At 40.7% G+C, this 144179-nt stretch overlaps 5 protein-coding genes across 12 annotated transcripts; 1 reads left to right on the forward strand and 4 right to left on the reverse strand.

Moving 5' to 3' along the window:
• Positions 1 to 1611: 1611 nt before the first annotated feature.
• Positions 1612 to 7986, forward strand: fam78ab (family with sequence similarity 78 member Ab; the record flags this gene model as incomplete). The annotated part of the gene is made up of 2 exons (XM_080047090.1): positions 1612 to 1937; positions 7461 to 7986. 2 exons carry the CDS (start codon positions 1612 to 1614, stop codon positions 7984 to 7986), a joined length of 852 nt encoding a protein of 283 aa, XP_079903216.1.
• Positions 7987 to 23960: 15974 nt separating this feature from the next.
• Positions 23961 to 55078, reverse strand: nup214 (nucleoporin 214). 6 transcript variants are annotated; one of them, XM_080046195.1, is made up of 36 exons: positions 54937 to 55078; positions 53817 to 54012; positions 53535 to 53689; positions 52727 to 52925; positions 52573 to 52643; positions 52377 to 52440; positions 52115 to 52218; positions 51436 to 51545; positions 51205 to 51271; positions 50549 to 50672; positions 45998 to 46156; positions 43303 to 43750; positions 43077 to 43213; positions 42896 to 42984; positions 42378 to 42455; positions 42006 to 42155; positions 41347 to 41505; positions 41126 to 41229; positions 40835 to 41017; positions 40475 to 40563; positions 40292 to 40375; positions 39440 to 39757; positions 38605 to 38772; positions 38088 to 38196; positions 35023 to 35086; positions 34287 to 34356; positions 34011 to 34092; positions 33463 to 33515; positions 31826 to 33370; positions 30305 to 30372; positions 30018 to 30192; positions 29737 to 29889; positions 28275 to 28446; positions 26896 to 27053; positions 26072 to 26105; positions 23961 to 24795 (listed from the first exon to the last, which is right to left on the reverse strand). In XM_080046195.1, exons 1-36 carry the CDS (start codon positions 54976 to 54978, stop codon positions 24759 to 24761), a joined length of 6018 nt encoding a protein of 2005 aa, XP_079902321.1. In that variant the 5' UTR covers positions 54979 to 55078; the 3' UTR covers positions 23961 to 24758. The 6 variants fall into 6 exon arrangements, with proteins under 6 accessions (XP_079902321.1, XP_079902322.1, XP_079902320.1 ...); XM_080046196.1 differs by having other exon boundaries at positions 30018 to 30189; positions 40292 to 40378; XM_080046194.1 differs by having other exon boundaries at positions 40292 to 40378.
• Positions 55079 to 57611: 2533 nt separating this feature from the next.
• nacc2 (NACC family member 2) lies at positions 57612 to 90342 on the reverse strand. 3 transcript variants are annotated; one of them, XM_080046409.1, is made up of 7 exons: positions 90024 to 90342; positions 68407 to 68591; positions 67274 to 68020; positions 65553 to 65729; positions 63515 to 63620; positions 63108 to 63205; positions 57612 to 63000 (listed from the first exon to the last, which is right to left on the reverse strand). In XM_080046409.1, the coding sequence occupies exons 2-7, from the start codon at positions 68516 to 68518 to the stop codon at positions 62468 to 62470; spliced, it is 1773 nt and encodes a 590-aa protein (XP_079902535.1). In that variant the 5' UTR covers positions 68519 to 68591; positions 90024 to 90342; the 3' UTR covers positions 57612 to 62467. The 3 variants fall into 3 exon arrangements, with proteins under 3 accessions (XP_079902535.1, XP_079902537.1, XP_079902536.1); XM_080046411.1 differs by lacking the exon at positions 90024 to 90342 and adding an exon at positions 87936 to 88048; XM_080046410.1 differs by lacking the exon at positions 90024 to 90342 and adding an exon at positions 69863 to 70056.
• Positions 90343 to 92598: 2256 nt separating this feature from the next.
• tmem250 (transmembrane protein 250) lies at positions 92599 to 94297 on the reverse strand. The gene is made up of 2 exons (XM_080046937.1): positions 94154 to 94297; positions 92599 to 93851 (listed from the first exon to the last, which is right to left on the reverse strand). The coding sequence occupies exon 2, from the start codon at positions 93668 to 93670 to the stop codon at positions 93251 to 93253; it is 420 nt and encodes a 139-aa protein (XP_079903063.1). The 5' UTR covers positions 93671 to 93851; positions 94154 to 94297; the 3' UTR covers positions 92599 to 93250.
• A 39207-nt stretch (positions 94298 to 133504) lies between these two features.
• lhx3 (LIM homeobox 3) lies at positions 133505 to 141722 on the reverse strand (the record flags this gene model as incomplete). The annotated part of the gene is made up of 6 exons (XM_080046803.1): positions 133505 to 133938; positions 134703 to 134874; positions 135876 to 136027; positions 138589 to 138791; positions 138949 to 139120; positions 141623 to 141722. 6 exons carry the CDS (start codon positions 141720 to 141722, stop codon positions 133505 to 133507), a joined length of 1233 nt encoding a protein of 410 aa, XP_079902929.1.
• Positions 141723 to 144179: the final 2457 nt, after the last annotated feature.

The following is a 144179-nucleotide window of genomic DNA, read 5'->3' on the forward strand; positions in this document are numbered from 1 at the left end:
CAGTAGTACTTGATCTCCTTCAAGTAAAGTCAGGAAAGAATTAAAAAAAAAATAAAAACAAGCAAACAAAACGAAAACAAAAAAGTGACATGATGGGCAATACGTTATCATTAGTAGCCTATTACTATTAGGCTATCACCTTACGGAAGCCTTTATATTATTTTCAATAAGTTATTATCATTATTATTCCTGGACGAAGAAAAATAAGTTAAATAGGCTTAATGACGAAAGTCGTCCTGCCTACATTTCCCAGCATGCCTGCAGCTCCGGGAGGAAGTGTCGTCTCTCGTACGCTTATAAAGCCGCTTCTCAGGCAGTGTAGAGTGAGACCGATGCGTGTGTAGCGGGGTGAACCTGCCGCGGCGGCGATGGGACGAGCCCGGACAGATGACAGCTCGTGCAGCAGGAATTTAGACTGAACCGCATCACCACCGCACACAGGACTGACACTGTGGGCTCGGTCGAACTATGTGACAGCTGGCACTCCCCCCTACCCGCAGAGGATCTTATGTTTTTATTTTATTTTAATTTATTTATTTTTGAATCTAAGAATGGATCGGGTGAAATGGGAGCTGAAGTTGACCCGACGGTGTCCTTTGGTTGTTGCCGTGCTCCGTCTCACACTGGACTAGATACATCGCAGCGCTTCATGGGAATGCTTTACCTCTCTCCGTGGGACGGTGAAACAATTTGCAGCTGTAGGGGACAAAAAACGAAGGAGGAGATAACGGAATTACCTCTCTCTGACCGAATAACTGTGCACGCCGCCCGTTCCCTCGGAATCTCCCCAGGACCTAGCTCACTGTGCTGAAGACACTGGAGACTATTTTATAGGTAGACGGCTTTTTGCATGATGTTTTTTTTTTTTTTTTGGCCATAAAATTAGACCACACTCCATGCAATTGCACTGCATGAGCCATTGATCCTCACATGCATAAAAACCCGTCCAAAGCAACGTTCTGAAATCGTTACATTGCACTTTTTAACGTAAGCAAGGAATTAAGACTTTTGCGGATTGAATGCACCTTTGAGCTGCCATTTATTTTATTTGTAAGCGTCTGCGTGCAACATGTTTCATTATGATTCTTGTCACCAGCTGGACGTAGAGCTTTAGGCATCGAATAGTCCAGGGATTATCTCTCAATGAGATAAACAATCACACAGAAAGAGAATAGGACGCCAAGATGTAACCGTAGCAGTTGCTGTCAATTATTTAGCTCATAATGAACAGGAACCCTTTTACGCACCTTTCAATTGGATGCATGTTGCAAAACGGTCGAGTTCTTCTGTGATGAATCTCATTCAGGAGGCATTGGCTCGTAAACTTGACAGCATGAAATCATCAGTGCACGGATAAACAGAGTTTCTGCACCTGCGCTTGTTTGGTGAAGTTGAATTTACGCACTGGAAAGCATGCGCTCTACAATTATGAAGATGTTCTACTAGGGTCTTTTTCTTCTCTTCTGAAAGTAATTTTGGAACAAAGATTCATGGTTTTTTTTTTAAATGAGACTATCTGCTATAATAAGTACTACTTAATCTGGTAAACTTTGAGGAAGAACATGATGTGGATCCAACTGTGGTGATTTTTTCCCCTTCCTTGCTGTTTCTATGCGTCTTTCTTCCTCTCCAGACCTCTGGACGTTGTTGTGGATTGTGTTGCTATTTAATGCAATGGGCTGTATCCAGAGTATCAGGTGTAAGCCCAAGAGTTTCCGAGACAGTATCATCGTCCTGGAGGTGACCAGTTCCATCGACCCCAACCCCACTAGCATCGACGAGTCATCCAGCGTGGTACTGCGCTACCGGACACCGCACTTTCGAGCTTGTGCCCGCATCTTGGTGCCGCCAGTGGCCGATAAAGAGACATGGACCATCGGCTGGATACAAGCTTGTAACCACATGGAGTTCTACAATACGTACGGAAACAAAGGGATGTGAGTATCATGGGCTCTTTTCATGTTATTTTTTACTTTGGAGATGTTGTGTGCCTGCCTGGTGAGTTTTTATTTTTTTGGTTTCACTGTGGCTAAAACTAACTAAATGGAAAGTTACCATTATGGCTAAAACTAACAATTATTTGAAAATTGACCAATCTGCTTATCATTTTTCGGATTGATCGATGTATATGGGGTTGTACAAAATGTCCCGAAAAACCAAAACGTGCTAAATTTACTTTGTCACTATTTTTGTTTGAAAAATAATGATTCGATTATTAAAATATTTGCAAGTTCCTTTTCTGTTAGTTGACTAATCAATAAAGCAATTAACGGTTCCAAGCTCTGGTCTATGGAAATGTCTATGGCTTATTTTCGAACATGTCTACAACCCAAGTCATTAGGGACTTAGGAGACAAACCTTAAAATGAACAGAGGAGAGTGAAAGAAAGAGTTGTTGCCACCAACCAAAAGGGTACTTTTACACCAGTTTCATTTCGTGGGCAGGGTCATGAGAGTGTTGGTGTTCCTGTTTTTGGAGGAAATATTTTGAAGTAGTGAAACTCGTCTATGGTTGCATCTGGTTTGGTTGCCCGTTAGACCTCAGAATCAGTCCGTGCTCATTGACATCTGTGTTCAGGGAAGACGAGTGAAGGATTGGTAGAACAGTCACATAATGGCCTTATCTCTAAGTGAACTTTAATATTCAATCAGCAGCAGCGTCTATCGGCTTGGAGCTGCATGCCTGAAGGGCTACAAAGCACTTCAGAACTTGACAGATATGAGAGTAAGTCAGTGTGAAAGAAACGTATTCCTATGACCTTTCACACTTTGTCGATACACACTTCTATTTTTGCGCCCGCAGTGATAGACAAGAAAAACTTTTGCAAACTCAGCCTCTAAGAAAATATGCTTCTTGAAGGGGAGTGATAGTCATAAACTCAATGTCCCTTTGTGTGCATGTGTGTGTGCGCGATAGTGGTAGACATGTTGGACAAGTAGCATTAATATTAAATCCTGTATAGTGGGAAACCACAAGCTGACATTTACTCAGTCAAGTCAGTTTTATTTATATAATCCGCAATATCACAACAAACTCATGGGGGCCCAGAATATGTGCTATCTGTCGACATTGCAGCTGAGGATGTTTGAGTGCTGCATGTCTAAGATTAGAGGCATAGTCCCCTCCCCTATACCTCCACCCCAGTATGATCTGCGTGTGTGACAGTGAGAGAACCCTCTCTGAAAGTCTAGTATGATCGAGGCCTTTTGTAAACTGCAATTGTGTTAACAATAATTTCCTTGTTTATCCAAGTTACATTATTGTATTTGGAATATTTACTCTTGTCTAGCTGAAGTTAAATGTCATGCTCTTTCGCCAAGTTCCTTTTAGTGACTGTTTCCATACAAAGAAACGTACCAAAACATTACAATTAACTAGCTCCTTATGTTGAAACCCAAAACATAAAGCTGGAGACAGTTACTATTTCCCAGTGTACTGCAATGACCAAGTTCATATCTGTGTATAAATAGATGTTCAAGTTCATAAATGTTGGGATAATAAATGTGTTTACATGTCTTTTAACAGCATTTTGAAATTAGCACTTTCTGTGGCCTAACTGCAGCCAAAAAACACAAAATGAAGAGAAAACATTATCAAGAATCAGGGCAGTATAAAACAGTAAATGCAGACAAACTGCATCAACAAAAAAGAACAGTCAACACAAGCTTACTGACAAATATACTATATAAAAAGGGAAATGGGAATGCTCCCTTCCACTTTTGAAGCAGTGTTTGTAAAGGCATATCCCCTCTTAGCGATTACATTTTTTTAACCTAGCCATGTAGCTCCCTGACTCAATTTGTCTTAAAGTATCTATTGTAAATCATTAAACACAACCATGACAAGGCCACCTTTTGTTGATGTTCACTTTTAAAAGTCCCTCTAGGATGCAATAAACGAGTCTGCTAACACTGCTGAGATTCTCAAACTAAGTAGTTTTATTATGGCAATAAAGCATAATGTAATTGGACAGAAAAGCTGAGGTTGGTAATGAGGATGAATTCCGTGTCGGATGTGGATGATGTGCTCTGGATTCTGGACACATTCGTTCCCTGCGTTCCGAATCGCATACTTTCTTCTATTTAGTATGGTAGAAAAAAGATTTAGTATGTCACGATTTTTGTGGATTTAGGAATGGTTAGAAAAGACCCGGATGTCTACTACATCCGGCCAAGATTTTTAGTGTTGAAAACAGCATCCTATTTTGGCGATTCTGACCCATAATCCTGTGCGAACTTGAAGTGACGTCACATCAACGGAGCCTCCATATGAAAACAAACAGGGATGCGACGTATATTAACGCAAGAGGCAAGATCAAGGCGCAATGTTATGATGAAATAAATAAGTAAAAGTATGTCCCAATAGTATGCCTACTGCATCCCAACTAGATTCCTTTTATCATCAGATGTAGTAGTAGTAGAATAGAAAAAATATGCGATTCGGAACACAGGGAATCGTCTCTCCTCCCGCTTGAGGCTCCTGTCTTTTATAATGAATACTATATGGAGGCCCAGGGTCTATGGTTGTAATGTTGCTTAAATATTACACAAAAGAATGACTGCAATTATTTGTGTTAGTTTACACAGACACACTCACAGGTGGTGAGGCTTAAGCATGATGCAATTGCCTAATAATTCATTGTATTGGCACCCTATTTCTTCACCTCCACTCCTGCAATGCTGATCCAATCTTCACAATCCGTGTAAGAAAGCATGACTTGGATGCCCCTCAACTACAGTATGTCTTCTATCAACATATATATTTTGAGTCTACAAACAATTTGCTGTTGACAAGCAAATGAATGAAGCAGCATGTTGCAGAAACAGGAAATTAGACGTTTAGTGCATGGCTGAGTAGATACACAAATTCTCAATGTAGCTGTTAGCAAACTAACCCAAGCTTTGTCATCAGACCTAAAGCCTGCACAACGCCAATCTAATCAAATTTCATTTAGAGTTGTCAAAAAAAAGCTGATGCAATCTTGAGAGCAGATCTCTTCTGTTTTGTGTGGCTATTCAAGAGTGTAGGAACATGTAATAGTCTGTCAAATGAAATTAGCTTCAGTTGCTATGGCTTAGTCAAACCTTGGCTTTCAGTTTTGATGTGTAGAGCAAATGGGCGTATAACTACCGGAGGTTTTAAGTCATTGTTGAACAGGAAATTGCAACATCAGATGCACTCAAGTTTCATCAGTGATCACACACCACCTGCCAAGTTCCAAATGTGTTCATTTGAACTGATTTTGAAGTGCATGTTATTTAAAGCGATATAAGTGGATATTGCCTTAATATGTTTGATTACAATTAGACTATCAAGTGTTTAGCTTGCTTTGGTAGAGTTTGCGTTTGTACCTCCACTTTAAGCTAACTGTTACATAGCCTACCGCATGGGCTACAAGTGACCCTGGTTGGGAATGACTGTGCTAGAGTGCATCCACCATTCACAATAACTGACATGCTCATAAGTCATGTGACGAGGCAGTACATTTATATTCTCTATAGAAGACATTCGTTTTTAACATCCCTGCGGTTCTGTCACAAACACTCATACCACTTACTGCAAAGCTGGCAGTGAAGACACAAACAGGAAGTGAGCCGTATCTCTGCAATTTCCCCCCATTTCCATTCTTTCCCCACGCATTATCAAAGCTCCTCAGTGGCTAGGCTACACATTGTACCTGCCTGATGTTCTGTTGCTATCTTATCTTACCACATCCTATCCTAAGTCTATTTAGGAAATCCTAACTGCTAAATCAAACGTCAGTTTGCAGCATTTCTGTCTGTTGCATAGCAACCGACAATGTTCTATCTCAACTGACTCTCAGCCCAGCCTGACATTATTGTGTAGGCTAACAGCTAACTTTGCTTATGGAGCAGAAAAGGCCTTTGATTAAAAAACTAAACAAAAAAAATAAAAAGTTTGAGCTGTAGGTGACATCTGTGGAGAGGGTGAAGGAAGTTTTAATTTTTGTTTTAAGAGTAAAGTCATTCAATAGCCTTTCAGTAAATACATTCACTGTGTCTCCATTGACTTGGTTTAAAAAAAGAAAACACAGCTAGTCTGGGTCCAACTGAAACGTTAGGCTGGCTGAAGGGTTATCCTAAAGTTAGGAGACTTTTTTTAAGATTCTGGGCAGTTACGATGCTTCTGTAATACACTTTTCCTATCTTGATAGGAACATTGACTTAGGAACTGTGCATCTGTAATGGCTATTTTCCTAAATCAGGTCTTAACTCTAATTACCATGGTAACCATACAGTTAAGATAGGAATTGTGAGTTAGGACGTTTCTGTAATACGGCCCCTGGACCCTAACCTCGCTCCTGATGTTACATTATGAAAAAACAGTTTCCCAACAATTCATATACAGGACCAGCTTAGGCATTTTAGTATATTACTTTGTATTATAATTGCATTACCACCTGATGAAGAAAAAATACTACAGACATTCATGTTTTACAAAAGCCAGCTGACCATGTGCCTGTGAGGCCATTTTGTCAGTTAAAAGAGATGGAGATCCATAATCAAGCTATGTGCCCATAATAATAAGAAAGATAAGTTTTGCAGTTAGGATTGAACGCAGATACTTACTGTTGAAACATTTGGAGTATTGGAGTTGTCTGAGGTGAAGTGAAAATGGGTTGCGGAGGCACCAGTTGAGAGGATTAAGTGATTTATTTTCAGAAAAGAAATGGACATATACGTATAAGCACAGAAAGAGACAGGCCACAGCTATTATCATGCCTGACATGCTAATCTCACCCCTTGGGTTAATACATAAATCAGAATGTGAGGCCAGGCCAAGCAGGCAGTGAGTCATGTTTGTGGTGATCATCACAGTGTTATCTCCTCTCTCCTGCTGATGCTCGGCTTGATGGAATGAACGGTAATCTTTTTCCTGTTGAGGGCAGAAAATCAATAGGTGGAGAGACCAGAGACAGCAGGTCACTTAAGTTGTTCAGTACCGCCTGCTGTGAGTGTCGCAATATTTTACTGTTAAATTGTGAATGTTCCTCTGCGATTTGAATATAGCAAAAAAGTCCAACTGTGAGGCTTTGTGAGTGAGTTGACTCCTTGTTTCAGTCATGTGTTCTCAGCATGGACTTGGACGAAGTGCAAAAGATTCTTATTATTATAAGATTATTTTTGTAGTTATAATGATTTCTATTAAATGAGGAAATCCCAACCAAAAAGTCAGATGAGTCAGGCCATGTAACTTATTTGGAACACATCCTCACTTAAACTTGTACCTCCAAAGGAAATACCTTAAAAGAAAAAAATCTCTTTCCTGTTGCTGTTCGCTCGTGCTAAAACTAGTCAGACTGAGTTTTAGGGATGATGAATATCATCTTATCATAACCGATTAACATAACTGAGTTGTAACAAATTGCACTTTTCTTTCAACTCAGCAGCCCCGTTGTGCTCTGTAAATCTTCATTTGTGACTCCTTTGCACTTCCAGGTCGAGTTGGGAGCTCCCCGACCTACGTGACGGCAAGATCCAGGCCATCAGCGACTCAGACGGGGTCAACTACCCATGGTACGGCAACACCACGGAGACCTGCACCATCACGGGCCCCACCAAGAAGGACAGCAAGTTCACCGTAAGCATGAATGACAATTTCTACCCCAGCGTGACATGGGGCGTGCCCGTCAGCGAAAGCAACGTGCCTCAGCTTAGCAGCATCCACAGAGACCAGAGCTTTATAACCTGGCTGGTGGCCATCAACCAGACCACCTCAGAGACACTCGTCTTGCAGACAATCCGCTGGAGGATGAGGCTTCACATTCAAGTGGACCCGCAGAAACCTCTGGGTCAAAGGGCAGCACTGAAGGAGCCCATGGCCCAGGAACAGCCCCAGATCCGGGGCAAGAACGAGCCCATCCCCACCAACGCCATGGTCAAGCCCAATGCCAATGACGCCCAGGTGCTGATGTGGCGGCCAAAGATTGGTGACCCCGTGGTGGTCATCCCACCCAAATACTGACCTGTTTCACTGACCAGACTGGCCTTGGATACCTTAACAGTATCATCTCTTTTTTTTGGTTCCTACATCGTCACCAGCTCTCACTGCTTTAACCCTTCCCTTTATATTTCCTTCTCTTTATGTTTTAAGACAACTGAGATAGGAAAATACAGGCAGCGACAAATAAAACCAGCTCCGAGAAAAAGACCAGCTGTTGCTTCGAGGTTCGGCTTGGACAGACTTTTAAAAACTGGAGCGAAGCAAAACCGCAACCATTCTACCTTCAAACTGGGTCGGGTCGCACTGTGCTAAATGAATCATTGCAAAAACGAGAAACTATTGAAACTCTTTTCTTTTTTTATTTAAGTTTTATATTTCGCCTGTCAGGGCCAAGTGATGTGGGGTTTGTGAGTGTGGGTGGATTTAAGTATTTACACGGCCATGTACGCACACAGGCTACTTACATGGTATGCACAAACCTTGTGTACGAATACCAGTTGTGTTTTTAATTTTTATTTATGGGCTGGGAGAGAGTGCATTGAACTATGTTTGTGGTTGTTTTGTTGTCACGTGTTTTCACATGACAAACTGCATCGGGTGACATACTAGATTTTAGCACTTTTTTAAGATCATGCAAGACATTCAATCCATTGCTGCCTTAAGTTTACATTGCTTTCCACTGCAAGCTTTTAAGCCTTAAACATATTTTTGCTCATCCGTCCCGTCTCTTCCACTTCCAGCCTGACTGTGCTGGCATGTATGGGTTTAGGACAGGAATTAAACCGCAGAGGGAAGGGAACCCTGGGTCTGAAAATAAAGGGTTCCGTGTTCAGAAAAATGTATGGTCTCACAAGCACAACCAGCACTATGCGTAGACGCAGTTACGCAATAAAGCTAACAAGTTCTGTTTCAAGTGCATTATGCAACAGAAGTGATGCTTTGTATTGATGGGACATCAGCAAAGCCAACCCTTCTCGATAGCACTCAACACAATAACGTGTAATAACAACTTGAGCAAAAAGTACTCCAAAGCCTTCACTTTATTTTGTTCATAGGCAGTTCTAGCATTCAACAGAAAAAACAACTTTTCCTCTCTTTTTATCAGATGTCCTCACTTCCTCATTTGTCTTTTTTCATTCGTCCTGTCTGGCCTATTCTTACTTGTGACAGTAAGTTACTAAGGGTTTGCATTGCTCACAGTGAACAATCAATACTTTGACTAATAAGCAGCCACGCGCAGGGTAAATAACTTAAACACTGGAGTATAAAAAGACATGAATGATAACTGCTGTGCAGTTTGTCATTGCAGTTTGTTTCTCCATTCCAATCTGAAGGACGTATTTATTATTGTTGCCTTCCTTTAAAATCAATAACCCCCTTTCTCTTTGCATAATAGTGAAATCGATAAATGTCTGACGTCAAGTGTTTTCTGTCCCTCCTCCTTTATCATCTGTAATCTTCATCTACACCAGTGCTCTTCCTCCCTCCCCCTCCCTTCTGTCTTTCTTGCGTTTTCTATCTGTTCTCGAGGCTGAAAAGCAGAGGAGGAGGCATGCGAGTCTGATTCCGACTGCTCGGTTGGCATATAGATGACCTGCTTCTCTGCTTTGCTGGTTGTAGCTCTCGCTGCGGAAATGTGGGGCTTGTCTACCACCATTTCACCGCCAGCAAATGTGAGGCACATACACACACACGCACAAACAAACAGCTCTGGTCAACTGAACACTGATCTTAAATTAAATAATGTCTATTTAAATGTGAAGACAGAATGGCTGAATTTTGAATCAAGACTTTAAAAAAAATCTCCTGATCATGGGAAGCCAAAAATTAGGTAAAAGTCTTTCACTTTTAGGTGTTAAAAACATCTTGCCAGCTCACTGTGCCCACCACGTCCCTGTGTTTTGGCTCCAACCAAAGAAACAATTTGCATGCAAATTTAGTCCGCTCATGTATTTTACAAAGATCAGTAAGCCACTGCTGTTTCAGCGTATTAGCATCTCCTTACTATCGCTGTACAAAGCACACATCCATCAAACTCGGTTCAGACCACACTTCTTTGTGTTTTCTAGGTTAATCTTTCCATTACAAAACTGAACTTTTTTTGGTGATTCCACCCGGTAGTACTTTGATTTGGTTGATATTTTTCTACTAAGACTAAAGAATTAGTTGGGAATTTTTGGAACTAAGGTTATTTGCTCTCTTATTGACATGAAGATCGACCTCTTCTGTGTTTGTATGCTAAACATGAGCTAAACATGAAGCTACAGTACAGCCAGCAAGTACATAGCTCAGCAAGATTGGAAAAAAATTAGAAACAAGTAGCTTGGCTCTGCGCAGAGGAAACAAAATACCCCTAACAAGACCCTACATTCTAAGCTCACGCGTGTCGGCACTGGTTCATGTCTAACCGCGATGGGCCTGTGCTCAAGGCTGGGTCACGGCTTGGCGCTGTGGTGAAGGGAGAAGTAGGAGAGGAGTAAAAAGGCTATTGAGAGGGGGCGCTGTCATAATTAGATCTGCAGTGACACACTTATATGCCCTAGATGGACTGAACTGTGCAATGCTACCCAAGGGCTAGCTAGGAGTCCTGGGTGAGGTTTAAGTAAGGTCAAATGACAAAGGTCAGGGTCAAAGTGTTTGTGTAAGGGGAGCTGTCAATGTCAATGTCAATGTCCCAAATTGTACTCATAGGCAGTGGAGTGGCGGCGTGGGAATGGACACTATAAAGGTGACAAAATGTAATCCATTTAGACATTAATGCCGGCTCAAAATAACATTGACCTTTGCAAAGCACAACGTGAATATCAACTGCCAGTTATTTTCAATTTGCAGTGTGAACTAAGTGAACCTTCACCTAACGTAGCACCTAGCACGTGGCCATTGTTGTTTCCTGGACTGCGCTGTAATGTTTAGTTGTGATTACCCAGAGACATGGTGGATAGTGCTCAAGCTGGACTACACGTAATGTAATTAAACTGTGACATGCAGAGAGGCCCGCACTTACAACGTGTGTGAGTCAGTGTGTTCAGGTGAGCATGTTAAATTCCATTTGAGGGATATAGGCAGGATGAGGAGTTTCACTAATGTGCTTCTTCTGTTGTTGAGCGATGATTCTTTCTCTCTATGAGAGAGAGAGATAGACACACACACAAACCCCGAGGGGTAGGCCTGTTGTGGTATCTGATTGTCAGAGCGGTGTCACATTGGCAGTGTGGACTCATTTATCAGCCCTGCACGTGGACCATCTGAACACATGCTACAAAAGCCATATGCATAAACTCACCTGTTTACTAATATACAGGAAGTGATATATGTTTCTTTTGTGTTATTGAACTCGAGCAGTAATATGAAAATTGAGGTAATTCAGTTGGTGTCAACTATGAACAGCATTTCATGTTATATTGTTGGAAAAAGGGAACGAACTGTCTTCTCCGTGTGTGTGTCTGAATCAATGATTTGTTAATAATGTCTATTTTATGTGCACACAACAGAATAACATCATTGATGCTTTATGTGCTTCCGTAACTAAGCCAGAGAAAAACGAAAATGTTCACACAGTGTTCGTTTGCTGTACGGAGGGCTAAACTTGCCAAAATTTGAAAAAGCCAAAACTATGCAGTGGGACATTGTTGGTGACTTGAGAACTCAACAACTTCAAGGCACATACTATTAGGCCCGTTTTCAGTTTTTGTTATTATGATATGCATTTAGCATACTTGTATTTCCAGAGAAACATCACAAATGCAAAATGTAGGCAAGATTCTTTGCTGTAGTGAATTTGTGCTTAGGGCTGTTGCAGGAGAATGAAAGCCTCCTCTCTTAAATCCACACTGTTACAGTTCTTCTGAAGGCTGCTATATTTGCTTTATGTAGGTATTAAACCCCCACAAGACATCAGTGAATCATAATCCATTTATTTTAAACCAATGAAAAAAAATCCATTTTAAACTCAGGACCACCCGCCTTCTTTTACCTTTTGGTTTAATCCCATGAAGAAAAGTGTATCAGTTCATCTTTCAGCTTCCATAATTAAACTAACACTGTCTAATGGTTTAAATACAAACCTCAATGTAGCACACAAGATAATATGAGCGACCATGTATGTTTCTCATTTGTTTGGTTTGTTTTCTGGAAAAACGCACTTAAATAGATAAAGCAGTTTGTGTTTTTTTGTTTGTATGACTTGTCCACCAATACTTGAAAATGGGTCAGTTCTGGCAAATATTTAAAACTGTGAAAATGCACAACACTGGGGCAACAACCCCTGAAAATAAAATAATATAATAAAAAAGGTATTTTTCATTGATGAATAAAATGTACAAATACTATCTGTTGTCTTTCATTTTCTTTTTAGCTTAGCATAGGTACTTTTTCCATAGTGGTACACACAACTACTATACAGTATGTGCATTTTTAAATATTTGCTTTTTTTTCTGATAGTGACATACAAAAGCATTTCTCCCAAAATAAAACTAAACCCATGTTTGGGCAGACATTTTTAATTTAAATTAATTTATAAATCAAAGGCCAGGCTTAATAGTCTGCTCTTAGAATTCAACCTGAAGAACAACACGTTTCCTGTGCTTTCTTTAAAGACTTAATTACATGGCATACATCTACTAGTTTCTTCCATACATGTGTTATTTCAAGTTAATTTCCTTAACAAACATGTTTGCACTGGGAATTCATTTACTCTGCACAAATCAAAAGAACCACATAACATCTGAGCTGCGACAAAGATGTGCAGTGCTGAGTACTGAATTGAAAATCTTAAAAGCATGTACAAATACAAGCAAACCCTCCAGGCTGCACATACATGGCTGAGCACATGATGTATTGTAGGCCTCTGTCCACCGCCCTAAAAATTATTTTAACATCACTCAGGATGTGTAAGTAGAGGAAGATACAGTGAATAAATGACATATATTAGAGTGAAAGAAGGAAATAAAAGTAATAGGAAAAAAATTAAAAATAATAAATTGTTAAAAAATTGTGAAAATCATTTGTCCATCTTAATACCTCCAGACCTCAGACGTCTACAGAAATCTTTCTCAGGGTTTTAACTTTTGTGCAATCTTATCTTTAAATAAGATAGCGTCAAATGAATCAAAATTTAAAAATCCGGAAGTAGTAATTGATATTAACAGAGACGCCCTCATGAATTTCATATACAGGTCCTTCTCATATAATTAGCATATTGTGATAAAGTTGATTATTTTCCATAATGTAATGATAATAATTGAACTTTCATATATTTTAGATTCATTGCACACCAACTGAAATATTTCAGGTCTTTTGTTGTTTTAATACTGATGATTTTGGCATACATAAATTCCTATCTCAAAAAATTAGCATATCATGAAAAGGTACTCTAAACGAGCTCTTAACCTAATCATCTGAATCAACTAATTAACTCTAAACACCTGCAAAAGATTCCTGAGGCTTTTAAAAACTCCCAGCCTGGTTCATTACTCAAAACCTCAATCATGGGTAAGACTGCCGACCTGACTGCTGTCCAGAAGGCCATCATTGACACCCTCAAGCAAGAGGGTAAGACACAGAAAGAAATTTCTGAGCGAATAGGCTGTTCCCAGAGTGCTGTATCAAGGCACCTCAGTGGGAAGTCTGTGGGAAGGAAAAAGTGTGGCAGAAAACGCTGCACAACCAGAAGAGGTGACCGGACCCTGAGGAGGATTGTGGAGAAGGGCCGATTCCAGACCTTGGGGGACCTGCGGAAGCAGTGGACTGAGTCTGGAGTAGAAACATCCAGAGCCACCGTGCACAGGCGTGTGCAGGAAATGGGCTACAGGTGCCGCATTCCCCAGGTCAAGCCACTTTTGAACCAGAAACAGCGGCAGAAGCGCCTGACCTGGGCTACAGAGAAGCAGCACTGGACTGTTGCTCAGTGGTCCAAAGTACTTTTTTCGGATGAAAGCAAATTTTGCATGTCATTCGGAAATCAAGGTGCCAGAGTCTGGAGGAAGACTGGGGAGAAGGAAATGCCAAAATGCCTGAATTCCAGTGTCAAGTACCCACAGTCAGTGATGGTCTGGGGTGCCATGTCAGCTGCTGGTGTTGGTCCACTGTGTTTTATCAAAGGCAGGGTCAAAGCAGCTAGCTATCAGGAGATTTTGGAGCACTTCATGCTTCCATCTGCTGAAAAGCTTTATGGAGATGAAGATTTCATTTTTCAACAAGACCTGGCACCTGCTCACAGTGCCAAAACCACTGGTAAATACTGGTTTACTGACCATGGTATTACTGTGCTCAATTGGCCTGCCAACTCTCCTGACCTGAACCCCATAGAGAATCTGTGGGATATTGTGAAGAGGAAGTTGAGAGACACCAGACCCAACACTGTGGATGAGCTTAAGGCCGCTATCGAAGCATCCTGGGCCTCCATAACACCTCAGCAGTGCCACAGGCTGATTGCCTCCATGCCACGCCGCATTGAAGCAGTCATTTCTGCGAAAGGATTCCCGACCAAGTATTGAGTGCATAACTGAACATAATTATTTGAAGGTTGACTTTTTTGTATTAAAAACACTTTTCTTTTATTGGTCGGATGAAATATGCAAATTTTTTGAGATAGGGATTTTTGGTTTTTCTTAATTTTTTTTGCCAAAATCATCAATATTAAAACAATAAAAGGCTTGAACTACTTCAGTTGTGTGTAATGAATCTAAAATATATGAAAGTCTAATGTTTATCAGTACATTACAGAAAATATTGAACTTTATCACAATTAGGGCTGTGTCAAAAAATCGAAATATCGCGATACTTAGTTTCCCGATATCAGTATCGATTTTTATATCAAAATATTTTTTTCTCTACCCCATCATTATTACTGTTTAAGGAGTTCTCAGAGGATGGTGAGCAGCTCTTTTAGGTTCCTTTCCTTAATTTTCAGTTCATCACTTGGGATATAATATTACCAAATCAGGCCCGTAGGTACAGCGCTACATATTTAAAATGTAATTCACAGCACAGGTAGGGAGCTGATATCTTTCCCCTTTCAGTACAGGCTCAGAGAATCAATGCAGATATGGATGAAATTTATTCACAAATATTAAGAGGTGTTTTGGATTTAGAAATTATGTAATTGAAATTAATTGAAAATACACGTTTTTGTGTATAAAACTGTATAGAAATATAACATGCAGAGTCCAGCAGGAGCTTTGGTAGCTCTATGCTATCCTGGTCACATTCCTGAGCTGTGCATTCACAGCTATATTTACTTGGCTCAGAGTCTAAACATGCTGCAGTGTCTCCCTGCATAGATCCACCGTGCCACTGGATCTTTGGCACCAGACGTTGCTGTTAATACTCCCATAATGCCAATGTTACTGGGGCTTATCAGCCACTAATCCACAGAAATCTACCGCCTCAGCTATTTTGGTTTAAAAAGAATTCCATATTAACCAGGATTGACCTCTGTATATATTTGCTGTTTGGAACAGAATTTGGTTGAGACTTTATGTCACTATTTTATCTCCTCAATTTTAAAAGTTAGAACACTTGCAATATATGCTTTAATGTCACCATTACACTCTCCACCTTTAATGAAACAGATTAGTCGATATTTTGAAAAGATTTTGTTATTAGGGGTATCCCTATTCTGAAGCAGGGTGTAATCATGGCTTTGAAGCTACACTGACGTCATGCCCTCTGGATTTTTTCTTCTGTAAAGTTGTCAGGTTTAGCAATCTGTGAGAAGCTTACACTATAATTTGAAGATCGTACACATGATCCTTGATTGTATTGGTTGATTCAGGTATTTGTAGGATCTGTATTATTTGTACACCGCAGTCTGGCGAAGTTTGGACACTGAATTTAGACCTTGATGTTGGGAAGTAAAATTTACAAAAAATTTAATCCAACATTTAAATAAAAACATAAAATATGAGATTCACAAGATTTAAGATCCCTGTTAACAGCATTAGTAACGGACATGAATTTCATTCAAAACATCTGGTTAAGGCCCTTTTTAATACCACATAAACTTTATACTTGTTTTATGTCCAAACAGACTATAAAAACCAATAGGGGTGATAAATGGAACGTTTTTACTTTATTAGCACTACATAACAATAATTCCAAATGATGTACTATACTGTAATTGAGTGTGTTTGCTTGGAGTCTGATGGTGCTGATTTAAACGTCACAAAAAGGATCAAACGGGCGTCTGCACACAGAATCCTATTTCACTTTTAGTTAATAGGTTGAGAACGTTTCTGAATAGCCCACAATCAAACACATTTGGTAGGGAAATGCAAATATTTAAGAGTTTTGTAAATTCAATTTAAGATTTGACTTTAATTACACACTGTGGTAATATGAAGGTTTGGTGTTTGACAACATGTACACCAGGACTATCCCAGACAAGTATTTATAAGGACTATAACCACCACAAAGTATGCGATTTTCCATTTTATTGACGGATAATCACAAGACACCTAACGTGACCAGCCGGTACCAGGGTACTTATTGGGGAACTTAAAGTGCCATCAGTGTAATTACAGCATGTAATGTAGTTGGATTTTTTTTTCTCCAACTACAACAGGTACGTTTACCAATCATAAGCTCAAGTCAAACTGAATACCTCATCTGACCTGGGCCTTGTCCATAATCCACTTTCATTTATAGTTACTTTAATTTCTCGCTCCCATAACAGTTAAACGACTTGAAAAGGATATCACAAAGGGTTGGAAAATCCAGTGGGATAAGGGCAGTTTGAAAAGAAGATTTTGAATTTGAATAATTTCAATTGAGACAACTACAGACATTTTACTGATTCCAAATTGTTAATTCTTTACACCGCAAGTGTCAGCATAGTGTTGTAAACAGGTATTGATGTGCTGTCAAATAGTGATACTGTATATGTTCATGTATCCCCCCCCCCTTTTTAATCTCTCATGTGGTTTTCTGGGGGTTGAACATTTTCAGAAACATCAAAACATGTCATCATGATTGATAGCAGTGAAGACTTAGTGTGAAACAGTCGTCAACACCAGTTTGCTTTACCAGAATTCATGGCTGTCGTCATGTCTCTTCATTCCACGCCACTATGCCATGTGTAGCACCTCCATATGTTGAAAATAGACTGAAATATACTACAACAAATAAACATAGTGAAACATTATCTGTAGACGGAGTTTTGGTGATTTTTTTTTTTGGTTTTTTTAGAACCCAGGCTGGCTATCATTAAATCTTGCGGATTTAAACACGTTTGGGTGTAATTAATGTTCAAGCTAAGTGAACATGTGGCCTATGATATCTTTGTGTATCTTCTTTGACCAATGGGGGGGGGGGGGGGAGCCATTGGTGACATTAAAAAGGAACAATATTAGGGGCGGATATGAATTTAGTTATACCCCAAATTCAGGCAGCACAACACATTTGCTGAAACCAGCAGTGAGTAATGCATTTGTATGCAAGATGCTTGCTGTGGGAAAAGCCGAAAGACCAAGTTTCAGCAAATAGGAAAAATTAACTACTTTAACTGTTGATTGAGATTCAAGAGCTCAAACTGAAATACCACCAAAAGGACAGTGATGATGGATGTATGCCAATCAAGTCTTCTGCTGCTGGGACAGAACTTAAAAATATTGAAAGGTATTACAAACCTTCAATGCTGACACCAGAGTAGCTGTTGACTTAGTAGGTGTGTCAAGTTAATATTAAAAGGTTTCTCAGGATTGCTTTCTATAAAAACCTTAGCATACCTCCGCTCTGGTGATGCCCCACATCCAGATCAAGTCTATCAGATAAGACTAAGTCCATTCTCCCTAATCCATGCAAAGCAAATGTTTTTCATTGTTCATGTCGGGTCGCACTGTAATGGTGAGGGTGTGTCGACTTCCTCTGCAGAGGCAAGGCTTTTATATGGAGTAAAACTTTGAAGACTAAATGGATTTTAAAATTAAAAATGTTAGTATATAGCCTCTTTGAAGTATCAGGATGAGGAATGACACTGAGCTGCATAATCCCTGTGAGTGACTTACAAGACTAAAGGTGGAAAGAGAATGAAAGAGGAGCTACTGAGGCAGTTGGGTAATTAAAGGTTCTGAGCTCTGGATGGCTTGGGTGTTATTTGTCGTGCAATGAGTCGCTGCAATGTTCAAAGCTGTGCTGAGCATTTAAGCTTGAACACCAGCATAAAGTGATCATGTTCAGGACTGTGTGATCTCAGTTAAAGAAGGGGCAAACTATATATTTTGAAATAAATATATTAAATATGAAGATGGAACATTACAGCAAAGAAATGAAGGAAGTGTTGTCACTTGCTTTAGATTGTTTTTCCTATCAGTGGGTTGTTTTTGAAAATGGTAACTTTTACTAGCATAACACATTTTACATCCCAAAGTAAAACTTGGTTATGGATACATGCACTTACATTTATAATGTGTGGACTGAGAAAAGTCCAATCTTTCTTTGCAGACTTATGGTATTATATGACAGGCATCAAATATGAAAACTGGCAACTGAATAAGATGTGAAACAAGACCTAGAGACTACAGGCATGCTAGCTGCATCAGTGGTGCAAAGCTGTTATACTGTTTACATCAGGGGTTCTCAAACTTTTGATAGCTGAGGGCCAATTTAGGAACCCAACATTGGACCGAGGGCCGCCGAAGAAAAAAAATTGAAAAAAACTGAAATTATTTCAATGGCCAGGTTGCGTCATTACAGTCTACATGTATTGGTCTGCATCCAATAATGTATAATTAACACATTTTAATTAATAAATGAAGGGCTAGGTTTAATTTCAACATTGGGGGGGACACATTAAAAGTGGAGGTCTGGAGGTCGTCCACCAGAAAAATTTGAGGTTCGAACACTTCATTTTGTGCATTCTGGTTAATTTTTATGCAGTAATTTGTATCTTCTGTATTTATTTATGGAGGACATGTTAAGGAAAAGACAACTAGCTCCCATTGACACAAATCTAATGGAATATAAATCAGTAAGGCACTGAGGCATTCTGTATTGCATTCAACTATTTATTCTACTTTATTGTTCAAAACTTTCTGCACATTGAAAACACCTTTTGGAGTGTTTTTTTGTAGGACTCACTTCTCATGATGTAGCAGCAGTGTTAACTATTATGACACTATACATTGGAAATTAACAGGGTGGGCTATCAGCAGCCAGCTAACGTTAGCTTGTTAGCTAAACTTTAGACAAAAGAGCATAGAAAGAGTTAGAAACCAGATAATGTTAGCATCCATCCTTAGACACTTGACCTAATCTAATTCACCTTGAAGGTGAGAAAGTGCATCGTATTGGGCTTGACAAGCTCACTATCTAACAACTTACATTGGGACCACTACACTGCCTGCAGCACTGCGGGAGGCTGACCAGCCGTCTGCAACGAGAGGCAGAGGCCAGCCGAACGTAAGTTTAAGATGGTACGGTCCACTGTAGGGGTGTTATTATTAATAATTGGGGAATGAATATAAACAATAAGAAGGGATATTTAAGTGTTTCGACCCCTGTACTGTTTTTACTGTTACGTGGGACGCATCCCCTCCGTGCGTTTAAATAAAAAAATATAATAAAAAGAAAATATATATATTATAATTTCTTTTTATTAAATTTTTTATAATTCATAATTCAATGCGGGCCGCCAGATATGTTTCTGCGGGCCGCCATTGGCCCGCGGGCCGCACTTTGAGAACCACTGGTTTACATTGTTCATCCTCCTTGGTTAGCATTCTAATATTTGCTGATTAGTAAATCACAAAACAAAGTGCTGCTGAGGCTCAAAGTCATTGGGATACATTCAATGGGAACCACATTTGTCTGCACAAAATGGGTGCCAATCCAGCTAACTGATGTTGAGATATATTGACACTGGTGGTGTTGGCTTCAATATAAACATATGTGAATCATCATTATAATTTATGGAAATGGATGTACCAAACGTTATGACAATACAACCAATAACAGTTGAGATATTCAGCCTGGAACAAAGTGGTGGACAGACCAAGAGACTGAAATCTTCAACATTTAGCCATGCTGGCACGACGCAGCTAGCAAGGCGAAAACTTCCATTCAACCAATATCAGTATACAGATGGATTTAATTTGATGTAATGATGTAACAATATAAAAGCATTTGAACTACAGTAGTATAGGTCTGTTGCGTCTGCAGCTCAGCTATACAAAAACTGACAGGGCTAACCTCTGAGATGTTAATATCAGTGATTCTTGAGAAGTGGGACAAAACAGGGTGCAATGTTGAAAAAATACAAACCCTATGTTTAGGCAAATTAAATTGCATGTATGTATCCAACATATACTAAGCTACTGAGCTAAGCTTTGACACAACCTCCCAGCTTTGGTCCTTTTTATCAAAATGGGCTTTTTACCTTGCCATTCCTTATTTTGTGTCAAACACCGTCAGACACCAAACTCACATTAATTTTCCCTCAATTTATGCTAGACCCACGAGATGTATAGTGATCGCAAATATTCACCAAGACTGACAGAGGCCACAAAAAATATTTTCAAAATGATTTTAAGAATCATCCATGACAAAAGAAGATTGTGAGAGTTTCCATAAATACAGTATTAGAAAAAATAACCCCTATTTCTATATTTAATATAATTATAATAACTTGAAAACCACCCAAATATGATGCCTTCACATTCAATGTCAACTCCGTCATTGGCCTCTGTCACCACCGTCAGACAGGAAATCTGACGGAGTTGACATCTGACGGTGTTGACATATTTAACGTTTCTTAAACAAAACAAATGGAGTTTATCTAGTAGCCTTTTGGTTTTACTGTTAATAGGTGCTAGTATGAACTGCTTCAGGATCGAAACATTTCAAATAAATTCTTCAGAAATTGTAAGTCGGTGTTGACATATCATGGTTGTGACGCATGACTTTCAAGATTTGGAATGTATAATATTCTAAAACTACAACACTTATCAGAGCCTGTGTGACTCTAATGTACTCTGCAGAGGTAGAATGTGTCAAGAGGTCCTTCATAGTGACTTCTGCCCCTTATTTTGCCTGATTTTATTACATTTTAATGGATTGTCTGACGGTGGTGACAAAAAGTGTCCTACCACTTGTGTTGTAGAAAAACTGTTTTTATTGATATGGAAGATTATTAAGTGTTGCTTTTGATGAAACAAGCTATTTTTGATAATTAAAGTACATTTTTAATAGGTTTTATTGAATATGAATGATTGAACCCTTCTCTGTGGACACACTGTTTTGGACGTTGTGAGAAGACAGTGTCATATATTTCAGGGGTTTTCAAAGTGTGAGAGAGTGAGCCCCCCCTCAGAGAACAAATTTCAGCGGAGCCCCCCCCCCAAAAAAAAAATATATTTTACAAATTTAAACATGTTTTTGAAACATTCTAAACATTTTTGTGCGTTTTTAAAAACACATTTAATACATTTTAACATCTTAATCCAGTGTTTTAATCCTGCTTCCTTTAAGCATGGATAATACTGACTGAGTGTGCATCGGAGTGAGAAAGATAGGCAGACAGACTTGCCCAAATTATTGACAAGTTAAATGTCATTCACACACCCAGTGTTTTTTCGCTAGTGCCTCCAATGTCCTGGTGGAGGAGAATAGCAGCCAGTGGAGAACCAGACCCTCCTAGGGGGGTCCGGGGGTATGCCCCCCCGGGAGATTTTTTTTCACCTTTTTAAAGTGAAATGCATGAATCTGGTGCACTTTGAGAGGACAATTAAGGAATTTTGTGTGAACAAATAATTTGGAGACACTGGGTCTGATGAATTAGAAGCTATTGAAGAAGGACATATGGATTTTCCATAAAAATATTAATTTAAAATAAACAAAATGTATGCAGGGTCCTCTGGGTTGGGCTTGGTGCTCTTTTTCTTTAACAAGACCTATTTCTCTTTAATTTACTGAATGCATTTAAATGCAGTGAGGGGAACGAAGCAGAAGAACTTGTGTCCAGCTATGCCGTGATCTTAGTATTTTTTTTTTTTTTTAGTTTTTCTTTTTTTTTTCATATTCATCCGCGCCCTTGGGGGGCGCGCCCCACAGTTTGAAAACCGCTGATATATTTGACATAATAATGATAACATTAAATTTAAGGGGATAATTGTGCTCCAGACATTATATTCTTAATCCCTAATAACATCTACAATTTTAAATATTTTCTACTTTTTAAACATAACAGCAGTTAATATTGGAAGACAGCCTTTTGTCCCGCTTCTCAAGAATCACTGATATATCACTCCATTATCTTTAGGATCATATATTTATCCTAACAATGTAAAGTAATTGTTTCAAACGTTTTACACACTGTAGCCACTCGCTACCTATAGGTGCCCACCTCCAAATAGGGGGAGGCCTGAGAGAAATCGATATGCAGTGCAGCAACGTCAGCACACTGTGTGCAGAAAAGGGAAGTGGGGCGAGGTCTCCCTTGTGTGTTTGTGGATTATTGGATTTGGATTATATGAGCAGACAAAATTACCCATTAGGGAAAATTGTAGCAGGCTCTTTAAGAGGAGCTGGTGCTCACACACACTCCCCTCACACAATAGTGTGACCTGAACAGTCCAGCTGGTACATTATGTGCAGTATGGGAGAGACATTTGAGTGACTGTCCGAGCAGCACACTGTTCATAGAAAAAGCCCTAAAGACCTAAAAGATGCACGGGCTGCAGTGGCACATGAAGAGATTGTGAATATGCCAGCAAAGCAAGGCATGATGTGCCCAGGAGCAGCTAATCATCAGTCACTTGAGGATGGTGGTGGGCTGGGGTGAGGTGGGGGGGTGCTTGGGAAAATAACAGAGAATAAGGGTGGCGGCACAGGGAGGGGTGGTTTAGCTATTTTTATCTGGATTCCATGTTGACAGCTGCCATCCTCAAGAGTGTTTGAGAGACTTTCCTGCACTTTCCATCACAGGGGACACAGTGACACTATTTTGTATTTCCGTTATATTTGTTGTATACTATTGTGATTAAAAAAAAAAACACCACACACACCCTGGTTTTCATGCTTTCATAGAGCCCAGTTGTGGAGTGGGTGCTGAAAATCTCAAACTCATCCGCTTCAGCTGAAAGCATTACAGACTTTGGGCTCTCTAACTGCCTGTGTCCCTCTGTAATCTGCCAATGTGTCCATCTTTACCCGAGACATCAAACAGATCTGGTGCTGATCATACCATAGTCATAAACATGTGTGTAATGTCTGTGTTTTCAGACAAGAATACAAAACCAGTTATGGCTACAGACTAGCCCGTAACATATATAGGAGACTATTTGGGGAATGTGGGTATGAATATTTGAGCAGCGGGTGGTTGGGGTCACACTTTATGACCCTGACATTCCTGTGCCACTTCAGAGCGACCAGGACCTTGGCCATCCGTTTTGGTGAGAGGCGCGAGATAAGGGCAGACAGAGTGACAGTGACATGCTCCACACCAGCTATAAGCCGGGGAAAGTAATTCTGTTGATGGTGGCCAAATGCCACAGCAGAGAGACTCTGATACAAGCCTTAGATCCCCATCAACATTCTACCAGAGCCCAATTTAGCTCCCCATGCGAGTCAGTGAATTCTTTAATGAAGATGGAGGAATGGGCTGCATATCAAGAAGGATTTTGCATGAATTAGTGAACCATCTAAACATGGCCTTGGGCATGTAGCCTTGCTATTATTCACCTCTAATTAGACTGTGTTTAGTTTTATCTGTCTAATTTTAGATTTTATTTACTTCTTCATTAAAGAGATATTCAGCATAGTGTTGCCCTGTTTTTGAGTGAATTGAAGACAAGTGCTGTCACAATGTAAGTAAAAAAAGTGCAATTCTTGCTGTACATTAAAGTAAATTAAGAAAATCTGAATCTTGCCATTTCGCTTAAAAAAACGGAATCAGGAAATAATTGTTTGCCCATGTTCAGTTTCATAACAAATACAAAAGAATACACAATCAAGCCAATAATATGAGTGAAATAATGAAAAAAGTTTGATTATACAAATAATCAGTTTAAGAAATATTTATTTCCACTTTTTCATGTAAAAATATACATCAGGGGTGTACTGCAAAAGCATTTCAAAAAGCAAAAAAAAAAAAAAAAAAACATGTTAAAAAGTGTTGGTCTTGTTTCACATTCTACATGAGTTTACAATTTAGACATTTGTTCATGACTGTACTGAACGATACACCTGGATTAAATTTGAGTTCACATAGACACACAACACCAATTCAGAGTGAAAAGTTGAAAAGATTGAAAGTTGAGCTTGACATGTTTAAAAGTGCAGAAACAAAAGCTTTTAAATGCTGAACACAAAATAATTCCGGAATACGAATGTTGTGAATATAGAGAATGATAAGTATGAAAACATTTTCAGAGAAAATCATGGATCTCATGGAATTATTCACTTTTTAATTTAATTCACTTTTATTTGGTTTTCAAAACCATTGTAGAAATTATTTTTTCTCACACTAAGCGGTCTTCTGCTAGGACAGATGTCAATACATGATTCTCCTGTGTCCTGTGTATCAGCTAATATGGCATGCACATTTAATGTGTAAAGTAATCTGTAAAGAATGTACTGCAACCTATAAGCTGCTTTAAAACTACCAGTTTTCTATGAAGATGCTTCAAGTTAATCACTCTTCAAATTAACTTTATTTATACTCCTTTAACTTAAAATGCAAAAAAAAATCTTCCTGCCATCCCCCCCAAACCCTTTCCGACCACCCAGTGTGGCACAACGAGCTTGATTGCAGAAAGAATTTTAGCCGTGGTGACTAGCACATGGTCGTTTAAAAAAATCTAGCTTCTCCAACTGGCAAATGTTTGTTGGCTTCCTCTGGAGAAAGAAAGATAGACAAAGCAGAGATGGAGAGTTTATTGAAAAAGAGTTTGGTGTAATAATATTGTGCCATTACTGATATAATGCATATTGGAATTTGAATATTTCTGTTAACATAATAACAATAAAGTGTCATCAAAGTCTCAGAACAGGGCACTATATGGTCATTTTAAGGTGTTTAAGAGGATATAAAAACAAGCATAGAGCCTGAAAGTTTCATATTAAGAACAACGACATACACACACACACACACACAAATTCTGAGGTTTTTAACCCCCACATTGTGTCTAGTTTGATTTGTCAAATATTGTAAATGAAATGGCAAAATGGTTTTAAATGAATTTTGTGTTTCACATAAGTAAATTAGTTCAGGATTCAGTAAGTTTACCAAAGTGGATTGCTGATGGGCTAGTGATAAACTTATTTAATTTTAATGCTTTTATTTAGGTTTTTACTGTTGTGATGAGCTGATTAATTGTGGTACAAGAGGATAGAGATGTTTTTTTTAAATGTTTTTTATATATTTGTAAGAAACTAAGTAGCCGCTATTGTAATGTTTCTGCAATCCATGAATGTACAGGTAAGCAAAGAAACACAATGAGATAACGCCGAATGTAGTGCATCAGCTGGACACAGAAAAAAATTAAATTAGAAGAGAGAAAGAGCAGTATTATTAAATTATTAGAATGTGTCCAATGGGCTAAGATTGGTCCGTGTGAGAAATTGAGGGATGAGTGGCGGAAAAGGAGAGGCAATGGGGTGGGAATGAAAGTTGAATCGCAAGGGGGCAATTAGAAAGGAAGTGCTACTGGGGCACTCATAATGCATCATCCATGTCATGGACAGCGACTTTCCAAAGGGGGCAGGATTATGCAGTATGTATTGCATTATGTATTGTGTCACCAACACGATTTTATGTATTATTTCTTAATTTTTGTGTTTTGTATTCAATCTTTAAAGTGCCATAAATACATAAATAAATAAAAGTATTTTGACAGCAACACAGCTCGAGCTGACTCTAAATGAATAAAAATAGACAAATAAAAGGAAATGAGTTAGGGTAGAAAGAGGTGAGATTAAATCTGAAAGGTTCCCTGGGGAGCCGAGTTGTGAAAGAAAGATATGAGCTTCAGCGGAGTTCAAGCATCACGAGCACAAAGCACTGTCAGTGAGAAATGTGGGTCTAGTGTCTACTCATGGGTTCACACACAAACACACACACAGATAACACAAACAAACATAAATCCAAACTAAAGGTGTTGACCACACTTACTGGTTTGTAGATCCAAAGGTGTTCCCGGAGAATCCTAAAAAATAAGTTAAAAAAATTATATTAATTTGTTGATTGTATCAATAACAAACTGGTCTGTATGTGTCTGCCTGTGTGCTGTGTATGTAACACAACCTGACAGAAGAGCTTTGCCAAGTAGGGCAATCATAGGTGGAGGGAGAGAGGCTATAGAAAGATGAATTGATAAAGGGGACCATTGGAGGACCTAATGTACTGCAGTGTGCATGTGACTAACAACACCAAGCCATATAAGGCTACAGGAGAGCCAAGGTGAATGGAGACAAAAGGGACTAAAAGTGCCACTGGACTTGGCTGCATTTTGGCAGTAGTAACATAGTCACACCACTACTATGGAACACTCCAGATGTTTGATGACTGGAAATATAAGGTAACTATCATGCCGATAGAAATTAATTGGATGTAAGTTTATGTAACATTTTATTTCATTACTTTATCAATATTAAGTCTGCATTTTAAAGCATCCCAAGGACACTAACATTAAAATAAAAAAATAAAAATCAAGTGCACAAGATAATCCAATACAGGGTAGAGTAGTCATTTACAACCTTGCACCACTTGTTTAACTAAATACAAACTGATCTCAAAGTTGTAGAGAATCTTTGTCACCCTCACTCCATCACTGTAAATCTGTGCTGATGTAGAAAGAATTTCACACCAACTCCACTTGAGCCACTGACCTTGGGGCAATGTTTCACTAAATGCTGGTGAGCAAGGGGATATTTGAAAATGTTAAGGGAAGACAAGATGAGAGAGCGAAAAAGTGGAGGCTACAGTAGTAGTCTCACCTCCTGGCTGCGGCTGTTGGGGCTGTTGTCCAAAGCCTGAGAAGCTGCTGGGCTGACTTCCAAACCCAGGGGCAGGCTGCTGGGCCAGACCCCCGAAGGACGGAGTGCTCTGATTAGCTAGAGCACCGAAGGATGGGGCGCTTTGAGGTGAGCCAAACCTGCAAACATTAGCAGACAAGACCATGTGATAAGGTGTACAGTAGCAAAAAAGAATATGAAAAGGACAACTTCCTTCACAAAATTAACATAAATATATGACACAAAGAGAGCAAAATAGGATACAGGAGAGATGAATGACTATAGTTTATATCTTCCTTGTTTTGATCCCTTCCATTTAAACATGCTAGCAAGGCAGAGGGTGTCAGATGGTATGTGTGTGTGAGGATTGAGAGATGAGTAAAGCCATAATCCCTTTAACAGGACCTACGCTCATTGATTCCCAAGCAAGAGAAAAGGGAGAATAAGCAAAACAGGGAAAGAGAGAGAGGGGGGGAGAGAGAGAAGGCCAGTTTAATCTGTGGGCAGTGCTGAGAGATTATGGGAGAGGAGTAATCTGGTCATTCACTGCGCTTCATAGTATTGGGTTTATGGCCAGGCTCACTGCAACAAAACACATGCACATTGTGGAAACAGAATTGATAACGCTGGAGAAATCATTAGAGTGGAATATGAATATGAAGATGAGGAAGTGATGAAATAATCCCACAACTGTAGTTTAAAATGAAATTTCAGTTGGAGCTAGGCTGATTTGCTGAATGGCAAAACCGTCTCCATTCTGTTTATTTAAAATCATCTCACGAAAGTTAAAAGAGTGTTTATGTGGTGAAGGCTTTCCTACATTTGCTTTATAATTGTGTGTTGGCACACTGAGCGAGAGAAAACAGATGTTCTGATTTCCCCCCTCAAAAAACATCTCCACGCCTCAGGCAAAATCCTGCTGCTCCACCCCGCCCGCCTCCTCTGTATTACACAAATAGCCTGGTGCCTCTGACATTAGCAAATGGTCAGTGGCTGCAACAATGTTACAACCAAAAGTGAACTGTTGGTTTAATGTGTTACAATGTTAAACTACGTCTAATAAGACATCAGTGGAAGTTTTTTGGGTTTCAGCACCGTAGAGGGATTGAGGGATTATGCTAAATAGGTTGTCTTTAATTAAATTAGAACAAGAAGTGAATTTGTTTGAGTTTTACTATTAGAAAACATGATAAATCCAGATGCATTGATACTTTTGCCAAACCCCAATTCACAGCTTTTGGCTATTGACACTGCACTTTTGTACTATGTTAGATAGGATCTTAAGAAATGGTAATAAATAAAACAAAATAGACATGTTTTGTAGCAAAACTTAACACACAGAACATAATTCAGTTTCTTACCCAAATCCTCCCATGTTGGAAGCTGCAGTTCCCTCTCCAAACACTTTACCAGCTGAGGTGGGCATGTTGTTACTGAAGGAAGCGGTTGCGCCAAATGCGGCATTACTACCAAATCCTGGGGAACTGCCAAAGGCGGGGGGACTCCCAAACACTGGAGCACTGCCAAAACCACCTGAACAGGTGGAAATAGAAAAGGTTCTTTAGAACATATACAGGGACTTAACATGATCCTCAGCACCGTTTCTACAAAGAGAAGATAATAAAGGTCTGCTGTTTCTTCTGAAGGATGGTGAACGATTGCTATTTTGCATTGAGTATTCCACCCATGTGAAGGATATTTTTCTCCAATTTTGCGTCGACTCCTGTGTAAATATGACTTCACATCCAGTACAGTTTACATGTGGTCTAAGTCAGGGATGACGCTACCTTAAGAGTATATGCTGTACAACAGCTTTTTTTCCCTCAGATTTTTTTTTCTTTTAAATCACATTTCCAAATAAAAGAGAATAATTTTCCAATTGCATTTTTTTTTTAAAGTCAGTAACTGTGTTTGTGTCTAATTGCATACAATACATTAACAACACACTTATTGAAAGGATGAACACTTCACAGCAACTCAAAGCCTCAGAGGTAGGACTGGCAGCTGAGGAGGGGGTACTGAAATTACAGCCTGGATACCAGCATGCCCCAGTAAATAATTGATTGAGCTAATGTGACAATATTAAATTCCCTGTACTCAGGCCAGTGATAGGGCATTAGTGTGCTGAGTGGGTAGCAAAATCCCAGTGGATCTAAGGGAAAGCTAGAATGACCACTACTACCACAACAACGACTGGTAACTAGGGAGGAAAAGAAAAAAGGTCAATTTACATCTTTAAGTTCAACTACTTGTAATATGTTGAATATACAAGACATAGATCTCTTAATTTGAGTGTTTGTTGTTTCCCAAAATATTGTGTCTTAAATGGATAACACTCTTAAGTGTATGAAATTTGCATCTAATATTAAAATAAATACATCACATCTTTGCAGTGATGAAGCATGACTACAGTACTTTCTGTTCTGCTGGGGCGAGGAGATAAGGGCATTTGCTGTAGCTCAAATGATAAAGGAGAGAGCTTTGTGAAGAGTCGGCTGCTGTATACAATGTGATTATGTATCGGCGCACAAGGATTCTATCACAGCCACCCCACTATCACAGAACCTCACACATCGCCTTAACCAGAGCCCCTAAGCCAGACCTGAAAGTGTTAAAGAACAGAGAAGATCAAACATTACTAATGCAATGCCCTATCCGGTAACAGTGTGTGAGCGTGGAATAATGAAATGCATTAAGTGTAGATTTATTATCTAATACAATGGTTACTGTAAGAACAAGCAAGCATCACTGTCCTAGAGTGGACGAGAGCAACTTGAGGATGAGAGAGTGAATGCTGAATAAAAAAGCAATATAGCAATAAACCTGGTTTTGTTGGAGAAGCAAAGGAGCCAAATCCCTGGGATGCTACAGTCCCTGCATTAGCGGTGAAGGTTCCGCCAGCTTTCTGATCACCGAAGGAAGCCTGTCCAAAACCAAAAGTCTTGGCACCGGTATTCCCAAACAGACCGGTTGCACCTAGAGAAGAAATAGGCAAATATGGTAAAGGTCACTCCACAACAGTAAGTGAACATAGGTTAGAATAAAAAAAATAAAAACAAAAAATCACAAATCTTATTTTTTTTTTAGATAATTCCCTAGCATACCTGGTTGAGTAGACTGCCCGAACCCCCCGGTGGCAGGCGCCGCACCGAATGGGTTCTTGTTGGCGGCTTCTTCACTCGGCTTGCCCCCGAGGCCACCGAAGAACCCACCACCACCAGCTGAGCCCGCCGGATTGGCTGGACCTGAACCAAACAGACCGCCCCCAGACGCTGGCTGCTGTTGTCAGTAAAATTTCAGTTATACAATGTCTCCAGAAGAATGGGAATTTTGTTTTCTCAAGACAATACTATGTACAGCTTTGCTTTATCAATCAAACAGTGGGTGGTACCTGTCCAAATACACTCCCAGTGCTGGCTTGTTGGCCAAACACAGGCGTGGCGGAAGAGACGCCGAAAGCTGTAATAAGAAGGAAAGAAAAAAATTGGTCATTGCACAAAGTCTAGTCTTTTTAGATTCTCTTTCCTCCCCAAGTGTCCTTTAACAGATTAAGCTGACTACGGAAACTCAGAGCCCCTTTAAACTCAGTAGACAGGAGTGACAAGCTGCATCTAACTGCTGAGCTGATAAATTAGCATCAGCTGTCCACAGAGACACAGACATTCCCATACTGCACCGAGAATTTAAAGAATCTTTGGGAATGGGACAACTCCCCTCAAATGTCACTCAGACCGAATCACCGCCCCAAATCTCATCTCCAACCCATTCAGGCTGGCAGTAAAACTAGGGCTGCCCGATTCTCCCTTAAATGTGAATCACGCATAGATATTTGAATCATGATTCTAATTTTTTTTATATGATTAATTGTGCAGCTCTACAGTATACTACATACAACTCGAGATACATCGATCCATTCTTTTTCACTACGATCCGATTCCGATATCTGGGTTCTGGATATCTGCCGATACTGTCCGATATCATAATAATTATACATCCCATCCCTACATACAAGTGTGTCTTCTCTCCTGCAAGATGATTGCCTTTCCAGCAAAAGAAGTGTCACATTTGACAGCTGTCTGACTGGGTTGATATTTTCACACAGCCTTTACTTCCCTCACGGACATAACAATGTAAGGGAACGTCAGAAGTTGTAAGCGTAAACATTGTCAGACACCATCTGACTGTTTGTAGCTGCGTAGCTCTGATGAAATAAATATAACAACGCTTTGAGTGACAGCCACATCTCTGGCAAACTTGTTTTTCACGGCTGACTGGTTTGAAATTGAGAACCTTGTATACCTCATTACTTTGATATCAGGAAGTGTCATTTTCTCATTTACAAATACATAAAGAGTTTTCCAATTACTTAGTTTGCATGCAATAAACGTATAATGAAGCTGCAATGCTAATGGTAATTAGCAAAGACCAGTTTAGCAGCTTTTCCTTTTTAGCCTGCATAACCATAAAGGTGGTGTCTGTAATCCACTCTGACACCCCTATACAATCGTAAGGAGTGTTTCTCAATCAAACTATCTCCATTTAATTGTGTCATAGTAATTTCTGTTCACATTCTCCCAGTTAAACTTCTATGTGTATATCATATCTATAATGTAAGCTCACAAAGCTAATAGTTTTGAACTAGAACCTCAAGTTGTTGGATCATGTAGCTCATAAAAAACAAGGTCCAAGTAAATATAAAGTATCTTTTCGAAAATGTTCCAGGCAGATACCCAATGTCAATTACCCCAGGGTCGCAATTTAGGAAAAATGTAATCGGGATATCCATAATCTTAACAAATCTCTTGCTCGTATAGCGATAAGACCATTATCCACAGACACATTATCCACATTCAATTCTTACCCGTATTTTGCCAGCGAACCAGTAAGTAATCTAGTGCAGACTCACACTCACCCGAGGGCTGTCCAAAGCCGAATCCTGTAGATGAGGATGTGGTGGTGTTACTCCCAAACGCAGCCCCTTGTCCAAATCCGGAGCTCTGGCCGAATCCTGGTGCTGTGCTTTGTCCAAACAGCCCAGAGCCTGTGCTGCTGGCTGTGTTGGCACTGCTTGTGCCAAAGGAGAAGGAGCTGGCATTGGTAGCAGTAGCAGCGCCGAAAAGTCCTCCTCCAGTAGTCGCAGTGTTAGGACTTGCTCCAAACGCTGATTGTCCGAAAGAAAATCCACCGGCTGATCCCGTGTTGCTGGCAGGCTGACCAAAGCCACCCACCTGGCCAAATAGGGATGTTCCAAAACCAGTTTCAGTTTGGTGTGCCGCACCAAAGCCAGCTGAGCCAAAGTCTGTGGTAGCTGTGGCTGAAGGTGTCGAGGGGGCAGAGGGTGCTGCTGATGAAGCTGGAGGTGCCGCAGCAGGTTGCCCAAACACAGTGCTAGAAGCAGCAGTAGTTGTTGTTGTACTGTCAACAGTAGGGGTGGCTTCGGGGGAAACTGTGCTGATGACTGGTATAATTTCAATCGAACTACTGTCTGTTATTGCCGGGGCAGGCTGAGTAAAAATGGAACCTGGTTTGTCAGAACTGGGCACCTGGAATGCTGCTGGAGCTACCTGGGCGACAGGTTCTTCAGCAGCTGAAGTGGGCACAGATTCAGGGGTAGCGGTGGTGCTGTCTGGGGCAGCTTCTATCGTCGGAGCTGCACTGGCTGGCGTAACAGGGGCTGCTTCGATTGGTGGGGCGATGGAGGAGGGAGGGTCTAGGGTAGGGGTTACTGTTACTGGGGGAGGTGTGGGTGTTTGTGTTGGTGTAGGAACTGTTGCCGTGGTTTCTGTGGGGGCTACATTTGCTGCAGGCTCAGGTGTTTCTACAGGACTAGGACTCTCAACGGCTAGGTCGGTGTCAGGTTCTTTTTCAGGGGGCGGAGTGGGTTCTGAAGGTGGAGGGAGAGCTTTGGGTTCCTCCGAAGACTCCGCGGCTGTAAGAAGACTACTGAATGACAAAGATGGTTGTGAGGTAATTGAGCTAGGTTGGGGAACAGAGAAGGCCAGCTTGGGGGTTGACTCGGGAGGCTTGAACAAACTGCCCGACGCCGCTCCCTTAGACAAGTCTGCTACTGTAGAATCTTCTGCAGGTTTTAAGAGAGTACCGAAGCTAAACTGAGCTGCTCCTGTGCCCATACCAAGTCCAGGTTCTCCAAAGGCAAACGAGGCAGCAGTGGTTTTGGTGGCTGCATCTTTAGCTTCTTCTCCTTGGCCCACACGTAGTCCAGAAAAACTGCCAAGAGTTTCTCCTCCAACCGTCTTAGGGGGCTGTGGCTCTACTCCGAAGGCCATCGAGGTGGAAGTGGGTTTGTCTCCAGATGTGTTTGGAGGCGGCGTGGGTGACCCAGTGCCAAAAGCAGGGGAGGGGGACTTAGGGGTGGGGATGGAGAATGGCTCCTCTCCAGACTGGCCAAACATCATCTTGCCATTTGCACCAAACGCAAATTTATTCACATCCTTCCCTGTAGACACAATGAGAGAAAACAAAATGATGACGGCATGTATGTTGGACATCATCCGAAAAATGATACACCAAGTCGTTGTATTGTTTTACCTTGTGACATTGCAGCGGCCGGTGTAACCGCAGCAAAACTGAAGCCCGAAGACCTGCAACAGAAAATATGAGTTACAATGAAACAACAGTGATGAAGCTTTGGGATCCGTAATGTGAGAAATGTCCTAGTGATACAGCATATGGGGGCAGGGTATCATTTGATCAAAACAACTGGAGAATCAGAGTAATAGGGAGCTGTAGGCAACAGTTCTCCTACATCTATACATCCCTCACCTTTGCCGTTAGATTAGGAGTCAGGGGCAGAGGGACACATTCATAAATCAAACCTCAACCATACTGATTTGAAAAAATTAAATGACCCATGATATTGCTCCTACTGTATATTTATTATCTAAAAGCGGGTCAAGTGAACATTTCCATGAATTGATAAAAACATTACATTCATTGTCAAAAATATTCTGATGTATGAATACTCAAAAATGTCCTTGACATTAAAAATGTAACTGTCTTTTAGAAAATAAATCCTGATTGTTATAAAATGATCAGGCTCTCTTTATATTTCAGATTATTTTCATAGGCCTACTCACCCTGATGCGAATGAGAAACCTTTGCTGCTGCTTTGTTCTGCTGAACTAGCAGGAGCCACAGTAACATCAGCTTTGGATTGACCTGAAGGACACAGACATTTATGAAGTCAGTCAAAATCTATTATATAAAAAGGTATCATCTGGCAAAATGAAATGTATGGATTTGGCGTATCTATGGTCAAGTATCACAGGCAATGTTCTAGACTGCAAAAGGCAAATCTGGGCAATAGAGGTAAGAGAAATGTATATATGCACATATATTTAACCAGTGCTTACCAAACATAAAGTTTCCCGGTGGTGGGGTTGTACCTTCAGTGGACATCTTCTGTATACCTTGGGTAGGATTCTGCACAGACAGTTTTAAATATGTAGCTTCATTATACAAAAGACTTAACACAGAAAAAGGCTTTGCATCCTTTATATGTATGAGATTTAAAAAAAAAATATATATATATATTTAGGAGATTTCTTTGAACACACCGATAAGATTACATGGTTCGATAAACCATCTTAAGAAAGATGTAAAGAAAAAGACACCCAAAAAGTGGCTGGGTGTCGGTATGTTTGGCTCATAAAATTGGCCTGGACAGTGACGAAGATTTGTGCGAGGAGATCCCATTTCACCCAACTGCAACTTGTAACATCCACATGGGAAGGAGCTGGGACATTTCTCATCCATGCAGTTAATGGTCTGTCTTCACACACAAAACTGTCAGTAACATGTGAATTTTCGCAAGTTGAATGTTTTGTTAAAGTTGCGAGGAGAAGAACTCGTCGCTGAACTGCATTTCAGTAATAGCATGTACATTGATAAAAAATGCATTGAACAAAATGTATTTGTTGCGGCACCATGCAGTTCTACTTGAAAGATAAGCAAGCTGAGCCAAATGTATATTAAACATTTATTCAAGAAGAAAATTTTACAGTATACAGCGATTTAGCTGTGTGGGTGAACAAATACATGAAAAGATGAATGTCATCTTGGCGAGTTATTGAAAGATCCAGCACTCACTCGCTTGGCTTGGTTGGAAGAAACTGTTGAAAAGGCCTGAGTTGCTGGATCTGGAACTGATGAGCTGAGGAAGAAAGCAAAGTAGAGGAGAAGGTTTTCAGGCATTTCTTTTATTTCTAAAAATACAAAGATCTTGTACTTTTTTGTAATAAGATGTCCACAGCCTTAAATTTGAACTGAGTTGACAAATATTTAATATCTGTTTGTCATCTCTGTAGTTAACCATATTGTTGCACAATCTTCATACTGGTTGCTTGGTTGACAGTAAACTTATAAACTAATGACAGATGTAACTATATCTACTTGTTTTGAAAATGTTGTTCCGGTAAATTAAATTATAAATATTGCTTCTATAATTGACCTTGGAATCATTTGAGAATATGTGTGAACCAATACCCCTGGATTTCACTGGCTGTGCTGTGCATAAGTTGTGTTGCGGCAAGGCATCGATTTTGCTCTGTTGAGATTGATACCTGCAGTGAACACGGAGTGTCTTATTCTGAAAATGTACCGGATGTTTTATTGTTTTGTCTGCGTCTGTGTTCCTCTCTCGATCTGTTCTGTGCTAAATTGATGCGCCGAGCTCCGGTATTCGGCAAAAATAGAAGCTGTGCGTATTTGTTTGCATTTGGCACTGGGCCGCAGGAGCCGCAACGGAGCAGAGAGAGAGAGCACAGCGGAACAAGTGGAAGCTAAAACACTGACTTAAGTGAAATCTCTCAGCTCCGCTGCCGTGGTGGAGCAGAGAAGGACCGGACAGGCAGCTGGTGGGATTCAGCTTTTACTGTTTGTCATAGGAAAGGTATTTTGAAAAGACCACTTTCCTATTCATCTTCCTCTCATAATGCCTGGCTTTGCTTGTTTGTTATTGTGAGCCGTCTTTATTTGCGAAAAGCCCTAAGGAGCGAACAGCCTGCTGACATATCAAGCGCAAAAGTGGAGTGCAGCCCAGTGAGGCAGAAACAGAAAAGTGCATGGCTAAACAAAACAGCGTGATTGCTGGACTGAATAAAGAGCCAAATGAATAACACAGAGAAATGGAAGTAAAGAAGATAATGTCAGGAAAATATACAGGGCACATATAGCGCAGTCTAGGCGTAAAAACTATTTTCTTCAGCATATTGGTTTTTAAATTAAGCGGCAAAAATATAAAGGTTATTGTGTGTGTTTGCCATGCACAAAATAAGGCAGGATATGAAGACACAATTTCTACATCCGATAATTGAGAAGGTAAGACGAAATTAGAAAAATGATTAATGAGAATATTGAAGAGAAGTAATGCTCAAGTAAACAAGCTGCGATGTGAATGTGAGACGTCCTCACTGTTGGCCTCTGCCAGTCGTGTGCGTGCACTGGCTAAGATTAGCCAGAGTCAGTGGCCTGATAAATCTATACCGAGGACACACACTCAAAACAAACACTGGACCCCCTTGAGGACTCATAGTGACAGACTGTCTACTCACTGCATCAGAAATAGATCCAAGTGGACACAGGCATAATTTAACACCATAAATATTACCTAACGTGCTTAACACCAGGAAATACATACATAGGACGGACCAGATGGATAAGATAATCACATTGGCCCTCATTTATCATTCTTGCGTAGACCAGAAAAATGGGTGTACGTACATTTCCACGCAAATCTCGGCATTTATCAATATGGACGTGAGCGTAGGGTACGCTCAAATCCCACGCCAGCTCTCAGCTCGTATACGCAAATTTGAAAACAGCATGGACTCGCAGTGCAGGCTGTGCCGGGTAGCCGATGACTTTGTTGGACAATTATTATAAGATAATACAAATGCAGTGTTTGCTCAGACCGAAATAAAGATATTAATCACTTAAAAATGAGCAGCTTATGGTGTGCAACTGAGTAGGAGAGCTGATTCAATAGTGCACACACCGGCCACTTAGGAGGGCTGCATGGGACTGCGTAAGGGCAGTTGTCTCCGTCTTGGAGCAGCTGGGGGGACACTGAGGCACGGGGGCTGCATTCACTCAAAATGTTAGCCACAGTATTAAATATGTAGTAGGCCTACACTGCTCTTTATGATACAAAAAAATACACGGCACAACATTCAGCTTAACATTTTATTTATTTGACGCACTTTGTAGATGTTAGTTCCTCTTTTAATGTGTCATTAATGCTAAAGCGAGCGATTTATTTCCACCGTTAACCGGCACGTTGTTCCTATCTGCTGGTGGAGCAGGACGGTGGGCGCTCTCACAGCTGATCGCTGCCGGGTAGGCTTGTGCAGCTGACCACTCGTGCCAAGCGCATGCTGTCATACAGTAAAACGCTAAATGTGTTATTTTTAGTTTTTAAAACCCTTTTGAATAGTGCTATCTAAAAGGGCCAATACATTCTAATCATTCAAATCTCTGCAGACGTGTATTTATTTTATGGGGACCATTATCGGACAGTTGGTGCGTCTTTTTCTACTCCACCACTTATATTATGCCCGCAGCCCCGCACCACCAGTTGGTTGCATTTCAGAACAGCAACACGCTTTTTTTAGTGGCGATTTTGAGTCAACACCAACGCTGTTGACCGCAGCAGTTATTTCCTTCCTAACTGCTGCCTTCTGTCGTTCTTTGATGCTGCTTGTAGGCTAATGCTCCGAAATGAAACTCTTTTTTTTTCTACTTTCGCTGTTATTCTGTCAATTTCTACTTCAGGGAAGTGCCGTATTGCGCATATCCATGTCGTAAAACCTCTGGGCGAGGCCTCTAAACTGAGAAAATATAGGGGCGTGATACGCTAGTTTTCATCCGCCGCATTTATCAATAATGGCCTGGCGTACGCTGAGATTGGCGAGATACGCCTGTTTGATAAATCCCACGCGACACCTGGCGTAGGGAGGTATTTGCGCCAGAATCTGCACCAGTTTCCACGCAAAATTGATAAATGAGGGCCAGTGTCACAAGCCCCTTTTACACTGCCAGTGAAAACCGGGAATATTATGGCTTTTTTCCGCCTCGCCCTCCCCTCACTTTACACAAAAACTGTCACTCACTTCAGGAAATTCCATGACATAACATAAATCTTGTTTGATATTTACCTGATGATATTGGACACCTGCACAGGAGGCCCTCTCTCCTTGAGGTCCTGGACATTTATCACCTGAGTAACAGTCTTCAGTGTGGACTCTGTCAAAGTACTGACGATGCCTTCAACGCACACAAACACATGTGTGAGAGATTCACAGACATAGACGTACATACACACACAAACAATGTTTTAAATGGAAAAAAGAACATGGCAGATAGTTGTAATGAACTGAATTGAATGTTTCCATGGCGATTCAAGAATGGTTTGAATCCTACTGAAAATAATGAACAGTTTGGTAAGTGAGTCTCTGGCAAGATGGGACATGGAGCTAACGGTTTCACATTATTCGGCCTGGAAGTCTGTGTCTCCCCCTGGTGAATTACAGTGGGCATGGCAATTCAATATTATGGAAACAGCTTCTTAAATAGAGTGTAGCCCATAATGACAGAACTTCAGGACCATTTAAAAATAAACAAATAAATCATTATTTTCAATTGCAGTCAAAGGCTGGTGACTGCCTTTCTTACCCGTCTTCTGATTGGCCATCTGCCTGCGTAGAGCAGCAGTGGCTGCAGCCTGCTGGGCGCTGATATTGACAGGGGTGGTCCTCTCAGTTGGTGGGGCTCCATGTTTGACTGTCTTTGTGGCAAGAGCAGTGCTATCTGCTCCACAGAGGTTGATCTTATTGGTTGGAACTGAAATATCAATTTAGTGAGCAACATTGATGAAACAAAGCATCTCTACTTGTGTTTTGCAACTGCAATCTGTGTCACATGTGACTTTTAAAAAGGCAGTCATCTCAGGGCTTTATATGTCAAACAAATTCATTTTGCATCACATCTGTAGCAGCCAATAATGTTAAAACAGTTGATAATTTATTAACTGGCAATAATCTAATGATTTTTCCACTTTTAATGTGTTAAAAGCCATTAATGCCGTAACTCACCAATAATGTAATAATACTTTTAGACCAATAACGTAACTCTTGTCCCATAGTGTAAAAAGTTATTGCATCATTGGCTGGTTGTTAGGCCACATGATTGGCATTTAAAAATGTAATAACTGGATAATGTAATAATATACATATATCACTTTAATTAAGTTTGATTTATTTACTACAAAGTATCACACTTCCATGAAATTTACCCTTACTTTTGCAACCAAGTTGTTATGTAATAACTTTATGGGCAAAAAGTGAATAGGTTATTGGTTCAGAAATGTTATTCATTGGCAAGTTAATACATTACTAGTTTTTATTATATTAAAAACTGAAAAATTATTACGTCATCAGCCGTTATAACATTAGTGGCTGCTGCAACATCTTTGACGAACTCTATGGCAGTAGTTCACTGGGTTACTCACCAGGGCTGGCAATGGGGCTGAGTCCAAAGCCCATGCCCTGTACTTGGTGAAGTTTGGTTAAAGGGGTGGACTGGATGGCCCCGAAGCCTGGCTGGATAGAGGGCGTCCTCACCACTGTGGGGTGTCGCGGGGTGGACAATGCTGGAGAGAGGACAGTCATGGGAAGGGGCGCCAACTGTAGTTCCTCCTCCTCCTCTTCCTCCAGCTCTAAGTGAGCCGGGTTTGGCTCCAGGGACTGAGACAGGGACGACGTGGAGCTCACATCGTCCAAGTCCTCGTAGTATTTAGGTGAGAGGAAGGCTGAGCGAGACAGGTTGGCTACAAGGGAATAGACGAAGAAACTGTAGGTCAGCAAAAACAGTGGTATAGCCGCATTATTGTCATTATATTTTTTATAGTGATCATGGTAATATTACATTTTCATTCACTGTTATCATCATATATATTTAACATAATTCTCACATAACAGTTCCACAAACCATGAATTTTGACATGGTATTTGAAGTTGTGGTATAATTACTGATTAAAATGAATTTGAAACTCGGTCCAAGATAATTATTTTTAATCTCTTTATCCCTAAAACAGCAATGGCACTGGACGGACCTGTTTATAATTTCACAGGCCACATCTATTTCATAATAAAAGACACTTTGTGGTGAACAACCCTATTTAAGTTAATATTTATTCAAACATTGATTTCATGTAGACATTTTTCTATTATTGGAGCCATCATGCAACCACAAATTGTTCTAGTCAGTAAAAATAAATATACCGAAGAAAAGCGAATAAAGATTCCCGCTTCCGGATAATATTGTAACCCTTGTTAAATTAGTTTGAGCAGGATATGCGTACCTGGTGCAGTTGAGCGGACAGGGGGCATCTGTCCCTTTGACAGGAAGTTACGCAGCTGGGACTGTTTCACTGGCGATATCTTGACTGCTGGAAAAACATCTATAGTTAATTAATGTTGAAATCTAGAAATGTGATATCCTTTGTTATTTTCACATACAAAAAGCTATATATAAAGATTGATACCTGGAGATTTGGCTTTGTCCTTAGGAAGGCTGGTGTCTAGCTTGGCTTTCACCAGTGTGTTCCTTAAACTCTCAATCTCGCTTTCCAAACTGCCATAAAACACAGAAACAACTTTTAGAATAGCTTCTTGCATGCTGACATCCTAGTTATAAACAAAGGCTGCTACACTGACAGAAATGAGAGCAATGTTTAGTTATTTATGGACTATGGTGATTATATTGTTTGCTATGAGGTCATCCTTTCAGAAAAACAAAAAAAACAAGTTACATTTATTCAGTTTTAAAACTACAATTTAATCCCAGAGAGTTTCGCATTTCTACATTCCAACATTCCTACTCCTGGTTCTTTGCCAGCTCCTACCCCGCGGCTGCTGCTGCTGTAGCTGTAGTGTGTTTTATAGTTGGAGTGGTAGTCTTGTTGTAGAGGCGCAGTGAAGTGAGTTCCTTAACCAGCTGATCCAATCTGTTCTTCTGCTGGTTGATAATGTATAGGTTGTTGGCCAGTGTAGTGAAAAGACCCTCACGCCCTGGCACGACCATGTTCCTGTGAAGAAGAGAATTAAATCATAATAATAAATTATGCTAATTTTTGCACTCAACTATTAAATTTATTTAATATTAATATCAAATATTAAACATTTTGAATGCTTACTTTTGTTTTTTCTTCCTCTCCAGGTGTTTCTCCCATTCCACATCCAAAACGTCATTGACATCTTCCACAGCAAACGTAACATACTGGTACAGCCTGCGAATCTCCTGAAGAAAGGAAAATTGACAATATGAAATGAGTATGTAGGTAGCAAAAGTCTTTGCCGAAAAGCATCTACTCAAGCAAGCATTGTTTGAGTCATCCATCTGTCCTCTACTGTTCACCTTCAGTTGTTCCTCGCTGCGTGGGTCCAGAGGTTTTTTGTACAGCAGCTGCCTGTAATTTCTGTCTCTGCCCAGCTCACTCTGGGCCTTGGCTTCTTCTGCCCCAGCAAAGCCCTCCAGCAAGGTGGTCTTCAGCGTGCCAATGTCCCCGTGGAGAGACTGCAAACAAGAAAAAGAAAAGGTTTGAAGAGGATGGTCAACTAATATTAAGTTTGATTTAACTAGGAGACCACACCGTGTGTGAAAACTTAACACAACTAACAAAACCACTAAAAATATATGTAGCTTTGGACTAAGGTCACACTTGTATTCTGCTAATACAAACACTACTAACATTTTGGCAACCCATTGATTAGAAATAAAGGGAAATCTTTTGCTTTTTTGTGCAGCTGAACTTTATTTATGGGAAATATATATAAGACTTTTTTTTTTTTAAATGTATATGATATATTCAGACTATGATAGAAGTCATTATTTACTTATGACGAATAAAATAGTATGAGGGCTGTTACACACATAGCGCTGTATATTTATGACAGTGACTCTGTTATTCTAAGACCACTAGGAGGCAGCTGGTTGAAGTGGGATTTTGCTAACAGGGATTTGGGTCAGCCCGAAACAATATCTGCACTTGTTTTGGTTTTTAACCATGGTTTTACCTCTGTAGTTTCCTTGATCTCCAAGGTGAAAATATGGAGGTCCTCCGACTCCTTCCTTAACTCCTTCATCTCTTCATTGGCACCAACCTTGAAGTCAGCCCTTGTGCTTCGTGCCTTAAGGTCATCTAACTCCTTCTGGAAGTGTGCGATCTGATGACGAGAAGAAAATTTAAGAGAAAAAAGCTCAGTTATAAAACAATAAGAAAAAAACATGGGCTATTTGCACCAGCTATTTGTAAATCCTTCACTACAATTGTATGTAAAGTCCTTCATAAGTTTTTGTAGTAAGTTTAAAAAAATTGTGATAAAACTAAATCAGCAATGTTGACCAACAAGTTGATCAATTAAAAGTGATTGGACGACATGTCTCACCTCCTCCAATATACCAGCCATAATGGGATCAGAGTCTTTCTTCTGCTGTAGCTGCTTCTCCAAGGCCCTAACAGCTGCCTGTATCGAGAAGTTGTAATATACATCAAATAAAGTACTAAGTCAGTAAAAAACACACACAAACATGCACACTCAACATATAATAATAAAGTTAGAAAAAAAGTTGGTTTCAGTTGGACATTCTGTTGCTAATAGCAACTGTTTCCAGGACAGTTCTAGAGCAGTTGCACTTTAACTGACATTGTTACATCTACCATTCTGTTCCCAGGCAAATATACAACATATTTTATTTATTCCCCTAATGCGCTTGATGAAGTAATTAAATCAGTTTACTGCCAGTGCCTACAAACCAAGCCGTTATAGTATATATCTGGGGCAAATGATAAAGCTTGGATTACACCGTTTAGACATATTTTTAGGCCAAATAACAAAATACTCTGTAAAAGACGTTAAGTTAAAATATAAACAAAATCAATCCTTAATAATAAAACAGACAGGACCTGTGGAGTTTGTACACTGCTCTGGGCAGCAGGAGCAGGTTTCTGGACAACTATGGGTGGTGTGCTGGTTTGAACTGGACGCACTGGGGCTGCAACACAAACAACAATAGAATCACAACCCAAGCAATGCACACTTTAGATTACACTCAAGTGCAAAGAAAGAAATACTGGATTTTCTTACTCATTACAGCTTGCGGCTTTGGGGCCGAGAATGGAGGGGCGATAAAACTACTGGAACTGGATGCAACCGTTTTGGGCTGTGGGGAATTAAAAGAGAAAGACTGTGGGGCTGATGCTGGGGCTTCCAATGCTGAGAACCTTGGGAAAGAGTAGACACATTGTTTGAGTCTTTTTGTGTGTATGAATATCAGTCAGAATACCTTATCACAAAATAAAAGAAGACTTACCTCTCATTAAGATTCAGTTTCACCGTTGGCGGGGAGGCAGCGGCAACGCTCTGGGGTGGGGGTGTCGGAGTTGGAGCTGGCGAGGCCACTGCTGGTTTGATGGAAGGGGCGAAAGAAAAAGCTGACGCTGATGAGGGAGTGTCAGAGGGAGGTTTGGAGGCAAAGGAGAAGTTTGAGGATCCTAAGCCAAAAGGTGTGGACCCGGCGAGAGGGAAAGCTAAAGGGGCTGAGGTGGTGGAGCATGTAGTCGGGACAGAGAAAGAGAAGCCCGCCGATGACGCCGACGATGTGGCAGGAGCTGCGGGGGCCATGCTGAACGGGGCGACGGAGGAAGAGAAAGCAGGAGGTGGAGGAGTGTATGGAGGTGGTGCAGTAAGATTGATGTTGGGAAATGTTGCTGGGGCAGATGGAATGGGGGCAGCAATCTTAGGTGGTTGGGCCAAAGAACCTGTGAACAGAAAAATAAATTTGCTTTCATTTGCTCTATTCACACAAGGGGCAAATTTAGTCTACAAGCTAAGAGAGCTAATTCTAAAAGCAACTGTATGAGCACTGTTGGGAACGTTACTTTAAAAATGTAATTAGTTATAGTTACTCACTACTTGTTCCAAAAAGTAACTGAGTTAGTAACTGAATTACTTTATAATAGAAGTAACTAGTTACTAGGGAAAGTAACTATTTGCGTTAGCCTACTGTAAAAAAAAAAGTTGCTATATGTCCAAAAAATTTGATCTTTCTGAGCAGTTTTCACAAGTCAGTTGAAATGAGTAGAACAGACAGGTAGGCCTACTTGTAGGCTATAACCTTCAATATGTATTGCACATCAACAGACAGCAAGAGGTTTATCCTGCACTTCAAGTATTTTTTTATCCTGCACTTCCAGTAGCCTAGTATTTTGTTCTCAACAAAAGTAGTAGAGGAAACTGCTGAATCTACCGTACTGATCTGCTATATCACTGGATTCACTTCAGGGGTGTCGGCTAAAACACCACTTAAGGCCAAAAACGTCAGACTGTGAAGCATGAGACGATGAGAGGAGGAGTAAGGATTTATCTTATGTTTATTTCCTTCTTTGACATTCACAGCAGCATACAGATCCCAGGAAAAGAACAATAGCAATATTCGGCTCGTGATGACACGCTAAACAGCTGTTGCAACCGGCGAATCGCGGCCGTTTAGTAGGGCTGGCCCGAATGCCATTTTTCAGGCTTCGAATATTCGTTGGTTTTTCCGAGCGAATATTCGAATATTCGTTCCAGAAAAACACACCATCAAAAAAAAATATATATATATATTAAAAAATTTAAAAAAACATTTTTTTTTTAAAAACGTTAATAATCCCTATATACTCCCTGGAACCGATTTTGACAGTATCTGCATATTTTGTTGAAGATTCACGCGCTCGGAGGTGAAGTAATGGATGCGCTATGACACTTAGTGATGTAATATCCTCCTAAATGAGCAATACTACTACTACAATATTACTAACTTTTATATCCAAATATAAAATTATTTGATGACATTATATTGCAGTACTAGCTTCTTGCAAAAAAAAAAAGAACAAAAAAAAATATATATATATAAAAAAAAAAACAAAAAAAAAACAAAGCTCCAAATACTATTTTAAGCTACGAATACTAATTTTCCGAACGAGTATTCGAATAATTCGGGCCAGCCCTACCGTTTAGTAACGTGCATAAATTATAATTTATAGAGATCGGGCAACTCCATGCACTTACTCACAGGGCGATGCAAAATAACTCAGGGAGAGCACGTTTCAACCGTGGATTGATAGGTGGTTACTGCGGCAACGTGCAAGCTCACACAACAGAGAGAGAGAGAAAAAGAAACTTCAATAAACAGCGCTCCGCGGCTGACTGAGGTGACGGCGCTAACTGACAGTTATAATGTCATCCACACTGAATAAAACACAACTTAAAACACTATAAGAAATAACAATCGCTTATCTCGTTGTTAACCCACCCGGTCTCCTCACTAGCAGTTTGTGTAGTATGGAGCCAGGGGTGCGCTCGGATTACACAGTTTATTCAATCAATTCACAGTAACGCACCGCATTTAACGTTCAGTAACGATAACGGCGTTGTAACGACGGAAAAAGTAATTAGTTAGATTACCCCGTTACTGAAAATATAACGGCGTTACCTAACGCCGTTATTTTAAACGGCATTATTCCCAACACTGTGTATGAGAGACATTTATTTCATGGTTAGATGCTTACAGACACATTTCTGTCAGACTTCAAAGGAGTTTACTCAAATTGTGTAGAATATTCTGCTGGATGAGCTGGGCTTTGTAAAACACTGGTTTTCTAGTTTCACTTGTCAAAGAATCCCGGCATGATCAAAACTACTTGTCTCATAATGATAATACTAGAATTAATTAAATATTTTTCCTTTCCCATTTTGCTATCATTACCACTGACTGTACTCAAACTAAAATAAAAATTTGTAGGCCTTTTGATGATGTAAAAGTACCATACCACCTCCAACCTCCATTGTTGTATTTCATAATTAAATGTAAGAGTTAAAATTGAACACAGGATGAAAGTCCCTTTAGGGTTATATTTGGACTTTTGAAAAAAAAATATATATAATAGCTATGTGTAAATATGACTAAGTCAGCTGCTGTCTTAACAACATTTTTTTTTATCAAAAACATCTGTCGAGTTACTTACCTGGCTTGGGCAGTCTCTCCCCTTCCAAGGCGAGGGCAGCGGGCGCTGACACCAGTTGTTTAACCCCAGGATTGAGGTTAAGCAGAGCAAATGGGCAAAGTAATCCCTCCGTGGATAGCATGAGCATAATGGGCACAGGGGGCAAAGTCTTCTCCTCAGCTGTGAGAGGGTAGAGAGGTGGCATACAGACAATAGACATTTAGACAGAGGAAAACTATAGTCTACGTGATGTGCAGCAAAATACTTCAAAAATGTTTAACAAAAACATACCAAACGCTTAACTCTCCAGTTGAATTTACCCACTGGCCCACACACACCTGCAATCTACACTCCATAGTAGCAGACTATTGTGAGAAATGATTTATGCACAGCTTTACGCTTTCAAAACAAACACTGCACCATGGAGACAATTAAGAGCAAGTGTCATCTGCTCGCTGTGCTTACTCTGTTCATGAAGACAAAATGCTGTTTGTTACTTTTTTCACAAAGACATCGACAGCATTTGAACACAAAGGCTGTATGTTAGTGATGTGCTTATCTCATTGACTTTAGCTCATTCTGCCCTCAAGTGGTCAAAGTGAGTACCCAGGGTTCAGCTCAAAAAGGCAGATGTAGTCATGTACAGAGAGGCAAATGTCATAAGATGCCTCATTTGGCAACAGTAGCAGCAGCAGCAGTCCACCGCATTCCTCTTCTTGCCAAACCCCCAAACTCTTTACTGCACTTTGCTAAATCACGCAATGCTATCTGAGTAGCAGATAAAAATGACAAATCCAGTCTAGACCAACATTTCAATGATTAAACTACAGTACAGAGTACAGTTGCATTACTCAGAGTTGATACTAGTCATTTTAGTATTTGTTCTATGTACAGCTCTGTCTCATATCTTAAACTTTTCATAAAGTTGTTTTACAGACATCAGGGGTTGACAGCTGTACACTGCTCTTTCTCAATACATGTCAGTGTTAGATTAACTACTGCTGACTTACCTCTGTGGCCATTACACTTTATATTCATTCCATGCATGTATACTTTGGATATTATGACAATCAATTTTTTTCTGTCTCCATACATTTAAACCTATATCTATTACAGATACATAACAAACACTAAAATACATTTTGACCCCAAGTTCTCCACAAAATTCACAGCATCTAATGTTCAGTTTCATCTCGGTTATGAAACTAGTTTGAAAGAAAGCAAGCAGCAAAGAGAAAGAGGGATAAAAACAGAGTGAACAGAAGGGAGAGAGAGAGAACAGAAGGGAGAGGCACACGGTAAACCTCATCAGCATTCTGCAACAGGAGTGTCTGGGCTTTGTTGTGCTCCTATAACTTGTCTTAGTCATTTTAATGAGTGCATTTTTTCTCTCTGCAGATATCTCTCTCCTTTCTTTCTCGTCGCTTTCCCTATCTAATGTCTCACTTCGGATAAAGTGTTTTGATCACACAACAATCATGGTAAAATGTTGCTCAAATTGCCATGTTTTTTTTTTATCTGGCTGGGGAGAGAGTTCTGGGGGTGAGCGGAGAGGGATGTGACTAGACAGTAGCAGCAGTAGCTCTACGTGAATGTCTGGCAGACAAGGCCATTTAAGATAAAACAGTGTACTGAGACGGGGGCTTATCATTATTCTTTACACACGCTGCAATAAAGCACTGCAGTGGATGCTGTATGAGTGTATGCACATAGCACCCTGACGGAGTTCAGCTTGATTTGATCATTAGGGGAGTGTTGCACATGAACTTCTTCGGAGCTAAAACAAAGACAATGAAATGGAGCACAAGAGATGACCAGCTATTATACAATTTAGGTTAACTTAACAACCCTGCGACATATAAACAATCATTTGTTTTTTGGGAATATGAAAACACAAAAAAGTTTTTTGTTTTTTCCCCCAAACAGTTTGAAAAGCACAAAATACTCAGCATGCATGTTTCTCAAAAACCCAGTTTATCCAAGGAGCTTCATTAATGACAGTGGGTCTTATTCATGAAACGTGAGCAGCACGGATTTGTGTGTAAACCGTGAGCAGCGCGAATTTACGTGTGATTTCCGCATTCATCAATCTTTTAGTAGTGCTGATTTTTGTGTAGCTACTCACAAAATCTACACATGCTCCCGACTGTGTGTAGCGCTGTGTGTAAATGTAGGAATAGACATAAATACTGTTTGTCACTGTTGAAAATTACAATTTTAATTCGTATTACTCTCTCTCATGTTCAAAATACGCTGATGCCTTTGAAACACGCAATATGCGACATATGACAAAATATTAAAAAATATAAAAAATATAAAAATGTTCTACAGAAAATAAGTTGACAATTCAAGGTTTAAGATATAGATTCGATTTATTTAGAATGTAAACTACTTGTTTAAAACCACAGACAACACGTACTTTCTACATATCAATAAAAAATATTATCATAATAATAAAATCACACAAAAACTATTGTCACGGCCAAAATAGTGCTCACCAGGTGTTGTGAATTTGAAATTACCATAGTATAAAAAGGACTTCGGTTTTAGACAATGGTAACAATGGCTGAACTTGCACTTTTGCACGATTTGGCACAAGGTGCTATCTGGAGAGAGAGGAACTTCAGGGACCGGGCAGACTTGTTGGCTGAGAGTGATGAGTGGTTGATTAGTCGTTTCCGTCTACCGAGACCAATTCTGTTGTATTTATGCAACATTCTGGAGCCTAATCTGACGAGGCCAACTCAAAGAAGCCACGCCATCCCCGCACATCTGCAGGTACTATCCGTGCTGGGATTCCTTGCCACAGGGACCTTCCAGCGGGAGATAGCAGACAGAGCAGGAATATCCCAGCCATCAATGAGCCGCATTTTGCCCAAAGTACTTACCGGCATTAATAGATTAATGCCGGAGTACATTCAATTCCCCTATGGCGCACAAAGGCAACTCGTGAAGCAGGAGTTTTGCGCGCTGGCCAACATGCCCAATGTAATCGGTGCCATAGACTGCACACACATACGCATCAAGGCTCCATCTGTTGATGCATTTGCATTCATAAACCGGAAAAACTTTCATTCCGTGAATGTGCAGCTGATATGTGATGCAAACTGTGTGTTGATCAACGTTGTGGCACGGTGGCCGGGAGGAACGCATGACAGTTTCATACTGCGCAATTGCGCAGTTGGCACGCGTTTGGAGAATGGAGCTGTGAGAGACGGCTGGCTTATCGGTAAGAATATACTCACAAATGCATGTGATTTATATGTAGAGACTTATCTTTTTATATCCACAGGGGACCGGGGTTACCCGCTTAGGCGGTGGCTAATGACACCCCTCACCAACCCACAGACACCACAGGAGCTGCGTTACAATGAAGCCCACGCCGTCACAAGGGCTGTTATAGAACGCACCAACGGGGTTCTGAAGACAAGATGGCTGTGCCTTGATCACAGAGGTGGCACCCTCCTCTATACACCCAAAAAGGTGTGCAACATTATAATGGCCTGCTGTGTCCTGCACAATTTTTCAATTAAGAGGGGACTTCCCCTACCAGATATCCCACATCCACCTGAGCGGCTGCCTCCAGAACCAGCTCGCGAGATGACGAATGCGGCTGCTGTTCTGGTACGCCAGCGACTTGTAGAACGATTTTAAGGTAAATGTTGCTTGCACAAGTACTGCACAAGCTACCATTAACATTAAAAAAGCTAATCTGAACATTTTATTTTGTTGCAAAAACGGATATATTCGTTTATCTATCCAACATCCCGCTTATTTTAGTTCATCAATTAATTTTAATACTGCCTTTGTTATTGCATTGCGTTATTTTCTACAGCTCCAAATGGTTTTACCTAGAATAACCAAACATCACACAGGGGGGACACTGAAAAAAGTAAACTTTATTTTTTGGTGGGCAAAAGTGCTTGGCAGATTGCCTTAAGGCTGGTGTTGATTTCCTGCATTGTGTTATTCAATCCTTCAATTGCCCTAACAATTGCCACTTGATTTTGTAGGACCTGCTCCGTCAGGACCGGGTCACCTCTCCGGCCTCGGCGTCTGGGTGACGGAGCAGGAGCAGGAGGAGCAGATGCACCTATGCCCTTATATAGCGGTCATTTGCTATTCATGGGCGGAGATCTATGCTAATTGCTGATCACCGGGGGCGCGCTCTCAATTTACGCAGGATTGGGATTCATCATGTTACACACGTGTTTACGATCAAATCTGAGTTTTCCGCACGCTTCGTGAATCCGGAGCAGAGTTTTAGTAGCGTGAGAATTTATGTGCAACCCTACACACAGATTTACTCATGGATGATGAATAAGACCCAATGTGAGAATAAAAGTTAGCGCAAATATCAAAAGAAAATATACATTTTGTCAATCATGGCAGAGAATATTATGCAATTAGGGGCTTTATGTTCTATTCTATGTCATGATATTTGATTTTATATTGCTATAGCGATCATATAAATATTGCTCAAATGCTTTCGAAAGCTTTATCACATTAAAATATGGGAGTCTGGTCATACAAGGGGAAGAGGACTATGCACAGGATGCCACATTCACTTACTGATTTGAATCTCCTGCTGGCTGGTGAAGTCTATGGCTAAGCCAAGAGGGAGCGTGTCTTCATTTGTCTCAGTCACTGGAAGCTCAGCCCTACTAGCATCTTCCAGGATCCAAAGCTCCCAGATCTAAAAGGGCAACAATCTGTTGTTTCAGTCACGGTTTTCTCACAGCTTATGGTAATCATTCAAACAAACTGTTCATTAACACAAAATAAAATAAATCAGAAAAACACAGTTTTCATGTAATAGCTACAGAACTTCCTGTAACTCGCTGTAGCCTTTGATCAGTCTAATTCAACACTAATATAAAGATAGCATTATTTGTTGGAGCTGTCATATAGAGGCTAGTTACGTATGTGGTATTATGTTTGTTGATAGTTGTGTTATGTTGATGTTGGAGGCTCTACTGGCTTTAATAATTTAAAAAGGAAAGTGTTTTGAGTGAGAAGAACTTTGTAGAACAGTTATGTAACTCAATACTTTGGAGCATCTCAAAGCTCATAATATCAATTCAGTTTTTCTGTCAAAACAACACTGATCTCATAGTTGACTCCACTCCTGGAATGTAAAAGGAAATCCATCATAGTAAAAGGCACTTTCCAAAATGACTCTTTTGAAGATTCCTATAACATTTTTGGCGTTTCACTTAATTGAATACCTTGTCGTCTTGTCTGGCTATGACGCTGACTTCAATGGAAGCTGCCGACGCCGCAAACACAAGGTCCCTGTATAAAATTAACAGCAAAGCAAAACATTACAACAATTTAACATAACATTTAAATAAAAGCAGCAATAAAAATAGAGTTTCTTAAGAAATTAATAACAACACATTTAATCTCAACAATGAACATGCTTTTTGGTGTCCACCCTCAATTGCGGCCATTCTTACCAGTCCTCTATGGTGCTAAGAAAATAGTGGTGCTGTCGCTCAGTGCAGCTGCCATACACTGTGTCACTGAAGTTCAGGTACTTTGTCTCCTGCGACTCATCTTTTTTTTGCTAAAGAAAAAACAAATTGCTCTTTGTAAAACTAATTTGCCTTAGGAACATTTTCAAGATGGAAACAAGCTTCTGTGTGGTGGATGCATATTTTAGCTGCTCAATGATTCACTCTTTTATCAGAAAAATAATGCAACTATATGTACTGAACAATATATGAATTAACCTGCTACCAATCGACATCCAACAAATGCCCTATTCTGTGACATATGTGTGAGATGAGTTGTGACCTAAGTAGCTCTATGAAACCAACAAAAACATGCACTACTACACTGTTTGGTCAATTACATAAAGCATCGTCCTCAAATAATACACACATAGGCCCATCTCACAGAGTTTCTATGTGACTACAGAGGCCCTATACAAGATACAAGAATCTACAATATACAAACATTTGGCCTTCAAAGCTACGATACACATCTTGGCAGAGCATCTAATGCTACATTTGTTTATTCGCCTGGTTGTTGTAATGAATTTCAAATAAATACATGGTCAGCTCTATCTACGGACACAGCAGTGAAGACCGGAGGGGTTCAATTAAGTGGGCGAAGGATGTACGGTGGACTCACAGGGAGAGAGATCAGCACTAGCTCAGGAGGGGTCTCAAGGGACCCATCTGCAGAAGCATATACCACTGCAAACACAAAGGTCCTCAGCCACAGCACATCCAGAACTGTGAGAGGTAATGGAGAAAGTGAGGTATTATGAGCTACTGATGGGATTTAAAAACAGTAATGAAAGCAAAACGCAAGTAAATTAGAACATGCAAAATATTGTCATCATATGCCATTATTAATTCAGCTCAATATATGGGCAAACATAACAGCTTACCTTTGACAGGTTCGTCAGAGGTGTAGAAGTGTGGACATGCGATAACTTTCTTTTCTTCTAGGACCTTATCAAGAGAGAAGAAAATCATTATCATCATCTTTTCATCATAGTTATTCATCCCGTCAATCATTGGATGCTTAAGCTCTCACAGGGAGCAGTGTTTGATTAATAATGACAGTGAATTGGCATCACTTACTGGTGTGTACTGACTGACTGTGGCATTCATTTTTCCTGCAGCCACTTGTTTTCCTTTTGGACTCCAGCAAACTGTGAAACGAAAGTAAAAGTGAGCCACAAAAGAGATAAAGACTAAAGGTAAACTCAACAATTATGCATAGAGTCTCACTCACTGCTTGTGATGCCACTTGCAGCAGGTAGCTTGGCCTGCACTTTAACACTGTCAGCAACATCCAAAATCAGCATACTGCCGTCAGACAGACAGGCAGCCAGAATGGATGCCTGAGCAGGATTCCACTTAAGATCCTGCACTAAAGTGCATGGGGGCACTGCTGGCACCAGTGAGGCAAACGGTAGCTTCTGTTGTCTTGCCTGGGAAGGAAAATGAATGAATGAATTAAAAAAAAACATAAATGTAAATTGCTTAATTACTATATCTGGCATAAACTAGGACATTTAATATTGGGGCACAGCAGGTTGTCAATTTCAGACAGAAATGTCTGAATCTAGAAATCTTGATTTCAATGTCCATGATTGTGTTTTATTATGTACTACCTTCTAATAGTTTAATTGTGTGTACGGAGCTGCCAGCTATGGATGACCCCGTGGTGTAAGAAAACATCAAACAGAATCAGCTGATCCCCAATCCCCTTAGCAATAAACTGTTCTGCCTGCTGCCATCTGGCAGACACAGCACCAGGAGCTATCAACACTGGTACACTTTACTCATGTTTACATCCGTTTTTATATTGCAAAGCATTGTTGAGAGAGCCTGAACAACTGCTGCAGTAATCATTGTGCATATGACACAAAAATGTATGTGCATAATCATCTACAGAAGAGGGTTATAAACTGTTTATTTATAAAGAGTCAAGACAAACATAAAAAAATGCGGATGGATTATTTAGAGACTTTATGGTGGATTTAATTCAAACTTATGTTGATTAGCTAGTGAGGATAACTACTGCATGTCAGGGTCACCTGGTTCACGAAGCTGCGGACATCATAGAATGTGAGGTACAAAGCTGCATCGTCAGATATGCCACAGACTGACAGAGTGAGCTCATCACAACTGAGAGCCAAGTGGTGAAGAGTCAGATCCACAGTCACCTCCGCCAACGCCGCTATCCCCTCAACTAGAACCAAGAGGAAAATTGTGAGTAAGACAGATGAATCGAGATTAAGCTAAAGGTAAATTCTAAGCAGCAGTGTATTAGATGATAATATAATGAAATACTGAATGGATACTATGTATATTCATACCTATTTCGTTGGCGTTGCCATCAACTCTATCGACAGCTAGAATGTCTTGAGTAATGTAAACTTTGAATGTCCTGTTGAGCCCAACAAAGGTCAAACCAAATTTGTTTGAGATGGTAAGCAGACTAGATCTTTCTTTGGGCAAATCTTCAGCGGGCTCAAAAACTCTTGCTTTCTTCATCTGACGAAACTGAAAATCCTGAAAGACAGAAAAGAGTAGTAATGATGATGACTGTTAAACAAACATGTGAGGTTCCAGTTCAAAAAAATGCAAACCTTAACTTAAACAATAATATACAGTAAATAATAAATATGCCTGAAAACATGACTTGTGTGCCTGCTCAGACACATGCAGCTAAAAGGCAAGTCAGATTTAAGAATGTTTAATAACAAACACTTATGATGACACACATGAAATTAAAGACCATGTTTTTAAACAAAGTTGTAAAAAAAAATTACATCAAACCTACTTTGTGTTAAAGTTAATTTTGCATTATGCAAAAGGTAATATATATATTTTTTTTAAGAAACGTTATCTCATCTAACTACTCATTTTGACATAATAACGTCACTCTTTTTAGATATCGGAAGCCTATTTAGCAGCGTGAATCACATGAGGTGGCATACTGGTCTTTTAAATAAGCATCTTTCTTATATTTCGAATTGAAAGTACGTCACGTGAGCTAATGATGCTAATTGTGCGGGTAACGATGTAGCAAAGATGTATTGGACTTGACAAGTATTCTGTGCCTTTATTTCAGACACAAGAGGTTGTGTATTCACTTTACCTTACCTTAATTTAACATTCAACTCTCAAGGAGCACATACGAGAGCTTATATGCTACTAGCTGCTGTGCTAGCATAGCTGGCTACAATGTCCGACGATAAAAGTTGCTGTAACTTTCTTTCTGCAGACTATTAGACAGTTAACGACGTCTCTGACTGTCAATTATGTCTGCCTTATTATTGTAGTTATGTTAATGTTTTTGGGGTAGGGTTAAACTGAAGAAAGAAGAAAACCTAAACAAGACCAGCAAGCTAACCAGCTTAGCTAGCCAGAGCCATTGAAGATGAACTAGCTTCCACATGCTATCTTGTCAACACAACCTGTGGATAAGCATACCTTCATTTCCCTCTCCTGAGGGGAGTCTGCGTCGTCACTCATTTTGAAGGACAGACGTTGTCGCCCTTTCCAAGGTTTCCGATATATTATTCTATTCCTTCGTAGTCTGTAACTTTGACAAATTTCTGGTGAGCCACATTGGTCTGAGAGGACCGCTGAAACACGCCGCGAAAATACGTCACAGCTACGTAGGATGACAAATCGAGGAGAGCACCCTGGGATCACAACACTACAGTACCAAGGCTACAGTCTAGTAATAGGCTACAGTACAGAGTAGGCTACACTAAATCTCCCATTCAAAATGAGGACAATATTTAGGATATTTTGCAATAACCTACGGTTTTTACATACCTAAATAGAAGCCAAACTTTGTCAGTGAGAACGGGGGAATGTGAGACATCGGGTAATGTGAGACACCCCCTGTATCTAGGCAATGGAACACAGTTTTTGTCATGTGAGAATTATGTTTTCAAGCCCCTCTCATTTCCCCTTGGTCATGAAGGAGAGGACCTCATGGTGATGTTGTAAGCATGTTTTTCTTGCATGTAAAAGTACATTTTCTTGCTGCTTAATCAACTTTTGTGCCAAAGCAAACTGATTCAGGTAGAAAAACTTCTATCATACATGGTGATGAACTACCAACATATGAATCCATGTGATGATGATAACAGAAGATTAAGAAGCCTGAATTGCTGAGGGAGGTAGTTTTTTCTCAATTTGTGGCAGTGGGGTAAAGTGAGACAAATTCTGTGGGTTACAGTGAAACAGTGTCTGTGCCCTCTAAATCCATTATATTTGAGGTAGCAAGGAGACTAGTTTGAATAAGACAAAAGACAATGCGGGCCGTAGGTGGGGGTTGAATGGTTGAAGGGGTGTCAGCAGGACATGGTTTGGCACGTATGTATGTGGGGGAAAGGAGAGTGACCTTTAACATCAATAGACTCTAAGTAATATGTCTTTATTCATATATGTAAGTGGTGTAAGTTGTGCTGTTGGAGAGAATACCATGGGGTAAATTGTGCCATTGATATATATCTCATAAACTGTAATGCAAGACAAATCCATTAGACAATCACTTATTTAAGGTGTATTTAAAGTAAATAAAGTAAATATTTTACAAAGACAGAAGACAATTTTCTTAAACAAGGCCTAGCAGATCTAATGGTTTTACCTGCAAAGCTCACAATGACAAAGTCACAATCATCATCTTTCTGGCCATCTGAACTCTCATCAGTGGTGTCGTTAAGTGGAATGGAGATGTCACTCTCTTCTGAGCTACTGTAGACAATCACTTTATTTTGGTGACCAGCGTATACAGCCATGCCAATGGCACAACTCTCAGAAATGTACTTTGCACTAGCTGCTCCGCCCTTGTAGAACCAACTGCCACCTGGCATGCGATTCCCCCTCCATTTCTGCCTTTAAATCAAGGCTCAGAACTGTGCACCCTGGTTTTTCCTCCCCATTAACTATCTTACCTCTGCACTACTATCTTTGTTTATATGTGGATGTCTGGGCTTTATGACTTTTATTTTGGTTATTGTTATTTTACCTTAATTTTTTACCTACTGAATGCACTATGTTCAGCACTTTGGACAGTGCAAACTGTTATAAATGTGCTTTTATAAATACATTTTATTTACTTACTTACTTATAACTCACCCCAGGCCCTCTGGCACAAATCACCCCAACCCCAGAATTTTGGATAATAAGCATGATGCAGCAGTTTAGGGCTGACATTGTGCTCAATATAGACACAAAGTGTAGCATACTAAAGCACTAAAACATGTCAAATGTTTTCAAACGTGTTTATAATTGTTCAGACACAATAGTCAAAAAACCTTGATCATGGAAATTTTACTTTGAAAGGCAAAAAACAGTTTTTTGAGCCTAAATGTGCTTATATCTTATTCCATGTTTCTCCCTTCTTTACATGATGAGTTAAATGGATGGCTCTTCTTATGGTCACATTTCCAATTTCTTCTATGGTTTTCTAGAAACAAGGGGTGGCACAACTTAGGCCACTCTCCCCTATATCTATTTTTTCCTTTGACTGGCGGAAATGGGCTTTCATGTACAGGTAGACTTGGAAATAATTAGAGTTAGTTGCCAATCCCTCTCTGTATTGTAAGGTGCATGTTTTATTTTTTCTGTGAAAAATACCTTTTAACCTAAACCTCTTTCGTTTCAGTAATTTGGATCGGTTGGAAATCTCAATTTTCCATGCATCTTTTTAAAGGTTTCCATCAACCAAAGAGCAAGTTGGCAGATAATGGGATTACAAGTTTGATACGACCCTGATGTGGTCCTAAGGACAATATACTGGATGGTCCAATTGTCTTAAAGGTTACTCCTATATTCTTCAGAAAAATGCTACATAATTTGACTTGACAAGCATCAACAACAAAAACTCTAAAAATTATTATTTCACTTTCTCTCAGTGGTCCTTTCCTCACCAAGATTGAATCACAACATGCAGAAAATTCCCAAACAAGGTTCCTTAGGGTGAGATCTTTTCAAATGGTATCCCCTTGTGTGAGTTATTGGTGTGTCAGTGCAGGGCAAATCCCAGATGATAACCATCCTGCCCAGAAAACACAGCTTTCTTAAAATAAATACCTAAGCATGTGCAAACAGTGGCAGAAAGAAAGACGAGGGCAGTGTATGGTGAAGTAAGGACTTTTTATTAGAAAGCAGATTTTTCTGTATTGCATTTAAAGAAATCAGGTACTCTTGGACTACACAACTGAGACTGGTGATGGTAAAAACCATGATGGGAATGAAAGGTAGATTCTTATGCAACATCAAAAGTGGCAACTTGCATTTCTGTTTGTATATATTATTGATGCTAGAGTCAGAAGGCGCATACACATTTTAACATTTCTCATCTGAAACATAAAAGCAGTATCAACACTGAAATTGTCCCATCCCAGTTTGCCTGGTGCAAGCCCTGTCATAGTGGAGAACGATTTCCATGTTCAAAGCGTAGGGTTGCATGATAAAGATCCTCTTTTGATGCGAGGGCTGTCGTCCAGTGAGAGGCTACTTTTAAGCCCAAACTTTGGACCAAGTCCGGCCCTCCGCGCTTTACCAGAGCATTACAGATATGGTCCATGTCAACATGGGACGGCTCTGTTCACGAAGCACCAAGGTTATTATCAGTCACATATCTGTCAGTCCTTGTTGCAGAGACACACATAACTTATAACTCAAGAAGGCTGGAGTTAACAACATCGCCACGTTCCTCCACTCGGGACAGTAAGCCAGTACAGACTCATAGCAAGCTGGAGAAAGACAAAGCAAATAGCAAGAGCACAGCAAGTCATGTCAGATCTCCCATAATGCACTTTGGGACTCATCCCTATTGTGATTGTCAGCGCTCTGAACACATGGCTTTAAACGTTTTCCCCTCATTCACCTAACCCTCGGCCATTTTTTTTTTGTCTCTTTCATTTCCTCTAACTATAGTTCTAAAGTGCTGGCATTATGTTCAAGGACACATATATACACATACAAACTTTTAGTGCATTTTTTTTTGAGTCTGCCAAAGGTTCAAATGCACACTCAACTGGGTAGTTAGTCAATGTATTCCACTCTTTAGCACTACTTTGCTGTCGTTATCATTAATAGATTAAACTTTACACAAACATTCAATAAAAGGCCAGTGTGTGTGGTAAAAAATACACACCCCATTCTCGCTGCAGGATTCCGCAGTCTTCATTTGCCAACAGTGATAAAAGTTATTCAGAATAAAACATAAACATCAGAGGTTTCGTTGGGTTCGAGTGAAAGGCATGCATTTTATGATACAAGTGTCTCTTTGCATAAATGTATTGTTTCAGGATAAACTGCCAAGTGGAACAAAGACTATATTGTGACCATTATTTTGGACAGTAATTGGGGATGAACCGAGCACTATGTATGGTTTTAGAAAGTAAGCAATTTAATTGCAAGAGTTGTTAGTGAAAATAGGTTCTTTCAACCAACCATCCCATCCCTTCTCTATTTTTTTCATTTTCATTGATCACTGAGCAATTGCAAAATGTCTGAACTACATTTTGTTCTGAAGGAGAAAATGATTTCATTCAAAGATATATGTAAATAACACAAAGAATAACATACATTTTTCTTTCTGCAACCTCAAATAGAGCTCATTTTCCCAATGACATTCTCAACATTTCTGTCAGTTTATAGGGCAACATCATTCACGTTCAAATACACCCTGCACATGAAAAAAAATTGTAAGTCAGACTGACAGTGAACTATACAAAATCAGAATGCATTAAGTCAAAAAAAATTAAAACATTCTACTATTTTTTGTGAAGAAGACTATTCCAAAGGGAACTCACCCAAAAGCCTCATCTAAAAAAAACAATGAAAGAGGGAATAAACTGGTTTGACAATTTTTTGTGTAGTCTGTCAATTGTATACATTTTGTGAGGATTACAGGTTGTTGCTGATTGGCTGGATCTCATAGCAGATACATCTGTTCCAATGAGTTCAAATGAATAGGGCTGGTGTACATATTCTCCTAGGAAATGAGATGATGGAATCAATCAAGTAAGAAATATTTATTATTACTACAATTAAAAGGAAAAAATCTGTCAATGTCTGCTGATGTTTTTGCATGCTATTTTCTGACTATTCCATTAAAAAATTATTTTCCTCTGCATTTTGGATAGATTGTTACATTGGTTGACAAAACAAGCAAATACAACTGAATATAACTTTTTATTACGAAAAACAACTTAAGGAATTGAAGCTTAATAAATAAAAAATTAAATAAAGAAATAATTTGCTCGAAATATGTCTATAGAAAAAGTCCATACTATACAATAGAGTAATGATGATATTTAACTCGAACACCGCTCAGTTTTCTGTATACTAGAAACGCTCCATTGGAAGACCCGTTCACATTTTTCAAAAATCACAAAAACTTTGGGTTAGACCATCATCAAGCCTCAGAGTCAAATTAATGTTATATCATGGCCCATTATTTTCTTTTTAGAGTATACAATTGCCGAAAAAGTGAGTCGTATAAAAAAGTATTTTGAGTATTCAACCGCATTCGATCAAGGCTTGGAACCCTCAAACACCAAATAAGTGCTACAGTTTACATTCATTCATCATCTCAGCCAGTTTTTAATCTATGGCAGATCACATGTCTTCCAAATGAGGGAGAGAAAAAAAAAGATACCGTAAACGTCTTTATTAATTCCTAGTGCAATCAAAACCCTGTGTTTTTTCTTGTTCAGGACCACCTTAAAGCTTCTCCTAAAGTATCCGAAACAAGATATGTAGAACACGGAAAAAATTATCTGGCCTAACCTTTTTAAGGGGCACAGGATCAGTATATATAATAATATCGGGGGGGTATATTGTACTTTTTGCTCACTTGTTAGCTTCTCCTGTCAATTTCTGCAGTGAAAGAAAAATCTCCTTTCTTTTTAAACACTTCATAAATAGCCATGCTTTCCAAAAATGCAAGTGGGTTCAAAATACCTTTGGGCTTCATTCATTCACTAAATCTGATGGTCTGATCTGGTGATTAAATGTGCTTTTTGGCAATGAGGGAAAGTAAAAAAAAAAGAAAAGAAAAGAAAGAAAACATACAACAGTTGAAACCACTGCACAAAACAAAAAAAAAGGCTGTTCGGACTACGTCCCTATGCGTGGCAGAAAGCATGATAACAGATTTCCCAAAAGAAAATGGGTATGACAAAACACAGTTTTTAAGTCGCTGCTAGACATTGCTTTACTCCGCCCCCTCTCATACATAAACAGTTATCGTCATTAAGACCATTTTACATCCTCCAAAGCCACAATCCCCTAATCAAATAAACAATCAGGGTGATGTAGAGGAACAAATTCAGTCTTTAATACAGTCACCTTTCCCAAACTCCTTAGTTTCCCACCCTTTAACATTTTTTCTACAATTCTTCAAGTGCAATTGCAATAAGCCAGCAGTGATTGCTCTTATAAGTTTTCTTCAATAATTTACCCCCCAACCCTCCTGGGAAAAGAAAAGAACAAAACAAAACAGGTTGGATGCAGAACTATGCAGACTTGGTGCCAATCACACCACCACATCAAGGCTAAACAGTGCTTCTCTCTGGCAATTTTATTTCTCTACTACCACTCAGTGTAGTGAACTTCCTCTTACTGCTCCATATATTCAGTCTCCTCTATCCACACTGACAGCACACTGCGTAGTTAAAAAAGAAAAAAACGGATCGATACTGTGTCAAACACAGTCGATCCAGGGTCAGTTCTAACGCGTGTCAGACTGAGGTCAGATGCCAGCGAGGGCGAGTCCTTTTTTGCATACTAATGGCGTATCTCCAGGCAACAGTTTTTGTTATTTTTCGATGCAGGTTTGTGGCTTTGTTGTTTTTCGATTATGCTCTGTATCCATTGTTTGTATTCATGCATGCAAGCTTGGATTTTAGTGCATTTTCATGGCTCTCTCTGCATCTTTAAGACAGAATGATGTGAGTTGAAAGGATTTTTCCAAGTTAAAAAGCAAAGATTTTTAGGGGGGTGTTTTTACTGCATTGGTACAGATATTAAAAGCTAGTATGTGAGTGTGTGTGTGTGTGTGTGTGTGTGTGTGTGTGTGTGTGTGTGTGTGTGTGTGTGTGAGTGTGTCTGTATTTGTGTTTGGTTGAGAGGAGCAGTCTCGAGCAGACACAGGCATCACATTGACAATCTAATCCAATATGTCACGGGCAAATATGCATGAAAAAGTATCTCCATGTGATAGATTAATGTTAGATTGTGGAGAAGTGTTTGCCTTTGGCAAAAGCAACAACTTATTAACCAACTTTATCATTAATATTAACTTGAAATTGTTCAGTTTAATGGTGACATTACAGTACTTTACCTTTACTTGTAATAGTCATTATATATATTCATACATATTTATCAAACAACAACATGACGTCAAGTGGTCACACGCAGAAAAATAACACTGCTTTTTAAGATAACTTTTTTTCTTTGCTCCATTTTTCCCGAAGTAACATGTGTTATTTTCAGATGCAGCTTTCCAAGAAATGGGAATCGTTTTACAAACCATTACACCACACTCTAAACTGCCGGCAAAGAAGCACTTGCTTGTGCATTGCACTGAAATTAAGAATCGTTACAGCCATTTGTTCTGCTATCAGCTCTTTGTAATATCGCTGCAGGCGCCGAAATACAGAGTAAATACAGAGTATACGGAGAAAAGGATGGAGCAGGAAAAGCTTGATTTCCTCAATGTTCTAATGCCATGCCTGTGTCTACTTCTACTATCAGTGTTCTAGTTCCACTATCAGTAAGTATGCATGTACACAAGCACACCTGTGCGCATGCATGTGTGACAAACTCCTGTTAAGGTAGGACCTACGAGCGCAGCTTTTTTTGTGCTGAGTAATTCCTGTTGAGGAAGCACAGAGGAGAGGTGGACGAAATGTTAGAGCAAGAGAGCAATAATAAGAAAATGCGGTGTTGAACAGATTTCACAATGTTAGAGGCAGCCTGAAGGGACAATTCACTGTCCATTCACCCTCAGACCTTGTCCAAAACTTTCCACTTCCTGCTGTGGCGGCGTGTCACCACAATTACCCGCGTCAGCTACGGGGTTCATAGATGTCGCCCCCAGTGATCCGTCTACACCCTCCATCCCAGCTTCATCCTCATCTTCCTCCTGTTCTTCCCGGGCTACTCCTTCGCCCTCGACAATGGCCGCCGCCCCCGATCCAGGGCTGCCCTCCCTCAGCGCTAGGTGAGTCCTGAGAGGGTGGTCCTTGCGATCTGCATACAACCTTTGCTCTAGGGCCTTGAAGTCAGGCTCGAACTGGAGGGGTACCGCCGTTTGATGGGTAGCACCCAGTGCCAGGCCCAGACCCACAGCAGCAGCACCCATGCCCATTCCCGCACGGTACACCTCCATGCCATCGGGCAGCATGGACTTGATCTTGGGCAACCATCGCTTGCGGACACGCCTCGCATTCGTGCACATGTCGGCGGCAATCACATTCATTTCACTCTCCTTGAAGTTAGGGTTGAAATTTTGACAGTAGACTGTAACAAGAAGGAAACACAACACAACTCCATGAAGACATATTGTGGTCTTTTTTAAATGTTTCTATCACATCATATATTGGATGATTGGACAATTATAGACCTACGTTTGACAGCGTTGAGGACCCTGCTGTCTAGGGGTTTCCTACTGGGGTCACTAGTAGACGAACGGATACCTGTCCCACAGCTATTGGCTAAAGTGTTTCTGCAGGGATACAGAGTCAACACCAGGGGGCAGAGTCAGCAACAGGCACATACAGTATAGTACAGTACAGAAACATGGGAACACACACACACACACACACACACACACACACACACACACACACACACGCAATCTAAATAACTAACCACATTGCACAACATGGCCACAGATGGAGTGTGAAAGTTGGTTTGTGACAACAGCGGTGGTGTTGTAGTCATAGACAGAACTCACTACGTGTTACAGTATAGGCCCCTTAAAAGACTGATACAAAACTGTTAACTGCCAAGTTGGGCAAGTCTTTATACTCACCTATCAAAGAACGTGGCTAGCAGACGACGGAGCAAGACTTTGTGTTTGATACCGGCACAAAGATGACAATTCATCAGCTGGCCTCGAGTCATGAACACCTGTGTGCCTGGGGTAGCACAGAAAAAGAGGACTTGCTGAGGAAAACTGCTCATATTACAATCCATTCCTTTCCTTTGCCTATAAGGATGTGTCCCTTCTCTCTTTGGCCCAAGTACCAGTTCATCTTTTATTCTTTTGCTACATTTGAAATTCACATTCAAGGAGATCTTTGACGGAGTTTTAACAAAGCTTCTGCTGTCGAAAGTACAACCTGACTTCTGGAGAGGAACTGAAGTTGAAGGCCATAAAAAGAGCACACCAAAAAATAAAATGTTTTTGCTTGTTGTTATGAAGCATGCCTTTCCCACCCATGTGGTGTATTAAGTATCTTAAAGGCAGACTACAGAAATGAAGTTCCATTCACTTTTCAACTCAAGTTCATTACGATGCGATTAAAATCAGAGCACGTTTTTTGATTGATTACTGACTAAGACCTCCATCTGCACGTGTGATCGTGTTCGGCTGTGTGTGTCTGTCTGTGAAGTTCGCTGGGAAGTATTCAGACGGCAGCCTTTTTTCTTGAAAGATTCGATACTAAATTGATTAAACTTTTAAGGCCATGCTCCATTTAACAAATAATAATGATAATGGGTACATGTTGAGCGCTACTTGAGGGGGTTTGCCACAAAGAAAAGTTCAACATAGCCTGGCTTTCGTTGCATCAGTTGGCACGACAAACCTTAAAGCTCAATAAGAATGGTGGTTATCAACAGTCTTTGTTACGCAGGTTTTACGTCACCTCGCTATGTGAGCTTAACCCTTGAAAGGGGGCATTTGACAGGTCATTTGAGCCATCTTCATCACAAAAAGTTTGGTGCAATCTACTGCACTAATGACACCAGAGAATCCTTTGAAGGAACTATACCGCATTTCATATGAAAAACTGAATAGTAATAAAGTGAACTGTTGATGTATGCTACCCGTGTTCCCCTTGCAAAAAACAACTCAGAAATCAACCAAATACATACAATTTGTAGTGATGTAATTGTACATCTTGGTTCAGTTCATTACTCAATCCACAAGTTTGTAGATATAACTTATATCAATACCAATCTGTATCAATAAAGGAATATCCTCAGGAAGAGCCAATGGATCAATTCAGTCTCTTAACTCTCTCCCTCTGAGGAGAACCTCTCACAAATCCTTGGTCCATTGGATTTCCAAAGGACTTGATTATTAATAGAGAGTGCCAATATTTATAGCTGATTTAACTCTCTGAAACATAACTTACTCCAGACAGAGACACCTTGGCTTGAGGCTCAACATACCTCACTAACGTCTTAATCTGGATTTTTAGGACACCCCTCAGGTCTCTTTGAATGTCTCTGGTCCGACTGGTCAGGCCAAAGAGTTCAGTATTTGTCTCATCCTACCAAAAATATATTTTATCCTCATACTCTGTCAGAGCCCTGTAAAGGCCATTTGGCAAACTCCCGACAGGCTGTCATACGCTTTTTACTCCAGAATGACTCCTGTCTAGTTGCTCTACCATAAAGGCCTGATTGATGAGGACTGCAGAGTTGGTTGTCCTTCTGTCACGGTCCTCAATCTCTGCAGAGAGACTCTGCAGATTCATTATGTCCCTTTATACAGATCAACTCAGTGACATTGGTCAAAGCCACTATGGCGGCGATTTGGAATCTGGTTGAACTTTACTAAATGGGGTATTCATTAGGGAGGAGGATTCAATAGAATGTTATTAAGGCTCTTGACATAATTGAATCAAAATGTCAATTAAATGTGTATTAGAACTAGCTGCAGACCCAAGTCACTGTTCATTTGATCAACTATTGCATTTTAAATGAGCTACAAGTGCAAAAGAGTGGAGGTACTATATTAGACTCACTGCGCGTGTACAAGCTATTCTCTGCGTGTGATAAAATGTGAGGCAAATCAATGCGTGTGAATGGATTCATTATGCTTTGATGGGCATGCCTACCAGCTACTAGTTCCAGCTTTTCCCCCGGGTCGCCCTCAGAGTACAGCTTAGGGTGGCAGCGGTAGCCTATCTGGCTGATGAGGCTTGCAGGCAGCGCTACCAGGTCCCTGCGGATCAGCACACAGTTGCGGTTCTCCAAGGCCAAGGGCACCGCTGCCATCTCTGGCTTGTCCTGGACTGATGAAAGCAAACAAGAACAGGAAGAGTTCAGGAAGGGGGTTTTGTGTTACACAGCAAAAACAGAAAAAAGATGAAAACGTGTATACATTCATACATTTAAACATTCATAACCTCTGTGTCACCTATTTAACTAGAGGCTACACAATGCAATTAGTGAAGCAGGTAGAGGGTAATCTTATACAAGTGTGTTGTGTTCCATAAATGTTTTATTTGAGTTGAGTATTGCAGATAAGTCACGATGCAGCATCAGCAACTTCAGTTTTGGAAGGGGGGCAGATCTGGGTGTAAGGTTCTCTTACTCACAAAACTGTTTCCCCTTAACCTCTGAAAGGACTTGTGAGTATATGCACACGCACACACCTCCTGTGATCAAATGCATACAGACGCACACACATAGAACACGAGACATGAATCCATGCACATGCACAGTAGTGTAAACAGAAAAGTAAGGATTAAACCATTTGCATGTGCATTCACACTTATACATGCACACACACACACACACACACACACACACACACACACACACACACACACACACACACACACACACACACACACACACACACACACACACACACACACACACACACACACACACACACACACACACACACACACACACACACACACACACACACACACACACAGGAGAGATGTGCATGGTTCTCAAATATCCCACAATGTCACCCTGGGGTGCTCTGACTGATTGCAGATAGAGTGGATTTCATATTATCTGAAACTCTAGAATTTGACAAACCTGTGCGATGCCTCCTGGCTGCTTGTTGCAATGAATAATATAAAGTATGTGTGTGTGTGTGTGTGTGTCATGTGAGTTTGAGATCAAAGAGCGTCCACCATTGGGGTCCGAGTCTGTGTCTTTATGTGCGAATGCAAATCTGCACCAGTGTTAAAGTGTGGTAGGAAAACCATAACAAAAAGTCAGCACAGACCAGCTGTTGTAGCCGTGATAAGGCGTGCATTGTTGGTCACGATGCACTCCAATCATAACTCCATGAAGCTATCTTTATGCTAGGAGAACCCACACACACAATGGAGGCATAACATCCTGCGTTTTAACGATGCGAAGGATACATGATTTATGAAAGATAAAATAATCCAACTGGAATGAAATGAATCCGTTTTTTTTTCGTCTTTCTTTTCGCAATACTTAACAAGTCACGACAATGATGAAAATATGTTCCAGAAACCTTGCATTTGTAGTTATTCTGCAAGTCATGCAGATTTATACTTTTATATCATTCTGATATCAAATGAATTCCCTACATCGGCACCAAGGGCACTTGAGAAAGTAATTCAATTAGTCAGATCTTACAAGACTAGAAAGACAGAACTGATCCTGCTCGCCATTGAGATGGTCTTATAAGTGAAAAGTGTAGTGGAATTATGTAAAAGTGCCTATAACTAGAAGTTTGTACTGTGCACTCCACCAAATGCACCAAAAGTGTTTGAAATACAGCGAAGCGCTTGCAACCCTCTGCGAAGGTTGAATAAAAGCATCGATATGTCATGATACTCACTCCCGTAGGGGTTAGCTGAACGCCCATAGAGATGACTGTAGGCGTCCTCTGTGATCCCATCATAGGGCTCTTCCTCAAACTCTTCATCCTCATTCTGGTAGGACGTAGGGCTGTCAGTGGTTGGGAGGCTGGACGCTCCGGGACTGGACCTTTCAACCCCACCACCCCCCACACCTTGCACATGGTATGAAGGCATGCCAGGGATCGGGGTCCCACCGGCCGCTGTGTAGAACAGCGAACTGGCCCTAGCCAGCCGACTCCCCAACTCCGAGGATGAGATCTTGCTGTGCGTGGAGCCTGCTGTCAGGGGCGTCGGGTCGCCTCCTTCTAGCTTAATCTTACGTTGGTGCAATAGCATGGAAGTAGACCAGCCCGTGGTTCCCAAAAGGGCAGCCACCGCTAGTCCGTTACCGTTGTGACAGGGACTCTGCGGCTCCGATCCCGTTTCCTCTAGGGTCCCGGCCGTTTGCGAGTCACAGTGGGGGGAGTTCGCCTTGAACATTAGGTCCATGCCTCTCTCAACTATATGCTGAATCTGGAGGTAGCCCGCTGTGTACATGACCACCAGCTGTTCACTAGCTGCCATGGTTAGCTTCCCTGTGTAGCAGAAAGTGAGGATCTGCTCAAAGCAAGCAGGTGTGACTGAGGAGGGCAACTCAAACTGGGTCTTGGTCGAGCTGCTGAAGAGGTCACGAAAGTAGAGGCTGCTGGCGGCCAAGACAGCCCGGTGAGCTTTGAAAGCCTGACCTGGTTGGGTAAAAATTACAGAGAACAGAAAAAAAAGTTGAGAATTAAGTTAAGTTACTTTGATTGTCAATTAACACAAGGCTACATTGCAATTAGTCTTTTCACATATCCCCCCTCATGACACCACACTCTAGAGGGGTTCCTTCAGAGCGCAGAATCAGCCATAGTACAGCGCCTCTGAAGCAGTGCTGGGGTTAAGTGACTTGCTCAAGGACACAATGGTAGAGATGGTGGGCACCATAGATGTAATGCCAGCGGATCGAACCAGCGACCTCATGGTTACCGGTCGGCCCTTCTTTCTTCCTAGGCCATCCTAAGAAAATTCTATTGTAACTTCAAAGTTCTATATCTAATAATAACATGTCCAAATGTCCCTACTAACCAACCTTTGACCAGGATGGATACATCGCAGTAGTGTCCCAGCAGGCGCTGCTCATTAAGGGAGCCCAGAACCGTGGCTCCAAAGTTGGGGATCTCCACATGGAGCAGCTGGGACATGTTGGCCGCAGGAGAGGAAGAGGAAGATGGGCTTTCAAATATTTACAACAGACTCCACCACTGAAAGAGGCATCTGTGGAAGAAGTAAAAAAAAATGTATGTGTGAGTGTGAGGAAGAGAATTGGACTGATGAAGAAGAAGTGAATCGGAAACGCGTGAAAGATCGAAAAGACAGGGAGGAGGGTGAATTGAGAGAATCTTAAAATGGAAGCAAAGAATGAACGCGATTGAAAATAGAGTTGAGTGAAAGTGAGAAAGTGAATACAGTGGAGGGTGTAGTGAAAGATGTGTGAAAGAGAGATGGAGATGCAGGAGACAGTGGGGGAGAGAATAGAGGCAGGAGAGAGAGAGAGAGAGAGAGAGTCACTTCAAGTAAAAAAAAGAAAGAAGAAGAAACATGCCGTGCCTACCCTACATGAGAAGAACGTTGTGAAATACCTTAGGGCTATGTTGTTTTACATGACTTAGATTCCGAGAACCTTGGACTCTGGCCAAGCAATGCACCTAACCCAGCATGGACACAGATGACCTGCAAGTTGGGCCTTGACAACAACTTTTCCCAGCGAGGGAACAGTACCGAAAAACAAACCTCTTTTTTTTCCATTTCCCATTTTGCTGATTTTAGGCCTTTATCGGCATTTGTCCCTTTTTCCACAAATCGCAAATCAGGTCAAACATACAATTGAATTATTAACTGTTTGATAGGCACCTTTCTCAATAACATTTTCTGAGCATATCTGCACCTTTCTACCTTTCCTGAACCTATTATCATATTTTTTCCCTACCACCAACTCATTTAAACACACAGACAGACACACACACACACACGCACTAGTTTCATTATTAAGCAATGCTGCAGAACAGTTTCCAGGAATACAAACTGAAAAAAAATGTCACCGCCTCTCTTACACACACACCCTCTCTCTTTCTCTCTCCCACTTCATGCACTCCATACAGACAGAGGTGCACTCTGGCTGACTTACATAAAAGTGTGCACGCACACACACACACACACACACACACACACACACACACACACACACACACACACACACACACACACACACACACACACACACACACACACACACACACACACACACACACACACACACACACACACACACACACACACACACACACACACACACACACACACACACACACACACACACACACACAGGCCGCATAGGGAAATGACTGTGTGTGTGCTCTGGCAAGCCAAACTCTCACCTGGAGAAAACCAGCACATGAGTTTCCCTCTGTGCTAACAGTCTCATACACGCAAGGACGAATGCAGACAAAAAAAAAAGAAAGCTCACTCTTAACCCAGACAGTTCTGACCTGTGTAAGCCAGTCTTTGCGGTCAAAACACACCATGGAGCCCTTGGTTGCACACACAAACACACCAGACGGGGCAGTCAGTCAGTCAGTCAGCGACCCAGGACAGGAGGAGTAGTTGTTAAGAGATGGAAAGGAGACAACTCTTGATGTACTCCGTGTGGTCGCCTCCCTCTCCCTTTCAGTTAAAGTGTCAGTCCCTGCAGTCTCAAAGACGATTCTCTTTCTATGTCTGTTTTGACTTTGTACTCTTGTGTGTCTTGCCTAAGCCTGTCTCCAATATCTCTAGATCCTCCGAAGCCCCATTCTCTACTCTGCTGGCTGTCTGCTCATGCACTGTGTCTCAAAGCCTTCCTCGTCCTCCCTCTCAGTCATTATCTCTCTCTGTTCCCCCCCCCCCACACTCACTCTCTCTCTCTCTCTCTCTCTCTCTCTCTCTCTATTCTCCAAGGGTTGAATTCAACAAGTGCCGCTATGGGGAGAGAGAGAGAGAGAATGGGGAGAGAGAAAGAAAGAAAAGCAGAGCAGAGCACAGCAGAGCGAATCAATGATGAAAGGAGTGGGAGGCTCAGTGTGTGTGCGTGCGTGTGTGCGCGTGTGTGTCTGATCAATGCAGTATCTATACGTCGCAGGGAGTGGGAGGGGAGAGAGAAAAAACACAGGCTACAGTTACAGACGGAGACAGAGACTGGGCAGAGCTAGAGAGTGAAGCAGAGGAGGGAGGGAGGGAGCGAGCGAGGGAGCGCAGAGGGAGGGAGGGGAGAGTTGAGACAGAGAGAAAGTCATTTGAGGACAGTACGAGTAGAGAAAGACAATTAGGTTGAAGCAACTTCTTCTGCCACTTGCTCCTGGACACAGACGCCTATACGGTGGGGCCGGAAAAAGGGGGGGGGGAGGCGGTATGAGACAAAAGAGAAATTAAGAGAAAAGAAAAAACCCACCCAGGGGTCACAACCATTATTAAATAATGAGACAATCGAAAGAGTGAAACTTCTGAAATCCCTGTTTGACGCAAGTCTGGGGGGAGTGTGCGTCACGTCTTTACCAGAGTGTTAGCTTTAAACGTACACCATGCAGTAATCCTTATAATCCTTCCAATTGTAGACTCTAATTTCAAGAGCATTCTTCCCATTTTCTCACAATCTGTTGAAGACAATACAGATGGGAATAAAAGAAGGAGGTTTTACTTTAGAGCAAGTGTTGTGTGTTTTCTCTCTCTGAATCATGTAGGGGGCCTCTCTGCCAAACACCTCCACACGAGCGAGATGAGAAGTTCTGTCCTCTTCACAGAAGACTATGTTGTATTTCTGCACCAATTGGTAAATTAAATGATTCAATTCAATTTCACGCCGTCCACTTCTGTTGGCCCAGGCTGATTCAGGTGACAATCGCACAGGGCCACATGGGAGGCCTCCATGAAAAATGTTGCTTGGCGTGGATAAGGGAGGACAGTAGCCAGAAGACACAGCCTAAGACGGGGGTTGACGGAGAGATAAAAGACAACAGGACAACTTCCAGAAAAGATGTGTGTGCGAGGATAAGAATGCGGGATTGCCGTGACGGGCGAGTGAAGTGCATTTTGACTGTATCGGTGTACATCTGCACACGAGTGAGCGCATGTAAATGTTGCATTATTTTTGCATACAGGTCACAGCTACAAACACAATGGAGGAAGCTCTTTGAACTCTGTGCTGTAATTTGTTTAAAAAAAAAACAATACACAATCTGTAAATAGGAATTAATAAGCTGATGTCGATCCTTTTAAAACAGTGCGTCCCCAGAAAGTGTATAGCGCTAACATAACACTCGAGTGGAGAAAGTTGTTGCTAAACCGGACAAAACTTTTACTCTTCAGTCACAGCGGAAATATGAAAGGGAGGATATCACAAAGAGTTGAATACAGTGAGTCAGACTTTGGTTTACAGAGAGCTGTGCCACGGCAGTGTGATATCTGCACTGCACATATAGCCACACATGAGTGAGCACACACAAAAAAATCCGCAGGAGACACAAATCCGCAAAGCACACACACAGACATACACACACCCTCCCTGTTCTCTCTTGCACACACATGCAATCACACGCAGTCAGGTAATCTCCCTTTGCTCACTCAGCAATACACATTATGTTTGTTTGTCTGTCTATCTGCCCCTCTGTGAACTTGCCAGGCTTGCTTGTCCATCAGTCCGTCCGCCCAGTTATATTGTGACCATTGTGTCCTTACATTGCCTCTTGCTTCTCTCCCCCACTCTCCCTTTTTCCCTCTAGCCTTCCCGCCCTGCATACCACATACCCACTGTCTCCCTGCCAATTAATGCACACAGGGCTGCATTGCAGTGAGGTTGGCGCGTGCCACAGCAGCAAGCACAGTACAGAGTCTACAGACATGCATGTACGTGCCAGCCGGGCAGAGAGAGAGGAGAGGGAGAGGAGTGAGGGGAAAAGAGGAAGAGGGAGGGGGAGTGAGCGAGAGAAAGAGCAAAGGAGAGCGAACAGAGAATATGTTGAGTCAGGCAGACAGGACGGCGGTGTGCCACGCTGCACATATAGAGGGGCACACAGCCGCATGTTTATGTAAAGGTTTATGTATGCACGAACGAATACCAGGAGAGTCTGCATGTACATAATACATTTGGAGGATTACATGTTTGGAAGTGCATATACGTACACACTACACACATAATTACACACATTGCAGCATCCTTTCGTCTGAATTAAATATTGACTTTGCACATCCCTGACAAAGAAATATATAAGGCATGATGAACTCCCTCAACTTGCTTGCCTAACGAGTTATTATATGCGTGTGTGTGGGTGTGTGTGCATGCTTCTATGCTGCTTGTGTCCTCATTTCCCTCAGTGAGTGTTTGCATTTCCATGTCAAAGTTTCTCGCATACCAAGGCGTGTTTTATAATCATGGTTATATAGCCGAATGTGACTTTTGGCACCGTGTGTGTGTGTGTGTGTGTGTGTGTGTGAACTTGTGTGTGCATATGTGTGCTTTTGTGTGTGTGTGTCTGTCTGCGTGGTTTGTGACCCGAGGTATGAGATTTGAATGCAGTTCTGATTGCTGTTGTCAGCTTATTTGGAATGTGCTGCATCCATTTTAATCAAGGACTCATACCTACGCACAGTGTTATTAACTGTAGCAGCAGGTCCAGGCATATTTGAATAATATGAAGAAATGAGACGTTTCGCCAGATGGCGCACACACAAACACACACACACACACACACACACACACACACACACACACACACACACACACACACACACACACACACACACACAAACACAAACATTAGTTATACTGTAGCTACCTACCAAAATGACAATAGGGTAACACTCAAACATGAAACCGGAAAAGTCGTACACAATTACAGCGTACAGAATACTGAAGTATTTTCCATTTAGTACTTTAAGGAAAAGTTCGCTTTTGAAGTTAAGTTTGCTGCACACTAACTAAGATGAAAAAAGCAAAAAATACTAACTTATCTAAACATTATAAGAAATTAAATACAGAAAACGGATATTATGAATGACTATGTAAGTAAAGTACAGCAATCTATACAAAAAAGCAAACTAAAAGAAAATTTTAAATGGAACTGAATAGGAAACACTCCTTCCTCTCTTGCCTATGTTGCCTCTATACAATCTCAATATGAACAGTCTGCGTTATAAATATTCAGATCCTGCAGTTGTTCTCATGTCTAAAGTGTACCAGACAACAGATTCTATCCACGTTGAGACGGCAACGCTCCCTGGCAACAGTTCTACCAATCGGGACTGAGCGGGTGTCTGCCTGAGTCTGTCTGAGTATCATTATGGGATGTTGAGAGAGTGAGAGGGAGAGAGAGGGAGAGAGAGAGAAAGAGTGAGAGAGGCTGCTTATCACTGCTTATAATGCAAGATCATTCTCTGTGTAATAGACCATGCTGGGTGAAGTTGTCTGCACATAGTCAGGATGAAAATCACCATTTCTTTATAAAAAAAAAGTCCAAATGATTCACACAGTTATGTAACAAACAGACAACTCTGAAAGGATTTGTTGTGGGCTGAATATTGTCTGGTATCTTTCCACTTGTATTCACTCAATATGCACCAATAATGTAACTCATGGTTTGAGTAGGAGAGACAGAAAAAGAGTCTGAATCTCAGGTTTAAACCATGGCACAATGGTGTCTGCGGCAATACAAAATAATAATGAGAGAGTGAAGTCATCAAGAATATCACACTGTGTCCTAAAACCTGTCACATTCATACATACGTACATACATACACACACTTGATTATTACTTTCTGGATCTTTTGACAGGACTGTAGCAGATAAGTTGAACTTCTGGTTTTACGCAACATTAGCATGACAATAAATCATCCAAAGGCAAAAGTTTGCTCGTTACTTAAAGCGGCTATGATGATACGTTTTTGTTATGATAACAATTGATGAGATGTAACGTGAAAAGTATAGCCGTGGTTACAAACCAACGGAGATTGAAAGCAGAACTCTGCTACGGAGCTTTACAGCTTCCTTTAGTACGTTGTCTTTAGTTTTTCCATCCCACAACTGAGTGCTTGTGGTTCACTGTCACCACGCTCATTGTTTTCACCCCAGAAAGCGGCGATGAAGAGCACATTTCTTCTTTGATAGACCCACTTTATCATACCTGCCCAGCACCAAAAAGCAGATGGATAAGTTAGCTGCTAGCTGGCAAACAAGGTGCAGTATTTTGCGGCTTAAGAGCCACATGGGAAATAATACTGAACTTAGTATCCAGAGACCATGACCAGACACATGACTCACATTCAGAAGCTGCCAGATGTGTCAATAGAGAGGTGCAGGGTAACCTGTCATATGAACATTTGAAAAGGTGCTAAATGTCAGGGTTGTTGCTCATTGCTTGCATGCAGGCCCTCAAAATGGCTAAAAGGTGAACAGAATAACATCAGTTCTACAAAGAAGTAAAGCATCAGCTTTGAGTGTCTTGTTCAAACTTATAATTGTGTTAGTTCTCATAATTTAAGATTGTTGGTCACTAATCTAAATTCAGTTATACGGAATTGAGACAATTTGATTTACAGTTTGAGATTTGGATTGGAAATAGATTCATGATTTCAGTAATTTGCTAAATTCAGTTTTATTGGCCAGCGCTTTAGTGCCTGCTGCTTCTGCAATAAGTGGTCACAGGGGAATTTCCCTAAAATCAAATAGTCAAAGGCTTAATTGACATTGGGCTAAATGAACATCAATATCAATCCACTTTTTAATGAAAGGACAAGAGTGGAATACTCACATGCACACGCGTGTACAATCATTTACATATGTAAATGAGCAGCATTAGACTACTTACTAGTGCTATATCGTCACCTCTTATTGCACACACAACTCTAATTTCACAGTAGCTGGGGACGTTGTCAAACACAAAAGTTTTGACAGGAAAACTACTGTAAGAGTGGGCTACATGTCAGTGAGAGAACACCAGACAGTGGGAAAAGCAGAGCAAGACCATGAACTGTGTGTGTGTGTGTGTGTGTGTGTGTGTGTGAGAGTGTGTTTGTGAGTTAACCTCCTGAGGCAAAGGCATTGCTAATGAACTCCAAGTGACTGTGGGAAGGAAACAGACAAACAAACAAACAAACAAACAAACAGAAGCAGTGGCTACTACTTCACACCAAAACTCAGGTGACAAGGACATCAGGATGGCTGCGGACGCAGGACACACAAAATATCAAAAACACATAACCCCTTGTACACATATGATGTTTTTTTTGGCATATATAGAGAGTTGAAGATACAGAGGGCAAAATAAGAGCTAGACGTACAAACGGAGAGAGGACGGATAGTGTGTGTGAAAGATGCAAATAGAAAAAGAACAAGAGAGAAGTTGACAAAGCACAGTCACACTGAGGGGGGAGTTGGAGAGGAATAGGGAAATAAGGCGAAGTGAGTGACGGAGAAAAGTGAAGCTCAGAAAGAGTCCTGGATGACGAAAGAAAGTGTGGGAACCAATATGATAAATGATATTAAGATGCTTTAAAAGGTAATGACGGGGGGGGGGGTAGTTGCATTAGATGTCTGCCTTATCAGAGGGAGGCAACAGACTAGGCCAAGTGATATCCACAAACTAAGACTTTGTTTTAATCGAACAAGATTCCACCTCCGCATTGCCGACTCCAAAATGTCAGCTCCACCAAACAGGCTTTCCAGAGAGCCATTTTCTGGAAACCAAACAATCCTGATTCTTTCACGATAGAGTAGAAGGGACGGGAAGACAGCGGAAGACGGGGGAAAGTGTTAAAAGACAAAGACATTTATATCCATCTGTAATTTTAAGCTCATATTGCAGGACCGCGGGCCACGCAAGTTGTTCCAGTTTATGGCAACACATTACTTTGACGTTAAAGCGGCAAGGAAACTCAGGCCCGGGACTCACGCAAGACAAATGTTTTTTTTTAAACAAACACTGACACAATACTGAAAAGTCCCCCAATTTCCATTGTAAAAGGGAGCTACGTAAGCAGCAGAGGAAGAAAATGAAGGAAGGGAGAGTCCAGAGGCACTATAAATGTTTCAGGAGGCATTAGTAAAATGAATGCGTGTATGTCAAGCTGCATCATTTGTGTGGGGGTGGGTGCGTGTACACAAGGATACAGTATATAGTGCAATCATGACTTCCCACGTGATACCTCTTATTTTGGGACAGTTTCCTTCAAATACATCCTCTATGTTGGCATCAGCACGCAGCTGCCATGTGACTGGGTGGGTGTCCAAAATATAACACAGAACTGTACATTCTCCCTAAAGGCCCTAATGTAATGCAGCCCACACTGATCTCCTGCCAGCAAAATATCAGTTTTGATGGACTCAGGCAGATTTTCTTTCCTTTAACCTTTTATCGTGTTTGTTCAAGGCTCATCTTGACGTTTCTCGAGAAGAAATGGTCAGTGGAGAGCCAACTGATATGGGTGATCTTCAATTGCAGTTTAACAGCACCTTTATGGACTGTATCAAAATGATTGTCCATATAAAAGTGGGAAGGTTAGGCAGTTGTTCTTACATTAGCATCATTTAGGCAAGGCTGTTGTTCTAGAATTAGATTCAGCTATGGGGCCCGTCAAAACAACTGGCAACACTGTCACTGCAGCTTCATAAATCAAGCAGCACAGAATATAATAAAACTTTTCATTGTACCAAGTCAGGTGTATTTGAACTGATAGCTATCCATCTCCAGAAAAGTGAAATCAACTTCAAAAACAAACACTACTTGCCCTTTGCATCCCATCACAGCAGGGCCTGCCTTGTGCCTCCACTTTGATACAGACATCAGATTTCGCTCGGAGAAGCTTTTGTGGCAATCTCGAATGTACTCCCTCATTTCCACACTGTGATTAAGCATTGGCAGTGAATGTACTGGTGTGAGGAGGAACTAATTGGCTGTAGCTGAATCCTGATTTTAGAGTGCATTGATAATTTATTCTTGCAAGTTCAATCACAAAGCAGGTGTGTCACTTCTGCGCTAGCGCTCCTGGCAAGACAAGGCATCCGATACTCAAGAATGCTAAATACAAAAAGGATTTGTGCAGTTTCTAGCACTTTGTTTCCAAAGTAAAGGGCCCAAAAACCTCATTGATATCCTCCTTAACATGACCTTCATCTGGGGACAACAGCAGCCATGAGATGGCCTGCTGAGTGTCTCTGACTGTCACACAAGTACTACAATTAGGTTAGATTTCACAGGATGTCTGTCTGTGTGTTTGCAAGTGCATGTGTATCAGGGGTGACACTCCCTATTATATGCATTTGTTCCAGACATGATTTGATTTGCATGGTGAATGACACAGCAAACATGGACGATATAGGATGAATCAGCATGAAATTAAATCAGTAAGGATCCTGCACGCGCATATTGCATATAGAAAAGAGATACTGAATGAATGGAGTGGGTGAGAAAATATGCAAAATTTACTTTACATGCCATTTGTAGCAGCCCTACTGAAAGGGGCCTTCAGCAGTTGTCTTGTAAACAAACATAAGTTACGTTCAGTTTGTGTCTCACCACGACACAATGTGTGTATCATTAGGGCCTAATAAAATGATGGTGTGCATCTTTTTTTTTTTAGATAATTTTTTGGCATTTTCAAGCTTATTTGGACAGTGAAGAGTTGAAATGAGGGACAGAGAGAGAGGGGGATGACATGCAGTAAGGGTCCACGGGTCGGATTCGAACACGCAACCACTGCAACGGAGGCCGGTGCCGATATAGTATGCGCTCTATCCACTACGCCACCGGAGCACCCTGTGGAGTGCATCTTTTACACATTACTTATATTTCAAATTGAATGGTTAACATCCTGGTTTGTTAGCATAGTTTCCTTGAGCGTAAGTGCCACCAACTGTCAAAGAGTGGAAAAGCGTGAAGATGGCGACAAGAGTATCGGATTTCATTACCTGAGTATTTATGCACTTGAATGATACAAACAAAACAGGGACCTACTTGTAAAAAAAAAACATTGGTCCATTTTGCTACTTGCGGTCACTAAATGAGATTTTTTTGTGTCCACATGTGGTCAGCGGATGTCTGTATATCATCATTATGATCTTTGTCTCTGAAGAATCTTAGTCATCCGGCTATCTAGACGTCATAGCTTGCTGGATTTTCTTTTTTAGACTCATTCAAGGAGCTGCATTGGTTCGACTGAGTGGTGGGGGGTTCCCAGGCGTTTACATTTCAAACAGTTTAATTTGATTTTTTTTTTGCAGAGGTATTTTCTAGTTAATAACAGAAACAAACAAACAAACATATTAGAAAATGTGGTTTGAAACAGTCACTGAATGAAAACAAAAAAACATTACAAAATGAGTAAGTTATTTCTCCATTTCACAGCTTCAGCTATCCAAGCACTTTTGACCAGTCATCTGGAAAAAAAAACACTACTGTAACATTGAGATTTACTTGCTTTAAAAATTGATATTGGAAAATATAGATAACATTGTTTAAAGGGCTGGATAACAAATCCTGTCCTTGCCATTGCTGAGGCACATCTCTATCAGACCCAAAGGCTTTAAAAGTTCTAGCCTTTCCAATTTACACTAAAAACATTTTCCTGGAAAGGACTAATCCTATAAACCATTTAATTTCCTTCTGTCATGGCCCTTATTCAACATTGTGAACCATTTCAGGACTTCAGATATTATGAACGTGTCTAAATGGGTCCAAGTTTGTTTGCATATCCAACGCTTTGTAACGTCTGTAGGTTTTTACATGTTCGAAAAACTCAACATGTTGCAACACAAGTTAAATGAAAAGCTCTATAGGTGTTCACACGCTGGAAGAATGTGACTGTGAATGCCAATTCATCCGAGAACAATTAAAAATGGCGGATAATAGCTGCTGCAGCGGTGTCAGTCAAAAAAAGAAGCAAGCAAGGAGAGCGGAATTAAAAAAATTAGGTTGTGCTCTGATGCAACTTAAGTGTGAAAGTGGCCTTTTATTCCTCCCCAGCAAAACCGCAATTTATTTCCCCTCACAAATTCTAGCATTGTCTGTCAAATTTTCCAATGTAACAACGCACAGACAGAGAGTGAAAGACAGAGTGACAAAGTAAAGGGGTCAGGTCAGAGATATGGAGAGCATACTCGTTGCTCTTTGATTGGTCCGCACAGAAGCTCCTTAGCTGAACGTTGTGCTGTGACACATACGTGACATCAGAGCAGCCCAACATGACTGCCAGAGGAGTCCAGTGCTATGCAGAAATGAGGACACATATTTCAGCATCAGTGCCCCACTGTCCACAAACAGACATACACAAACACTCAGCCACACAAAGACATACACAGAGAGCTGTTCACAAATCGACTGAGTTCCCAATGTAATTTTTTTCCCAATCAGAGCGGAAATAATTGCTCATGATAGGGGTGGGTAAATGAAAATGATGTCTCAATACATGCAGCAAATATATCATGTGATAATAAACATACGTCTAGTGTTGCAACGTTTCATAAGAGAGGGTTCGTTCATGTGCACAGCAATGCATACACATTTATTTTGAGTGCATTACCCACACACCCAAGCTGACCCCGCCGCCCACACCACACGCACTTGATCTAAGAATCTTTCAGTCAGCACCAGACTAAGCTAGCACACATGTGCTCAAATAACATGTCACCTTGGTTAACCTTATCACACTGGTACACGTCGTACAGGCAGCACCCTCACACAGCAGAAAAATCACATTCGGTTTCAGAGTTTTATATGTATATACTGTACATATATACACACACAAACACACTTATAAATGTGGGTCAGTCAGTTGAGAACAAGATTATTATTGTTGCCAAAACATGTGATAGTCTCACAAAAAGAACACACAAAATAATATAAGACAGGACGGTTTACGACAGAGATTTCTATACTGTACGCAGGAAGTGATAAGTCCTGTCCTCAAGCGCCTGCTGTTTCAGTACAAAGGTTTCATAGTTATAAGAGATACCATTAAAGATTTTTTTAATTAAAAAGATTGAAGAAGATATTTATACTTTGAAGTGTTGTTTTGAATTGATAACAAGACTATATGTACCAATATTGCTGTTGGACCGACGATATGGATTATTGGGGCCTAAAGCTGCAACAGGACTTTCAATGAAATTAAGTTATATAGGCTTTAGGTCAACTTTTGGGCAGTTCACGTATTGGCTTTAATTCCAGAAGTTGGACAGAAAGATTGATAATAAACATGGGAAGATATGAAAATAGCATGCCAAAATATTTGCGATTGACAATAGTATTCAAGTAATAATCAAAATGTTTTTGAAACTCTTAAAAGGGCTCTAAAACATACCAGAATCACATAACCTTAAATTTTGTTAAGAAACATTTTGTATTGCATGTATGCATCTTATTTTAGTGAAAAACAATAAAACAATCTTAAAATTGTGTACTTTTTTTTTCAACAGCTTTTTCAAGTCACTCTATATACAAAATAAAGTTTTACGATATTGGAAATGCATCAAGATCAAGTTCAGCACATTGTGACTGATATTTCTGGTGAGTTGCAATAAAATCTTTGCGATAACACTCCTTAGCTAACCGCCAACATAAAGACAACAGGAAACAGGGGGACACCGTCCGTTAGCCTGGGTCTGTGCCCCAAAGAAAGTTTAAGAAATCGATCAGTCAGCACCTCTAAAGCACACCAATTAACGGTTGATATCTAAATTGTTTACTTTGTACAAATACCAAAGTAGGCATACATATATTTTTTTTTAAAGGCTTGCTATTTCCATGGTTACAGTCTTAAAAGGTATTGGTGCAAACAGTCTCCTGGCTGTAAAAACGTTCTGAACGAATGGGTAAAAGAGTGGTATTAATCTAAAAAACATCAAGGGATTATAGAGCTAATTGTTGCCATCAGAATAACCACATAACAAATGACATTTCCAGCATTTAAATATATCACGAATCACTAAATGTCTGGACAACAATTCTAAGCTGGAATAGCTTTCACCTTCTGCACAATTTCAATGAGAGCATCAGGTAGCTAATGCTGTGATTTAGCAGTAATTGCTAACGCATGTTAGCTGTGGAAATGGGTGGGGGCTGTGTAGTGAAAACAACCCGCCTCAGATTCCTGTCTTTTTCCACTGGCCCCTGACAGCATTCTGCCACGCTGTGAGAACATGAAGAGCTCATACAGGGCAGGTCATCTCCACAAAGGGAGGGGGGGACAGCTTATTTGCTTTCGTTGCCCGTTTACCTTATGCACTAATTAGTATGCCTTGTCTTGAGACAGGGTTGACGTTTGCGGCAATTTAATTATGTACAGCACACAGCACAAAGAGCATGGAAAATTGAGGTGGGCTGCAGGGATAAATGCCATCCACAGTCCTCCCTCTCTCTGTCTAGCCCTGAGTGAATGTGTGTCTATCTGCATGATTCTGCGGGTTTTGCGTTTCGGGAATGTGTGTGTGTGCACATGTCTGCTTGCGTCATGCCCCGACTTATAGGTTTGACTTTCGCACTAATGTCCCCTCACTGAAGTTCTAAGAATGTGAGAAAATAGTTCTAAACCAATTGAAGCTACTTCAGTTACAATGAAGCATTTGCAAAGATAGGAGCAGTTTAAAAAAGTTGATTTAATGCCACACATTATCTTCTAGAGACATTCAATGATAAGTCAATGGCAGTGACCTCATGGCTCAGAGCCCTGCAATACTGTAAATTAAATATACAAAGAAAGAGTTCAACCAAGTACCAGCTAATAGTGAGATTGATTACTGTTGTGAAGTTTGAGGAACTGGGAAATCTTTTTGCACTTTTCAGGATTGCTTCAGGCTGCATTTTGACATTAACAGGTAAAATAAGCTCTCTGAAGGCGACATAACCTTCATGAATTGTTAATGTGCTGAGACCACAAAATGGCTTTGAATATGAAGTATCATGGTGCAAAATCTAATTTTCCGTCTTGTTTGAGAACGCGATCTCATGACTGTATCAGAAACACACGTCCTCGTCATACTTCTCAGCCCTCTGTAATTCTCTGCTACGGCTACGTGCTCCTATTCATGCTGAAAATACTTGGAACAATCAAATGCGCACAGGCTCCCTCTCCTTTTTTCTTTTTTTCTACTTGAGCACAAATGCACAGACATACACAATCGCACACGCACACACATACACACACTCAGGCACGACATTCATGCCATGTGATCTTGCTAGGCATTATGCCAACGGCCAAACATGTCACTTACCAGAAATCTCTGAGACAGAGTGAGAGAGTGAGATAGAGAGGGGGGGGGGGGATTCTGCACATTTGCCAGTTTGTGAGAGCTACTTTTCAAGTGTTAGTACAGTACATACACAGTGAATGAAATTAAGCTGTTACAGTTATCCGCACTGTGGTGTGGGGGCTGTTGATTCTGAGAAGAAGAAAAAAAGAGAGACACGTGATCTTTGAGATCTAATGTGGAATTGTTCTGAGGAACATGCCATGTTTACTGTTCATTGTCTAAATTCTTGGAAGGCTTCCTGAAAAGCAGGTAGAGAGCCAAAAGCGGCCCAAATCGCTAACATTTCGAGAGTCTTATGGCTTTTGCTGATTCTCCCTTTCACTCATTCCCACTATTCATTATTTCCCCACTTTTGTATACTTCATTGTGTGTAAATGGAACATACCTGCATGTGTTGTGCACGGCAAATGGCAATAAAGCTGGACAACTTGTACGCTATGGTATCTGAGAACTAGATTCAATGCTACATTTTATCTCTGCATGGCCTAGAAGAATTAAAACTTAATTTAAAGGGTGCAACAATTTGCAGACAATGCCACCCAATTTTCCATAAGTTTTTCCCCCTAGGGTTTTCCACAAGGCGGGTGGACAAGCGCTAAAAGCTTATTCCAAAAATAGAAATTCCGCCACACATTACATATTAAAATGAGCCCAACCGTCTTTCGTAGCTTTGGCAATCATTGAAACAATAGTGCCATGTGGGATAAAACTCTTCAGTTGGCAACTCTACCAACAAGATTCCTTCACAAATCATTGCACGAAAAGACAAGTCAATAGCAGATGCATCTATTTCATTGCCCTCTCCCTGACCAAACATTTGTAGGGGAGAACGGGGGAATCTGAGGCATCAGGTAATGTGAGCCACCCCCTGTATCTAGGCAACGGAAAACATTTGTGGTCATGTGAGATATATGTTTTCAAGCCCCTCTCATTTCCCCATGGCCCTGAAAGAGTGGACCTCATGGTGCTGTGGTAAGCATGTTTTTTTCATCAAAATAGGTATTTTGCATGTAAAAGTAAATTTTCTTGCTGTCAACTTAATCAACTGTTGTGCCAAAGCAAATGTATTCACGTAAAAAAACTAATATCATACGTGTTGATGAACTACCAACATATGAAACCATGTGATGCTGATAACTGAAGATTAGCCTGAAATGCTAAGAGAGGTAGTTTTTTCTCAAATTGTGGTGGTGGGGGAAAGTGAGCCAAATGATGTGGGGGAAAGTGAGCCACTGTCTCACTTTCCCCCACCATGAGGCACAAGTTAAGTTTAGTCTTAAACATATTTTAATGTAATATTACATGACATATGTCTTATTTTAATGTCATACACATTGTAGAAAAGCCATCATGCCAAGGAAATACACCAGGAAGACGACCTGGGGCAACCACACAGAAAGAGCACCTTCTCATCTTTCCCTGTAACCTTCAGGGCTGGAATGTAGAGTATAGGCCTAGTTGTAGAGTATGACAGGCTGATGTTATGATCTAGTTGGGTCTTCTCCTGTGTTCTGAGTCCCAGGCTGTTCTAGCTGGTTCTGATTTTCCTATGCTTTGACCCCCAGACACTAGCTGGCTCTAAGGGTCCTGTGTTCTGACCCCCAGACTGTGTTCTAATCCAACTGGTTCTATCTTTCATTTGAATCTTATTAAAACCTTTTGAATTATAATATGTTGTATTTGATTTTGTTCAGAGTTACTTTCAAGTGTTTAAAAAATTTGCTTTGCTTAATTGACCAAACCCCATAATTATTTTACTAGTCCGACATTAGTTCTGGAATGGTGTGGCTAGCTTTCAGGATTCTTACAGTTACAATATGTGTTGTTATGGTAGTTTCAGAGTGGGAAAAGTAAGTGGATCAGTTTACCCCACAGCTGGGGTAAAGTGAGCCACATGACAACTTTTTTTTAAACAATCATATTTTCACTGCCCTTTGTCTTGAAAAAATTCTTCTAATGCCCATTTCTAGGAAACATCCTGAATTAATGGTAAATGTGTAAATTTGAGTGATAAATCATTTTAGCTCGCTTAGAGGGGAGCAAATGTAGAAAGTGGCTCAGATTACCCCGTTCTCCCCTACTATTGATTCAGGTCGGAAACGTTACCTGCCAGGATTGGTTAAAGACAGACCAGTGGAACATTGGTCATTCCGACGTAACTTAGTTTATCTTGACGTAACTTTGTTTATCGAAGTCCAATCATCCTTTAACAGTGCTGACAGATTCACCCATTTAGCTGGCAATCTGATTTGATGTGACTCCCAACTTAATTTTGGCTTTAATAAAAAAATATGAGGACATGGCAGGGTCACTGGGGCTTCCAGGTTGTGTTCACCATTCACCTGCATTTTAGAATCAGGGAATTTATACTCCTTTAAAAAGGTCACATATTATTGTTATTTCCAGGATCAAATTTGGGTTTCAACTAGAGATTGTTTTCATGGTGTATTGTCTTTTCAACCTCTGTCTGAAACGCTCCATTTTAGCCTGTCTCTCTTAGCCCCTCCCTCCAAAAAGCCCAGTCTGCTCTCTGATTGACCCTGAAGCCAACAGCCAGTTTGAATCAAACTACCAGTTAGATGCAGGGGTATCCGGGTGTGTGCTTATCACAGGTGGAGGTAGCGCTAAATTAATTTGGCGATGAGGAGGTGTGGCTTCTATCTGACTGGGGTTTTTGAACACAGGTTTTCAGAAAGATCGTGGTGGAGAAAAAGAGAGGGTGTTTTTTTCTCATACTTTGGGAGTCACACCGGGGACCTATATTAATGTTTAAATACCATTAAAAAGTGCATTTTGCACAATAGGTGACCTTTGACACCCAAGGAGAGGTTAGGCAAATAACAGAGTAATGTTTTTGATCTTTCAAACCTTTTGGATGGCGAACATCAAAAGCCGTTCACCAGTCATTTTGACAGACCAAACTAAGAAGAGAACCGTGCTATCTTCCTCTCCTTTCTGGTGCATTAAATCATTTAAGTTGCTGCAGGAGGAAGAAACTACACGACAAACCGTTTAGTTGTGGCCCAAACAGCACCGATCAAACACAGGCCTGGAAGTTGTTAAGTGTAATTTACAAGCAGGTTTTAATTGCCACCACTTCAAGGGAAAAAAACAACAACGCCTTCACACCTACACGTCATTTAGAAGACTGTATGCTTTAGTGCGGACCGACTGATTTATCCAGGAAATGGAGATAGAAATTAGATAAGCTTCAATATAAAACATTCACACTTTTCACAGCTCTGTGACATTATGTGATTTTGAAACAAACAAGCCAGAACACACCGGCAACAGCAATCTTGGTTTATGTAGAGCAGGCTCTGCCCTGTGTAGAAAACATAAGGCCGATGCATGAGAGTATGATGTATGACTGGTGCCCTGTATCGCATACCATCAGCAGTGACTCATTACTGTCCCAGGGAAAGGAAAGAACATACACACGTAAACACATTCCCCGCATGAGTATACATGGCGCATGAAGCACAAAGCAAAAGTGCACCAAGCATGAGGGCAGAGCAAAAGGAAGCAGCACTGACTGAGGGACTAATGGCGCTTTTCCACCGCACATGTAGCTCGACTCGACTCAACTCGACTCGACTCAACTTGGTTTGGTAGCAGCACGGGTCATTTTCCACCGCAAATAGTACCTCCTGAACGTGGGCGGGGTTGTCGTAAGGGGCTGAAAGCCTACTCCGGAGCAAAGCAGCAAAGCAGAAATTACGAGCAGTTGTTGCACTATTAACTGAACCAACTGCCAAAAACACGGATGAAAAATGTTTAAGAAATACCCCCCTTGTATCTGTTTGCTAAAAGAAGTAGAAGAATATTGCTACGGGCCATTAAAAGGGATGGTTGTTGTCCCGATGTGTGACTCTGCCACACAGTCAGCTGTAGGGATGTGTCACGTACATCACTATGCACGTAAACAAGGGCATGATAAAGTTGACTGTTTAGTGCTTGTTTCAGGATACGTGTTTTCAAATGCAAGCCGTGTCTCAGCCTGAATATTTTATTGAGGTAATCAGTTCAGTCCGAGGCTTGTAATGTAATCGCTCGCTATCATGTCTGTCCCAGCTGGCTACTATTTAGCCTAGCTGCTAGCTGCCCTATATGTCTCCTCTACGTTAAAAGTAACTTCCCCAACAACCAACACTGGGTGAGCTTAGCGAATATATGGAAAAAAAATTCGGATCTGTGATGCAAATGAAATGAAAGAGAGCCAGAGTAGGCTGCACGCGGCATAAATACACTCAAATAGTGATGTTACGTACGACACGGAAGCCCCGAAGCCTGTGTCGCGCAAAGGGGGCGTGTCCAGATGAAGCCTGTCTCGAGGCCTGTATCGTTTGTCACAGTACCACGTGACTAAGGACAAACGAAGCCCCGTTTTCTGAAATCATGCGACTGCCTCACTTTATATACTGTCTATGCTCGCTACGTGAAATAAGACAGCCACTACCGTAACATACCAGCAGATGTCAGTATTCCTAAATGAGCTGTTAAATGGGGCTTTGTTCAGGCTTTTTGGTGAAGCATTTGGCCAGAAAGATTCGACACATTCACGGGGCTTCATCACACCATCACTACACTCAAAAGTCCCGGAGAGTTGGGGAGAATAAACAACAGAATGAAGCCGGTAGTCTCTGGCCAATCAGAAGCGTCGGCAGACGGCCGGCCACTGATTGGCCAGACAATAGTCTCTGGCCAATCAGTGGCCGGCCGTCTGCCGACGTCACCTTTTAGCATCGGCTCAGCTCGCTTGGAACCTAGAGCGAGGCGATACCAAAAAAGCAGCCGCTACCAGGTACCAGGTACCATGAAATTGCGGTGGAAACGCCAAAAATGCGAGTTGAGTCGAGTCGAGTTGAGCTGATACCATGCGGTGGAAAAGCGCCATAAAATAGTCTCTGTTTGAAACATAGTGTCGTTCCATCCATACATGTCTTTTTCATAAAGGAAGGGAACAAATCTCTGGTTAGGATTTCTCTTACCATCAGTATCATATAGTTTTAGTCTTTGGTTCTCTTTTTTATTGTAAACTATAGGAAGGATTGAGAGTACCACTTAGATGTCCACTGATTGATCGACATGTTTGCCAAGAGACAGTTAATGCAAACGTGTGTCTCATACAAAGCTCTAGAGGAATTTTACAGAGGCTGTAACCTGAATATGCTTTTTTTCACATTGTTCAGACAATGAACATGAACCCTTGTGTAGTTATGGCTCTAAGAAGAAAATTAGGCAAGACCCCAAAAGGATGTAAGAATCTCATGGTATTTGTACTGTCTCACCTCTCTCACCCCTTTCCGCATCAGTTCTATTTGAAACTGCTCTGCTGCTGTCGTTCGCTCTCCTTGACACTCCCCACTTTGCACACAGCCCCGGGCCCCCTTGTGGAATGCTGTATAGTGTGAGGCCTATGGAGGAAGGGCATCCCGGGACACGGCGAGAGAGTACACACACACACACACACACACACACACACACACACGCTAACACACTCACCAATGCAAACACACACACAAATACAGCTGTTGAGAGCCATCACGGCCCTTTGGCAGACGTCCAAGTCAAAGACAAGCGGTGTTGGGAAGGCCTCCGTTTAGAGAGAGAGAGAAAAAAAGCCCACATTTTCCATGTATGTTGTGTTAAACTCTGAAGATAGAAACTTGGCAGCACAGACCCACATTACCCGGAACTGATTTCCCCAGTATTGGAGGAGGATGAGGGGGTGGGAGGTTTTTTTTTTTGGGGGGGGGGGGGGGAGACATTATAAACCACCATGATAAAAGCTGTCTTTGTGTTGCCTTAGGGCTGGCGGGTCCACCTATGGATACAAGTTGTTTATTGAAAAAGGAATTACATCTTGTGATCCCCAATGATTACACGGGAGAAGCAGAAACAGATGGGCTCCAAATAAGCTCTCTTACGCTCCGACGTGAAGAACATCACCACTTACAATAATTCATCAAGCTTGAAAATGTCTATTTAACCGCTCTGACCCTTGCGAAACCTGTCAGTGACCCAGGCTGCTGGATTCACTGTGAGTTACACACACTTCAGCCGGGGTTTTGCTGCTTCGCGCGTGGCAAGGAACGTATAATGTAGACCGTCACTTGCTTGCACATATTTGGGATTTTTTTGTCGTAGTCATCTTGAGAGAAGAAAAAAAGCCCTATGTGGATTTGACAGTAGACTAGAGAGAGTCAGAACGAGAGCGAGCGAGAGGGAAGGAAAGTGACAGGAAATGAAGAAAATTGCCACAAGCTACATCATGCCGGCTAGCCACACACTGCACCCATGTACACACAGGGGAAGGAGGAGGGGGAGGGAGGGAGGAGGGGCGACAGGGTACAGTATGTATAGTCAGATGACTCCTGCAGGGTTCAGGTAAGGTAAACAGAGCCACAACTGACACCACAGCAGCCATCAATGAAGCCCGTTTTTTTCTACTTTAAGTTTATAAAATGTAATCTTTATATTGCATTAACTCTGTAATATCAAGCACAATGTATTTCAACTTTTTTTTTCACTACACATTTTTTTTAATCGAGTTTGGTTCACAATCCTCACAAGAATTCATGCGGCCATTATGTCATAAATTATGAATTATAGACAGCTTAGTCTCTTATAGCCTAAGGCAAGCTTTTTAAAAGAGAACCACTTAACTTGAATATGCAAATATATTGAACTAATGCTGCCAGCTCGTGCTATAGGCTACCAGCTCATTAATATACAATCAGTGATAATAATGACCCTGGCCCCTGCCCTGCCATACGTTTGTGTACAGTAATAGCCATTTTAGCACTGCAACATATAGCACTGTTTTGACTTCATCGTGACGCAAGAGCGATAATATCGTGACACTTTCTCAACTCGTGTACAGTTGAAACTAAGGACAACATTGTTTCTTGAGAGGTTACGCAGTTTTTTTTAAGTGCAACCAGATGTTAACAGACCACAAATGTGGTGAGGTAAGAAAGAAAAAAATATTAGCCTACCAGTGTCACTGAATTCTTCTAGTGGCGCGTGCCGTGGTCACTCCTGCGGGAAGCCCACTGTACAGTCTCCCTCCGCGTGAAAAAGTCTTCCCGTTTCGTTATATTCACTCCATGAGAGTTCAAGAGTGGATGTGGACCAAAGTTTTAGCCATGGTTTTAGCAGGTAAGCTAGTTTTTGTACGTGTCAAAATGACTCGTGCTGTAATGTCAGCAAATAGTTGGGATATGCTGCTGCCTATTGCAGGCTACCTCTAAAGATGAGAAGCGAGGGAAAAATGTATGCTAACAAAAAAGAAAAAACTGTGCGTCATTCTGTCAATTCAGGCACTGTACACCAAAAGCCAATACAGAAAAGAGGGAAGGAGGGATAATACTTACTCGATATGTCGCTATTCCATGAACTGCGGTTGTCGGCTGGCGCAGATGTGGCTTGCAGGCAGGCGGCTCTCTCTTCGGATAACCTATAAAGTTTGCGGGGTGTACAGGAAAAAAGAGAGAGAGCGAAAGCAAGCCCTGTCTCCCCTCGTCCGCTGGCTCACTCTATCAGTCTAGTCCTGTCTTGGACGCCCGTGCCCCCATCTCTCTCTTCTATCTATCCCACTCTCTCTTTCGCTCCCTCTGAACCGCTTGTGTCCCTTTGCAGGAAGTGAACGACGCTCACATGAACAGTGCACAGCCTGACATCATGCACCACTCGGCAAAGAGTTCTTTTTAAAGACACAGACATTTCGGTAGGAGCCCGCCAGGTTTACTGTACTGTGTAAGGTGCCTTCACTGTCCTAACTGGGAGTCAGCACTCTGCAGTGCTCGCTCATGTCGTGCGTCTTCATGGACACATGAACTCGGTGCACTCCGAACGGTGCTTAAAGGTGCAGACTTTTTGTAGGTAGCTCAATAACAAATCTACTGTGCGAGTCAGTCATCCGCCAACATCGTGTGTAATAATTTGTTAAGGAAAATACATTAAAAGGATGAGAAGGAAGAGGTAGGTGGGGGATACTTTGGAGCTGCAAACATGTTGCTTTGTTGTGCTCCTTAAATAAAACATTTTTCTACATGTGTGGTTCGGTTGCCTCACGTGTCCAGGTCCTTTCATGACAGCTCGGCATACACTGTGCGCATGTGTGCGGCGTGCCGTTCTGCTAAATTATATGCGCCAACTGCTGGCGGTGTGACCTCAAATCAACTTTTATTTTACTGCCTGCATTCAATGCCACAGTGCCGCAGTTCCCTGACAAAAAAAAACCAACAACCACATTTTATTATTATTTGGCCAAACTTATACCCAGTGGGCCATTACTTCTATCCCATCATGATTCATCACATAGGCCTATCAATGATCACCCATAAACATAGGCTACCCACACCTCCAGCCAGAAGTGGATAATAACGTAATAAAGGTTACAAGTGATGGAAATGATTAAATTAAGGGTAAAGAAATTTGTGAAAATGTTTCCCTATAAGTGATTTATTTGGGGATTTTTGTCTTTGTCTTTTCTTTTAAATTTTTATTACATTTTTAGGCTTGTCTACCTCATAACATACAAACAAGAAAAGCAAAAGTAAACTTGTTCAAACTTGTATTTTGACATTGTAGTCATTTGAGCTTACATTGGGATGATAGGCTACAGTGCTCTCATTGTACCTCTTTGTGTTCAAAAAGGGTATGGTACCACTTATATATTCCTTTAGGGACGATCATGTGCCTGTGGTGAGTTAATAATGATTTAATGTACTTAGATCTATGCCATAAGTACAATCAGATCATGTTTGCAAGATAATAATAGATTATTAAGCATGTGTGATTGTTCAGCGAAATAAGTAAATCAAATTGAACAGTAGCTTGATGAAACGGGCTCATATTGTTGTGCTCCAACTACTGATCGTGGTTCTTGGAACACATTAGATCAATTTCTCATCCAAGTTCAGAGAAGTTGACACAGTATGACATACTTAATTTTACTGCAATCTCAAGTTTAAAATTGTATACATGTCACCCGGTTTTCTCTTTTTCTCAGGGGTTTCCAAATTGGAACCAGACGAAGGCAACTGAACACAAAAGGCTTCGACGTTGACTAGTGAACAGGACGCAAAGAAAAAGGCAAGTCATTCTGACTAAGCAAACACCATCAGCTTTCAGAACAGAAAGAAGAAATGAAAATGGGAATGGCGTGACTTTCTCATCAAAATTACTTATTGCACTATGTAGACATTACAAGACAATTCATATTCTGTAGTCCTTCTCTGGTGTAACATTGCCTGGCTCAGCGTATGAAGCATATGAGGTGTTGATCCACAGAACAAAAGCTTATTGTTGGCCCTCCGATTATCCATTTATGGCCCGAGGCCACACCAGTCTCAAGCATGTCTCAGCTAGGCCACTGTGTCGAAAGTTCACATCTACAGATCCTGGTAGTTTCCAGACTCTGCGATAAACCTGGAAGTCTATGCTGATGTGGGCACAGGGGCACACACAGGTTTCTAATCCTTACGATCATACAACATTAAGTGTAAAAAGCAGATTCAGTGCTTCACCCTGCTGTGCCCTTCTTAGATCCTGTAAACATACTCCATGCCATGTGAAAGCGAGGCTATATAAGGTGATTGGGACACAGCCATGGCCATTGTTATGCTTGGCAGAAACAGTCGGTCTTGCTGTGGCTGGTGTTTGCGTGCTGCTGGGAAGCCAAACAGAGAAGTCTGTCAGAGCAGCTCTGGAACATAAGAGCCACTGATGGAACACTTGACCCAAAAGACGTTCTCAGTTTGAACTGTCACACACTCTTATGACACAGCTCGAGGCATGCCACCATAGCCGTTACTCAACACTGTGGACACATTCACGCAATTTTAAAAGCACACAGCATTTCGGCACCAGAAAATGTATTTAATAACTTGACAAAAAAAAGTTGATGTTTGTCACATTACACACACACAGTTGACAAACTCACGGGTTTGTGGTCACTGTCCCAAATAAGTTAGTGTATATCAGTTCTACCTCTGTGGTACATGTACGTTTACATGATATTGTGTTTGCACATGGTACGACAGAATCGAAATATTCCTAACCCTGGAAATAATGGTGCACTTTTGCATCCGGAGCCCAACTCGTGCTTTGGCACAAATTACAGTCTTACGTCAAACGGCCAAGATGCACATCAGTCATTTTTAAGTCACTTTTCCATGCAACACTGACTTCAACATTGACATGATCCATTATTGTACACACATGATTTTTCTAGTCGAGATGCATTTTAAAATTCGCCAAAAAACGTTTACAAATGGCATGAAAATAGAGATGTAGACCCTGCCAGTCTCTCTTCAGAGTCATATGTGATGACTATCACGTTCAGACTGACTTCATGCTTCATTTAAGCACACACAGATGTTAAACAGATTCTTATTGGACCCTTATCGTATCAAAAACTTAACCAATAAGAATTGAAATATCAAAAGGGTCTTTTGACTAATGTGGAACAGAGCAGTCCTACAAGACATGCTAATAGTTCACGTCGATCCATAAGACCAAACAACGCTGACGTTACAGTGTGAAGCGTCCACATCATCATCATACGCTACATTTACGACATGGCTCACTCTCGCAGCTACATGTCCACAAACACCATGAAGCACCAGCCCAGCCCCCCCACCAGGAACATGGTGATCTGCATGCTGTAGATGATCAGGTCGTTGAGCACGTCAAAGTCCAGGCGCCTGTGTCCCAGCAGAAGCAGGATGACAGACAGCTTGTACTGCAGCCGCAGGAGCACGCGCACGCTGACGTACTGCAGGAAGAAGAGAGCCGAGAGCGCCACCCAGAGCAGAGAGGTCAGCAGGCTGCAGCCGAAGTACAGGAGGAAACGCAGGAAGCTGTACATGCAGCGCGAGCGCAGGTACAGGTCAAAGTTGTTGTACTTGGTGCGCACTAGCTTGGAGGCGTGCGACGACCCGCAGGCCGAGTGCATGCAGGTGGTGTGGGGGCCATGGAAGCTGCGCACCCGCCGTGGGATGGGGATCACAGGCATGGGTGGGCTACCAGAGCCCTGCGAGTGCTGAGTCTGAGGAGGCAGTTAGCGTCATTTGGGTTGCGAGGCAAATAAGTGGCTTTCACATGAGCCCAGGAGGGAGATGCAACTTCTGGTAGTGTTGCCGTTGTGTTGACCCCAATCATTCAGCATAGGCCTCTCCTTCTGGTGCAACAATGTTCTGAGGAGAAATGACATTATTGGTGTTACTGTATGTTTCTTTGACATATTTTCAAGTTGCACATGCACATATTGTTGCAGACCTTGCAGAAGAAATGCAGGCCTGTGCATGCATTTTTCTCCAGTTGAAAACAGTAGGTAATAGATACATGTTAAGAGGCAGGTCTGAACACAAAGCTATCCGTTTAGTTTTAAGGCCTTTTGCCATTGCTAGCACGCAGTATCTCCTGCTTAAAAGGGGGACTTTCTATCCCTAACCTGCTCTAAAAACAAGTGAACGTGCAGAACCAATGGCAATCTTACATGCAACAACTACGACGTCTCGTTCCCTCCTCACCAAACCCATTGATGACGGATAATCAGACGACTGGAGCATTGTATCACGTTATAAACAGGTTGGCTGTGACATAAAACACAAGGGATTTGTTTTGCTTTTTCCACGATGCACAGTTGTTACGCCCGCAGCGAAGATAAGGCAGCGAGCTACGCCGGGCCGGTTTACTGTACGTGACGTCCTGTCGCAAAATATACGAGTCATCTTCACGTGACGACAGCCGCCGAGTTAAAGGGGAAGCGCTCCCTAGGATGCTCGCCTCGGATTGTAGTTAGAATCACTTAATTTTTGAGCAGTCGTTTATTAATTTCCAAAACAACTGCACATCCAGCAAGCATTACGCAGGGATTATAGCCTATATTGTGTGCACGGGTGTAGCTTTTCACATGAAATAAACCCTCCAAGTTAGGCTATAAGGTTTAAAACTGCTTTTGAAGGTCTAGGTCTATTTCACATGCTGTCTAATGGATATCACATGGCATTGAAAATGCAATACCTAATTTTATCCCACCAAATATGTCAAAATATGTGTAGCCTATAGCCTATCCCTTGTGGTGATGTATTAGGATATGCTCTTAATTAAGAGTATTTGCTCTGTTACATGGTAAAGCAATTAATACAAAATCCGAAATGCAGATAGCCTACCCAGGGGGCAAAACCCTCATCTGTTGTCATATTCTTTAGGGCTATGTATTTTTCTCTAATCTTTTCTGTTAATTTTTACCCTAATTTTCCCCTATTTGGTGGATATCTCTTTGGTGGAACTGCTAACAATTCAAAAGGTAACTCAAGCATGACAAATAGTTGTAAAAGGTCAGACAAGGAAAAATCAGTATTGCTGTGTAAGCTTTATATATGTTTGTATTTAATGTAAAATCTTCATTTGAAAAGTATCTGTTAACTATAGCAGAAGAGTAAAGTATAAAGTATCATAAAATGGAAATAGTCAAATACAAGTACCTCAAAACTGTTATGTACTACTTGATGAAACAATATATTCCCACTGTTGCAGTGTAAGAGAAATTTGACCACAAATAGGCCTACACAAGATTCAGGGACTAAAACCCCCAAAACGTCTTTTCTTTACCTACCCAAAACATTTATGTCATAATTGTAGGAGCCAGAGTAAATTGGAGTCTGATGATTTATGCTTTACCTGCGGCGGTTTTCAGTTAAATAAACTTTGCCATTATAGTCATGTGTGCTTTTGTATTCATTGGAGTCTTGTGATTTATGCTGTACCTGCGGGGGTTTTCAGTAAAATAAACTTTGCTACAGTCATGTGTGCATTTGTATTCATGTGTCTGTAAACATCCCACCCAAGGTTGCGTGATGCCTTCACACGCACGTCCTCACATGTGTGTGAGCCACATGAGTGGATGTGTTCCAGGCTCTCGCTCTGTTTATCAAGTAACCTTCATTGGGCCGATTTATGGGTCGGCCGAATGATTGCATCTCAGCTACAGTATCTGTCAGCAAGCCAGAAGGCAGTAGGTGACAATAAATCATAATAAATGCGGGCCTTTTTTTAAAAGAGGAGTTCATTGAAGTTGTTATTAGTGCGCTGAATTGCTGTACTTGGAAACTTGAAGGTGCATTGTGCAAAATTAGAAAAACAAACCTTACATTATGTAATCAAACCTGCATAAAGCTGTCACTGAGGCGGGATATATTCTTCTGTGTACTTTGATTTTACATTGTGATTGAGTTTAGTTATACAATCCGTAGCATAATAATATGAGTGGAAGGCAACATTTGAAGTCAGATCTGACCACACAAATTACAAAAAGGCAGTATTTATTAATAATGATAATACGAATACCTTTTTTTGTCCACAAGAGAGCGTTCATTGTCCAGTACCTAACCAAATGCCATTTAATACCTTAAAAATGGACATATTGTTGAAATGTACTATTTTCTAATGTCTTTAATTTGACCATTTATATATAATACACAAACAGCACTATTGCAGTTTATACTTTTCAACTCAGGGTGCCATAGAGGTCTGGAATGAATCCCATTTGTGAAACAAAAAAAACATAGGCAACTGACTGCAGCCTTAAGATCCACATACCACAAACCATCTATATTCAGTGTGTTGCCAACAGTATTGTAGCCTGATCCATTCACCTAGATGGCTGCGGTATTATTTGCCATGAATCCTATCTGATGAAGCGCAGGGTCATGACAGTGAATGGGAAGAACCGCTCTCAGTGCTCCCTTTCATTTGCTCATATAATCGTATTGCTTCTTTGCAGACTTGATGAACTTTGGCCTAATCAAGGCCATTCTGTGACAAATGAGTATTCATTTTCAAATTAAAAAGAGAAATGTTACATAAGGATATTTGTCAGAGGCAAATAATGGCAAATAAATGGTTAAATGGTAATACTGTGCACTATGAAATATGGAATAGAATGTATAGAAAGTATATAACGTATAACTACAATCAAACTACACTGTGTAAGTCATTATAATACGTTAAGTAGAATCAAACTATAACTGTGTAAATCCATACTGTATTGCATTGTGTTATATTGAAATATCTAGATGGAGTCTGGAGTAACATTATGCATATATTTACTTGGTAATACTGTGCACTATGTATTATATAATTAAAATGTACAGGAAGTATATAATGTATAACTTTAATCCAACTATACTCAATAATCAATGGAACTTTTCTTTTATTTGATGGAATTGCTTTGTTTAACTGACTGCTGTTTTTACTGTTTTCTATTTGATAAATTCAGGATATTGCTTTGAGTATGTTTGTTTTGTTTTTGTTGGTTTTTCCTATTTTATTTTTTATTTTTTGTGGTACATAATATATTTATAATATTACAATATGTAAAGAGGGTAGGCATAATAAGCCTCGGCTTCTTCCTACACCCTTTTCGGCCATTGTTACTTTTAAGATAAAATGATTGACCATGTCTGTTCTATGTCTTTGAGGTCATGGACCGAAAAAAAAATGTTCTACTACTACTACTACTACTACTACTACTACTACTACTACATAGTATTATTATAACGACCTGGATATGTTATTCAGTTCAAGGTATAGCTGAAAATCCATCTGTTATTCCATCAAATTCTTATCACTATTTAGTCATACACCTATACACACAGGCCACACCAATCAGTTTCCTGCACTGCCAATCACAGAGTTATTACACCCATTTGGCAGTAACCTTTTGTGAAGAAATCTTTTCTATCTTTGCTCTGAATAGGAATCGACTGTTCTGTCGACTCCTTTGGGACCAGAACTTGCTGTTTGGCAAGAAACCTTTCTGGCCTATCTTCCCTCTGTTACTCCCTTGAAAGGTATTCTTATAATAGAGCTTCACTATTTTCTGGTCAGAAAGATTAATGGAGGTCATTTAGGAAAATAAAATAAAAAAAATACCTTGAAGTTTATCCTTGCTTGTCAGGTAGTGAAGAACTAAATTCCTTTGCTCAGGGATAAATAATGTTGGCACGGTGGGAGCGGATGCCGGTAGATCAAAGATAAAGGACAAGGGATTTGAATGACCTCCATGGAAGTTAACATTAATTTTGGCCAAGTGATATAAAAACACGAGTTTTAGAAATATGCAAATGTTGATTTATTTGACCAGTTAGGGACGAATCTTCGAAAACAAAAAGAAAAGAAGAAAGAAAAAAAGATCTAGGCCGAAAGATATGCTTCAATGATCGGTTGCGTTACGTTTAAGCATCTACTTATGTCAACATTGACGAGGACAATCCTCCAACCTACAGTACTGCTGTCCAATGCAGATCAGCTGTTTCTTTCTTAATGAGCCTTAATCACATGTGCTGACCTATTTGCAAGGCCCACTGACCACACGGAACAAAGGAATTTTTGAGTTGAGCAGCTATGCCAAGTTCTCAATTGGTTGTTTCACAATGGGAGATCTCATAATCTGCTCAAAGCAGTACAAGCCTTACAGAAGGAGAAGTGTTTCCAAACGTTTGTCTAGGAATGTCAATTATAGAGTGCATTCTCTTTTCATGGAGCCATTCATTTTCAATTTCTTTTGACCATATTTGTTTGTATTGTCTTAAACATTTGATTGCACTTTCATTTTTAATTTTATTCAGTTGGATGACATTTTTCATCTTGCATGGTGGCCTGGAATTGAAAACATAAATGTTTTACCACTGGAGGGAGCTGTTTGTTCAGGTTTCCCTGCTATCCAATCCAAGTGCTCATTGAAGAACAGCAAACTCAAGGGCACCAAACCAAGCTATCTCTCTGGCTTCTTATATAGGCGTATTTGAACAAAATCCAGCTCTTGCATTATTGCTGCCTTTGATGAATGTGCCGCACCATTACAGCTGGAAGTGCCCCTAAGCCTAAGTAGTGCCAAGTTTAGATGTTGACTTTCCCCCTACATCTGGTTAATAACTGCACCCAAGCTCAGGAAGCTCCTCTGTCTTGCAACGTTATCAAGAAAAATGATGTCAATAAAGTGGATGCTGGTGATTTAGGCGTCCAAGTGCCCTCGTAAAGGATGTATACTGGTTCTAATCATGCATTATGGCAATATTATTGACTCGTATTTTTCTCTTCCAAAACATGAAGACCTTTTTGGAGTAATGCCCGAAGGTGGAGGTTGGTCAGGGAAAGCGGATGCTGTCTTGGGTTTAAGGCCTCTTTACACTTTTAAAAGTAACTGAGGAACGGTGCTTTTAAAGTGTCATAGCCAAGGCTGCTTCGTCATTCACTGACAAACTGCAGAAGGCCAAATCTGCTCTGCGCTCGTATCTTTGCGGAGTGGCAATTGCAATCCACAACTATCAAACCTCCGCCCCATCAAAACCTTTGCCAATACATTGCCATCATGACCCAAAGAGTGTCAAGAGTAAGCAAGATTAAAGGAGCAACATGTCAAAATCCTCTTTGACTCCTCCAAATACACTTGGGCTAAATCAATTAATTCATTAACTAAGTAGAGGTCACAGCCAATAGGGGAGCAAAGACAAATGAAATCAATTAGTCCGGCTAATAAGATGAGGGACACTTTAATTAGTGAAAGTTTAATCAAAGACCCTGTTTGCACCATGCTGCTTCATGAAGCCGCTCGATGGATCTCCTATAGAAAGATCCATTAGGCCTGTCAGAAAAAACTTTGGCAACATGTAGAAACGGGAGTTATCCACTGATATGCTAGTTCCACTTTAGTAATAGGAGTTTCTGCCTGCTTTAACCCTTTAACTCCCCCACCAAGAAAAAAGCAATGAAAAAATTATTTTTTGGCATTTTGTTTCCCCTTGGGTAAATGATAAACACAATCAGATATTTTTTTTTGCTTGGACCCCATAGTTTTTTAAATATTAACCTCTACCAAACGGTTGAGATGGCGATTCATGGTTAAAGTGCCAAAATTCCTAAAAATACCAAAAACAGTAGAAAAGTAAAATATAACGCCAAGGTATAATGAAATAAACAACAAAATATGTTTTGTGGGCATTGGATCAAGTTTTTTTCTTGTAGTATGCCACAACAAATTGCTGTTTTTTATTTCAACAGACGAAAATGTTGAATCGAGCAAGAAAACTTTGCATTTCCAACTTTCATCGTGACCTCATCTGTGTTGAGGTGTAACAGCCCAATATACTCAACTTGAATTCACTTTTGATTGTATGCTAGCTGTCTTGTCGTCAAAATACTGCGGTATAGCGACTGCCATAGTGCCACGGCTACTCCGATTCTCCAGGCAGTCTCATGTTCCATTGCCCGCTCACTTGCAAACAAGGCCCAGAGGTTCTTGAATTCCTGACTTATTCTAATACTTAAAAAAACATTGCATAACACAGGAAAAAAATGCATCAATGACTTATGTCTTACCAACATTAGTCATTTGGTAGAAATCGGATTATGTTTGATAGTTATGATTTCCACATATTTAGTTACCATTTCCACATATTAATTTAAGATATTTACCAAATTCAATCGGAAAACATCCTGTTTGTTATATTCTTGGACAGGATATCAAGGCGTAGTCATGGTGGGGAGGGGTTGCAGTTCAGTGGGCTGAGGATCTCATCTCTGCTGTTTGCAGATGATGTGGTAATGATGGCATCATCGGTCTTTGACCTTCAGCTCTCACTGGATCGGTTCGCAGCCGAGTGTGAAGCGGTTGGCATGAGGATCAGCACCTCTAAATCTGAGGCCATGGTGCTCAGTAGGAACCTGATGGATCAACTCCAGATATGGAATGAGTCCTTACCCCATAGTGAAGGAGTTCAAGCAGCCAACTTTTGGGTCTTGTTTGCGAGTGAGGGAACAATGAGAGTGAGATGGCCAGAGAATCGGAGCAGCAGGGGCGGTTTTGCACTAGCTTTACCGCAACGTTGTGACGAAAAGAGAGCTGAGTCAGAAGGCAAAGCTCTACCGATCGATCTTCATTCCTACTCTCACCTATGGTCATAAAGGCAGGGTAATGACCGAAAGAACGAGATACGAGTGCCCAAAATGGGTTTCTTCAGGAGTGTGGCTGGTTGCTCCCTTAGAGATAGGGGGAAAAGCTCAGTCACCCTGAGAGATTTGGAGTAGAGATGCTGCTCCTTTTGCAAAGAAAGTACTAGTTGAGATGGTTGGGGCATCTGGTAAGGATGCCCCCTGGGCGCCTCCCTAGGGAGATGTTCCAGGCACGACCAAGACCCAGGACTAGATTGCGAGATTACATCTCTAAGCTTGCCTCTGAACACCTCAGGATCCCCCAGTTAGAACTGGTTAATGTGGCTAAGGAAAGGGAAATTTGAGGTCCGATGGAGCCGTTGGCCCACCGACCCAACCCTGGATAAGTGGATGGGCAACGTATAAATGGCTGAATTTTGAAAAAATCTCAGAAAGTGACAAAAACGACGTAAATAAGAAATAATTTTAGCATATTTATGATGAAATAGCATTACATGTTTCATATTTACAGCAATGAATGATCAGAAGTATTGATTTGTATTGCACATATTAAATTATAATGGCATTAGATGCACTTTGCTACATTAACCATAAAGTGCTAAATCAACCGTTTGGTTGAGGTAGTTTTCAAAAAATTATTACACGTTTATTTAAGTCTTTTTTGTGGTATCAATTTACATAATTCTGTTCATTAGGGCGTTGGACAATATGACTTGTTGAAAAAATATACTTACCTTTAAAAATTTCACCCAAAAACTGTCAACATGTTTGGTGTGATTTTCCTGTTTTACGATGTTCAGGTTTTAGGGGACCTAAGAGGCATACCATTTAAAGACAGAGTGACATCTAGTGGTTTTTTTTAGGATAACATACGTTAGCCGAATGGTAGAGATGGCCCAATCAGGTTTAGTTAAATTGAGCACCCCCCTCAATAAAATATAGTGACTCAAAATGTGCTCTACCAAACGGTTGAGCAGGGAGCTAAAGGGTTGGCTTTCTAATGATTGTTATGCATGTGGTTGTCACTCTGTGACTCGATGTAAGTTTGTTTTTCTATTGAGGAATCAAAATATTCAAGTTGAACTTGAAGAAAAAAAGTAAAATAAATAAAATGAAAGGATGAGAAAAGGGCTTAACACTGATCCACTTCCAGGACACTTAGGTGGATGCCAAGCTTCGGAGATCAAATTAAGTACCCAATTAAACAAATTAAAATAAAACATGATGCATGCAGTCAGGGCAGGCAGTTGCTTCCAAGTTTCTTTGCTATATAAATTTGAATTATTTAGTAAATCGCCCCAAGCCCTGTTCAAACACTTTCAATCTCCTTCAGTGTTTTTATTATGGTTCCTTCATCTCTTGCTCATGTGTGTCTGTTAAGTTCACACATATGTGTGTGGGTTTCATAATCCTGTCAAGCCATCTGTTCACATTAAAACCTGCTCCTATTGCACAATAGATTCCGAGTATTCATCAGGCTGGATTAAGCTTTGAACATCTCAAAGTTTGGTTTGTTCTAATACAAACCTCAACAACTTTGAACTGCTTGGTCAAACATATTACATTGAACAAAAACATAACTTCACATGTCTGCTGTGGTTCCTGTATTTGAGGAAAGGCCTACATTTAGATTATTAGAATGCCATCCAACATTTTCATAAAAAAAACACTTTTCTTTGCAATAGTCAATAATGGAATAAAAGATATTTCCTTTTTGGTAATTCTTTCTTGTCCACATGTGTCTGGATTATGCATGGCTAGTGTTAATCCTTATAGCATAAGGGGTCTATGATGGATTATCCAGTGATGTGGAAACATCTGTATGGGTGGATGAGAGGGTTTTATGAAGGTTGGACCCAGAAATAGGAAAGAGGAGAGGGTGTTTGGGGTGAACTGTGACCTATTGGAGCCCATTGAAACACCAGAAGTGTATAGGCTGCTGGTGAAGATACAGTATGGTTAGAATAAGAGGGACAGTATAGTGAAATTGTGGCAGTTCTTTGTTTTCTTAATGGCACTGACACAAAAAGCATGCTTTGCTAGTGTGAATCCCCAAGATGTCAAATATCAGGAAGATCACCATCAGATCTTCTGACACGTGTCATCCCTAAAATTGTCATTTAAGTACACCACAGAATAACCTCTTTTTTGTTTTTAAACTTAACTGTATTGCCAATTTGCCAGCACAGCTGTTGCAAAATCAGTTTGTCTTCTTGCTCATCACAAGCCCCAATAAGACCAATGCCTTGGTTTTGTGTTTTGCATATTTCGCATATAGACTAATTTCTATCTGCATAATATGCAGAGATGATTTAGAGGGTAAGGGAGACTGGGGGATTAGACCTGATTCAGTCGTCACTGGGGGGAGTTTCAGCAAGGAGGAGGTTTACATCAACAAGCCCTGATTTACGTTTGGGAACAGATGGTGGAGAATTGCTCTGTTTGTAAAAAAATTGCAATTTATTTCAGTTGATATTGTAGAGAGAGAGAGAGAGAGAGAGAGAGAGAGAGAGAGAGAGAGAGAGATAGATAGAGAGAGAGAGCGAGAGAGAGAGAGAGAGAGAGAGAGAGAGGAAGAGCAAGATAAATTGATTGTTGCAGATAAATACTCTTGTGGTACAGTAGAAAAAAGGTGAAGCTGGAAGCTTTTCTGGAGTATAATTGGGCAAGGTTTCTAGATCAACACAAGTCATGATATCATGACCAAAGTGCATTGCAAGCACAGTATCTTGTATTCTACTATTTTTGGTGATTTGGCAGAGCAGAATTCTACATTTCAAAAGAAGAATATGGCACCTGTTTGAATTGTTTATCTCCAGATAGTTTTTTTTATAGGAAATTTGGTTATTTAACTGAGCTATATTAATGTTGCCTTGTGAGCTACTGTAACTTTAACTTTGCCCATGATTTGTTTCTTAAGGAAGAAACACCTGTGGGCGTCCAGACTGTCCAACCCACTGTGTCTGGAACGACAGCCCTGATCTAAACTCTCTTGTCAATTAAGGATCCATACAATACCATTACATCAAATAAGTGGAAACATGATACAGTTACCGTATACAGGATGTGATCGATACAGCCCCTACTGCCACTTCCCATCTACACACACACATACACACTCACAGCATTTTACTATATAATTGATTTATGGTGATTCAGCCTGCAAAAGCATATTGATCCGCATGAGGCAGTTTTGATGGAATATGGTGATTCTGCATTTTTATGATTAATATGAGCAAGTGGTCCTAAATGCAGTATTTTGTACAGTTCACATTAGACAGAGAACTGGGACAGAAAAAGTTAATCGTGATTTTAAAAAGTGATGTAGCAGTCTTTTTGTGTTACTGTATCCTAAAGTGAAGTGATCAGAGGCCTTTTGAATTGAACAAGCACACAGTGAGAGAAAGGTCAACGCTAACGAGAGTCCCTCAGTGAAGGGCATGCCAATACAGGCAGTTAAAATTGAGATGGTTAGAAACCTAGGGTGTGAGCTAGGACTGAGTGTATGGGGACAAACAAATAAGAAGTGCAAGTGAGAGGATACTAGCAAGGTAAAGGCTCCAACCACCAGCCACCATTAGCTTGATTGGCCGAAGAGGTCAGTGAGGGTCAATTGATGGGTCAATCACATTGTCGATTTGATGACCCAACCGCATTGGTTTGGTGAATTCAGGGGCTGGACGCCGGACACACTCGCCCTCGCCCTCCCACAGTCTGAGTTATTGTGCATGCCAAAGCTACGTTACATTAACACAGAAAAATCTATCCGATCACTTATGCTGATTTACGCTTGGTCTGCACTGCCCCGTCAACCCTGTTGACCAGCTCAAGAGAAAATTTTTAATGCAACAAGATTTATGCTGCAAATGACTTCACAGTGGTAAAGTATGAGCGCATGAGCCTGCCATCTTAACAGTGCGCTCACATTGGATTAAAAAAAAACCAGACTCAGTAACTGAATGTAAAAAACAAACAAAGAGAAAATGCAATATTTTGTTCTGTAAGATCACCTAACAACATAAATCACTAACTTGATATGTTTTCACGATTGTATCAATTACCGTCATCAATATAAAAAAAGAGTCAGATCTACTACAATTTGCGGCCAAGATGGAAAACACAAGATAAACGCGTCAGTATTCAAGGCCCGGTCATCGAATCTGTAGCAAAAGGCCAGGATATCTGCGCATCTGTATTGGCGCCCCATTAATGATACAGCGGGTACAAAAGCACCCCAGCTTGGATTCCATTCTTCCTCTAACCTGCCGAATCTAGATCCGCCTGAGCCATCAGAAAGAAATACCTCCACAGTGTCATGATGTCAGGGGTCAAAAGGTTTAGGGTCAGGAATTAAGGTGACCTCACCCCCTTACATCATTGCCACCAGTGTGATGTGAAAGGATTAAAAAGGGGGGAATTGTGAACATGTTTACAGAAAAAAAACTAGTCTACTTCTATAAATTCCAATTTCATTAGCTTTACAAAAGAAGTGAGAGTGAGAATAGTGGCCATGACTCGTTCGGATATGTTAGCAGTGACAGGTGGTATTTCTGATTTCAATGGATTTTGTAAATATGAATAAAAATAGAATAATTACTGCTCTGCTGGCAAATTATTATGGGAGCTGTTTTTCTTTGTTCGTTTTCTCTTCAGGTGAAAAATGTATTCAAAGCAACTTTCATCTTTAAGAAGGTTATCGTTAAGGGTCTTGCTTAAGGGCCCACACTGGACTGACTGGGAATCAAAACACCATCCCACGTACCAAAACCAGAAGTGTTACCCACTGATCTATCTAGCTGCTTTTCCTTGTAATGCTTACAAATGAATAGCAATGCAACAAGCTGTAAAAAACAACAACAGTGACATATTGTCATCTTATGAAATTGTTATGAAAACAGTGGCCTATTTACACATCCAACAGATATGCAGAGTCCTGCTTGTGTCACCCTGATTAATGCAAGTCCAATATTTAACTGCTGTTACTTCTAGTTCTGCTCCAGTCCCACAACTCCCGAGGGAAAGATCAAGCTCTTTAGGCTAAATGCTCCACTACGTTTGAAAGCTAGTTGCTAACTAGTCTTGAGGTAGTAATAGCTTCCTGAAGTTAGCCCTGAGGTGACGTCAGGACTTTGAATGTATACAACTCCTTAAAGGTGAAGTAAGTGGTTTATTTATGTTAATATAAGTGTTAAATCGCTTTATTCATACAGTGATCCTTACATAATGTGCGCATTCATAAAGCCGATCTCTCAGTCAGCTGCTCTGCATGTAATCGGCAAATAAACTTATTAGATGACCCCGAAATTTTTATCCAATCACAAGAGAGAACGCTACAAACCGACACCCGTCTCACTCATGGTCTCACTGCCGGTGCACGCCAGAGCAACAGATGGGTGAATGTGTATGCGCCTACAATGGCGGAGCAGGTAAAAATCCTTCCCAATGTCTGTTTTGATGGTTTTTATAATGTTTTATCACACTTATGGATCTGAGATGATGCTAGATAACTCGCTGCTTGAAGACCGCAGAGCATTAATGTGGTGACGGAAGGACGAGCGAGGGGACCGTTAACTGCAGTCACTGACAGGAAGTTAGCTAAAAGAACTATTCCGCTTACAGCACCTTTAACATTCAATTTGATATTACTCATTCTAGTGGTTATTTTTCGCCAATATCGTCTACCCGTTAGCCTTGTCACGTAAAAGTTCACTTCCAGAGCAGCAATCCAGACATACCTCTTCATTTCCCCTCTGTCTGTGTTTCGCTCCAGCTTCAAATATCTGACTGATCGCTCCTGTACCTCGTATTTCTTCACCAGCTCAAGCCGGATTACCTGTATCAATTATATGGAATTCTCAAACTCCTGCCTCAGAAGTATATTTTTAGGCTGTGTATTAGCATTTTTCTCTCGTCAATTTGTTTTATTTAGCCTATATAGGCCTAGGCCAAATCCAACAATAGGCCAATCACAAATAACAATTTGCCCCAGACTGCTCATTATTATTGTATTTGCATATTTCTCTTCTGTTTCAAATTTAAATATTTAACGTGAATAATAATAGCTACTACTGGCGCTGTAAATAACAATTGGCTACATTAGGATTTGGAAAAGAAGTGACTGTCACATCTAACCAACCCAACCCATAGTTCACACATAAAATCAATGAGAGAAGCAAATTATCAAACAAAAATCAGGTTAAGGATATCATTCGTCCATGCTGAAGCGTTTTACAATAGCTGTGCTGCCGATCAGGTGACCAGCTTCATACACAGTGACCCCAGGTTTGCGGTTACTTCAAACTCCTCCAATATTAAACACAGACGTCTATTGTCTGCAACTGGTTTCCCTTTACACGAGGGGGCACTCAAGCCCATGCACGCACGTAAACAGGTGTCTGCCTTTACGCGCGCACGCCTGTTGTTTTCTTTGGTTGCGTTGTGCGCCCGCGTGCGTATGATTTGTGTGAACTAAGGACAATGGCCGGACTCCTGATCAAATATTTATGAAAGAGCAGAACGTGGCCTGTAAGGTGAGGTCACATCTGCGAGGAAGAGGAGGAAAAAGAGGAAGAAGACGCAGGTAATGTCAAACTTCGTTATGCGTTAAAAACTGGATGGGTCCTCGCAACATTCACTTCCTGTCCGGACTTGGTGCAAGTTCTCCTCAACAAACTTTAGCTTTTAGCCCATGTGCATTAGCTTCATTTCTATTAAATTAATCACATTGTAATTGTGTTTATTTCTTTATACTTTTGAAAGAAACGTGTATTTAGGCAAAGCAAGTTTACTTATAGCACAATTAAGACACAAGGCATTTCAAAGTGCTTTACAGGGGCATACCATCAAGATAAGACATAAAACATAAAACAAATAAAATTGCCTACATCAAGATAAGACATTAGAAACTGCATTTAGGAGAGAGTAAAAACAAAGAGAATACATCAATATTAGACCTTATAGATTGCATAAGAGACACAAAAAGCAAACAAAAAATAAGATAAAAATTACAGGTTAAAAGGGAAACAGAAAAGTCTTCAGATTTGATTTAAAAGAGCTAGACCTCAAGTTTTCTGGTACTTTGTTCCAGATGTGCGGTGAAACTAAAAGCTGCTTCTCTTTACTTTTTTTAACTTCCCATTTCTGTTCTGGTTTTCAATTGCCGTTGTCTATGCTCTGGCACATTCAGGAACTATCTCTGATGAAAGCTAAAAAATAAAAATAAAAATATAGGCCTACTATATAGGCCTACGTTTGACCTCCACAATAACAGAGCTCACTGTTGCAACATTTCCATGCTACAAGAGCAGACTTGGTTAAGAGCTTGTGGTGGCTTATCCAGACCAGGTCAGGTTTTGTCCCAGTCTGCTTGCTACAAAGAGCGTTTAGCCGCTCCTGAATAATCCAAAGAGAGCATCCGGTAGATGGAGACCTGGGGTTTGAAACCTGAGAGTGATATCTGACACATAAACACTGAGGGGACCTGGGGACTGGGTGACTTAGGGTGGTTAGTGGTGGTGGTGTGGCTTCTGGACATGTCACCTGACCCACAGCTCTCTCTGCCCCCGCTACCTCTGCTCCCTTGATGATGCGTAAATGGGGCCGAGTGGGTGGATATAATAAACACACACTCTCTCCTGGCCTTGAAACTTTCTGGTCTGGTTTAGATGTATTTCCGTGGTTTAGTTTGATATTTTACCTTAGTGTGTGTGTGTGTCTGTATGTGTGCTCCTGTGTTTTAAGTTAAGTCTTTATTTTGTATAGTATTCAGAATTAAATTTTTGCTCACCTCTCCTACATCTCTAAGCTGTACAGAAGGGAGTCATCCCTGTTTGCTGTTTCTAGATTTGGGGTCCCGCTCAAGGACACATGGTAGAGATGGTGGGCATCATAGATAGTTTTACAAGTAACACCCCCTGCCCGGTGCCGGGGATTGAATCAGCCACATCATGGTTACATTTCGTCCCTCTTTTCGCTAGGCCATCCTACAACCCACTTGATTTAGCTGATTAAAGAATATGCTGAGGGAAAAAAATATTCTTCTAAAACATTACCTCATGTAACAAACTTAAAATGTTTGCAAATATTTAAACATTTGAAATGATGCATGAAAAATTTGAGAAATGCTGTGTTGCACCTTTTTTCTACATTTCCCACCAAAGCACGTCCTGGTGCGGTCCAGCCCTCACCGAGGTTCATGTCCTAGCTGTCAAGCAATCACAATTACTGTATATTTGTTGGCCACCTCTACGACTTGCGCCGAACGCGGTGCTCAGTAACTTATCGCCCCGTCCCTAACCTTTCTGGGCAGAGGGCGCATCCATCATCTTAAAGTGCCATCTATTCCGGTCCACCTTCAGTCAGGAGGGGAAAGGCCTGAGCGAGCATGTGTGTGTGTGCGTGTGTGTGTGTCGACACAACTTATGGGCTGTCAGCACAAAGTGCAGAGCCTTGCCGGAAACTGACAATCACAGAATGACTGACAGGGACATTGCATCATTATGTTCCCTGTATGTATGTGTGTGTGTGTGTTCAATGTTTGCATGCTTGTGTGTATAATCGTGCATATTAAACTTCCCGTCAGTAATATTTGTCTCTTTGCCGTAAATGATTTTTCTTTTTTTTAAGTCACTCTTCAAGTAGCGAAGCAATGCACAGAATCACCACCTATCATTATGATGGCTTCAATACTGTCATCTAGGAATGTGACTGTGGCAAATTAGACAACCCTTCTTTGCTCATTGCTATGGTAATGGCATACATCTCCCAAGGCTTAATTTTCACACTTTAATGTGCCCCTATATATGTAAGCGTATTAAGCCTCAAACACATTTTAAACTTCCCTCTTGTTGACACCAAAAGCCACAAACAAGTAAGAATAATCCTGCTGTCTTCTCATCAGTACATCGCTGTCTCTTTCCTTCTCAGCGTTGCTCTCATTCTCAAATTTTCTCCTACATTGCTCCTCCTCCTTCATTACTCCTTTTATACTGAATTTTTCTCACTTTCAAATATTCTCGGCTCTCTCTCTTTCTGCTCACTCTCTGTAACACGTGATACCCCCCTGCCGACCCTCCTCTTTCCCATCAGCACCCAGGGGCTGATGAATGCGTGGCCTCCTATTGATCGCGATGGGTGATGGATGATGGCTGCGAGATGAGTGATGGGGTGCAGGCAAAGGTGCCAATAAGGGGGCAGCCAGAGGGTGGGGTCTCCCCTACCCGCGCTAATGGGAGAAGACTAGGGGAGATGGCCGCTGTGGCACCCCGCCTTCTCAACCCCGAAACCCTGCGTTTCGGCTCCGCTTTGCATTTTCCTCTCTCGCATCTACCGGTCACGCTTTTTTCCCATCCTGTTTCAGGAAAGGCGTTGCATTGAATCTGGTGTTTGTGCATGTTTGTTTCGTGTAATTGCGTGAGGTTGAAGAAAGTGGTCCAGCATTTCCTGCTTGTAGGCTATGGCACAAAAGTGTGGTGGGAGCGCAGAGGGTGTGAATGTAAGTGTGCATGTGTGTGGGTGGTGGAGAGAGGAGGGGGGTGGAGTGTCCAAGTGGTGGTTAGTACGAAAAGATGATGGATGATGGGGCAGGAGGGGAAGACTGCTTCGCGGCTCCAAATTGATATCCCGGCAAATGTTTTTGTCTGCTGTGAAAAATGGTGCTGCAACTCTCATCTCCACTGCCCCCCTCCCTCCTCCCCTCTTCGGCCTCTCTTTGGGCTTCTCTCTCTCTCTCTCTCTCTCTCTCTGCAGTGAATCACGCCCTGCAATCCATTTCCCAACACCCAAAGCTTTACTTCCCGGCGCTCCCCAGTATTCTGACAGCACCTGATCGCTGTGCCGACCTCCTGGCTCTCTGCTCACATTGTATACCTCTAGCTCTTATGTCCTTGTTGCCATAGAAACCCGCCACGGATTATTGTTCATCACCACACATCATTTATCCATTTCTTTGCCTTGCCCTTCGTGGCACAGCGTTTACAGAAAACTACCCATCAGTGGAATATCAGCTGTAGACTATTAGTGTGGCTTTTTCTTAATTTGTGCATGAATTAGATAGTTAGAGGTAGAAAAGACACATGGCACAACCATCAATCATTACATGTATCGTAAAACAAACAAAAAAAGAAAAAGTGTGTTTTTGAGCCACATCAGATATTCTGGTATGAAAATGCATAACCAGTCGAACGGGTAGCTGTCAATCCTGTTGGGAAGTGGTGGTAACATGCCTTCAAAGTCTGCAAAGCTATAGCCTATTTTATACAGAAATGTCAAGTTAAAAAATGTCTAAAAAAATTGTCCCTGGGATGGGCTAATCTAATGTGAGCCGAGGCATGCTAATCACAGCCTCATGACACTCTTGAAATTCTGAGCCATTTTCAAACAATAGTGTTTGTCATCCATGAGTCAAAATTGCATAAATCTACAATTTTCTAAACGTATGTAGTTTTTTCTAAAATAACGTACATTTTTGTATGTAATGTAATTTTCGTTAAAAGGGAAAACCCCTAAAACTCTGATCATAGAATTGCTCCTGGTGAGTACAGATGCAGGAAATAAAGATAATTAATCAAATGGTTCTTATGACTGTAAAAATGTGGAAGCAAGTTTTAGCTCTTTGATGCCAAATTTACATTCCCACGGCACATTTTGGTTTGAAATTTCTCTGCAGTTTTACATTTAAGATGTAATTTGTTCCCCAACTTTTCAAAGCAGCTATTGTCTTCCATTCCTTTCTGCACAGTATGAAAATCAAGTAGAAAATTCATCAAACCTATTTAGGTTGTGTAACCCCACTAGAGGTGGGCGATATAGCCTCAGAATTAGCCTACATTATGATATTTCAAGGAAATTGATTTTAACGATAACGATATTTATGACGATATAGAAAAATATAATGAATAACATTATTGTGAATTCAGCCTGCAGGTAGCATTTGTTATTGCAAAAGAAAAGAATGGCATTTCCCATCTAGCTATATTGTTGATACTACCCGTTTTGGTAGGGCGGGGTTTATGCCGGACGGCGCTAGCCGCCGCCAAAATATGGGTCAAGTCCCCCCGTATTGCAAGCGTATTTAAGGTTAATGCACAGAGATGGCTCGGAGTGAGCGAGCGAACAACGCTGGATCTTGCATTGTAGCCATGTTCCCAGAACTCGGCATTGTTTTTCATCATTGTCATCATATTCGACTCAAACGCATGCAAAATCTACCAAAAATTTGGCCTATGTTGAAATAATGTTGAATTTCTTTTTAATGGTCTATTTAGGTTGCAATTCCCTTGGAGTCTGAAAGAGGAAATAGACTCTCACCGTTAGAGGGCCCATCTAAAAGTGCTCTATTCTTTATGGTTCCGGGGAAAACCAAGCGTTCAGGATGAGAAATGAGGGAGTAATGTTGGGAGAAAGAGATGAGAGAGTTGAGAGATAACATGGGGGATAACAGGAGGGATAGGGATGAGCTCACTTCTTTTGCTGTGCTTAAGGACAGAACCATCTGCAGGAGAGATTGTGCCTCAGATTAGGAGTGAGGCGAGGCTCCAGTGGAGAGGATTACGCCGGCGAAACAGAAGTAACACTAATAGAGGACAATCCAGCTGCCTGGAACAAGCTCTGCTGCCCACCAAGGAAGACACTTTAGCCAAAGAAAAATAAATACACACACAAAGCCCACACTGAAAACCGCCTGCTTACATACAGTTAAGTAGATTTAAGATTTCTTGGAATCAACAGGAACAAGGCACTGAGCCAAGAGCAATATTTGGAAAACAAGTAATACATTTCTGTCCATGCGGTTATCATAAATCATGATCATTATTTCTCACCCTGACTGCTCTGTATCAGGGACACCTTGTTTATTTGTCTTTTATGAGGACATTGTTTTAGTGCTAAAATCACTGAACATAACAATGGCTGGATTATTAGTAAAATGGTGCTTAAACTTCACCAAATGCCTTTATATGACAGACTTCTATGAAACCATTTTATATTTTCTAATGTGAAATGTATTTTTTATTGATATTATTATTATTATTATTATTTTTATTTTTTTTGTTACATACTCCAAATCCCTGGCTGCAGGCCAGCTATATTTGGCTCCAGGATCACAACTCTAATCCTAGTTCGCTAACTGCACTGCCCAGTGAAGGGGCCAAGAAGCCTTCTCCCATAAGACCAATCTATATGACATCTGGGCCTCTGCCTTTCTCTGGGCTCCAGACAGATGTTGGAGGATTGTTAATCTCCCAGGGTTCTTAGCGAAGGAGAAGCAAGAGCTGCCTAAGAGCTATTTTATAACCACTGTCCAATGAATAGCTCTGTGTCATCCAGGCATTTAATTGTGAAGAAAAAGGTTTGTAGATGTGGGGGATGTCTTATCATTTAGAAGTTGAATGCCCATTGAAAGATCATGTGATCAACTTGGAGTACTCTTTGAAATGTATGAACATGGACATTTCAATAGTATTCACCTAAGCATATGCAGTACCAAGAGTTAAGGAAGTTACATTTTTTCAAATTCAATTGCATTTTAGCCGCACTAGGCCCGGCTCCATTCCAAGCTCCGTTTGTCAGTTGGTTGGTCAGTCAGTCCACCACTTTGATCCAGACTGAATTGTTTCTAAAGTGGATTGGCACAATATTTGGTGGATACATTGGTGGTTCTTCGATGATATATCCTAATGAGTAGGGATGTCATGAAAACCAACACTCGATGCCTAAAATCAGAAAATGTGACCGTACTCGTTTTTCTACAGTACCCTATACCGGGTAGCCTGGTGCTACCAGACCATCGTACTTCATTTCATTTGTACAGAAGGTCTGGCAGTACTGTAATTGGCAAACGTTCACTCACTTGGAGGCGGGTGTCTGTTAAAGTTTAAAACTATTGGATCTGCCCAGTGCCACTCTGGATTAGCCAACCAATCGCATAACGTTTGGTCGTCACGTGTGTCATGAGCCGGCTTCTGGCAACTGAAACTGGAGCGCGACTTCGACGTCATCGTTCTCAGCCACTCGCTCGCTCTCTTCGCTGATTGGACACAGAAATTTGTTCGAGCAGAATCCCACTAATACGCCCTGTCACCAGACTGACTACTGAAGGGAAAATGAAATTTGGCCGGAAGTAGGTAGGCGGGCGCAGCCAGGCTAGGTACCGGGGATGCAGTTCCAGAACTTACAGAGTTACCATATATTGTAGTATGCCGTCCTGTATGGAAGTACTTTGCATTTGAGGCGGATCATTAGCGAAGAAAAGTAGAGTCTGAAAAAACAATACGCAAACAATGCCATACAAATTTTCAGGGAAAATTGAGGAAACACTTCCAAGTTAACGAAGCACTTCAGACATCGAGATTAATTCAAATAATTCAAGGTGAGTACGTTTTAATTCATGTTATTGCTTACAACATCCTCATCCTGAAATACACATTATTTTGGTTTAAGACAGCTAGCATTGCTTTGTAGCCAACTAGTTATACGTTTTTTGCTATGGCTAAATGCTACAGTGTTGCAACGTAATGTAACCATAGTTCGTAGTACTAGGGTAGCATCCTTACCACTCAGCCTGTGACATCTGTCACCAAAAGATAACATTATTTCCGGACTTATGTTCTATCACCATGCCAGTTTATTTAAACTACTTCCTGACCTCTGAGTATATAGATATGTGTAAGTGTGTCTGTGTGGCCTCTACTGTCCTTGAGCTATACCTGATGACTGAAATCTCATAATTTTCCTTTCACAGGATGTCGACCAGGAGAGGCAAGAACAAAGTCAGAAAATACATAAACAGCCAACCATCTCAGATTCTTTTTAGAGAGGTACTGCAATTGAAATGTTGTGCCATCATCATACAAAGTTAATTAGTAGTAATTGATAGGTAATTGTTTAACTTTTCATCTACTGTTATCATCAGGTCGAAATATTAATTTGTCCAATTCTTTGGTTTGTAACCAAAAACTTGCATAACTAATGACATCCCTATCTACCTCAGAAGTTAGCATGCTAACACACTAAACTAAGGTGGCAAACATGTTTATTTAAGACCAAACACCAATAACGCACACTGTTTATCCTAACTTCTTAACAACAGAAAAGCTTTTCAAGGACAGTAAGAGTTTGAATTCATGACCTTTACGTGTGGTACAGCCAAGACCTAAAAGATAATCCCAGTTCCAATACCCAAGTCATCATGATAAATCCTTGATACATTGAGCTGTTTATTGCACTGTTCATGTAGTAAACTATTTAGCATTTTATTTATGGATTTAATCAAATCAGTGGACAAAAGTCACATTGTGCATCTTTGTGATGGAACAGGTAAAGATTACAACGGAGTGCCGGTCAGAAAAAAAACTTCCCTGCTTCATCATCAAATCCAACTTGACATCAGTCTGCTGTTTTCTAAGCACAGAATGACCTACTGTGTAAGTCATTCCGTCACTGTAAATGTGCTAAAACTCTATCAGGATCGTTTTTCTGCCTCTGATAACATTAGCACTCTCCTCCCAGATTTACAGTTGAGGGGTCAGATCCCTTGTTATTCTCAGTCTATGCAGATTTATGGACTTTGGGTGGGTCTCTCAAGTCAGCCAAGACTGAAATAATTAACACATCACTGAGAACACACTCTGACACCTGCACGCACAAATGCATGCACTGAACCACATATGCATGTATATACACGTGACTATGAATGTAATTGTTCCTAAATGTAATTGTTCTTTTAAGAACCTAAATAATGTATAATATATATATTATACCATAGCAAAAGCTGGTAAATTTCTCTGATTATTTGTAGCCTATTTGAAAAATAACTTTGGTACCACATTTCTCCTTTTTTGGTAAAGGATCTCACAAATTTAGCCCCTGACACGACAAGATCATCTTGTGGGCTCTTGTCACATACAGTGTTTCCTATATTGTTACATTGTTGTTAAAAAAGCAATGTTCACTACCTACTTGGCAACACACATCAGACAGACACAAGCGACAAGCTGGTAACCCTGGTGGAGCATTTAGCAGCTAACAAGCCAGATATGTCTCCCAGTTGGAATAGACCAAAACAGAGCTAAAAGAGAGGAAATATTGGATTTACATTCATCAAGTGGCCAGAAACACATTCACCAACCATCCAACATAGACAATAAACAAATGATCCTACAATTGAAGTATCTCACTTCATTTAAATGTTTCTCCGCAATTACCAAACATCGTTTCCCATACTGAATAGGGCTTTTAAACTAAAATGTATCATTTGTAGATGATTTGTACATGCCACAAGTCAGTGGGCCTGGAGAAGACTTTCTTTAAGCTGCATATATTAAGTAGGCTAAAAGATGCTGAAACGTGAACCCAACCTGTTCACCTCATAATGTCCAGTTGTCTCCCTATAATGGCCATGATATAGTTTGATTGGTGGATTAAACACTTATCCCTCCCCTCAGTCTGCCTTATTGATTCCCTCCACCTTTTCAACCCCCCCATCCCCTCCCTAAAGGTGAGGTGGACGCATGGCCTGATAAATGGCAGAGGATTGATTCGTATTTAATTAACAATTTGCCGGAGACTCTCTCTCCCTCACCACTCTACTCCCCCATCCCACCCCTCTCTCTCTTCTTCTCTCTATAAGGTCTCAGACGGCTTGTGAGACATGCAATGAGGAGAGGAGAGGTGATGCATGGGTAATTTATAGTCCGATCGATAAGTCCTGGCCTAACATCTACACAGCCTGGATATGAGGGCCGGAAGGAGTGTCAGTGTCCACAAATGGGAAGGAAGAAGGTGAATGCTAGAAAAGAATGACTGAACAAGAGTGACAGAAAGTGACAAATTGATATAGGTGTACAGAGAAAGACGTGGCAACAGAGGCGGAGAGAGAGAAAGAGAGCGGCATGGAGATCGTATTTTCAGAGATTGGAAACATAATGAAAATGACAAGGCATGGCATGTCAGGGCGTTAAAATAGGAGAGAAAAGGACGGAAGAAACTCATGCAAGTAGATGCAGCTGAACTGGTGTGCAACTGATGACGATGATTACACTTGAAAAAGATGGAGGAGAGGGGAGGACATGCTCAGGAACATTGACCCAAAAAAAAAAGAACTGTCTAATTAAAATAAACAAAATCATGCAGTAGTGAAGGACAGTTGATTGTTGACTGTTGATATAGAATTATTGGAAGTAAATATATCACATGATCTGCTACAGATAATCATTGCTGTGTAGCTTTTTTTATATAGATAAACCATCATACGAATGCAATTATTGAGGCTGTATATTCAATTTGGCGGGTGCATTAAAAGCAGCTAGGTAGGCTATGTAATACATATGCACAGTATGTGTGAAAATAATGTCCATTTGAAAGAGCTTCTAATCTAGTTGATTTATTGATTAGTCAATTAGGATAAAAGTGTATTTGCAACAATAAACATTAAGCCATTTTTTCAAGCATTAAATACTTTTATATTTTTCTCTTTCCAGCTACTCAGTTGTGAGGGTTTGCTGCTTGTCCTTCTATACATGATTGCTTACAAGTTTCTTGCTTCTTATAGACCAAAAAAGAAAATAATCAGCAGGTTTATCAATAATTAAAATAATCGTTAGTTGTTGCCCTATTTTAGTAAAACTGTATAACAGCTCAGGATGAGGTGTTGTTATTCTGTTACACATCCATTAGGGGGCAATGCTGAGTCTAAAGCCATATTCTCTAATGCTCCTCTGCCAGCATGCGGGCACACACGCACACACACGCACATGCACATACACAACACACACACACACACACACACACACACACACATACACACACACACACACACACACACACACACACACACACACACACACACACACACACACAGACAAAAAAATGGAAAACACTTTTTCTAGCCAACTTATAAAACGACCACTTCTGTCGGCCGTCTGTCTCTCTGCACAGCAAAAATTAAGCCCTCATTATAATGATTTCTTCAAGAGAAAGCAGATATAAAGAAATGATGGTCAGCTGTTTTCTAACAGAAAGGGTTAGCTGGAATTGAGAGTGGGAACAAATTCATGTGCCCAAAATTAACCTGGACCAAGGTGAGCGCAAAGACAAATAAGTCAGTGCTAAACCTCACCTATTCAGGATCAGTGGATCTGGACACTGGACCCCAACCCCCCCACCCCCAGACACACACATAGACAAAATGGGCCGCTGAGTGGGCACAGTGCAGGAGGAGACCGGAGCGTTTATAGCCCACCCTATAAAAGTGTTTTATCACATATCTTGTAATGCAACACATTAAGGGGTTGCTGTTGTTATTTCCAGCAAGGTCATTTTACCCCCTTCCCATGCATCTTACAGTCGACACCACTGTCTCTCTCTTCAGCTTCCCCTCTCTGCCGTTCTTAGCTCGCCGTGACATCAGGGCATGATAGTGTTGTTGTACTCATAAAGGTGTGAACATGGGGAAAATGTACACATACCAGAGTACCAGAGGGGCTGCACCGTGACAAGGTTATCTGTAGCATTGTAGCATCTGCCCTACATTCACAAGCAGAGGTTTATGCTTGTGTACTGTCTCTGAGAAAAATGTTTTTCTCTTCGGTTCAGCTGATATGCACATTTCTTTGTTGGGGAGTTTATGCGAGATTAGTGCACAGTTAAGTTTCTGCTCACTGTATGCAATCACGCGTGTTTGCGTAACTGTCTTGTGTGTCATTGTTGAACTGCTTTTGAGCTTATCTCGGGATTATTATTCTGTGTAAGACCTACTTTTACCTTTTGGCCAGAATTTTTAGCCCTTCTTTTATTGAGGGTTTTCATTCAGTCATCTTCTTAATGAACCCATATATGTTTTTTTTTTATTATTATTATTATTCCTCCCCTTCATATTTAAGTCCACAGGCTTTTCAGTTAATCCTATCAGTTCAGTCTTACCCCCTAACCCCACAACTCTCCTCCAGATCCTGCAGTAATAAAAGAAAAACATAATCCAGTGTTTAAAAATATGAGATTTGCTTGTCGGAATCCAACGAGCCATGTTGGATTAAGGATGGCCTAGGCTGGCCAAGAGGAGGTGGTTCTGTGTTGATGGATCTTGATGAGTGTAGCGACATTGATGAAAAGTGTGAAAAGATACTGATAGTGTTATAGTCGCAATAGTCTTTAGAAGTGATAAGACAATAGCAAAAATCGGTCAAGAAACGAAAAGACGCATTATTTTTAGCACATCATTTGGTTCAAAACGTTTTTGTATTTTTTTCCTGTGCAAGTGTGTTTGAGAGAGAAAGTGTGAGTGTTATTTATGGCTGCCAGGATTTTAGAAGATAGAACAGGAAAATGGGCCCCTTTTTTTCTTTTTACATTTTTACCCCTTCCTATTTTACTGCACCCCGCTCATTTCTTTAATACCCTCTAAAATGTAAATCCGTATGCACACATGCATGCTGGACAATGCGCTCGATGTGAATTTTATGTAAAATGTGCCCATAACTCTAGTGGATGGTGTAACATATGACTCCATGTAATTTCATTACGTAAAAAGGGTTTGTGTTTGTTGGAGAGCAGGAGGTGTGTGTGTGTGTGTGTGTGTGTGTGTGTGTGTGTGTGTGTGTGTGTGTGTGTGTGTGTGTGTGTGTGTGTGTGTGTGTGTGTGTGTGTGTGTGTGGTGGGGGGGGGATGGGGGGAGCACGTGTTTGTGGGTTAAGAAGATAGAAGAAGTGATTATTAGTAAAGCCTTATGTTTGTGTCACGCCTGTGCGGACCGTGTATGGGTCGAGGGGTGAATGTGTGTCAGCGTTAAGATCACAGAAATGCAAAGTGGGCAGAGGCATTAAATAAACAGGAGAGCCTTTCATTGACATTAGAATTATCCAAGCAGTTTTTTGTTTGGAGATTTTACCATGCACTTATGTAGGTAAGCAATCTACATATGGAAACTGAATTGAAAAGGCCCAATCCCAATATTTCTAATATTCTAAGTAATGTAAAACGACAGCTCGATCTCCGATAAACCTCACGAGAAACATAAATAAAGATTAGAAATGTACTTTATTTTGTTAAGAATGTTTATATAACGGTCTATATAAAAATAGCACCTCCATATATCAGGAATACCAAACAATTTTATTTATTTTTTTTATATTCTTTAATGAACATTTCCCAGAGTTAAAAATAAGCAAGTAAACATGTATCTCATAGCAAAACGACGATGCTGAGCAATTACATAGACCTAAAATAGCTAAAGGAAAAGCAAGCACGCTATGAGAAAATTGTGTGTAAGTGACCATAATTATGAGCACAAATAAGTTTGAATTAATTTTTATTTTTTATTTATTTTATTTCATTTCAAAACCAAACATTATTTTTTTTTTTTATTTGTTATCGATATTCTTAATACAACTTTTCCCTGTCAATTAAATATTGGGTATTATCATTATAAACACCTAAAAATGTGATATACTGTGCAAATATGCATATGCAATTCAGGAATGTGTGTAATGGATCTCAATCCTGCAGTGTGTTTTCATCACTGCATGACCTTGCGGGCACATGTTAATATCTCTTCATGCTGCTTTGCTCACGCCATAATTCTCACTTGTATATCCTTGTGTTGATTTCATTCAATTAGTGTAATTAGAGGTTGAGTTGGACTAAGTATTCTGCCTCATCCTTAATTGTTTTTCTTTGTCTCAGAAATATCTTGTTGTTGGGTCTCAACACTATTGTAATGTAACTGTATACCTACTGAAAGCTTGTGTCGCTCTAATTCCTCTTGTATATCCTTCCTCCACATACACATGCATACAGTATTTACATACTGGAAACACTGATGCTCATACACATACTGTATGCACTGCTTTTCTTTTATTAAGGATCTGCCAATCTGTAATGTGGAAATCATGCTCTGCTGATATTGATCCAGGTTGCCTCGGGGGCAGTTCGCTGTTTTGTAGCAATGGCAGCGAGTGTATTTGTAGATATATATTTGTGCGGTGTGTGTTTTTATGCATGTGTGTGTGTGTGTAAACTGTACCAGACACTCCAGTCTATTGGATTGAGATTCATTCGCTATTTAAGGGTCAGGGTTCGGCCTTGTGTGTGCTGTATGGCTCACTGATCAATACCGCTGTTACACACCCTGCCTGACCCCAGCATTTTGTCACCGTAAATCCCTAGAGCTCCCTTTTTCTCCAGTTCGCCACCCCCTCCTCCCCATCCTCCTTTCTTTTTTTTGCCTCTTAAGTCATTGAAAGAAGTGATGGATTCAAAGGGGAGCACTTTGTAAGATCTAAATACATTTAATGTAGCTGGGGATGGCCCTTTGATGGCTAATGCTTAGAGATCAAGTGATGGTATCGTCTCAGGAGGGATGTGCCGAGGAAGGAATTTTGATTTCCCCGTCTGATGACGACTCCATTTTTGCGAGAACAAAGTTGTAATAGGGTTTCAATGTCACATGATGATGTAATGTACAGTAAAAGCTTGATCTCGATGGAAATTTGTTCTTCTTTATGCACAAAGAAGTTTTCAACTGATATGACCCCAAAAAAGCCAACTTTTACTCTGAACCATATCAAAAACCATACTATATGTTATTTCGGTTAAAGGTGAGGATATGAAATTCCTATTACTCTATACTGTATACCCTTATTCAATATAACGTCATTCTTACTCATTAGAATTTACCCTAATCTTGACAGAAATAATTTACCTTAAAACTATAGTATGTAACTATTTCATAAAAGCCATTGTCAAATGAGATGACACAAAGTTGACTATGCCAATCAGCTCCACAAAATTTGTATTTCTCAGTATGGCAGCGTTTACAAACTAGTTTCTCCCCCCGACACTGGTAGCCTGGTCCTACCAGACCATCGTACTGCTTCTGACTACAACTGAAACTGGCGCACGACCTCAACATCATTGTTCTCGGCTACTCCCTCTGTTCGCTGATTGGACCGGTAAAAATCCACCGGAGAAAACACGCGAATATGCTGCGGACCTAGACTGACTACTGAAGGGAAATGAAAATTGAGCAGAAGTAGGTATGTGCCAGGCTATGACACTGTCGCATGAGCTAAGAAACATCCCAAGAAATGTTTCAGTCATTGATTCTACTGCTAAGAAAAAACCTGGACGTACAGCAAAAGTTATAAAATCCATGCGCGAACACCGAATGCTTACTTCATTTAGATGCACCGACCGACAGTGTTGTTGATTTCACTCAGAATTCCTAATGGGGACAACAGAAGTTACACACTATATCTTTAATTTCTAACCATCCAAAATCAGCCCAAAACTAACTACTCCAATGTACAATATCACCGTTGTTGGTTAGATCATACTCAGATTTTTAGTAATCTAACAAAGTATACTGCTATGCATTTTCATTGGATATGATACTTACACTAGATTTCCCTTGCATACGTCTAACATAAAGCTAAAAAAAATGCAATATCATCAGTGTTGAAAGGGTCTTTTAAAACCATCAAATGCATACACGCATACACATGCATGCACAGAAACAAAATACACACATGCCAACGTAAATACACAGCACATTTGCCCTTCCTCAGTGTCCTTCACACATCCTTCAGCCTGCACCTCATCCCATACAAAATGCAAACACAATGCCCCCTTCACCTCCTGCTCTACATACCTCTCTCCCTCCCTCCCCACCTCAACCTCTCCTTCCCTCCGTCTCTGGGCCGACTGTGGCAGCCGTCACACGACGCAGACATGTCTGCCTGTCCCCACTGATATAGTGGCATAAGGTTTTGCCTGATCACCAAGGTCAGGGACGAACAATCTATTCAATCCACTCATTATTATTATGGATATAAATAAATTTGGATGGGAGGCTATACCTTGAACTTTGAACCTTTTCCCTGAGCTGAAATTTATCTTTTTACCGTTTTTTCCCCCCTTGTTGCTTGGTGACAAAAAGGTGTCTTTACCCTCTCCCTCTCTAGTGCTCTTTAGGTCTGAGAGTGCAACAAATCCATTAGGTGAATGAAATGGATGCTGCCACTCTACATATGCAATATTCAGAGATGCAGGTTCCATATAGGGAAATATCTTGTTCATCCTATAGAGTACGTTTTTTTATTTAATTAAAACAAAGGATACAAATAATCTACATTTAAAGTTCATTTTCATTAAATATATACTTTTATTCTTGATCAAATTGAGCAATTTGAAATTAACTGTAGGCTATAGCTTTTTTAATATTTGTAATTTGTCGTATGTATGATATATAGAAAAAAGTTTGTCAATGCAACACCACAACACTGGCCAGGAGGTAAAAGCAAACAATGCATCATCTGTGACATGTCAAATTATGAAATGACTTAATCTTTTTTGTTAAAATAGTCTTGCATGGTGGGCGATGTCGTTCCAAAGGGCTGCATTACAGTGAGAGAAGATCAGCTCGGGCTGAATGTGTATACCTGTCTGTATTTGTGCGTTACTCTCCTCCCTTTAAAGCCCATAAACCCGGTTCAGATACGGTATCTAAGCCCAAAATTGCAACATGAAAGTCGTGAACTGTACTTTACTCTGCTCAAGTGTCGACAACAGTTCACGCCTGTCCCTCTTGCTTTTGTCCCTGATCTTCCCACCCTCCCTACCCCCAGGAACCAAATTATAAAATCATCGAGAGCATGATGAGATTGCTGCTCGGTTATTAATCTTCAATAAATACATCTTGACCCAGGGATTAAGTGTATGGCCTCTCCACCCCCTTGTCCTCTCCACCCACCCACCCACCCCCGCGACACACAGCAACCTCACTCATCTCGCCAGGGATCCTTTGACATGAATTATGAAAAAAAGGGGGACGAAAACAACGGCCAAGGATTGAGAAGAGAGAGAGAGAGAGAGGGGCTGGAACAAATGTTCAAACCAGGACTGAGTGTTGGCAACTGATGGTGGCGACCTTGGGGTGGGGGGGAGGGGGGGGCCTCAGGCTGAAGCAGGATTACTTCTTCCCTGTGGGAAAGACAAATAGCATGCCTGTAAACACATTGAAATACAAACCTGGGCACTCAATGTTCATGGGTTTACAGATGTGATATGTTTCGGACAGTAAAACATACTCTTAATCTCAGAAATGCAGTACATCATTTAAAACCTTAAATAACATCTTTATTCCACGTAGAACTATAGATTAACTTGACATGTGAAAGTCTTAAGGCCAGGACACACCAGTCCGACTACCCGAAAATGGAGACTGCCGATTCAGGGGGCTCCAGTCTTCCCGTTGCGGCCGAAAAAGTGCAAAGAACACACCAAACCGACTGCTGACTTTCCGTACGCTCTGCGCTTGCGCGGGACGTAATGTCTCCATAACAGCAGGCGGCGCTAATCTGTATTGTTGCCCGAAAAAATACGAAAGCCGGAAATGATGGGACGGCTCTCTAGACCATAAACATAGATAGAAATCCGTATTTATATTTATGGACCATAAAGAACACCATTTTTAGCAGAGAGTGTCGAGCATGGTGTCGAGCAGTCAACAAGGGTTGATGCATGTGAGTACTCGCTGAACGAAACAAACAAACACATTAAAACAATGGCTAACTGTTGTTAGCTGTTTGTGGTACCTGCCTCACTTCCGGGCTTCACTTATTCGCTAGCCCTCCACAAATCAAATTGCTCCAACTGAAAGACTGCCCGCCGCCGATTGAAGAAGCCCGACGACATCTACGACGACCGATTTCACGGCACACACCAAACAGATTCGTGTCCCCGCCCCCTCCCGACTCTACGACGGCGATTATCAGGCAGGTGTGTCCTGGCCTTTACTGCTAGTGTATGTGTTTAAAAAAGTGGACCCAAATCTCAACCATCTTTTAAACTGTAAAAGCAACACATAACTGGTATGTGTTGACAGAAAAATCCATAAACCTTGACCTGCATAATAGCAATGTTAAACAGTTGTCCTGTTGTTGCTTTATCTTGTGACAGATGTCTTCCTGTTTTGTTACGCCAAATGACAGAAGACCTGATTCCCGCCACATGTTTCTGGCCTCATTGATTACCAACCCCCCCCAAGAAGCAGTAGGGATAAGGAGAGCTCTACTTTGTGAATGTAAAATAAATAGAAGAAAGAAAAGTCTGTAATAAGCATACAACAAAACTGGCAATGGGAAAGGTGTGAGACTTAAGCCCCTTTCACACATGAACTCTGGAAGATATCCGGAGAATCTGACCTGGAGAATGTGCAGATGTACCCATTCACACATGCAGCACAAAGCAGTAGATTTTCCTTATAGGATGTGTTCACATATGCTAGAAAATCTCTGGGGTGATTTGGGAAAGGGGCGGCACCTGGATTTATGCGACAATTTCTGCATCGGCCTGAACTACCAGAAGCTCGCGGATCTCTTCATACCTCCAGTTTTCAGACATATTCGTTGCCGACGTTGTTTAAAATGACTTTCCTCAGTCAGGAGATTTGTATTTTTTTGGTCACGTACCAGTCACTTGATATTGCCCTGATCCCGACCCTGACCCCAACTGTAAACTGCAACAAAATATTGGGTTTTATATACTGTAAACTGACAACACCTATGTCTATGCTTGACTGGAACCACCACGTGTGAGCCTAAGACTACAAGAACACCATTGCCAATACCTCAAAGGTGCAAGCTTGTTTAGTGCATATATTAATTAAATTGGCTTCAATGCTAATACTTTTGGGTACGTCTTGAGACAGCTATGAAACATCTGCTAGGCATGACAAATGCTGAAGCCATACATATTGAGATCAGTGAAGCACCCCCCCCCCTCAATCCCTCCCCACCTTCAACCAGGGCAGTCCTGACGTGTTATCATATTTTGTCTAAAAAAAACAGCCAACTTGAAACAGCACTCAACGCCTACTCAACGCCTCAACGTCCGCCACACCCCACTAGAAGCAATAATCAAATTAAAATGCTAACAGGCGAACAAGCACGGCTTGCAGGTTTTTTTTACTCCATTTTATGCAGGAAACACAAATGAGCAATGAGTGCTGCAGCCACTCTCTCTTTGCTATTGTCAAAAAAACAACAATGAGTGATTTATGGCCTCCTTCAGCGAGAGATATGAGCAAAGACTGTGCACCAGGGAAACCCTTGTTGTTGGTCACGAATTACATTGCATGTGGTCACAATAATCATGTGTGTGATTTCCTTCGAATACTGGAGTCTGTTTCTTTGGGCTTTCCAAGTTTCAGATGCAGGAATTCTCCCATCCCTCTCCAGCTCCTCCCCTATCCCTTGTGTCACCGCACGCTGACAGCTGAGCAATGGCCTTTCTCCGGCGTAGCGATAATTGAAAAGCGTGATGGCTGGCCCGCTGGTGTACCGACCATCTGTGAGTCTGAGTGGTTTGGGTGAGTGTTGCGTTCGTGGGCGGGGAGGTCGAGGGTTACGCCAGAGCCAGACAGCCTCCCGTGGGGAGCAGTTAACACCTCATAGATGCCAAAAGGCCCCGATATGGCCTTTTGCAGAGCCAAGGCTCTTGATGAGAAAAAGGGTGATTATCCCGTCGTGAGGCAAATATAAACACATGCTTATGAATTCTGACAACCAAAAGTTAAGTAGGCAAAATCCGGCAGAAATATGAATCAAACATGAGTATTAAAATATGTTGTTGAATGTGTCCCGTTGCCTGTACAAACACAGGAACTGGTTAAATCCCTGCTGTTACATTCTAACAGCAATTTGTTTGCAATGAAGCAACAGTGGATGGAAGATTTATTACCTATAAAAAAAACAATTAATGCTGAAATTATTACTCATTTGTTCAGTTGATGTGTGGAAAAATTAATTAAATCCAGATCCGATAATGATTTATTTTAGCCATTTATCAAAACAGCTTCAGAATGCAAAAGAGCTGTTTACTTTTCTTTGTGTTCTACAGAAACTATATCTGATATAATGTTTTTTTTGAATGTTGGTCACAATTTTAAGATTAGAAATAATTTTGGGATCTGATAACTGATAACTTCCCCTTTTAAGTGATGGTAAAAATAAACGTAACAAAATATGATACATTTGAAAAATGTCAATAACTATCAGTCAGTTGAACGCACATGAAAAGCAGTTGTTAATGATGATACATGAACAAATGTGCTATTTGAAAATCAGTATGCCTCTCATGTGCACACTCCTGGGTTAATGCCTGTATTAGGCGCCTCGAAGATTGCGTAAAAAATGACAAACCACTAAACGCCAGCAGTGAGAAGAAGCGCTGAGTGATGCATTAGCCAATACATTTCTAATATGAATGTCCCTGAATGCATTCCAGTAAACCATTGCAGACAGATTACCAGATATTGCATTCCCGTCCATGAGCGAAATGAAGAGATAATTATGCGGCCGGTGGGCGATGGAGGAATGGAGCTGTGATGGATTTGATTAAAGTTGTCAGTAAAAACACATGCTAATGACCGTGTTGATTAGTTAGATTGCTCTAATGCTGGTGCCACCATTAATCTACAGCATAAACAAAAGTGTGCTGTTGGTCAGTGCTGTGTTTGCAGTTTGTTTGCCTCTGTGTATGGGGCACCATTGCTATGTTTGTAACTCCTGTGCAAAGCAGTTTCAAGCATATCCTTTTTTATGTCACTCACAAAAGCCGTTCGTTTTCCTATGTCAAGTTTGTGTAAAGCATGAGAAATTAACTATTTTCCGATAATTTCGTAAATAACCTAAATTATATCCTCCATTGATGTGTTATAAGTCTTAATTTATTCTGTATTTTCCACATCCCATACAACCAGCCCTGACCACCCTAGAATCTTTTTCAGTAACACGTTGCCTTAATTGATTGATATCTAATCCACTGTGCTCTTCCTCTCTCCCTCATGTCCCTTCATCCCTCCCCTCCTCCAAAGGACCCAAAATGAAAAAAAGCACACCACTGCTTCTATGCATCCATGCATTCATTTGCACACACACACACACACACACACACACACACACACACACACACACACACACACACACACACACACATACATACATGCGCACGCAGCAAGCGGCCTTCCCTCCGTTGCCGCTCCATTAGGTCTGAATTGTAGCTGTGATGTGTGGGACCCAAGGGAGATGTTATTGTCAGACCTGATTTACTCAGCACCATCTGACACAGAGGGGGCTTTTTGTGTGTGTGTGTGTGTGTGTGTGTGTGTGTGTGTGTGTGTGTGTGTGTGTGTGTGTGTGTGTGTGTGTGTGTGTGTGTGTGTGTGTGTGTGTGTGTGTGTGTGTGTGTGTGTGTGTGTGTGTGTGTGTGTGTGTGTGTGTGTGTGTGTGTGTGTGTGTGTGTGTGACAACAGGCGCACTGCCAGGCTTGGAGTCCCTTACTGAAAAAAGGACAGTCAAAAAGCAACAGTTTAACAGTAGCTGCAGAGCAATATGCAACCTAAAGTCATTGGGATATAAGTGTAAGTAGATTTTATGGTTTATACCCTGTCGATTATATTTCACAATTGTTATACTGCCAGGAGCCCAGCACTGCTGACTTTGTGAGCAATACAATTTTATTGTTGTGGTGCGATCTTGGCACATAAAATCATCATTACAGCGCTTAATTTGAATACTGAAAATACAATGCGGTATTTTCTTTAAAAACATTTTGTCATCCTTAAATATATTATACATTAAATAAGGTGTCTTAAATTAGTTGTAAATGATGACTTTTATGGTTAAAAAAATATGATTTATTATCTAAATATATTCAACACATTTAGTGATCCAATGGTTTAAATATATTTCTCTGAAATTGCATGGGCGACTAAATGCTAATCCAATCCGAATCTTGTTCCAGTGAAAACCAATCAAAATCTTCTTTTCACCAGACATGTTATGTCTTCTAAAAGAGAACAATAATGGTGTGCAAACCTGAAAGTGGTGTGACTGAGGTTATTTCAGTGACACATTCCTGTTCATAAAAGACAATCAACATTTCAGTAAGCATTGAAAATGAAATGGTGAGTAACTGGCCCACCAGATAAAAACAGCTTCTAACTGAATAATTGAGATTCATCTACAATGCTTTAAACAAAGACAAATAGATTCTAGAGTGGTGACAAAAGAAAGACAAGGAGAAACATTTCCTTTTTGATCATTATGTGAGATGCAATTTAACAGTGGGCCAAAAAAAATTAACGAAAACAAGAACAACATATTTAGGTCAACTTACTCTTGGGTAAGAGCAGGCCCAGTTCTAGAAAGTCAGACTTGGGTGGGCCTGTAGAAATTTTAGGTGGGCACACTTTTCAGGGAGACCGAAGATGCGAGCGCGCGTAGAGCGCGCGTAGAGCGCGCGTAGAGCGCGCGTAGAGCGCGCGTAGAGCGCGCGAGCCAAAATTTTTTGCCCTCTGCGTCTGCTTCTTGGCACATTTACTGTGAATTGTGTAGAACACAATATGCAGATAAACTTAAAGTGTTGCTTTGTGGGAGATTTGATTCTTGCATGTTTTTTTTCCAAAATGTTTATGAATAACATATAATATACATTATAAACAACATAATGTATATATTTTTCTTAATCGCAGTATTAACTGTAGGCAGCCTGAGCTGATTGAAGAGAAAGCTTTGGGACTGGCAACCTGGATGGTGGTAGTCCAGAGCTATATACTATACACACTAGATATATAGTCTTTCCACTATTGCCTCCGATGTTCAGCTGGGTGAAAATAGTAGCCAGCCGAGGTCACGACCCTCTTTTTTTTGACCTTTTTAAAGTGAAATGCATGAATCTGGTGCACTTTGAGAGGTAAATGGTAAATGGACTTGTATAGCGCTATATCTCCGTTTATCACAGACCCAAAGCGCTTTACATTGTTTTTGTACACATTCACCCAGTCACACACACATTCATACACCGATAGCAGCAGCTACCACGCAGGGTAGGCTTAGCACTAAGGTGCTAAGCTAACTAAGCTAACTATCGGGAGCAATTCGGGGTTCAGTGTCTTTCCCAGGGACACTTCGACATGTGGCGGGGAGACGGGGGATCGAACCTCCGACCCTGCACACCAGAGGCAAACTCCCTACCCACTTCGCCACTGCCGCCCCGATTAAGAGGCTAAATCTGAGGAATTTTGTGTGAACAAATAATTTGGAGACACTGGGTCGGATGAATTAGAAGCTATTGAAGAAAGACACATGGATTTTCCATAGAAATATACATTTGAAATAAAATATTATGCAGGGTCCTCTGGGATGGGCTTGGTGCTCTTTTTCTTTTACGTGACATATTTTTCTGTAATATAATGAATTAATTTAAATGCAGTGAGAGGAACGAAGCAGAAAAACTCTGTTGTCCAGTTATCTTTTTTTGAAATATACGGTGGCGCTGAGCATTCACCAAATAAAAAAAAGTTTCACAGCAGGATCTCGTAATTACGAGATAATATCTCGTAATTACGAGATAAGGATCTCGTAATTACGAGATAAGGATCACCCTCTCATTCATCAATAACGATGTCTGTGTGTGTGTGTGTGTTTGTGTGCAGATGAGGTGAACCTAGCCATAGGAAAACGTAGGCAATAGCCTTGGTTTCCGGACTACAATGGGCCCCATAATCAATACAATTATTTTAAATATTTGTTTACTGTTCATTCATTAATCAGCGATCGCATCGGGAAATCTTTTTACATTTTTATATTTTTCAGCAAGACTAACGGGAACCATTTTTGGATTCCAATGTGGGGATGTCAAAACAAAACATTGAATGCTCTGTTTCTAAAAAAAAATGCTGTGCTCTTTATAGAAATGATGCCATACTTGAACACATGTAATAGCTTTCAATTGCCCTTGTATATGCCACTGCGTTAGACACTAGATAGGTGACAACGTTGTATCTTGTATCTCTCAGCGTCCTTATCTTCAGCGGCTTTACACTTAACAGGAAAGACGTTTTGTACAGCCAGCCTTTGTCCACTGACGAATGAGTTTCATTACACTTTCATGCCATTCTGCTGTCACTTATGTACACTCAACCTCTATTTCTCACGGTATTTTCTCACCATCTACTTAGTTATTGAAGCAACCTACATGCATTGTTGACCCTAACGCGCCTCACAAGAATAACCCCATGTCTCACCCCATCTGACAAATTGCTATCCAACTTAATCTAATTCTAAACTACAGAAAAGGGGTGGCTTTCCAACTCAATTTGAAAGAGTGCGGTGGGATTATCCCAGCTATTTGCTTGGAAGAGTTCGCCCCGGTGTCATCGAAATCTCACACCTCCTGTGTGGCAGAGGTGAAAGAAAGTGTGGTCATCCAGCTGAGAAACTATTTCTGGCATTTCAAAAATTTCCATTAACTTATTAAATATATTTAGGACTTCTTAAACGGTCCACAAGTGCATGTAGCTTCAGCCTAGGTGGCCTGTTTCCTCGACTCAGGTAAACCACCGTCCTCACTGAGCTGAACAAAACAGCTTAGGCCTATTCTTTTCAGCAAGGTACTTCCTGTTTGCTCAAATACAAACAGCGTAGTAAACTGACCAAGGCTGGTATCTAGGAGATTAACACAGCCTTTCACACTTCACTCTCACCGCCTCTCTGTCTTTGCCAAAACACTCTTGGGGTCAAGTTACACACCTGCCGCTGTTTGAGAGGCAACAGTGATACCTGCCACTCAGCTGGAAGGATTCAGCCGAATATCCTGTTTGGTGTTCCTTTTCTTGTTCTAGGGAACCTGAGAAGCAGAGAAGGCAGCCATTAATGGTTGGGTTGGGGCGGTGAGGGAGGGGGGGGGGGGATGCGCTACAAAAACAAAAGGTTTGAGGACAGCTGGCAATCACCTTTATGCATGTCATACTTTCCAGATTGGCGCCCACAAACACACACACACACACACACACACACACACACACACACACACACACACACACACACACAAACACAATATATACACACACACCCTATATACACACTGCATGTGACTTTTCATGCATATAGAAACAAATCATTATTTACTTTAAATGCTTTGTCTATTCAGAAAACTGACTTGGTGTGACCGGTAACTTTGTTCATAATTGTCTAATTTGATTTGTTAGTGAGTGGTTGAAAAAGTTTTTCTTTATGCAGTATAAACATATTCAAATGACTAAAGTATACAACTACAAAAGTTGAGAAATTGCTGCTTCAGAGTGTAAGATTTATAATAGTTGGAATATTCAGGGTTTATTTTAATTTACTTTATAATCTGCTTGATGGTTGAATGTGTATAAATGGTCTTTGGCTAAAAGTGATGTGGCTTTATACATATAACTAAGTAAATAAAACAAAGTAAATTAAGCTGAAAAGTATCAATGTATCACCTACAATATTGCAGTTAGTCTACGCACAGGCGTATCACAAGCCGTTATAGAAGCAAACACATAAACATGCTGTTTAAGACACACACACACACACACACACACACACACACACACACACACACACACACACACAGATACACATACACATACACATACACACTCACATGCACACACTGGCCTACCCATATCCTGTTTAATCTACTTAATTGAACCTGACTTTGAATAACTAAATAAATGAGGAAATTCACATGGGGCACTTGATCCCTTCTCGGCTAATGGATTGGAGATTCCTTTCCCATAGGGGCATTTGGGCAAACAAGACCCAGTAATCTCTGAATTGATGAGTTGACTCTCTGTCTGCATCAAATTTCTCCACTAAAGAGCTGTTGAACCCCTGATACAGTGTTGGTAGTAAGCCAGATACTCAATTTGCAGACCCAGGCAGAACTATGGGCTTGCTCTGGTTTCACTATTGGCGCTGCGATACTCTAAATGCAAGATGAATGTATAGGTTAGGCGCTGCGTGTAAAATATGAGACAAAGGGGTAGGTGAAGTGTTTTTTGGCTCATGTGCTTTGACAAGAGATTTTCAATTGTACAAATTACTTAAAATATTTCAAACTGTTTCAAATGTATCAAAGTGCTTTAAACACAATTACATTGAAGACCACTCATTTCTTGCGTCTGATATGATGCACAATATTGTAGTCCAGCCAAAAAGGATATAACTCCACCTCGATTTAGGTGACAAATTTATTAAAGTCCTGTAATTTAATCAGGAATCATTATCATCATCATTACCAGAAGGGAATAAATAACACATAAAACATTTTCCACATAAACAAACATATACATCAGACCCCCGACACGCTACAGCAGTTCTTCCTTGTCGGGAGTTTTTTTTCTTTTTTTCGAACAAAGACGAACGAGATACATCTCAGAACACGCAAATGCATAGAAGTAATTGGACCCCTAGGTTCCATTTAAGACAACATCTACATTTTTGTCCTATATCCCTGTTTTAAGAATGTACAAAGTCCTCGTATCTGGGGTTTTATTCATGTCCAAGAAGGGGTTTGTATAAAAATAAAGTCTCAACAACCTATGTATATATTTATATAGACATTTGGCAACAACCAGACATTTAAAGACTCTGAACGTTGGAACCGAATGCTGCACCTGAACACAGTGAAGAAAAAAAGAGCATTTGGAGGAGATGAGAATTGAGAAGGGGGCATGGATGAAAATGTCCAAACTTTGAGTCTCTGTATTGTTCTGAAAAAGCTTATAGTGGTATTTGAAAACAGAACATTTAAAGAGATTTCTTGCTTTACATATGGTTTTACTACCAAAGGACAATTTTTAGGTCTAGTGCTTTTCATCAAGGACATCTTGCTCCTTCCTTCCATCCAGATCATCATATATTAAAGGAAACCTTTTAATCAGATATTAGGGAGATCCAAAGACAACAGTCTATTCCCTTAAACCACCTTGTCCTGTAAGACTATTTTCCAATTCCTAAAATCCCAAAAGAAGACACAGAAAACCAAAAAATCAAAAGAGTTCAAAGTTCTTGTCGTTGACCAATCAAAACTGTCCGTGGTCCACTTCATCTAACCAGGAGGCAGGACTAGCAGGAAAGTCTGGGTATCCTCCACTGCTGCAAGTGGAGAGGTCTGAGTTGGGGCCGTTGGCGGCCCCCATGGAGACCCTCCCGGCGGGGTTGATCCCGGGCCCGCTGCCCTGGTTCATGATAGAAAGACCGGAGTCGGGGTACACCAAGCTGGAGATGAGAGGCTGGTGTCTGGGCAGCGCCTGAAGGGACCCTGGCGACTGGGGGAGGCCGTAGGGGCTGTTGGAGCGGATGTCGTGGAACTGGTCTTGAGAGGGGAGGACGCCGTGCTCCAGGGGGAAGGAGTTGTGGTTGTTGCCCCCTTGGCGGCCCCCCATGGCTGGGGAGGACTCACTCATGCTGCTGTAGATGCCATTAGTGAGGCCCAGCTCTGACATGGGTGGTTCATCTGTGCAAAAGGGACAAAAAGCTAAAGGTGTTATTTGTTATTCCGAATGGACTGCATGAAATTAGCCATACTGAAAAACCTTTTTTTTCAATAACTCTACTCTACTTCTATTTAAAATAATAGTGTACAAATCCAGAATGCCAGGGTCTTAGTACAGGGAGAAGAGACAAATATTCCGGGGGCTGCATAGCATGTCTCCGACTATAGCAATTAGCTTGACAACTAAAGTACTTTTCAGCTTCTGTATACATCCATGAACTAACTGTATGAGCAGTCGCAAAACAAACTCAATTTTACAATTTAAAATTAATATCCTGGAAGGATATGAAAGTATCCTTTTACAGGGTATTCATTCAATGAATGGATGGAAAATAAGAAATGGCAGGACAGTTTCAACTTCAGCTTACTGTTAATTAAATTTCAAGAACAATGCTAAACATGTATTTGCAATAGGATGTACAACCTCTTATCAAAAGGCTGGTCTCTGTAATTTCTGCTTCCTGTCAGTACTTTTACAAATAAGATATGTATAAACAGTATATAAACATTTTATACATGATTTATAATATACTTTAATTTGGTTGTAAGCAGATATAAGGTAATTTATCAAATTAATGATGACTGAATTCCATCTAGCTGCCTCCATTTCTGGGTCCTTGTGCTGTACATACTGGCTCACTGTCTGTCATGGACTACGGGAACACTTGAGTGGAACAGAGCCACCATTCATGCTTGCTCCATTCATTTTGCGCAGCTGACTCTACCTGTAAAGGACACCTCGGCATCACTATCCATGCCCTCTTCCTGGATGCTGTCTTTGTCGGATTTGGAGCTTCCCCGCGACCTCTTCATGTTTCGAAAGTACTGCCCCCACCTCTGCCGACCGGCGTCTTTTTTCAGCCTTTTCTCTTTTGCCCGCCTGTTCTGAAACCAAACCTGGAGGGTATAAAGACAAGAAATCTATATATTAGGATATATTACAACCTCTCAGTCTTGAGGACCATAACCAAATAATATTTTATAGTCATCATCCCTACCATATAAAAGTCAAAGTCCTCTACATCCAAACCCCTCTGCTATTTCATTGATGCACATAGTATGCCTTAAAGCATTAAAACAAAATTAATTGTCAAGGACTGTCTGTATGCTGAGTGTGAGACTGAAACAGTGACACAGGACAGTAATCCTTGGGACAAGCATTCCCCTACACCTGATATATCACACATTTAATTAACTTCGCGACTGCTACAAGTTGTCATCACCCCTGGGGGGGATTTGAATAATTAGCCTGACACTGATTTAAATTATTCAAATTCTTCTATATCTACTTTTGATCTGATATATTCATGTTAGCACCTGCTATAGAAACAAATAAACAATAACAGCCATAAACATAAACTGACTGGAACGTCACCGCTCACAAGTGAAATCTGATACAAAATGACTCAATAACACCATTTCTTAGTCTGGTTTTTGTTTCACACACAAAATTAATTAATTTCAGTCACAAGCACCAAAAGGCAGTTTTACTTTCTCCTTAATGATATTCCACCCTGAGTGAAACCTCTTCACCCCTTCCCTTTCACTGAATAATGAGGAGCATTTTAGTGGCTTCCGTCTCTACTTTTGTCCTTGCAAATAAAACAATATATATGACCACCACCTAGCAAGCAGCGTGAGGCTCCTCTGCAGCAGACAATATGCGAGGGGCCCCTCTTAGCATTGTTAACGAGCTTGCACTTAAACCATGCTGACTTTCAGGTGGACTTCATTCTACTCCATCTAGCCATAAATCCCCTCACCCTCACCAGCCAACACACACGCGCACACTTACTCGTACAGTGGTGGGCCCGTGCCAGTTCAGCCACTATTGTCCCTCTGATAATGAAGCCAGGACACTAATGGAATAGCCCTTAATGGATAATAATACACTTTACCTGCACAACCCGCATATCCAGGCCCGTCTCTGATGACAACTGCTCCCGGACGTGGCGGGCGGGTTTGGGAGAGTTATTGTATGCATTCTTCAGCGTTTCCAGCTGTTTAGCAGTGATGGTGGTCCGTGGCCTTTTTGCAGTCGAGTCTGCTTCTGAAAAAATGAACGGACATCACGCAAATGTAAGCTTGGACAGTGACTCTGCTGACGTTTGGACCTCAATGTTGTCTATTGAAATAAATTGGAGAATAAACATAGTAAGTATACACACTAACCGTCTAATAGTGATTTTTTTGTATACAGTGTTTTAATTCATTGCTGTCTTGCACTGACACAAACATCTTTTCTGATATTTAAAATATTACTATCACCATGAAAGATCAACTGGCCATCCTTACACACCCGTGGTAAAATGCACTGGTTAATGCTCATCTACAAAACCCTACTTGGTCTGTCCCCCCTACCTGTGCGACCTGCTTCCTACAACACCTGCTCTGCCCGGTACATTCACCTAAAAATCCCCAAAACAAATTCTGTAAAAACATTTAAACTGGACACTAATTGCTCAGCTTTCAAAGACTCAATCATGGATCAGTCCACTAACTTTCTCCAAACTACCACTATCTAATGGCTCATTACAGTTTGTCCCATGCATTCTGCCCTCGCCCTGATACCATTCTGTCCTTTACTGTGTATTTCATGTGTACCTTACACATCTCTGATGTGTGATGTGTATTGCCGTCCCTGTGACTGCTATGTTTGGATTTGCTATGTGTCGCTGTCCTTTTAACTTTTCTTACTGTGGCTGTGACTGTGTACAAGCAGATGGCTGTTGGTAATGTTGTACGCTGCTGTCTTTTAACTGTGCTAAAATGTGTGTGTGTCTGCTGCTGTTTGTCTCCTACTGTGTGTCGCAGTGTCTGGATGAAATGGGTGTGTGCTGTGTGACCTTTTAACATTTAACTTGACCTTTCTTTTCAGCCCCCACCCCCCTCCCCTCGCCCCTTTTGCCTGGCTGTCTTTGAAAATAAGAATTTGTTTTTAACAGCCTGCCTGGTTAAATAAAGGGTAAATAAAAAATTTAAATAAAATTGAATAGAAAACTTTTTGTGCATGTATTTTTGGTTTGTAATGTGAAAAATGTATTATCGAAACACATATTGATAGCAACTTGTAGCATAAAACCGCTTGTATAATATACAACTTTCTAATGTAACCTAAGTCGATAAATCCTCTTGTGCTTATACACCAAAATCTGGCATCCTTTGCATAATCAGCATCATGTCTGCACATCTGTTGGCCAGCACAGCAAAACTACAAAACCATCATCCAAATGGATGCCACCCAAGTAATTGCGCCCTCTCATTAGTAAAATAAACGTGTGTGTTTTTCGTGAAAACTTAGCGTTAACTCGCTGCATAAATCAACACTTGGTGTGGAGCAGTAAATTCAAACAAACAGATGGGGAGATAAAACTTGACCATGGCCATGACTGCCCTATGCGGAGCAGAGCTTGCTGGGTTTCTTTTTACAGTGAAGCTCAAGTTAATATAATCAGGGCAACTAATTAAAAAAAAATGCTTGGGGCATATAAACATTGGAAGAGAAAAAATATGAAATGCAATTAACTTTTTTTATGACAACAAATGTTTAAGTATACAGAATCACTTCCAATAAGCTTTAAAACAGAAGTGCCTTAGTCTGTAAATTGTGTATTTTCATAGTCCAGGTGTAAAGTCCAAATGATTAGCCTTTTCATTTTTCCCCCAGTCCAAATATTACTATACTGCAGGTATTCTATAGGTCCGTGACTTATATGATTTAGCAATACTATGCTTTTAATAATATGATTAAGTTCTAAATTTAGAAGTTTTGTTAACTATATTTGTCAAATATATTTTTCATGTATCAAAAAATATAAGAACATGATCTCAAAATACACTTTCTGTACACCTTGAGTAGTAAACAGCTTACTGATTTAAATACTTCTTACATATACAGTAATTGTTGTAACCTAGAAGTATTAGTATTATTGTTCTGTTGAATTCTTCTAATGGTTTGACTCGTTTTGGTTTGACAACTAAATGTTTTTGAGTCATTCATGAGATTATCAGACACCATTGCTGCTGAATACACATCAAGGAGTGTGAAACTATATAGGGTGACTTTACTGCAGATGTAGAATTTCAAGAAAGCATTGTCACTCGATTACATTTTCATTTAAAATACATGTAATTTGTTGTAGTTGAACAGTTCCAGTACCTACAACATAATTAAACATAATACAGATTTGTTTCTCCCATTTTGTGAATATTATTACCAGTGCACATAATGATACAGAGATTAGTTTGGCACATCACGAATCTCGGGCACAATCGAAAGAGTTATTGAAGGCTGCGCAGAGTGCACGTGTAAACCCAAAAAGCCTCAACATTAACGCAGTGCTGCTATCGATTGGGTTGCGGGCAACGATGCAATTAGCACAGGTGGGTCAAAGTTTATAGGTGACCTCATCGTCATGTCAAACGCACAACAGATAGGCCTACTTAAACGTAAAAATCACCAGACGATGCTTCATATAAAAGAATAAGCTCTGCAAAATTGCAATCACTGCTAAAATTGTACATTTTGTCAAGGTTTATTGTAGGCCTACATTAAGCCAATAATAGAAATGTTGAGACGATCGTTTTGATTGGTAGTAAGTTTCTCCTCACCTCGCTGCTTGGCGGTCTCGTAGTCGGCCTTGCAGACCAGCCTACTGTCCTCCATCAGATAGTACTCGTCGCCGGTGGCCAGCTGCCTCTTGCATACGATGCAAGCGAAACAGTGCAGGTGATAGACGAAGTCCTGCGCTCTCCTCACCACCTGGGTGGGCGGTATGCCCTGCTGACAGGCTGCGCATTTGGTCCCGAATCTCCTTTTGGGAAATTAGACAGTTTCCATCAATGCATAATAGCTTTTTACACATCGCCACGTGTCGATAGGCTATATTATTTTGAGCAAAAACAGGTATAACATATTTTTTAAGACCAAAAAAAAAAAAACAATTGCAAAAACATTTGAAAGCTACTCACTTAAAGAAATCCTCTTTGCAGTAGACGCTGTCGCCCCTGCTGAAGCACTTCTCCGCCAGTTGTGCCTGGCAGTCGCTGCACTTGAGGCACTTGCTGTGCCAGTGGCGATCAAGCACTTTGAGTATAAAGCGGTCCACGATGTGTTGGTTGCAGCCTGCGCATAGTGGGATCTCTGTAGGAGACATGATGAAATCACTTTGGTCAATTTAGTTTAATCTATATATTTTACATATGTTGAATGGCAAGAGGAGGGGAAATTGATGAACACAGGTTTAATCAGGCAAGACACCCAAGATAATATAAACAGAACACTTTATCGCTGGAATAAAGATGAGCAGCGTAAACTGACCTAACAATATGTTTAATGGTTTTACTCTTATTTTATTATTAGGCTATATTATATTATTTGATTTATTGTAAATAATTTTCTTCTATATCTATTTAGTGAATTACATTATAAAATGATACGGAATACTTCAGCCTGGTAGAACTTTTCTACCTTCAACATCATACTTATCAATATTTTTGTTTCACTAAACCCAGACTCCACTTACAATGTGACTATTATTAATACACACTTATTTTCCATCCTAGCAGTAGCCTATAGGCCTATTAACCAAATGCAAAACCAAAAAGGAACGGGGCCCGTTGCCAAATTGATTGCAGCACACACATTAAATGGCCCAGTAGAAATCCAGCGCTAGATGCAACTATGCTGGTTCAACATAATTGCATTGCTCATAAACTCACAAACAAAAATAAATTAAAGCAATTCGTGAATAAATAAGAGAAGTTTATGGAAGCATACACGGTGCACCTCGCATTCACAATCATTATGTAAAAAGAGCATTATTAAATAAAAGGGGAGGACTCCCACAGTTTAAGCTGGAGTCCGCCCTGTGTCTCATGGTTCGTAACAGCGACTGACTTCAAAAAACCTGCAGATATCTTTAAGCCCACGATTTCCATCCCCAGTTATCTTACATCCGGCCATAGTTTCATTTGGTCGATGATGAAGAAGAAGAAAAACATCACAAATCACCACTTGCCTCAAATAAAAATACATTAAATGTTAATCTTGTTTTACAATTCGAAAGCACGTCTTGGCCTTGGCGTATAAAAGAGGGTTTCATGTGCTGAAAATCAGGGACTTAACCTGCATTTAAATCAAGCTTCACATTAAACCAAGTGTGAATCCAATAAGCTTATATATTTGACTTATAAAGAGATATTTCAATAATTGACGTTTCGAAATTTAAGCGATGACCTGTAATATTATCAGACATCAGTGCACACTGCAGTGATAAAATGACAACCAAACTGCTTTTCAAACATCAATGATATGAATGGACATTTACATACTCTGCTTATGGACACCGATGGGTCCAATATAAGATTGAATCCAATTGTTTGGACCTAATAATAATAATAATAATAATAATAATAATAATAATAATAATAATAATAATAATAATAATAATAATAATAATATATACCCATATATATATATATATATATATATATATAGTGATACAGCCTAATAATAATGAGAATATTTCAAATCCTTAAATGGAGCAAAAGCATTATCTTGGCCAATCAATAGATAATTAATCGAATAGTTTTCGTCTTGTTATTATGTTGTAGCCTAATCATCTTCAACCAACAGCAACCACATTTGCGCTTCGTCCACTTCAGGCAGAAAGGCCTGCATTGTAACATCACAAAAGCAACTTTATGATATTCAATATAAAACAATAAAAAACACTGACCAAACATGGACAATCAAAACGCCTCGTAAGACCTTGCCAGGCTTCTTTATACATAATTGAAAGAGGCGCAACCACTTCATATTCCATCCGTGCAAGGAGTCTTATTCCAATTGTTCTGTTGTGAACAATTCATGAAATGTTAATGAGCCATTTCTTGTGGCATCACCAGCGCAGCCCCGCACAAGTGTGTGGCGCTGGTGGGAGCCACGTCGGGAACAGGTGTATCCAGGTCATCATTAATTCAGCGCCCTGTGTAAAACTAGAAAGCTCAAGCCTTTAGCCTCACGGTACAAAACCAATAAGGTTTCCCGAGCAATTGGCTCACCTGGTGGAGCCCACTCGGAATATTGAAAAAAATAGATGCTTGCAAATCCCAATCGAAATCTCTCAAAGTAAAATCCACAATCCACACAATCGAACACGGAGCTGGCGGGGTCCATTGCATCGCCCCCAAATGCACCCTTATAACCGTTCAAAATGGACGGTGTGAATAATGAAAATGAAACACAAAATTCCCTCAATTCATAGAAAATCACTTTTTTGTACACTATAGTTTTCGCTTTGCATGATGCTGAATCTGTATTACTTCAAATAATCCAAGTTGCGTAATTTCCAATTTACCCAAATTAAAACTGTGTTAGAACAGAGGTAGCCTACCTCCAGTTTCCGAAATAAATATACCCATTAATTCAGAAAAATACCATATCAAAATGTATACGACCAGTCAGATAAATCAGGTTCAAGCCTGGTGCGTAAAAGTTGCAATGACGTGGACTTAAAGGCCCGTTTAAAGAGTTCTGTATTAATGATAACATGCTACACAAACACACACGAATGAGTGCACTCACTGTGCAAAAGGCTTATGAACAGTGCAAAAACGAACACATTGTATATATTTCCCTTGCCTTTCCGTAGCTCCTCACTGTGTGACAGCAAAGCAAGGAGCATCTCGGTGTTATTATTTGATGAGTCTTTTGGAGAGTTGCGCTCACGGCGTCCGTCCATCGCTCATGATCTACGCTCTCAATATCGTAAAGCCCGTCTAGTTTTGTGTATCCGTCCACGCGTTTGTAAAAATGTGTGTTTAGCACTGAGCATCCAACGCGATCACAAAGAGTGTGGGTGAGGTATAGCCTAGTTTGGCTTTTAGGCTCTGCTGTGTGTTCAAGCCCGTGCAGGATTACGCTGCACCGTTTCCTGGGCGACAAGGAGATAGATTAACATCACCTACCAAGTACCGTACCCGGAAGAAGAATGAACAGGAGGTGAGAGGAAAAGGCCAATATAGTTTCAGTGTTATATCCTGCTACTCTCCAAATAAAATGAACGATAGAGAATTATTCTTCATTTTCTTAATGTTCCACTTTGAATTAGGTGACTGAACTTAAGTAGGCCTACTCTTTTACCTAAAGTGTTGAAATTACTAGGCCCTCTGATTGTTCATTTCTGTATTCCTACATTAAAGGTATACTGGTAACATTTGTTTTCTTTGGCTTACTACTAATGCAGACATGGGAAATATAGGGCATTCGTTTTGACACAACATGATTACATGAAATGTAAAAGATCCCCATGTGGAAAGTATACTAATATAATGACAACAATAACAAGACAACTAAATCTACAACTTAAAACAACCAAAAAACGAGAAAACTGGACACTAGGCTATTATGTTCGTTAATTTATTTTTGTAAATCGACCAGTTGTTCCCACGAGGATTCGGCATGGCGATCCATTTTTAGTTCAGATTCCAGTACTGCCATGCGTAAAGGAGAGATTAGGCCCTGAGGTACACTACAAGTTTAGGCCCTTGTCTTGGACTGCATGTTGAATGCATTCATTTATTTTTGCAGCAGCAAAGCAGGTCATTGTTAATAATAATAATACAAAATAAATATTGTTTTTAAATTGTCGCTCGGAAGTCAAATATCAAATATCACATTGTGTGTTGCTATTATTATTGTCATTATTATTACCATTACTACTTATATAAATGGAAAACAATGCATTTTCTTAGAAATTTGTACCATAAGCTCTGTGTCCGATTAGATTTTAAATAAGTGATTTTAAATATCTCTCTCTCTCTCTCTTTCTCTCTCTCTCTCTCTCACACACACACACACACACACACACACACACACACACACACACACACACACACACACACACACACACACACACACACACACACACACACACACACAATATTCCTCTCGAACGTTGAGTGCTCAAAGACAAGTGTTTATTTAGGGGAGAGATTGGCTGTTCAATAACATGTTGATCGGGCCAACACCCCAATGAATTTTATTGACACTGATCTTTGGCACAAAAGAGCGCCTGGGGAAATCACGGGTGAGTGCCACAGCCGCGCCGGGCCGCTGATGAATCTAAAATCAATGTCCTATTTGCCTGTATTTCAGAAGTATATGAACGCCGTTTTGGAGAAAGCTGTGGGGTTCACGTGCGGTGGTGCCCCCTCTTTACTTTCTCAGCTTTGTAATAATTTTTTATGTCATATTGATCGCTGACTTTTGAGGGGGGCGACTCCGACAGTAATGAGACAACAAAGCGATAGAATGACCATCAGAGGAATGGTCAGTCAGTGTGTGAGAAAGACGCGAGGTTGAGAAACTAAATTCACGCTTTTTTGTTCAATTGAATTTGGTTGAAATCCATATAGATTCAAGGATATACTTTTTATTTTTATTTTATTTAATTTTCCATAATTTAACAATAATAATTGAATAGCCTAGTTATTAAACGAAATAGCAGTTTTTTGTTAAGTGACAGTAACACCACAACAACACACATGCTCATTTTAGAAACAGGCCCAAGAAAACATGTTTTTTACTCTTTACATATTTGAACGTCACATTGGACCACGTTTATGGGCTTCATCCCCACCTACACTGGCAACCTCAGGTGTCCCATCTGTCAGAGCAGGAATGTGACACCTGTTGGGCTTTTTCCTCTCTGTGGGACTGCAGGTGCATGATGGGAGAAGCGGGGTCCGGTGCTCACTCTGCTCTACCACATCCCCTCCCTACGCTCCCGTTACAACCGCGTGTGGCGGTGTGAAATGGCAGCACGCGCGTAACATCTGTTCTGGTCCTTCTCCCAACAATGAAGTCTCATTACAAATTCATAACGTCTCCCACACGCAACGCAAAAAAAAACGAAGCGCCGCTACACAGTCAGTGTGCACCAACACCACGGGGTTTGTGAATAATAGAAAGGGTTTCTTGAAACTGTTGCATCGCCAGGTTGTAGCCTAATGTCAGCGTCCCATATAAACCGAAAATTATCAAACATAAAATAATATTTCGAAGCAGCTAGATGTCCTTTTTTGTGGAAGTGTGGCTGCATTTCAAAATAAAATAAAATAAAAGTTTACTCCATCCATCTCTATTTCACGCTTGTCAGAGTTTAAGACGATGGGCCTAACGCCTGCTGGGCTGACCT

This window comes from Ammodytes marinus (assembly GCF_949987685.1).
Source record: "Ammodytes marinus genome assembly, chromosome: 18".
In the NCBI taxonomy this organism is placed as follows: domain Eukaryota; kingdom Metazoa; phylum Chordata; class Actinopteri; order Uranoscopiformes; family Ammodytidae; genus Ammodytes; species Ammodytes marinus.

Excerpts from the sequence above, each read along its gene's own strand:
- nup214 (XM_080046191.1), bottom strand. The coding sequence starts at position 54,978 with ATGAGTGACGACGCAGACTCCCCTCAGGAGAGGGAAATGAAG. Across the intron at positions 46,157-50,548 it reads CCAGCAGGAGATTCAAATCA|CTGAGGAGAAGACTTTGCCC; the intron begins GTAAGTGAATGT and ends ACCCTCTCACAG. Across the intron at positions 30,373-31,825 it reads CGGCTTTGGACAGCCCTCGG|CTTTCGGCGTCTCTTCCGCC; the intron begins GTGAGTGTGAGT and ends TTCTTATTACAG.
- nacc2 (XM_080046409.1), bottom strand. The coding sequence starts at position 68,518 with ATGTCCCAGCTGCTCCATGTGGAGATCCCCAACTTTGGAGCCACGGTT. Across the intron at positions 65,730-67,273 it reads TTCAGCTAACCCCTACGGGA|TCCAGGACAAGCCAGAGATG; the intron begins GTGAGTATCATG and ends TGCTTTCATCAG. Across the intron at positions 63,001-63,107 it reads GGTCCTCAACGCTGTCAAAC|TCTACTGTCAAAATTTCAAC; the intron begins GTAGGTCTATAA and ends TTCTTGTTACAG.
- tmem250 (XM_080046937.1), bottom strand. The coding sequence starts at position 93,670 with ATGCCTGTGATCCCCATCCCACGGCGGGTGCGCAGCTTCCATGGCCCC.